The following is a 116,136-nucleotide window of genomic DNA, read 5'->3' as shown; positions in this document are numbered from 1 at the left end:
CTGATATAACCTATGCAGTTCACTCATTGAGTCAATTCTTGCAGGCACCTCGTGATACACATCTCAGTGCGGTCCATAATCTTCTGCGCTATCTCAAAGGGTCTCCAGGACTTGGTTTGATGTTCCCGGCAGACTCACAGCCGCAATTGAAGGGGTTCTCTGATGCTGACTGGTCAACGTGTCCTGATACAAGACGGTCGGTGACTGGATACTGCATTTTTCTTGGAGGTGCTCTGGTTGCTTGGAAATCGAAGAAACAACATACAGTTTCACGCTCCTCAGCTGAGGCTGAGTATCGAGCTTTAGCGGCTGCAGCAAGTGAAGTCTTGTGGTTGAAGCAACTTCTCCAAGATTTCAAAGTCCCAGAACAAGGTCCTTCGCTTTTGTTCTGCGACAACCAAGCCGCTGTACACATCGCTGCAAATCCCTCGTTTCATGAACGCACCAAGCACATCGAGGTGGATTTGTACTTTGTCAGGGATCACCTACAACTGGGTGATTTCAAAATCCTACCTGTTCGAACACACCATCAATTGGCCGATGCGTTTACAAAACCACTTCCAGCTCCGGCATTATCTTCAATCATGTCCAAGCTGTCCTTGAAGGATCTCTTTCATCCTTCTTCAAGTCCATCTTGAGGGGGAGTATTGAGCGAAGTCGTTTTAGTTGTTTGGTTTATGTTTGTTAGGTAGCGTAGAAAGCAAGTTATTTGTTTGCTTAATTCTTTTTCCTGTCGTTTAACTTTCTTTGTGTAAACGACTTGTCGTTGTTTTACATAGAGTTAGTTAGTTTAGTTTTCACTGTATATATTTCTTGTACTCTGCATTTTTGAATTCAATTAGAAAAGTTCAGTTTTCCTTTTCTTCTTCTTTTCTCTCTGATCTCTCACGAAGCTCATCGTAAAATAAAACAATGACTGTTTAGTTAAAAATATATACCTGTTTGGTAGTTAACTCAAAAAGTTTTTGTTTTCTATTTTCTAATTTTTGTAGTTGTACTGAAAATTATTTTGCAGTTGTTTTCAAAAAGCTGTTTGGTACAGTTTTCATTTTTGTTTTTGAGAAATTGAAAAAACTGTTTGGTACAGTTTTCATTTTTGTTTTTGAAGGAGAAGGAGGAGAGAAAAGAATAAATTTTTTTTACAAAACACCTTTTATTTGTTTTCAGTTTTCTTTACTCTTTGACAAAACAACTTCAAAATTTTTTGAAAATTTTTTCCGAAAAATTAAACCAAACGCAACTTTCACTTTTTTGTTTCAATTTTTTTATCTCAAAAAGTCAAAAACACTTTTTGGAATGAAAACCAAACACAACCGTGATTCTATCTTGAGATGAACTCTTCTAAGTTCTAACTAAAGTTACTAAACAACTTTAGAGAAAGAACACACATTATTAATTCATAAGAAGCCATATTAGTCACCCCTAACATTTAGTTAACAAGTTTATTACTAGACAATAGACATAAACTTAGAGTTAGATGCACCAGACAAGACTTAAAATTTGTTTGAAATAAAAAGTATTTCTCTAAATTTTGGATGTAGTCTTAGTCTTTATATTTGACTTCAATTGAATAGACAATTTCATATTCACAATGTAAACCAACAGCCTCAATTCAGGTTACGGGCGCATCACAGAAGTATGAATGATGTCATGTCATTTACGTCTAGCAATGACGTTGATGAGTTGTCCAACAACTTTAGATCGGAAGGACTTGCTCCTCAAGACCCGGAGTACTCTTTATTTACATATTACGAAGGATCTTCTTCTTACAACGACGAGTACTGTTCACCACAACCTCTCAGCACCGTCGCCAGAGTCCAGCCGCATCCAGATTATCCCCCGTACTCTTGGTGGCAGAGGGTCAGTAATTCTTAAAGTGGTGGTGATGTCTCTCTCGACGACGGCGCTACGTGGCAGTATGGCTCACTGGGAGTGGGCTTCTGATTGTCTCCGGGGGGACGAAGGCAAAACTACCACTTGAAACTCTGGTCTGGCCGCCGTGATACCACATCTCCCTGCCTGCCGAAACCATCGCCGAGCTCCGAACCCTCTGTCCCCATCATCCACGTACCAAGTTACGCTCGTAGGTCATCATATTCGTTTCCCTCAAATAGTTCATAAGCCCTTATTTCACATTCTTTAATTTTCTATCCATACGATGGTTCCCTCAAATGATTCTTGCCGGAGTTTTTAGACTCAAGGTCTCCGGGGAAGTGCCCTATGATTTACATGTACTACATAAACTCCATTGTTGAGCGATACAAATCCGATTTCTCGAGGAGAGTAGCGTTCACGGAGGTCCATAGGAACTTCATCGGCGATGTAGGTTCGATTCGGAGGGCTAGCTTCCGATTTTCTCGAGGGTTGGGGTTTGATCAAGTACTCACCTTCGCTCTATTTTTATTTTTCTTACTTTGTCAGCATTTTGGATCTTTAACTCAATTGGTTTTGGTTCATTCACAAATTGGTGAATAATTTTTTTTTGTTGCTTTATTGAATTAAATTTCTAATGGACTGCAAATTACTTGTAAAAATAGTTTGGCAATGTATGTGAATATCAGATAATTTAAAGCATCTACAAACAATTGAAATATGAAACTAGTGAATTGACTTGGTATTAAATTTGTAAGAGTATGTAGACAGATATTACTTCAGTCTTCATAATTTTCACCACTAATTTATGCAGTACGTTTTTTACATAGCTGATCCCCTTTCATCTAACCAAGTTTGCATCTAACTTCTGTATTCAAATTGGGGAAACATTGGCGTGTATCAAGAAAAAAGCATGTTTAGAATTTGTTTTGGAATACTTTTGGAATAAAGCAAGTTAGAATTCTTTTTCAAACATGTAGCTGTGAATGTAATTAGCTATTGAAATATGAATTCTTAGATATATGTTTGTGTTATGATACTATAATTACTAGTATCACGCTTTGATGAAAATACTTTAAAGGTGCGAATCTCATCAAACCAATGTCAACATATTATGTCATTTGATAAGATATATGTCAATAAATCGTGTCATTTGTTGAAATAATGTCAATAAATCATCAAATAAATCCAAATTTACTGATATATATATATATATATATATATAAACAGATCGTGTCGTTTATGGACATATATATATATATATATATATATATATATATATATATATATATATATATCGTGTCGTTTATTGACATATATGTCAACAAAGTGTGTCATTTTTTAAATCATTCACAAATTGTATCTCTCAAAATTACTTTTTTTTTAAATTACATGAGTTAAAAATATCTTATACAATACAAGTCCGGTGAAAGCTTGCTACTCGGGCTACGTGAAACATAATAAGTGAATATGATAAAACATGAAAATTATGTCAATAAATCGTGTCATTTGTCGACATATATGTCACAAAATTATTTCATTTGTTGACATTGTTGACATATATATGTCAAGAAATCGTCAAACAAGTCTAAATTTGTTGACATATACGAGATTCATAGAAAACAAATAGAGAAAAAAGAAGAAGATGGTAAAATTGTACACAATATATTATCTCTTTTGAAATTTATTAATAGTTGTCCAAATTATGATTTTGATTGATTATGGGATTTTTTTTTTTAGAAGATTCTTTGGGATTGTGCCATGAGAGAAATTATTGTAGGAGGTAAATTTAAAAGAAAATAACCAAATTTGTCATTATATTGGGCTTTATTAATAGAAAACTTGTGGACCAAGCAAACCTTTTCTTCTTTTGGGTTTCCTTTTTTCTTTCTTCCATTTACATATCAGTCCCTGAAAAAACCCATATTTCGAGAAGTCTCCAGGTTAGACGAATCTGCGTCTGTGGCGATGTCGGAATCGCGACATCGTCGCGAGATCGGACGGTGCGGCTTTGGACGCCGGACGCCTCCGACGCGCGGCGCTACTCCGCCGCCAAGATCCTGCTTGGCCACACGAGTTTCGTTGGTCCGGTGGCTTGGATTTCGCCCACAGAGGATATGCCGGCCGGCGGGATCATCTCCGGCGGAATGGACACGCTGGTCATTGTTTGGGACCTCAGGACCGGCGACCCGGTGCAGACGCTGAAGGGGCACCAGCTTCAGGTCACCGGCTTTGCTGTGGACGGCGGCGACATTGTGTCCTCGTCTGTTGATTGGTGAGTTTTCTGTTTGATTCCCGGCGTTTATGAAATATTTTTTATTACCTTGTATTGGTTGAGGTTCATTTGATGCAAATTTGACATTTGGAGGACTGAAAGGGGAGTGGATTGGGAAGAAGAAACAGTAGTGTTTTTGTAACATAGTGATATATTCTGATGATACGCTGCAGTGATGCATTGTGTTAAAGATTTGATTTGAGCATGAGAATCTTGGCTTCAAGTTGTTACGAGCTTTGGTAGATGAAGGAAAACTCGTTGTAGGCTTAGATTATTTTATTAGTAAATATAACAATAGTATCTTATGCTTGTGAGTTTTTTGTTGGAGTCATTGCAAGCATACTGCTAGTCTGTCTTCTCAACGTTCTCACTTTTTTAAGACTAGAGAATGGCATTGCCTCATTTGTATATAAATGGACGAATCTGTTTTTGATTTTTTTTTGGGTGTTTCGTTTGATTGGAAATTACAAACCTGTAATCTCTTTATTGTATTTGAAATAGTACTCTAAAACGGTGGAGAAAAGGTCAAGTTGTTGAATCCTGGGAAGGTCACAAATCACCTATCCAAGCAGTTATTAAGTTACCTTCAGGCGAGCTTGCCTCAGGTAATTTTCATATAATTAGTAGTTTTAAACTTTCAACAATGTATTGCTAATTTCTTTAAGGGTATAAGCTATAAGAACATCCATTGGAGTTGTTGAAGCTATACATCCTCGTCATTCTTATGTTCAATTTTAGGTTCAAGCGATACAACTATTAACATTTGGAAAGGCAAGGCATGCACACGTACCTTGGCGGGGCATTCAGGTTCGGTTGTTAAATTTTAGTTTCGAACATTTCCGCGTAGTACATATATTAGGTTTAAACAAAATTTTATTGCTTGCTCGAATCCAAATAACCAATGAAAAAATGAAAAAGTTAATATAGAAAGGCGACATTTGGATTTGGGCGATGGTAGGAATTGAATTCTGTTTCCGCTTGCATTTTAGTGAAAGACACCGAGCTCATCACTGATGTTTGACTCATTTTATGGAAGTGCATTGATTAGATTACACTTTTTTGGCTCCCTCAATAAGTGTAAACCATATTTTACTCTGTTGTCTGAAATAAATTGTCATCTGAAAGTATACATGTATGTGGTTGCAGACACTGTCCGAGGATTGGCAGTGATGTCTGATATTGGAATTCTTTCAGCATCACATGATGGGTTAGAATTTCTTACTTTTCTCAGCTTTCGAACTTTTTCTTTTGGTGCGAAGTGCATCCCTAATGATGTTAATACAATGTTTTTATAACAACTCAAGCTTTATATGGTGACAATGATGCAGTTCCGTTAGGTTATGGGCTTTGACGGGTGAAGTATTATTGGAGATGGTTGGTCATACGTCCATTGTCTATTCAGTTGATTCACACGAGTCTGGCCTTATAGTCAGTGGTAGTGAAGATCGTTTTGCAAAGATATGGAAAGGTAAAGCTTTCTATCTCAACCTCATAGTCATTTTGCACTGAAGGGATAGTTTCTAAATTTCTCTCCTGCTTCCAGTTTATGTGCTTATTTCTCACAGTTATATGATTTATCAAACGTATGCTATTTATTTTACGCCAAGACTTACAATTCTTTGGTTGTCATTAGAAAGCTTATGAATACCTATAAGTTTGGATCTGATGGATTTTATTTAGTTTTGTTTGGATGAAGCTGAGGCGTAAAGCATTGTGCTAATAGAAAAAAAAATAAAAAACTGTTTGGTTTTTAATCTTTTCTAGTCTCATCAATTTAAAATAGGCAGAGTATAACTTTTAAAGCGCCCGAGATATTTATTAATCATTAGTATAACTTTTGTGCATTTGGGTGCTCCGGTATCAGTTTTACTTCACAGGGCATTAGTTTTTGTCCAAATTTTTTAATGCTTGCAACATGAATTTCATTTTAGTTTATAACCTGGAGTTTTAATCAAATTGTTCAGATGGGGTATGCGTTCAGAGCATAGAACACCCCGGCTGTGTTTGGGATGCCAAATTCTTGGAAAATGGGGATATTGTGACTGCGTGTTCAGATGGAGTTGCACGTGTTTGGACAACGAATCATGATAAGATTGCTGATCCAGTAGATCTCGAGTCATATGCATCGCTGCTTTCTCAATACAAATTGAGCCGGTACGATTCAAAGCTTATCTACCAGTTTGAGTTATTAATCTACTAGCCTAATATTGTCTGAGATTTTGGTTTTGTCATATCAATCTACTGTCATGGCTTGCCTGCATTCTCTCTCAAACAAAATCCACCTTCATAATTTTTTCGTTGCCTTTCATAAAATATCAACTACCCCCTCAAATAAGACTTCTCTTGAGCCTTTACTTCCTCTTTTTTAGCTGTCTGGTTTTCACTTTGTGGCTTTTTTTCAGAAAGAAAGTTGGAGGACTAAAACTGGAAGATCTACCCGGGCTCGATGCTTTGCAAATTCCAGGTAATACTGATAGTTTTAATTTTTCATTTTCTGGCAACATTGAGCTTAGAATGCTGTACTGATCAAAAGGTTACTCATTGTAATTTTTTTAGTGATAGTCTTAAGATTATAGATGAGGTTACGAATTACAATTTATGTTCATATAACTTCCAAAAGCAATTCAGGCTACCATAACTTAATGTAGCCTCGTGTGTTCGTGGAGTCGTATTAACTTCCTTGTTCTTGAACTCGTTGATTATTATTCACGTGTTCAAACATTATGATATACAGGCTCCAGTGATGGTCAGACAAAAGTTGTTAGAGAAGGGGACAACGGTGTGGCATATGCTTGGAATTTGAGAGAACAAAAGTGGGATAAAGTAATTATCTTTTTTTTTTTTGAAACGAGAACATCATTCTATTAAAACCATGCGAAAACCGATTACATGAGTGGCGGGGGATGTCGCGGTCGGAGAAGCCGCTCGACTTGAGGGACTCGACGGCGGCGAGGATTCCGGCAACAGCGTCGGAGGTGGGGAGGTTTCTGGGGTCGATGTCGGGGCGGATAATGCCGACGGTTTTGAGGTACCGGATGTTTTCGCGGTGGGAGGTCCGGAACTTGATGAAGTGAGACGGAGAGGAAATCGGGTTGTGAAACGCCGGGGAAGAGAAGTGGTCAAGCGATGAAGAAGATGAGACCATCATTTTTTTCAAAAAAATTCACTATGGATATGTGGTCTTAGTTGAAAGGTGGTGGTTTTTCGCGTGGGTCTTTGAGAGTGGATAAGGGATATTTCTCTCTCTCTCTCTCTCTCTCTCTCTCTCTCTTTTTTCGCATGGAAGCATTTAGTCCGGGGAAGATATAGGCTGTCTAGTTCTATAACTTCTATTAGACATATTTGCTAAATAGTCCAAAGGTCAAGAAGGGAAGACTAGATAAGTACGTTTTGCATGCCTTTCCATTAATATATATATTTTATTTTTATTTATACTCGCGTAATTTATCTTTCGTTGCGACCTGTATGAATTTATTTATATTAAAATAAAACAAATATAGGAAAAGTACGTATTGGCATTGTATATGATAAGATGGTAAAAATGATGGGATTGGGAGAGTAATAATGGAGGCATATATTAATTTCTCTGTAGTCCCCTATTTCCGGGCCTTACACTTCTCTCGGGTGTTTTCAAGAGAAGATGGAGGATTGATATTTTTCTTGTTGTTGTTGTTGCTGCATAGAAGCATGTAGTGTACAGGGGCTGTGAACCTTAAGCGGTGATCATCGGGTTGATAGAAGAAATGAAAATAATTCAATAGAATTTCTCCTATGAAATCGAAAACGTGCAAATAATAAAAAAATAAAGTCAAACACAACCGATCTTTGGCTGCGTTAGTTCATTCATTGAGTCATTCGTTGTATCTACATTCTTGAAATTTTAACAGTTCAACTTTGTTCAAGACAAGGTTACACTAATGGTACTACTACTACTAACGTTCTATATCAACAAAATGAGCAAAGAGAAGATTGGTCAACTACAATTAACAAACACAAACACAACCGATCTTTGGCTGCGTTAGTTCAATATTCATTGAGTCGAAACAAATCTAACCGGGTCGTGGATGAATAGTGGGGGCCGTGTATATTCATCATGTTGGACTTGGTGGCGGAGTTATAGAAAAAAACGCTGTCTGTGCGTGCGGCCTTCTTCAGCTTATGAACAATTACGTGGTGGTATTTATTTAATCATCATATACTTTAATTTTTTAATACTTCAGCTTATTAAAATGAAATAAAAAGAATACTTCATTGATATTGATCAAGAAAGGAATGATATATGAGAGGTTGAGCACATCCCAACTAGGTTGGCACCCACTCAACTCTCAGCATTTAACATTCAGTTTGTATTTACAATTACAACCATATATCCAATGGAATGGAAACAAACAATATCAAAAAATAATTAGCTAACTAATGAGGGAAAAAGAGCCGGTGGGCCTTGGTGTTCTCGGCTTTCTTGTTCTTGAGAACCTTTGCGATCCTTTCCTTCACAGTCGTGCATGTCTTTGACTTTGTCTTTGTTGTCTTCTTGGCTTCGCGAAGCTTTTCCAAGAGCACCTTCATGCTCTTCCCGGGTCGTTCTTGCCCTCTCATCGCCGTTGACTTGTTCTTCGCCTTATCCTCTGCATCGCAACGCTCTTTCCACAGCAACAGCTTCTTCATTCATACACTTCCCGGGTCCTACTCGTCCTTGCGTTGACTTCTCATCCTCGTCGTGGTTGCTTGTAACGCAAGAATACTCCGCTGCAATTGAAGAAAACTCTTCGCTCAACAACAGGTCGTGTTCGTCCCGAACGCTCTTCTTGAACTCGTCACTGAAGAGGAACTCCTCGTCCAACTCTGGATAATCACTCCACAAATCATCCATCGCACCATAGCTATTAACGAACTAGGATCAATCTGCAATCAATATTCTCCAAAATTAATCGAGAATTAGGGTTTAAGCTGCTAGCTTACGAGTTAAAGACTAATGCGGAAATATTTAGGGTTTTGTATTCGGGTTGATTACAATCATGTATCACAGTAAATGTGGGTAAATTAATTAAGGAATTGCTTACGTACGTTGATTGATCGAGTCTGTCTCTTCGCCGCTAAATGATCGACTTTCGTTGCTCAGTTTGCTTGATTCCCTTCAAGAAATCACTAGTAGGGTTTCAGCTTGTGATTTGTTATATGAGAGTAAATCAGGTAAGTTAAGTCGGTGGCAAAGTGTAATTAATGTAATATACGCAGCTCCGAATACAACTTCTAGTTGCTCATTTCTCGCCACGTGGTATATGTACGCGTATATATGATATCCAAATATTATTTCCTTCTTCAAAGTAACAATACATGATATGATAATATAATAATATTTTGAACCAAATACATAATAAGACAATACGATAAGATTAACCGTCCTATTAATGGAATATAAATTATACATTTATTAATGGAATATAAATTATACATTTATTAAGAAGCCTCAGTATGTCTTGGGTGATTAATTTACTTTAGGTCTATACTTATACATTATAGAATAAAGTTAATAATTTTTTTTAATAAAATGAAATTTTGGCTAGAATTTTAAATTAAACTAGATAATTAGCTAATTGTAATAAATTCTTCGTCATTTTATTAAGATATTATAAGAATATTTTTTAAAAAATATTAGGAATAAATATTAGAAAAATTCGTTATATATTTCTTTAATTATCTATATGGCACGTTAAATTTAAATATTAGAATATGAATAATCCAAATAAGGGTACTAAATAATGTCGCATATAATACAAATTCTATAATGCTTCAATACAACTTACTTGAATTTAAAAAATAAATTTACATTACTAATAATCTAACAATAAAAATGCTAAATATATATGATAAAATATTAGAAACTCGTGCGATTCTCCATGACATTCATACATGTCACAAGGTTTGTTAGACGCCATTTTCGGAGTCTGATTCTCAAAGATATATGATATACAAACTTCAACGATGGGTATAATACGACTCCGATAGAGTTGATTTTTAATGATATTTTGTTGCTTGTAATAACTTATGCATAGTCTAAATTTCTCATGGCTCTAGTACTATTAAAGAAGCTATCCACAATCTTATTAAAGTTGGTTAGCTGGTTGATTCCAACAAGGTTTGGTGACACGAGATTTCTAATTCTATCTGGTTGAGGCGGAAACTATTAATTAGTGAGAAGCATTGACACGGCTGGTTCTTCTGCGGAGAATATCTTATTGAAATTGCTCAAACTAATTTTGACGAAGCTATTTCCTATAAAAATATATATAAATAAAGATTAATAAGATAAATTTCTTTCATAATTGAACAAGTAAATAAATGCATCGGTAATTATTATTTCTAAATTAGAATATTCAATGGATGAGCATTTTTAGATTAATTCTATACGATGCTTATAATATAATTAAATAACATCGGAAAATCCAAACGGTTAATAGATATCATTGAATGAATGGGCATATTATGATAAATAAGTTATGGCATCAACCAACTAAAGGATTTTAATAAAGCATTATTCTACTACGTTGCCATATTGACATGTCACAAAATTTATCAACTAGCATATATGGAAAAATATAATTTTTTTCTCAAATACTAATTGACTTGAAGAATTAGTACTTAGTTCTCGTACCAACCCAAAAAAAGGGAATTGCATTTACAGATATGCCTTGTATCCTTTCATTGTACCAAGAGATGCTTTGAACAAGTTGGTAGTTCAATTTTATTTTATTTTATTTTTTTTCGTTTTGTGCTATTTATGAGAACTTTTTTACCATGTTAAACAAAATAGATTGATCATTGACCTTATAAAAAAACAGTGTGCTATGTAAAACAAAAAATAAAACTAATAAATTATCACTAATGGTACAACTCTTTTTGGATATTTGAAGAGTGACCTAATTAATATTAATGTCGATATTTGGGGAGTGCGTATAAAATCTAATCTAAAATTGGATATATGAAAAAAAAATTACACATTCTGTAATAAATATTTTTGACTTATTGAAAATTTATATAAATGGTGGAATTTTGAGGGGGAACGAATCCTAATGATTTGAGTAGTATGTATATGGATAACTTTTTAAAATTGGCTTATACATAGTAAATTGTTTTTCTAAGGTGAATGCAGATTGCAAAATATGAGGTTCAGGAACATCGAATGTAAAATTTATCGGACCTTTCTATTAAAAGAACATTATTACTTTATGTTTAGGGGAAAAAAAATCCTATTTATCCTCTTAAGTTGTGCATCTATTTGTGTGTCTTTTGAGCATACTATTTATTACTTAAGTCTCCCTAGAAATAGTTATTTAGTAACTCAGATACATCCTTTCGGTTAAGTCAGAGATCTCTCGGTTTCGCTTCATATATCTTTTTTCTTCTTCTTCTTCTTCTGCTTTTTGAGCTGCGGTTTCTGTTTGGCTGTTTCGTATGATATATTTTTCGAAGATTTTACATTGCTGATTCAGTATTTGGATCAGAAATGTGACACGCTGATATGAGAGAGAGAGAGAAGGCGAGAGACTACTGATTATAACAGAATGATCTCATAATGAAATCTTACATTGGAAAATACGAGATTGCAGAACAAAAAGCTAGGGAGACAGAGATAATCAAGAAAGAAATAGAAACAGCAATTACGAAACAAACTAAACATGCATAGCTAGAAATTACGAAATAAAACGAAAAATTAGATTATTCTTCGATCATATTTAATCCGATACGTGGTTGAGCTTGAGGTTTCTAATCCTGCAATGGAAAACAATAAAATAATAAGTACGTGAAGCCACAAAATTAGTGGTTTGTAAATAGATTCTAGTAATTAATTAAATACATGAAACGAAAAAAAAAATAATAAAAATAAAAACGCTCGCTTCAGTTAGTTATTGTATATATCAAATAAGGATGTGTTTTCCAGGAACTAATAAGAGTAAACACGAATGTGTTTTTGAATAGATTTTTAAATTTATTTTTAGGAAGGCTTTTTGTTTTTGTTAACAGATTCTTATCGGTATATAAGTGAGAAGCCAGTGCTGATTTAGCCATTAGTAAACTTTAGATTTGGGAAGCACTATCGTGGGACAAAAATCTGGGCCTGTTGTGTGGATGGGAAAAAGTAGTTGTAAATGGTTTGACTAGAAAAAAAAAAAAGAAAAAAAAAAGAAAAAAAAAGAGAACTCTTATATTTGACTACCATGCATGGTATACCTCTTTTTACCACCCACCGGTGGTCTTGTACTTTGAGCGGAATTTGGTTGGACTCGATAAGCTTAATATCTTCGACGACGAGCTCATAGTGCACCTTAACCTCATCGGCAGTTTTCCCGCCAACGGCTCTTGCAACCTTGACCCAACGGTCAGGGGTTTCCTTGTCGAACAAGGGAAGAGCACGCTCGAAGGCCTTGTTTTGCTTGTCGGTCCATGACGGCATTGTAGAGGAAGCCATATGTGTTTTGAGCTTGTGAGAGATGGGAAGAAGATAATAAGAACGGGAATAGTGAAAAGGAAAAAAGAGTTTCAAAGAGGATATTAGAAGTGTGAGTGATGGTTTGAATGAAAAATAAAAGAATGTAAGGCTTGCTTTTTATAAGGGGAAAAGAGCGAGGGGTGAGGTGAGATGTGACTAGTTGTCACGGATGTGCCTTGTTAAATTTTTATGACTTTTGAAAAAAAAAATGTAAGGCAAAAATGCTCAAAGTTTGCTATAATCGATATTTATACTCATTTTTTTTCTTGGGCAAAAATACCCGATGTTACAAATTTAGTTACGTGTAAATACTTTTGCCATTAAAATTTATGTTTGAACTTAACAGTCCAAGTAGTTACGGCGCTACTAAATAGTAACATGTGATATTTTTGTAAAAAAAAAAAAGAATTAGTATATAAGGTTGGTCTAAACATTTAATATTTTTGCCGCTATTATTAGTTATTTGTCTCCTTATTAGGAACCACAAATTTTGACGAAGCTATTTCCTATAAAAATATATATAAATAAAGATTAATAAGCGAAATTTCTTTCATAATTGAACAAGTAAATAAAAGCATCGGTAATTATTATTTTTAAATAGAATATTCAAAGGATGAGTATTTTTGGATAAATTTTATACGATGCTTGTAACATAATTAAATAACATCGGAAAATCCAAACGGTTAATAAATATCATTAAATTAATGGGCATATTATGATAAATAAGTTATGGCATCAACCAACTATAGGAGTTAGTGCTGATTGAGCCATTAATAAGCTTTGGATTTGGGAAGCACTATCGTGGGACAAAAATCTGGGCTTGTTATTTAGATGGGAAAAAGTAGTTGTAAATCGTTTGACTAGAAAAAAAAAAAAAAAAAAAAAAAAAAGAGAACTCTTCTATTTGACAACCATGCATGATATACCTCTTTTTACCACCGGTGGTCTTGTACTTTGGGAGCGGAATTTGGTTGGACTCGGTAAACTTAATATCTTCGACGAGGAGCTCACGGTGCACCTTAACCTCATCGGCAGTTTTCCCGTCAACGGCTCTTGCAACCTTGACCCAACGGTCAGGGGTTTCCTTGTCGAACAAGGCAAGAGCACGCTCGAAGGCCTTGTTTTGCTTGTCGGTCCATGACGGCATTGTGGAGGAAGCCGTATGTTTTTTGAGCTTGTGAGAAATGGGAAGAAGATTATAAGAACCGGAATAGTGAAAAGGAAAAAAGAGTTTCAAAGAGGATATTAGAACTTTGCCTAAGTGTGAGTGATGGTTTGAATGAAAAATAAAAGAATGCAAGGCTTTCTTTTTATAAGGGGAAACGAGTGAGGGGTGAGGTGGGATGTGGCTAGTTGTCACGGATGTGCCTTGTTAAATTTTTATGACATTTGAAAAAAAAATGACGGCAAAAATGCTCAAAGTTTGCTATAATCGATATTTATACTCATTTTTTTTCTTGGGCAAAAATACCCGATGTTACAAATTTAGTTACGTGTAAATACTTTTGCCATTAAAATTTATGTTTGAACTTAACAGTCCAAGTAGTTACGGCGCTACTAAATAGTAACATGTGATATTTTTGTAAAAAAAAATAGAATTAGTATATAAGGTTGGTCTAAACATTTAATATTTTTGCCGCTATTATTAGTTATTTGTCTCCTTATTAGGAACCACAAATTTTGACGAAGCTATTTCCTATAAAAATATATATAAATAAAGATTAATAAGAGAAATTTCTTTCATAATTGAACAAGTAAATAAAAGCATCGGTAATTATTATTTTTAAATAGAATATTCAAAGGATGAGTATTTTTGGATAAATTCTATACGATGCTTGTAACATAATTAAATAACATCGGAAAATCCAAACGGTTAATAAATATCATTAAATTAATGGGCATATTATGATAAATAAGTTATGGCATCAACCAACTATAGGAGTTAGTGCTGATTGAGCCATTAATAAGCTTTGGATTTGGGAAGCACTATCGTGGGACAAAAATCTGGGCTTGTTATTTAGATGGGAAAAAGTAGTTGTAAATCGTTTGACTAGAAAAAAAAAAAGAAAAAAAAAGAGAACTCTTCTATTTGACAACCATGCATGATATACCTCTTTTTACCACCGGTGGTCTTGTACTTTGGGAGCGGAATTTGGTTGGACTCGGTAAACTTAATATCTTCGACGAGGAGCTCACGGTGCACCTTAACCTCATCGGCAGTTTTCCCGCCAACGGCTCTTGCAACCTTGACCCAACGGTCAGGGGTTTCCTTGTCGAACAAGGCAAGAGCACGCTCGAAGGCCTTGTTTTGCTTGTCGGTCCATGACGGCATTGTGGAGGAAGCCGTATGTTTTTTGAGCTTGTGAGAAATGGGAAGAAGATTATAAGAACCGGAATAGTGAAAAGGAAAAAAGAGTTTCAAAGAGGATATTAGAACTTTGTCTAAGTGTGAGTGATGGTTTGAATGAAAAATAAAAGAATGCAAGGCTTTCTTTTTATAAGGGGAAACGAGTGAGGGGTGAGGTGGGATGTGGCTAGTTGTCACGGATGTGCCTTGTTAAATTTTTATGACATTTGAAAAAAAAATGACGGCAAAAATGCTCAAAGTTTGCTATAATCGATATTTATACTCATTTTTTTTCTTGGGCAAAAATACCCGATGTTAATTTAGTTACGTATAAATATTTTTGCCATTAAAATTTATGTTTGAACTTAACGGTGCAAGTAGTTACGGCGCTACTAAATAGTAACATGTGGTATTTTTGTAAAAAAAAAAGAATTAGTATATAAGTATTGTTTGATCTAAACATTTAATATTTTTGCCGCTATTATTAGTTATTGGTCTCCTTATTAGGAACCACAAATTTTGACGAAGCTATTTCCTATAAAAATAAATATAAATAAAGATTAATAAGCGAAATTTCTTTAATAATTGAACAAGTAAATAAATGCATCGGTAATTATTATTTTTAAATAGAATATTAAAAAGGATGAGCATGTTTGGATAAATTCTATACGATGCTTGTAACATAATTAAATAACATCGGAAAATCCAAACGGTTAATAAATATCATTAAATGAATGGGCATATTATGATATATAAGTTATAGCATCAATCAACTATAGGAGTTAGTGCTGATTGAGCCATTAGTAAGCTTTGGATTTGGGAAGCACTATCGTGGGACAAAAATCTGGGCTTGTTATTTAGATGGGAAAAAGTAGTTGTAAATCGTTTGACTAGAAAAAAAAAAAAAAAAGAACTCTTATATTTGACAACCATGCATGGTATACCTCTTTTTACCACCCACCGGTGGTCTTGTACTTTGGGAGCGGAATTTGGTTGGACTCGATAAACTTAATATCTTCGACGAGGAGCTCACAGTGCACCTTAACCTCATCGGCAGTTTTCCCGCCAACGGATCTTGCAACCTTGACCCAATGGTCAGGGGTTTCCTTGTCGAACAAGGCAAGAGCACGCTCGAAGGCCTTGTTTTGCTTGTCGGTCCATGACGGCATTGTGGAGGAAGCCATTTGTGTTTTGAGCTTGATACAGAGATGGGAAGATATATATATATATACATATATATATATACATATATATATAAGAACGGGAATAGTGTAATTGATAAAAGAGCTTCAAAGAGGATATTAGAACTTTGTCTAAGTGTGAGTGATGGTTTGAATGAAAAATAAAAGAATGCAAGGCTTGCTTTTTATAAGGGGAAAAGAGTGAGGGGTGAGGTGGGATGTGGCTAGTTGTCACGGATGTGCCTTGTTAAATTTTTATGACATTTGAAAAATAAAATGGCTGTAAAATTGCTCAAATTTACTCTAATCGATATTTATACTAATTTTTTTCTTGGGCAAAAATATCTCATGTTACAAATTTAGTTACGTATTAATACTTTCGCAGTTAAAATTTATGTTTGAACTTAACGGTGCAAGTAGTTACGGCGTTACTAAATAGTAACATTTGGTATTTTTACAAAAAAAAATATGAGTATATAAGTAGTGTTTTGTCAAAACATTTAATATTTTTGCCACTATTATTAGTTATTTGTCTCCTTAGGAACCACATTTCACTTGGGTGTTTATGAGTTGAAAGGGGGAAATGGGATATTTTATCTCTTTATTTTATTTTTTATTATTAGCATGGAAGCACGTACGAATAGTTAAGGACTAAGAAACGTTGTCTTGATCATTTTTCCATACTTGCAAAATAAAATCGGAAATAGTATAAGCATGTTCACGTTTTAGCATGCTTCCATTTTTTTTCTTTCTATTTTTTTTTACTGTTATTTGGACTCTTCTTTCATTGTGAACTATACCAGTTTATTTCTATCTAAAGAAACAAAACTACGTTTTGGCATATTTATTGTATATGATTATCTGTTGATGCAAACAAAAAAATTAAAATTTAAAATGATAAATAATCAGGTAGTAAAAACATGAATGTAAAAATGGAATAAAAATAATACTTCATTGATATTGATCAAGAAAGGAATGATATATGAGAGGTTGAGCACATCCCAACTAGGTTGGCACCCAGTCAACTCTCAACATTTAACATTCAGTTTGTATTTACAATTACAACCATATATCCAATGAAATGGAAACAAACAACACCAAAAAATCTTTTGAACCATATATCAAAATATTACTTCCTTCTTCAAAGTAACAATTACAACCATATATACAATGTATCAAGTATTACAACAAAATATTATTACATATTTTAGTCTTCAAATATTTTGTGAAGATTCTATTTCATTTGAAAATATTACATACAAAATATTATATAAAAAATATTACATACAAAATAGCTCAAATTTATAAAATATTATACATTAATAGCACAAATTCATAAAATATTATATATATATACAATTTTCTATTAAAAAAGATTATATACCTAATGTATTTTATTTATATATGTTTAAAAATTGAAAAATATATGTATATATTACATGTATATATTTTAAATATATTTTGCCATATTTTTTCCGTTCGGTTTTTCATCGGGTTGTCGTTTTTCCATGGAAAACGGCATTTGCAAACTGCAAACCGAATACCTTTTTTCACATTTTTTCCATTCGGTTTTCCATCGACTTGTCGATTTTCCGTGAATCAAGAAGCTCGGAACGGTAACGAAAATGACATTTTTTTTCCTTGCCTAGAACTACTAATTTTCAATGAACTATTATTAATTTTAACAAAGGTCGGATCTCGCTATCTACAAATGTGGTTTCTTGGGTCACGCAGTCAACTACTTTTTTTTTTTGTATTTTATGTCAGTGATTTAAAAAGTATTTTATGTTCTGTCTTCAGATAAACAGTCAAAACAACATAGGCGGGGTTAACAATGCAAGAAACCGTTTCTTTCAAGCTTTAGACCAACTCCACCCGAACGTCATTCTCACTGAATGGCGTCAGGGTGGAGTCCGACCATACCCTAATCCCACGCCAAAATGGCATGGGTGTTTAATTGATTTTAGTGTTGCGCCAAATATGGCGCAACACTATTCACTACACTAATTTTTTTTAGCCCTTGTAAAGTTTATAATTTATATATTTGCACTTATATATAAAATTATATCATATTTATCCTTAAATTATTCATATTTTATATTTTAAATTTATTTTCAAATACAACATTGATATTTAGTGTTTGAGAAAAACTAAAATGACATTAATAAATATTAAGTTTAGTTTATGTTAATTTGTATTTTGAATTATTTTATGCAGTAATATTTTATTATTAAATAATGAATAAGTGGTATAATTGGAAGATATGAAATAAATATAAGAGTATGGAAATAAAAAGAGAAAGTAAAAAAAAAAAAAAAAGAATATAAAAATAATATTTCAATTTGGTATAGATAAGAGTTGAAAATGGTGTAATCGGGTGAATGGAGTTGGTCTCAAACTTCGTACTCTCCGAACGAAACTCGCTCGCTCTGATCTTTCTTCTCTGCGTGTGTTTCCAAAGCTACGATCTCATCTCTATAGCCATGGAAATCTCGCTCGGATCTCGAACCGCCACAATTTCTTGCGTCTTCGGTTTTTCTTCGTCCTTCGAGCGCCGGAGATCTCTGATATCGCCGCCGAAGGCTGTGGCTTCCCGCGCAAAGTGCTCTCTCCAGCCACGCCCGGAGGCGAAACGTTTCGCGGTGGACATGGGAGAGAGGAAGAAAACGGCATCGATGGAGGAGCCGAAGGTGGCTACGAGGTCGATGAGTGGGATTTGCGACGAGATAGAGAAGCTTGTTTCGGGGAAGAGATACGAAGAAGCACTCGAGCTTTTCGGGGTTTTGGAGATCGCTGGCTGTAATGGAATCCGGACCAGTACTCTCGATTCACTGGTAAGGGCTTGCATCGGATTGAACTCCGTTAGAGGAGTGAAAAATCTCTCTGAATTCGTTTCCAGGACTGGCCTTGAATTGGATTTGCACATGAGGAAGAGGTTTCTTTATATGCACGTGAGGTGCGGGATGATGATCGACGCACGCAAACTGTTCCACGAATTGCCCGAGTGGGACTTGGTCTCATCCAACATGATGATCGCGGGCCTCGTGGATTCGAGGCACTTTGCCGAGGCGATCAGTCTGTTCCTCGTGATCCACGAGAAATTCTCCGAGATCGGAGCCCACACATTCACCCCCGTGATCCGAGCCTGCTCGGGCCTCGGAATCGTGACGATCGGACGGCAGATTCACTCCTGCGCGGTCAAGTCCAACGTGGTGGCCAACGCCTTCGTGGCCTGCGCTCTGATCAACATGTACAGCAAGTGCAACTCCATTAAAGAAGCTCGGCTCGTGTTCTCCAGGCTGGCGGAGAAGACAACGGTGGCTTGGACCTCGATCATCGCAGCGAACGCGCGCCACGAACACACCGAGGAAGCCCTGAGTTTGTACTACGAGATGAGAGACTCGGGCGTTAAAATCAACCAATTCACGTTCTCCATAGTTATCAAGATCTGCTCGAGGCTCGCCTCGCTGGCGCACGCCAAGCAAGTCCACGCCGACCTCGTGAGCCACGGCTACGGATTCGACCTCGTCGCCAACACCGCGCTCATCGACTTCTATGGAAAGTGGGGCAGCGCCGAGGACGCCCGCAACGTGTTCGACAAAATGCCGTTCAAGGACGTGATCACGTGGAACGCGATGATCGCCGCGTACGGCAACCACGGGCTCGGGAGCGAGGCCATCGACCTCTTCGAGAGGATGACGAGGGAGAACAACCGGAATATCATCCCCGACCACGTCACGTTCCTCGCGGTCCTCTCGGCTTGTTCCTACTCGGGCCTCTCCGATCAAGGCTGGGCGATCTTCGAGTCGATGAGCAGGGACCACAAGGTCAAGCCTCGGGCGATGCACTACGCGTGCATGATCGAGCTGCTCGGGAGAGAAGGCTGGTTGGAAGAAGCCCACGAGATGATACTGAAAGCCCCGTTCGAGCCCAAGATCAACATGTGGGAAGCGCTTCTCACCGCTTGCCGGGTCCACGGGGATTTGGAGCTCGGGAGAATCGCCGCCGAGAAGATCTACGGAATGGAGCCGGAATTGCTCAACGGCTATCTAGTCCTCTTGAACATATACAAGGCCACAGGAAAGGCAAAGGAAGCTTCTTCCGTGATTCGGACCCTGAAAAGGAAGGGTCTGAGGATTTTCCCGGCGTGCACTTGGATAGAGGTGAAGAAACAGGCTCACGTGTTTCGGTCTGGAGACAAGACCCATGCGGAAACCGAAAAAATCTACCGGAAACTCGAGGAACTGACGGCCGAGATCACAGAGCTCGGGTACGTCCCCGAGCGAGGCTCTGTGCTCGACGAACGCGAAGAACGGTCGTCGCATCAGAGCGAGAAACTCGCGATCTCGTTCGGGATCATCAGTACTTCCGACGGGACGCCGCTGCAGATCGTGCAGGGCCATCGGGTCAGCGGCGATTGCCACTCCGCGATCAAGTTGATCGCTTTGGTCGCCGGGAGAGAAATCGTTCTCAGGGGCGCTATTAGGTTTCACCATTTCAAAGATGGAGGTTGTTCTTGTGGAGATTATTGGTAATTTCTTTCAACAATTATACTACACCTTGTTTCATTTTACTTCTATTCTCCAGTTAGTATCATAAAGATGGGAATTGCTCTTGTGGAGATTATTGGTGACTTTCTTGTCTTTCTTTTTCAAGTACACAACTTTAATGTTAAGATTGTCCATTTAATCATAGCTCAATAGTAAATAAAAATTGGCCTACTCTTGTTATTAAGTTGTGAGTAAGTTTTATTTATTCTTTTATTGAGAGGTGATTTGAGAATTGCATGTAATCATCCTCATCGGCTTCAACGTTGTTTACATCGTCTTTGCTGAGCACATTTCCTCTCTTTTCTTGCCTCGCTTTCCACTTTTCCACTCTGTCTTTCCATTCGTCATTGGACTCATTGCTATAACTTTCTCTCTCTCCCTCAAATTCCTTACCAGCTACACATTCCAATCACAGCAACGCAATTAATTGAATGTCTATATATATATTTCTGATATCGATTAGGAAATCCAATTACCACTTCCTCCAACAGAGAAAGCGTGAACATTGGGCTGCCATTGCTGATTACTGTTATTATTGTTATGGTTGTCTCCACCGTCCTGATAAATAAATAATTATTTATAATTGCTCTGAAAATGTCTTCAAATAGATCTTCCGGAATTTTTTTTTTTTTTTACCGAGTCGTTGGCAAGAGGATTCTGATCTGAGTGATCAAGCTGAAGATGATTCTTAACTGGAAACTCATCGTCAAAATATTCTCCATCAAATTCGTCTTCATCATCCCCTGCGACCCTGGGACAACCTGAACAGGATAATAATAACTTAGGCCATCGAACTGGTAGTTCAATTTTATTTTATTTTATTATTATTATTATTATTTTTTCGTTTTGTGCTATTTATGAGAACTTTTTGACCATGTTAAACAAAATAGATTTATCATTGACCTTATAAAAAAACAGTGTGCTATGTAAAACAAAAAATAAAACTAATAAATTATCACTAATGGTACAACTTTTTTTGGATATTTGAAGAGTGACCTAATTAATATTAATGTCGATATTTGGGGAGTTCGTATAAAATCTAATCTAAAATTGGATATATAAAAAAAAAAAAATTACACATTCTGTAATAAATATTTTTGACTTATTGAAGATTTATATAAATGGTGGAATTTTGAGGGGGAACGAATCCTAATAATTTGAGTAATATTTATATGGATAACTTTTTAAAATTGGCTTATTCATAGTAAATTGTTTTTCTAAGGTGAATGCAGATTGCAAAATATGAGGTTGAGGGACATCGAATGTAAAATTTATCGGACCTTTCTATTAAAAGAACATTATTACTTTATGTTTAGGGGAAAAAAATCCTATTTATCCTCTAAGTTGTGCATCTATTTGTGTGTCTTTTGAGCATACTGTTTACTACTTAAGTCTCCCTAAAAATAGTTATTTAGTAACTCAAATACATCCTTTCGGTTAGGTCAGAGATCTCTCGGTTTCACTTCATATATCTTTTTTCTTCTTCTGCTTTTTGAGCTGTGATAGGTGCGTTAATCACGCGTAAACTCCTATCTCCCGAGCTTAAATCCAACGAGTTCTCAAGGATTTTGATTATCTCTAGAGTGTTTTTGATGGATTTTCAGGTCTATATGGGTTTTACTAGTGTTTGGGGTCTCAACATGGAAAAATATGCTAATCGGAGTCAAAACGGAGCAAAAACGAAGAAAAGAAGCGTCAAAAACATTTTTTGACAACTCCGCGCGCCGCGAGGTCCATTTCGCGCGCCACGCGGAGTGGGAATTTTGCAACAAAAAAGCCACAGAGTCCTACGCGCGAACCGCGCGGAAACAAAATGAAGGACCGCGCGGCGCGCGGTCATTCTGACAGGCTTCGTTTATTTCGATTTTTGTAGCGAATCTCAGCCATTGGATGAGATTGGAAGGCCTAGATTGCTCCGAAAACAAGTCCATTCAACCCTAAAAAGACCAATACTTTGAGAAGAAAAGGAGGCATGAGATTTTCAGATTCTATCAAGAACAACTTTTCATTTCTCTTAGTTTTTATTAGTTTTTCCAGAAAATTTCCAGCAGTTGTTCATACTTTGTAGCTCAAATTTGAAGACAAGGAATTAAGTTGCTGAGTTCTACCATTGCTACGACTTTAAAACAGTGTTCTATCCTCTAATCTCTATCTCTTACCTTTTTTTTTTATTCAAGTATGATGTCTTTTGTATCATTGTTCTTGTGTTCATCTTTGTGTATGTTCATTGTCATAGTCATCATTATGAACTAATTTCATGTAGGGCTATGGTGTAGTGGGTTCATTATGATGTAGGATTCAAGATATTAGAATTGTTAGGTTGTTGTTTTTCTCATCACTTTTTGCTTAATCCACAACTCATGCTTGTTTTATATATATTCAACTCTAATGCTTGAGAAAGATTAGGTTGTTGTGTTTTTGTGTGGGTTACTAGAATTCATTCCTAGACTAGATATAGCTAGGTTGTTCTAGACTCGTGATAATATTCTTGTTCTTTAATGCTAGCCGTGCTTGTTAGGAGTTGAGATCGAGAGATGATATTCCGGTATCGGTTTAGGTTGTTAGATGCTTGAGAGAGATCTATCAATTCGATTAAAGTGAGTATGAGTAGTGAAAAGTGTGAATTTCAATAGCTTATTTCTTTTCTTAATTCTGCGAATCCAAGTTGTTTTGTGAACCCATGAACCATAGTCCTTCCCTTTATCCAATAGAATTTTTGTGCATCAAGTTATTTAATTTTGTGACGTGTTAGTTAAATTTTGTGACAACAATCTTATCAAATATATTTAGTTCTATATTAGCTTGTGAATCTTGAATCTTCAATTTAGCTAGTCCTCGTGGGATCGACTCGTTCTTACGATTTATTACTATTACGACCACGTGCACTTGCGTGTGCGAGAAAATTCGCAACAAGTTTTTGGCGCCGTTGCCGGGGAGTAGTTCTAAATTGCAATTCGACTCATAAGCTTTTATTTGAACTTTCTTTTATTTTTGTTTTCTCATCTATTTTCGTGTTTCCTTGTGAAGGTGTATGCGAAAAGACGGTGAATCCAGCCTCCTACTGATCGATCCCGAAATCGAAAAGACGTGCAAACGAAACCGGAAGGAAAAACAACAAAGGATCGAGGGAGCAACAATGGCCGAGGAGCGACCTCTTCTCGACTACGTCCTACCTACCACAAATGGGTATCGTCCGGCCATTGTTAGTCCAGCCATTGAGAACCGGGGCTTCAAAATCAAAACCGGGATGATCAACATGATTCAACAAAACCAATTCGCTGGAGGCCCTACCGAAGACCCGAACGAGCACCTCGCCAACTTCAACGAGCTATGCGGCACATTCCACATCCAGAACATAAGCGTTGATGCAATCCGACTCCGCTTGTTCTCATTCTCCCTTCGCGACCGAGCGAAGATTTGGCTGCAATCCTTGCCCGCCGACTCCATCACCACTTGGGAAGAACTTTGTGCCAAATTCCTTGCAAAGTTCTTCCCGTTCGAGAAGACAGCCCGGTTGAAGAATGCGATCCACAGTTTCGGGCAATAGGAGGGGGAGTCTTTGCATGAGGCATGGGCGCGCTTTAAAGAAATGCTGAGGAAATGCCCTCACCATGGGATAGCCTTGCCGAACCTACTACAAACATTCTACAATGGTCTCCTCACCTCGACAAAGACCTTAGTTAACACCGCCGCGGGAGGCACGGTGCTAACTAAGACGCCTTCAGAATTCCATGACTTGCTTGAAGAATTGGCTCATTCCAACGAGCAATGCCCGGTAGAAAGAAGACTCATGAAGCCCGGTCCCGCGACCGCACACGCTACCACATCCGGAGACAAATCGGAAGAGTTGAAAGAAGTGCTAGCACAAATGGCGTAGCTTAACAAACAGCTCAAAGAGATGAAAGTGGCAGCCAAGGTCACACAAGCCGCACCGGAGCCATGTTTTTGGTGTAATGGGGCTCATTTCACCGACGATTGCCCTCAAGCCAATGACGTACATGCCGAGCAAGCCAACTACGTCAACAACTACAATAACCGGGGCCAATATCACAACGCCAACAACAACTACAACAATGGAGGTCGAAACAACAATTACAACAATCAAGGATGAAGAGGACCTCAACAACAACAACAAGGGTTCGGGGACAATCAACCTTCACCGGCGTACCACAACCAAAATCAAGGGCAGCCACAACAACAACGGGGGTTCCAACCTCAACAACAACCAATTCAGCCCACGCCCAAGATCGAGCCAAATGACATGTTCCTAGCATTCATGAATAGGACAACGGCAATCATGCAAAATCAAGAAACCGCGATCCAAAATCAAATGGCGTTGATCCGGAACATCGAAACACAAGTGGGTCAAATTGCTCGAGCTCAAAGCAATAGACCACAAGGGAACCTTCCAAGCAACACCAACGTCAACCCGAAGGACCAATGCAACGCAATCACCCTTCGCAGCGGGTTAGTGGTTGAGAGTTCAAACAAGGGGAAAGAAAAAGAAGGAGACGGTGCATCATCATCAACGCCACCACAGCCCATGCCTACCTCCTCGACTCCCTTGCACGCCCCCGTGCCATTTCCTCAACGGCTCAAGAACAACAAGCTCGACGAGCAATTCGGGCGGTTTGTTGAGATGCTCAAACAACTCCGAGTCAACATTCCGTTCGCCGACGCCATCGTACAAATGCCGAGCTATGTGAAGTTCATGAAAGACATCCTCTCCAATAGGCGCCGGATCGACGATTGTAGCACAATCACACTTTCCGAGGAGTGCAGTGCTATAATCCAAAGGAAGCTTCCACCAAAAATGAAAGATCCGGGATGTTTCACCGTACCATGCGCCATAGGGGACCTCTACTTCGAGAAGGCGTTGTGTGACTTGGGAGCTAGCATCAACCTCATGCCATTCTCCATCTTTCAAAAGCTTGGCATCGGAGAAGTGAAATCCACGCGAGTGACGCTCCAAATGGCGGACCGATCCATCAAATACCCAAGAGGCATCATCGAAGACGTCCTTGTCAAGGTGGATAAGTTCATATTCCCCGCCGATTTCGTGGTGCTAGACATGGAGGAAGACACAAATATCCCTATCATATTGGGAAGGCCATTCCTAGCTACCGGAGGAGCCTTGATCGATGTCCAAAAAGGCGAACTCAAGTTGAGGGTGCAAGATGAGGAAGTCGTCTTCAACGTCTTCAAAACCATGAAATACCCGAAAGAAAGCGACGATATATTCCGGGTCGATTTTTGTGATGCGGTCATTGACGACCATTCTTGCCGCTCGGATGAGCCCCTTGAGGTATGTCTTCTTAACTCGTGTGATTCCGCTAATGAAATTGTTACCTGTGCAGCCTTAGAATACGCGAATTACATGGATGGGTTCGAGCCCAATAGAAGGAAGTATTTCGATGAGCTATGAGAAAGCCCGAAGCCACGCAAACCATCCATCGAGGAGCCTCCGGAGATCGAGCTCAAGGAGCTGCCTTCTCATCTCCGTTACGCCTTCCTTGGAGCTGAGAAGACTCTCCCGGTCATCATATCCGACCACCTCACTGGCGAACAAGAAAACAAGTTGTTGCGAGTGTTGCGATCCCATATGTCGGCAATTGGATGGACTCTTTCCGACATCAAAGGAATTAGTCCATCTTTTTGCACGCATCGCATCCTCATGGAAGACAACGCCCGTCCCTCCATTGAACATCAACGAAGGCTCAATCCGGCAATGAAGGAGGTGGTGCGCAAAGAGATATTGAAGTGGCTCGACGCCGGAGTATTCTACCCAATCTCCGACAGCTCGTGGGTTAGCCCGGTCCAATGCATCCCAAAGAAATGAGGAATGACGGTGATTCGAAACGACAACAACGAACTTATCCCGACTCGCACCGTCACCGGCTTCCGAATTTGCATGGACTACCGAAAGCTCAACACCGCCACCCGAAAAGATCACTTTCCGTTGCCCTTCATCGACCAAATGCTTGACCGCCTTGCCGGCCACGAATATTATTGCTTCCTCGACGGCTACTCCGGATACAACCAAATCGCCATCGCCCCCGAAGATCACGAGAAGACAACATTCACGTGTCCGTATGGCACATTTGCCTTCCGGCGAATGCCCTTCGGCCTATGCAACGCACCGGCTACATTCCAAAGATGCATGATGGCCATCTTCTCCGACATGGTCGAGCGCACTATAGAGGTATTCATGGACGACTTCTCTGTTTTCGGTGCTACTTACGACGTTTGCCTCGAGAATTTGTCCAAGGTGTTAGATCGATGTGTGGAAGCTAACCTCGTGCTTAATTGGGAGAAATGTCATTTCATGGTGAAAGAAGGGATTGTTCTAGGCCATCGGGTCTCCGCACAAGGGCTGGAAGTAGACCGAGCAAAGATTGCCACGATCGAGAAACTACCTCCACCAATCTCGGGCAAAGGTGTGCGGAGCTTCTTGGGGCATGCGGGTTTCTAACGGAGGTTCATCAAAGACTTCTCGAAAATCACAAAACCTCTTTGTGGTCTCCTCGAGAAGGATGCAAAGTTCATCTTCACCAACAAGTGCATGGAGGCATTCATCACACTCAAGAACAAGTTGAGCACCGCCCCGGTGATAGTGGCACCCGATTGGAGCGAGCCGTTCGAGATGATGACCGATGCGAGGGATTTTGCCGTAGGAGCGGTTCTTGGGCAGCGAAGAGGAAGAGCCTTCCACACAATCTACTACGTAAGCCGAACCCTCAACGATGCCCAAATCAACTACACCACAACCGAGAAGGAGCTCCTTGCGGTGGTCTTTGCCTTTGACAAATTCCGACCTTATGTCATTGGCAACAAGACCATCGTCTACACCAATCATTCGACCACCCCCGCGAGGTATGTACTTTTCTCCCATTCTATTTACATTGAGGGCAATGTGTGTTCTAAGTTTGAGGGGGAAAAGTTTTTCTTGTCTTGCGGGATGTGTTTGTACATAGATCGGATAGTTAATTTCATTTTCTTGTGTATTTTCTAGTAGAATTTATGCTCATTTGCCAATGATTCACTTGTGATAGCCAATGATATTAAAATCTTCAATCATAGATAGTGAAAATAGACCCATGTGCTACCTTGTGTGAAAGAAATTTAGTGAGTTAGGTTGTTGCCAAAACTAGACCTAAATTTTGTATGTCTCGAAACTTAGGAAACCTTGAGGAGTAGTCTAGCCGAACGTTTGAAAGAGAACACCGAACACACTAGAACCTTCTCCGATCTCTAATCCAAGCGAAATTAGGTGCACATCGATCTAGCGAGGATGATTTAGGCATTAGGTATAGCCCGTCAAGCCAAAAAGCCAACCCATGTTTGTTTATCCTTTAGAACCCACTCACAAAAGGCAAAACACTATCCATTCTCTATATTTAGTCAGAAAAAAAAAAAAACCGAGCCGATGATTTGAAAATCCCACAAAGAACCCCATTGACTTTAGCGACTTTTGAGTGACATGAGTGAATTCTTTCTATTTTATGACTTGCTCTCCGACTAGTCTCTATGTGTTTTATAGTCTGTTAGACACCACGCCGGTCATTAGTATTTTTAATTCTATTGTTATATACCGAAAAAAAAAACTAAAAAAAAAAACAAAAAGGAAAAGGAAAAAGAAAAATATATCTGAAAAAAAAAGAGAAAAATGTGTTATGTTGGCGTGGTGTTCTATGTCTTTAGAGACTTGTCGTGTGTTTTTGTTGAGTCGAAGTTTGGGGGGGGGGGGGGGGGGGAAGGGAAATAAAAACACTAAACGTGGGGATGGGTGAGTGAGTGAACTTCATGAGAGGGTTGTATGTTTGGGTGAGATTTGAGTCGCTAAAGTTGATGTTCAAGCCACTAAAATTTCCTTTCCGTACCTTTGACCTTACCTTGAACGTTACAAGCCTTTAAGACCTAATTGACGAGCTAGAAATGAGGTGTGCACATTAGTAGAGAGAAGAGAGAAGAGGGGGCATATGGTTGTGTCAAATTGAAACTAATTCTTATTCATTTTCGATTTTGTGTTCTCTTGATGACGGTTGGAAAGACTACGAGGCTAGGATTCCGAAAGTTCACGAGATGGTAAGCATTGTAAAATAGGTCTAAGGTGACATGAGCTTACAAGATTGCTTTCACATTTGGTAGTCGGTTTAAAAACTTGAAAATGTGGGTTTTCATGTCTATTGCAATTTGAGTTGAGGCATTGACAAGTGTTTGAGGCAATTTTTGAGCATTAGAATTCTATCCACATAGTTTATCTGTCTTTTTTTTTTTTTTTTTTGGTTCGTGTGTGTTTCATTTTCTTTTGTTACTTGAGGACAAGTCACGGTTTAAGTTTGGGGGGATTTGATAGGTGTGTTAATCACGCGTAAACTCCTATCTCCCGAGCTTAAATCCAACGAGTTCTCAAGGATTTTGATTATCTCTAGAGTGTTTTTGATGGATTTTCAGGTCTATATGGGTTTTACTAGTGTTTGGGGTCTCAACATGGAAAAATATGCTAATCGGAGTCAAAACGGAGCAAAAACGAAGAAAAGAAGCGTCAAAAACATTTTTTTGACAACTCCGCGCGCCGCGCGGAGTGGGAATTTTGCAGCAAAAAAGCCACAGAGTCCTACGCGCGAACCGCGCGGAAACAAAATGAAGGACCGCGCGGCGCGCAGAAACAGGAGCGCGGCGCGCGGTCATTCTGACAGGCTTCGTTTATTTCGATTTTTGTAGTGAATCTCAGCCATTGGATGAGATTGGAAGGCCTAGATTGCTCCGAAAACAAGTCCATTCAACCCTAAAAAGACCAACACTTTGAGAAGAAAATGAGGCATGAGATTTTCAGATTCTATCAAGAACAACTTTTCATTTCTCTTAGTTTTTATTAGTTTTTCCAGAAAATTTCCAGCAGTTGTTCATACTTTGTAGCTCAAATTTGAAGACAAGGAATTAAGTTGCTGAGTTCTACCATTGCTACAAGGAATGATTTAAAAAATGACACACTTTGTTGACATATATGTCAATAAACGACACGATATATATATATATATATATATATATATATATATATATATATGTCCATAAACGACACGATCTGTTTATATATATATATATATATATATATATATATATATCAGTAAATTTGGATTTATTTGATGATTTATTGACATTATTTCAACAAATGACACGATTTATTGACATATATCTTATCAAATGACATAATATGTTGACATTGGTTTGATGAGATTCGCACCTTTAAAGTATTTTCATCAAAGCGTGATACTAGTAATTATAGTATCATAACACAAACATATATCTAAGAATTCATATTTCAATAGCTAATTACATTCACAGCTACATGTTTGAAAAAGAATTCTAACTTGCTTTATTCCAAAAGTATTCCAAAACAAATTCTAAACATGCTTTTTTCTTGATACACGCCAATGTTTCCCCAATTTGAATACAGAAGTTAGATGCAAACTTGGTTAGATGAAAGGGGATCAGCTATGTAAAAAACGTACTGCATAAATTAGTGGTGAAAATTATGAAGACTGAAGTAATATCTGTCTACATACTCTTACAAATTTAATACCAAGTCAATTCACTAGTTTCATATTTCAATTGTTTGTAGATGCTTTAAATTATCTGATATTCACATACATTGCCAAACTATTTTTACAAGTAATTTGCAGTCCATTAGAAATTTAATTCAATAAAGCAACAAAAAAAAATTATTCACCAATTTGTGAATGAACCAAAACCAATTGAGTTAAAGATCCAAAATGCTGACAAAGTAAGAAAAATAAAAATAGAGCGAAGGTGAGTACTTGATCAAACCCCAACCCTCGAGAAAATCGGAAGCTAGCCCTCCGAATCGAACCTACATCGCCGATGAAGTTCCTATGGACCTCCGTGAACGCTACTCTCCTCGAGAAATCGGATTTGTATCGCTCAACAATGGAGTTTATGTAGTACATGTAAATCATAGGGCACTTCCCCGGAGACCTTGAGTCTAAAAACTCCGGCAAGAATCATTTGAGGGAACCATCGTATGGATAGAAAATTAAAGAATGTGAAATAAGGGCTTATGAACTATTTGAGGGAAACGAATATGATGACCTACGAGCGTAACTTGGTACGTGGATGATGGGGACAGAGGGTTCGGAGCTCGGCGATGGTTTCGGCAGGCAGGGAGATGTGGTATCACGGCGGCCAGACCAGAGTTTCAAGTGGTAGTTTTGCCTTCGTCCCCCCGGAGACAATCAGAAGCCCACTCCCAGTGAGCCATACTGCCACGTAGCGCCGTCGACGAGAGAGACATCACCACCACTTTAAGAATTACTGACCCTCTGCCACCAAGAGTACGGGGGATAATCTGGATGCGGCTGGACTCTGGCGACGGTGCTGAGAGGTTGTGGTGAACAGTACTCGTCGTTGTAAGAAGAAGATCCTTCGTAATATGTAAATAAAGAGTACTCCGGGTCTTGAGGAGCAAGTCCTTCCGATCTAAAGTTGTTGGACAACTCATCAACGTCATTGCTAGACGTAAATGACATGACATCATTCATACTTCTGTGATGCGCCCGTAACCTGAATTGAGGCTGTTGGTTTACATTGTGAATATGAAATTGTCTATTCAATTGAAGTCAAATATAAAGACTAAGACTACATCCAAAATTTAGAGAAATACTTTTTATTTCAAACAAATTTTAAGTCTTGTCTGGTGCATCTAACTCTAAGTTTATGTCTATTGTCTAGTAATAAACTTGTTAACTAAATGTTAGGGGTGACTAATATGGCTTCTTATGAATTAATAATGTGTGTTCTTTCTCTAAAGTTGTTTAGTAACTTTAGTTAGAACTTAGAAGAGTTCATCTCAAGATAGAATCACGGTTGTGTTTGGTTTTCATTCCAAAAAGTGTTTTTGACTTTTTGAGATAAAAAAATTGAAACAAAAAAGTGAAAGTTGCGTTTGGTTTAATTTTTCGGAAAAAATTTTCAAAAAATTTTGAAGTTGTTTTGTCAAAGAGTAAAGAAAACTGAAAACAAATAAATGGTGTTTTGTAAAAAAAAATTATTCTTTTCTCTCCTCCTTCTCCTTCAAAAACAAAAATGAAAACTGTACCAAACAGTTTTTTCAATTTCTCAAAAACAAAAATGAAAACTGTACCAAACAGCTTTTTGAAAACAACTGCAAAATAATTTTCAGTACAACTACAAAAATTAGAAAATAGAAAACAAAAACTTTTTGAGTTAACTACCAAACAGGTATATATTTTTAACTAAACAGTCATTGTTTTATTTTACGATGAGCTTCGTGAGAGATCAGAGAGAAAAGAAGAAGAAAAGGAAAACTGAACTTTTCTAATTGAATTCAAAAATGCAGAGTACAAGAAATATATACAGTGAAAACTAAACTAACTAACTCTATGTAAAACAACGACAAGTCGTTTACACAAAGAAAGTTAAACGACAGGAAAAAGAATTAAGCAAACAAATAACTTGCTTTCTACGCTACCTAACAAACATAAACCAAACAACTAAAACGACTTCGCTCAATACTCCCCCTCAAGATGGACTTGAAGAAGGATGAAAGAGATCCTTCAAGGACAGCTTGGACATGATTGAAGATAATGCCGGAGCTGGAAGTGGTTTTGTAAACGCATCGGCCAATTGATGGTGTGTTCGAACAGGTAGGATTTTGAAATCACCCAGTTGTAGGTGATCCCTGACAAAGTACAAATCCACCTCGATGTGCTTGGTGCGTTCATGAAACGAGGGATTTGCAGCGATGTGTACAGCGGCTTGGTTGTCGCAGAACAAAAGCGAAGGACCTTGTTCTGGGACTTTGAAATCTTGGAGAAGTTGCTTCAACCACAAGACTTCACTTGCTGCAGCCGCTAAAGCTCGATACTCAGCCTCAGCTGAGGAGCGTGAAACTGTATGCTGTTTCTTCGATTTCCAAGCAACCAGAGCACCTCCAAGAAAAATGCAGTATCCAGTCACCGACCGTCTTGTATCAGGACACGTTGACCAGTCAGCATCAGAGAACCCCTTCAATTGCGGCTGTGAGTCTGCCGGGAACATCAAACCAAGTCCTGGAGACCCTTTGAGATAGCGCAGAAGATTATGGACCGCACTGAGATGTGTATCACGAGGTGCCTGCAAGAATTGACTCAATGAGTGAACTGCATAGGTTATATCAGGGCGTGAAATGGTCAAATACAAAAGACGTCCTATGAGACTTCTATAGTGTTTGACATCATCTAAGAGAACCCCATCAATGTTATTCAAAGTATGTCGAGGTGCCATTGGGGTTTTGACCGGCTTGGAATCCAGGAAACCATAATCTTCAAGTAACTGAAGAGTGTAATGCCTTTGATTGATAACAATCCCAGATTTTGACCTGGCAATTTCAATGCCTAAAAAAAACTTCAAGGGGCCAAGATCCTTGAGTTTGAACTTGGAATGTAAATAAGTCTTGACAGAGTCAATAACAGAAGTGTCAGGACCAGCAACTACAATATCATCAACATAGAGAAGAATAGCAACAAAAGTTTCAGATTGTCCTCTAGTAAAAAGAGAGTAATCTGATTTGGACTGAGTAAAACCAGCAGCTACAATAGCATTTGTGAAAGTGATGTTCCATTGTCTGGATGTCTGCTTCAGACCATAAATTGATTTATGCAATTTGCAGACAGGTTTCCCAGCAAGCTGACTATTACCCTGATACTGCTGCTCCCCCTGAAAAGAATAACCCATAGGTAAATCCATATACACTTCTTCAAATAGCTCTCCATTTAGGAAAGCATTATTGATATCTAATTGTGCTAAAGCCCAGTTTTGAGAGGCAGCAAGGGCTAGTAAAACTTTAACAGTCACCAGTTTGGCGACTGGAGAGAAAGTTTCAATAAAGTCAACTCCCTGTCTTTGATTGTAGCCTTTGGCTACTAATCTGGCTTTATGCCTGGCAAGAGTCCCATCTGCATTAAATTTGTTAGTATAGATCCATCTACAACCTATTGCCTTCTTATCCTTGGGTAAGGGAACAACAATCCAAGTGTTGTTATCTTCCATGGCACTTAATTCCTCAGTCATAGCTTGTTTCCAATGAGGGAAGTTACAAGCTTGATGATAAAACTGAGGTTCAAAATAATCAGAAACAGATAGTGCATAGGATTTATAGGCAGTAGAAATACTATCATAACAAAGAACTCTAGATAGATGATGAGGAGATGGATAGAGTACACTTGTGGTTGATTGTGACAAGTTACAGTGATAGTCCTTTAGGTGTGTTGGTGGAGCTCTAGGCCTTACTGATCTTCTAACAACAGTGACTGGTTCTTCCACTTCCAAGGGTGGGCCCGGATGTTCAGAGTCATGGCTTGGACAAGAAATCATCTCTTGTGTGTGTGGTTGACTTGAGTATATTGCTTGGTCAGTGGAGTCCATATATGGGATATGTGTGGTGTTGGATGGTATAGGCAGTACCAAATCAGGAAAAGGATCAACCTGCACTTGTCTTTGCATATGATTATGAAAAGGATAAATATGTTCATGAAACACTGCATCCCTTGAAAGAAAAATTTCTCGAGTCAATAAATCTAACAACTTGTACCCTTTAACACCTGCAGGATATCCTATGAAAATGCACTTGCGTGCTCTAGGTTGGAACTTGGTTCTGTGAGATTTCAAGGTTGAGGCAAAAACTAAGCAGCCAAAAACTCTTAAGAAATCATAATCAACAGGCTTGCCAAACAGAATATCATAAGGACATTGGTTAGATAACAAAGGTGTAGGAGTTCTATTGATTAGATAAACAGATGTAAGAATGCATTCAGACCAATACTCAATAGGAATGTGTGACTGAAAGTATAAGGATCTTGCCACATTGAGGAGATGCTGATGCTTTCTTTCCACCACGGAATTCTGCTGTGGTGTTTCCACACAAGAGAATTGGTGTACAATACCTGCCTTGGAAAAAAAATCAAAGAACACTAATTCCTTGGCATTATCAGAACGAAATTGTTTAATAGTAGTAGAAAATTGGTTAGTTATCATGGAACAAAACCGAGGGATAATGTGATGAACATCATTTTTATTCCTCATGAGATAGATCCAAGTAAACCTGCTACAATCATCCACAAGAGTCAAGAAATACTTGTAACCAGAATGTGATGTCACAGAGTAAGGACCCCATACATCACAGTGAATGAGGTCAAAAGTCTTACTAGCTAAATGATTATGAGATACAAACGGAAGACGTCTCTGTTTAGCTAGAGGACAGATATCACAAGGAACAAGCTTATTAGTGGAATTGAAATGTAACTGGTTTTTCAAAAGATCAAGTCTCTTATAAGAGAGATGCCCTAATCTATGATGCCATGTCTGAGAAGTAACTGTGTTGATGCAGTCATTGTTGTCCTTTTCCAACACGTATAGGTCATGAATCATATTACCCCTGCCAATCTTCATCTTGGACTTGATATCCTGTATCACAAATTCGTCATCTGAGAATGTGATGGTGACCTGAGAATCTCGAGTCAAAGCACTGACAGAAAGCAAATTAAATTTGAAACCAGGTAGATAAAGGACATCTTTCAGCACAAGATTTTTATCAATCCTAACATCACCTAAATGATGAACAGGGATGATAGTATGATTAGGTAAAGTGACAGTGGAATTATGCAAATTCCTAAAATTATGGAAGAAACTCTTATGTGCACATATGTGTCTAGAGGCTCCCGAATCAAGAATCCAAGAAAAAGGAGTTTTAACGGTACAACCTGTGCTGTTAAGATAACAATAAGAACCTGTACTCATGGTGGTCATTTTTATGTTGTTGGTGCCTTCAGGCTGTGCTTTTGGCATGATGAGCTGGTTGGAGAGTGCATTGATGAGCTGGTGTATCTGGTCTGCTGATAGGTTGTTCATGGTGCTAGTCGCCCCATTGTTGCTGACCTCATTGAGACCAGTGGATCCTTCTGCGGCATTAGACTTGAATCTTGATTTGTAGCCAGGAGGAAATCCATGCAATTTGTAGCACTTGTCAGCTGTGTGGCCAGGAATTTTGCAGTGAGTGCAAATTGGCTTGTCTTTCTTGTTAGTGGATTTCTTCTGGTCATCTTTCACAGCCATTGCAGCTGAATTGGAGATGTCTTGGCCTCCGAGGACATCATTGCTCAGTGATCTTTGTTTCTCCTCTTGGACAGCCATGGCAAAGACTTTATTGATTGAAGGCATTGGATCCATCAGGAGAACTTGACCACGAACGTTGTTAAAAGACTCATTCAGCCCCATCAAGAATTTCATTACATACTCATCTTGCACAAAATTGATGAGATCCTTCGATCCACCGCACGAGCAAGGACAGTCTGGCCTAAAATTGGTTAGTTCTTCCCAGAGAATCTTCAATTTGGTGAAGTACATTCCCACAGTCATCTGATCTTGCACAAGATTCATGATGGCGCGTCTCAGTTCAAAGATCCTAGGCGCGTTGCTCTGTTGGAATCGTTCCTCCAGATCTTTCCAGATCGCCGCCGTTGAATCGTTGTAGATGACGCTCGATGAGATTTCTTTGGAGACAGAGTTAAGCATCCACGCTATAATGATATCGTTGTTCCTTGTCCAAGAAATGAGGCGATTCATATCAGTGGCGTTTGGCTTCGGGATAGATCCATCGACGAAACCGAATTTGTTCTTGACAGACAAAGCGATCTTCATCGATCTTCGCCAGGTGGGATAATTGTCACCAGTGAGAGCTGTGGTAACCAAAATCTGACCTGTGGTGTCTGTATGATGAAGAAAAAAGGGATCTAGGGTTTCTTCATTAGCATTCCTTCGTGAGGTAATTCCTGTGGCCGAACTATGGATCGTTGGATCTTCAGCCATTGTCGGAGGAGACGAAGGAGAAAGGAAAAATCAAAGATCTGATCAGACGAAGGAAAGCTTGGTCGGAGCGATGAGCTCTTATACCATTTTACGATGAGCTTCGTGAGAGATCAGAGAGAAAAGAAGAAGAAAAGGAAAACTGAACTTTTCTAATTGAATTCAAAAATGCAGAGTACAAGAAATATATACAGTGAAAACTAAACTAACTAACTCTATGTAAAACAACGACAAGTCGTTTACACAAAGAAAGTTAAACGACAGGAAAAAGAATTAAGCAAACAAATAACTTGCTTTCTACGCTACCTAACAAACATAAACCAAACAACTAAAACGACTTCGCTCAATATTTTATAATACCCTTTATGTTTCTAAAAAAAATATTATTTGTTTTATATTTTAAGATCATGGGAGTCTCCTTAAATATTCTCAAATATTCTTCCTAAAACTCGTTCATTAGATTCGTGGCATATTTCGTAATTTTAGGCGGATATGATCCTTAGATAGCCTTGTTCAGCAGGTACTACCGTCCAACAGTGGTAACCGACTGCTCAAGCGTTCAAACTTCAAACAAACATCAAATTTTTCGACATAGTTTCCGATTTTCAAGGTAATTCCTTTTTTTTTTTTTTTTTTTTTTTTTTCCCTTTTTCTTATGTCGATACTTTACCGTGCCCTTAAAAACATGGCCTCAAGCTATTTGATCTTTATTCACTCACTACATTCTCAGCAACTATACAACACGAGTTAATTACTCTCTTTTTTTTGTTTGTTTGGCAAAAATACCCTTTTATTTCTTCCCGGTATTGTTTGGCATTGATATTTCAGATGTGCTTTGTGGAGAAAAAAAAATAATGAAAAAAAATGAGTCGGATCTATATATTGTAAAAATGTTACCCTTCTTGCTAATCAATCAGAATCAAGTAATTGACTATGAACCCAATCTAAAAGCTCATTTCTTTTACGATTTTTACGAATGAGCTGATGGGTTTTGTAGTAGATTGATTGAAAAGAATTTGGTAGATGATAATCAAGATAAAGTGGGAGATTTCTTTCCATTTTTATCCCTTATTGTTGGAATCGGGATTCATACTTGTCCACATTTTGCAATATTGGTCTTTTCACTGTAAAATTGGAGATAGAAGATAGAGAATCCAAGTAGTTCTCCAGTTTTATATTAATAAATCAAATACAAACAGCATGGAGTCTCTCTCTAATGCCCTTTTCCAGGTGTATACATATATATGTAGAGAGAGAAAGAGATAGAGAACCCGTGCCAATAGAAATGCTGCGAGGTTCTTGATCATTCGAACAATGGAAGAAAAAAACCCTTCTCAAACGACCGACAAAACCGACCGCGCCGCTCTGACTCCGCTCAGGATAATCCGGGGCATCCTGTGCTTGGTCGTCCTCATCTCCACGGCTTTCATGATGTTGGTCTACATCGGGTTCGCAACCGCGGTCATAACCCGATTCCTCAGCACCCGACAGAGCCGGAGAGCGACCTCGTTCTTCTTCGGGTCGTGGATCGCTCTGTGGCCGTTCCTCTTCGAGAAGATCAACGGAACCCGAGTCGTGTTCTCCGGCGAAGCCCTCGGGAACGGGGACGATGATGAGCGGGTTTTACTGATAGCGAATCACGGGACTGAGGTGGATTGGATGTACCTGTGGGACTTGGCGCTGCGAAAAGGGATGGTGGGTTATATCAAGTACGTCTTGAAGAGCAGCCTCATGAAGCTTCCGTTGTTCGGTTGGTCGTTTCAGGTCATGGAGTTCGTTCCCGTCGCGAGGAAGTGGGAGATCGACGAGCCTGTGATGAAAGCGATGGTTTCGTCTTTTCGGGACCCGAGGGACCCGCTCTGGCTCTCCTTTCCCCGAAGGCACCGACTTCACGTAAATATGAAATCTTTTTTACATCACTCTCTCTCACTCAAATAGTAGTTTTTTACACTCTTAACCTCTATGATTGTGAATAAAAAGTTGAATTTGTTATACTTTATGCAGAGAGCAGAAGTGCATTCGTAGCCAGAAATATGCGGAGCAAAACGGCCTTCCTGTCTTAAACCATGTCTTGCTCCCGAAAACAAAGGGCTTCTTTCTCTGTTTGGATAGCCTCAGAGCAACTCTCGATTCAGGTTTCTTATGCCTATCTTTTATTTACATTGTAATGACATATATCAATCAGAGTATGATACTCTAGATAAGTAAATAGTTTGTTGCTTGTTTATAGTCTGAAATACATCTTTAATCTTATCAGTGAGAGTAGTTAGTTTACAGATAGAGTTTGAGAATGATTATTTAGGGGAAATGAATTATTACCGGGTCTCTTGAATGCATAACGGTGCACCTTTCAACCTTTTAAGGTGCATCTTTATTTTTTTTATATTTTTTTTGGTATATTAGACTGTTTTTTCAATCCCTACGTCTCATTAATCTTGCATCTTCCATCGATGTATCAAAGAATTTCGAGGGTTCTTATTGTCAATAACTCGGGATAATATTTAATCGAATCAAATCTCTTCTTTGATATGTGAACTTGGTTTGTGTGTGTGTGTGTGTAGTTTACGACATAACTATCGCATACAAGCATTGCTTGCCGACTTTCATGGACAATGTCTACGGCGTAGCTCCTTCAGAAGTCCACATTCACATCCGGCGCGTTTCGCTCGACTCGATCCCGGTCTCTGAGGAAGAAGTCAACGCCTGGCTGGTCAACGCTTTCCGTCTCAAGGACCAAATGCTCTCCGATTTCCGCTCCCGGGGTCGGTTCCCCGACCAAGGAACACTAGGACAAAATACGTTATCCGGTGCGACGAATGTCGCACCCAATGCCTCAAATGTCGCACCTAAAAGTTTATTAGGTGCGACATTAGGTGCGACAGCGTCGCACCGGATAACCCGTCGCAGAAGGTATTGGGTGCGACATGTCGCACCTAATAATTACACCTTTAGGTGCGACACTTTCAGGTGCGACATGTCGCACCTACAGTCGCACCTATTTTCCTGCCAAATTTTATAGAATTGGCGGGTAAATACATATCGGGTGCGACATGGTCGCACCGAATATGTTCGCGCCATGGTATTCGGTGCGACAATGTCGCACCGAATATGTTTGTTCAATTAAAAAAAATACAAAATTAAAAAAGTAAATTAACAAAATAAAAATGAATTACATAATTCTAAATGAATTAGAAATAAAAATTCAAATAATATTAATTAAACAAAATTCTAAATGAATTAGAAATAATATTCTGAAAATAGAATTTTTAATTAAAAATACAAATTCTTTAAAAAAAAGCGAAAAAATGAATTCCTATTTTTTTTTCTTATAAAACTTATCGATAGTAGAATTTCCTCTACCGAATAAGTTGCCAGAACTTCGAGAACCGCTTCCGCGTCCTCGTCCACCGCTGCTTGACGCGCTGCCGTTCGTTCCGCCGCTTCCGTAAGGACGGTCTCGCAAGTAATCCATAGAACCAGGCGTAGAACCCGGCGTGGAACCTGACGTCTGCTGATCCGTCCCACCTGGTTGCGATGCAGGCGGAGGTTGAGGAGTCGTGGGAGGCTGGTTGTGCTGCTGGCTGAGGAAGGCGATCTGTTGCCGCATCACTTGCAGCTCGGCTTGTTGGGCATCCATCTGAGCTCGCATCTCGGCAACCAATGGATCGGTCTGAGATGACGAACTTGACGAGCCTCCATCTAGCGTTTGGGCAACACCCAACGATGACCTTGGGATCGAAGACCCTAAACCGACTTCCCAGTTTCTGCGCACTCCCAAAACATCGGGCATCGCGTACATCTCCGCATCTTCTTGGGAGATCACGATGTTTTGCTCCTCCGCTTGCCGCAAAATATCTATCGTCTGGGCGGTGACTTGATCCTTCAAAATAAAACCACAAAAAACTTATCAGATAAGAAGAAATAAAGTAATTAAATATAGTAAATAAAAAAAAATTAACTTACGTATTGCGTCTTCGCGAAGTCCGTCGTCCACGATCCCTTAGCGTCCTGGTGTTTTTCTAACCATATCGCTAAAGCCGAGCCTATACTCCCATCTTCTCTTCGCTGTAATTTTTCAACATTAAAATATGAATCACATATATATTACATATTAATTTTAAGAGACTTACGTTCCTCGAGCGATGACCAAAAAAACTAAGCGAGCCTTGCCTCGCCTTCGTCTTCTTCATCTTCGAATTTTCCCCGGTTGCGGAGAGATTTCGCCTGCAAGACATAAATACGTGAAGTTTAATTTTAAGAAATTCGAATAATCATCGGAAGTTCAACTCATACCTTATGCTCCGGCGAGTCGAACGTCTCTATTGCTTTCAACCAGGCTTCCTAGTTGTAGCCATCGGGAGTTTCATTTTTAGCGAGATCCTTACTCCCGCAAAATGTCTTGAAGAAGAGCTGCGACAACCTCGACTTCTGGTCACGGCGCATCCTCTTCGCATCGCGAATGATAGCCATATCAATCTCGTTGCGAATAGGATCTGCAGGCACAAGCTCGCCACTCTCGGGATGTTCATAAACGAAGTTATACTCGTTATGAATCGAGTTCATAAGAGCCGCCACACTCTGCGCAGACACATGATTCCAGTCTGGGAGGTCGACTGGAATGGTACTCTTGATCAGGTTTCCTAATCGGTTTTGGAACGTCCCGATCAACGGATTTTGCTCCCTGACGTCTTGGTAGAACGCCTGCGCATTCTGATCGTAGCGAACTGTGTTCGCTCTAGGGGTCCCAACACGAGCTCTCGCAGAAACGACGCCAGTCGTTGGTCCCCGCTTCTTCCTCGGCATCTGCGGGGGGTCACGCTCTCCTCCTGATGGGTCCTGACCTGAAGTAGACATCCTGCAAAATGAATTGTAGTTAGTATTTTTAATTACTATGTAATTACTATTCGACGACTACGGTTATTACATGGTGTTAGTCATTCATCGTTGTCACTCGATGTAATTAATTAACCACATTTGCAATTAATCTAACTAAAAAAGTATTAAATTAATTAATTAACCAAATTTTCAACAAATTGCAATCAACTTAAACAAATCATGTTACAATTACATTAAATTACACTAAACACGTTACTAATTAATTTAATATATTACTTTTAACTTAATTAATCTAATCTAACATGTTACACATTATTAAAAAAAATTGACTATTACTATATGCGACTATTTTCATCAAAGTTATATTATCATTTAATCTAACATGTTACTATTTTCATATATATTACTAATTAATCTAACTAAACATGTTACTAATTAATTAATTAATTAAACGTGTTAACATCTAATCAAAGTTATATTTTCATATATATTACTAATTAATCTATATGAAATAATCTAAAAATATTAAATAATCTATAAATATTAATAATTACAAATAACCAACGTTTTTCCGAGGCGACGACGGGGCTGCGAGACGACGGGGCTGCGGCGACGGCTGGGCCGAGGGTGGGCCGGGGGCTGGGCCGAGGGCTGTTGTGCGTGAGCGAGGGCTGAGGCCGTTCGAGGTGATGGTCCTGCGGCGGCGCTCCGACCTGCAGAGTATTAATGTTATTCATTCTTAATAATAGAAAAAGAATTAAATATTGTTTTGGGGGCTCGAGGAACGTATCATTACCTACGGATTTGGGGGCTCGAAGTTCAACGGGACAAGTAGTGGTTGAGGAGACTCGGTTTTCGTCCGAGAGAGGACGAACGGGTGTGCGAACGGGTGTGCGAACGGGTAATTTGATAGTTACATAATCAAATTACAAAAAATGTATTAGATATTAAATAGTAACATATATATATATTTATGCATAATACGACATACCTTTTCCAAATAGATAATAACTTATACTAATATTGATTAAAATAATATATGTTATTCTAATATATACCATAGTAAAATATATTTTATAGTAATAATTGTTATTTTTTTTTATCGTGTACATATACGTGATATAGTAATATAAATATCAATAGTAATTATTATTATGATATATACATAGTAATAATAATAATAAGGTATACTAATGTTGATTGACATAATATATGTTAGTATGTGATTCCAGTAAATATTTTATAGTAATCGATTCATGTCAGGAAAGAGACCCGAGTACTATAATACATATATATATATATATATATATATATATATATACACGTGCTACGCACGTGGTTATTATAGTTTTATTTGAAAAGGAAGAACTTAAAATTAATCAGTTTTTCTAAACTAACATACATTAAAGACATAATAAGAATTATAAAGCAAGTATCGTATTCACAAACAAATAAATAAAACTAATATTTCCCATAGTTTTATCAACACACGCAATCCTAAAACGCAAAGATGTGGAAGAAAAAAAAGAAAAGTAATGAAAATGCATGATGTTCTTTTAAAATAAAATAAAAAATAGTTCAATCAAATTCTAGGTTTTTTGTTGGAGCTAGAAGTTCCGGGGGAGAGATCATCATCTTTGTTCTCCAATTCTTGGTCGATACAATTAAGCTCGGAGAGCTTGTAAACTTGGCTAACGGTGAGTTGGTGTTGCATTCCTCTTGAATTTTCAAATCTCGTGTCTTTAACATAGAACGCTTTAGTGATAGCATCTTTGGCCTTGAATATTGGTTTCAAGGAATCTTTTTGCGTACCCTGTTTTAGCAAATGTGATTTAGTTTTGTAAATTATTCAAAAAAATTTAGATAAGCAATATACATATCCATTTATTGATTAACCTGCTCCAAAATTTTGGATATTTGTGAAGCCTTGCATGAAAAGATATTTTCAGCAGTGTAACCAAAGCACGTAGCTTCAAAATCTGACTTTTGTAATTATTAGTTGGGTTTTCAAGGATTAGAAACCAGAATCTGACTTTTGTACCTGTTTGGCTTATTGCTCTACTGACCAAACTCTTTGCATAGATGGGGAGGCACATGATGATTTATATTCTGGTGAACTTGGTTCATCATACTCTTAACTCAAAAGTTTTCTGGCCGATAACTTTTTCGAGGGACATCATTGTGACGTCACTAGAAATTTTCCATTTTGTCATACAGCCCGAGTTTTTCTTTCTTTCTGTCTGAATATTGCAGGTTCGGAAGAAGCTCGTGAAATCATGGCTTCCCGTACTGATAGCGTGCAAAGACAATGTGTTCCCTCTTTCGCCGAACATCAAAATCATGTATCTCGAGTTGGAAGAGACATTCCTGAGAATCATCTCGACCCTTCCCATGTCCGATTCTCAGGAATTGCTGCAACAATGCCTCAGCTTTTCGACCCGGAACGCCGAAGATTGCCCTCACCTCGTTAACGCATTCAACACCTGGTTCCGTCGAGCCGAAATCGACAAGCTCGATTAGACCCAAACACCGATTCCTTTATATCCTATGACAAATCCCAGACCTTACCCTTTTTTTTTTGTCTAATACTGTTATGTCCCTTATGTACGGTCTTTTAACATTATGCGTAGTCAACCTTAGACTTGGTGTTTGGAGACTGGAAAGCTTTATGCTCTGTGTACATAGTTTAGTTAGAACTTAGACATAGGGCTTGTAGTGTGTTGTCTCTGTACTTTTTATGGTACAACCATGTGAATATATATGAAAAGAAAGTTTGATGATGCTTGAAATTGTTGGCTCTGTTATTCCTCTAGTGAACCAGTTATTGCTTCGACTTTCTTACAACTCTTTTTCATGTCCGGAAACTAGTTGATATAAAATAAAATAAATTCAAAAATCAAAATCAATGCAGTGAACCAGTTTTATGAAGAAAGAAAAAATGTGATGATGCTTAAGACCGTTGGCTCTGTTATTCCTCTAGTGATCAATTATCGCTTGACTTTCTTATAACTCTTTTTCATGTTCGGAAACTAGTTTATACAGAAAATAAATAAATAAAATCTTCAATTTAGCGTTGGAATCTTAAACATGGAAATTGTGCATACTGTGTATACACTGCCAAAAATGTCACTTCTATTAACATTTCCAAAAAAAGAAAAAGATAAGAAAACCCCCACAGATAGTGGAAGCAAAAAACAACCAAACCCTCCATTGCCTAACACTCCAGTAGCACTAGCTACACAGACACAGAGACCAGAACACTCAAATGTTACACGTAAACCCGGTCGTATATATATCTTATAGCATCAAAATGTGACATTATACCCCCACAAAACAACACATTTTTTTTTTCTTTAATTGTTATTACAAACACAAAACTGAGCGAATATATGTTAGAGAAGGCGTCTTCTGAAAGTTCTGGTTGTGCCTTGGTAGGTCTTGACTAGAAGTCCGACCCCGAGCCCGATTCCCAAGCACACGCTGAGTCCGATCCCGACCCCAACTCTCACTCCTGCGTTGAACCATGTGAGCTCTCCGTCTTCCTCTCCTTCCATGTACGCCGTCTCCGTGTACATTCCGTACTCGCCGTCCAAACCCTCTTTGTCATCGTGCTCATATTCCGGACCCTGTTTGATGAGCGGCCATAGAAAATCGAAAAAAAGACACGAGAATAAAGCAAACCGACAAAGCAATGTTTCGCGTTCAAACAAAACAAACTATATTTAACCTTTTTTTTTCTTCTCTATTTTTACTAATGGATGGTCATGAAAATTCTGTGAAAATTCAGAATGATGCATGAAAGAACTCATTTGAGGACACACAAATATAGGTGTAGAATGTAACAAAGAACACTGTAACATGATAAATTCTAGCATCTTAATTCTTTTTCTTTCTTTTAAAGTCCATGATTAACAAGTTTGTACTATTATTGCTCCACTTGAAGAGTTTTATTCAAAACTCCAAGAAGCAAAAAAGAAGCTAAGATAAATATGATAGAACTCTGTTAACATGAAGTAGTAGCAACATCAATGAAGTTCTTGTTGCCATTGGATGCGGAGAAAAAAAAAAAAAAAAATTACGAGGATTTTCAATGGAGCTCGACAATTATAAGAACCGGCCAATGTTGATATATATACGAATAAATACTAGATCATCACCTGAAATTCAACATTCCAAAGAAAGAGAATCACCTGTAAAGCCAGCGTATGAGGAGGGGTTTCTCTCCAGTCGCACTCGGGTATAGAATCAAGCAAACCCTTCCTTGATTGCTTCTTCCTCAAGCCAAGACTGAGAGTCTTCGTCAAGATGATCGGGGTCCCGCCAAGCGACCCCGCCACGTAGACCTCCACGCTCGGCGACGAGCCCGAATCCGGGCCCACCGACCTCTTCCCTCGGATAAACCCTTTCGCCGCCGCCACGTGGGATTCGCAGTCCATGACCCACCGTTCACCGGTTTCCTCCAAAACCCCGGAGAGCACGACCACGTCCTTGTCAAAGACCTCGAATCTAACGCTGCCCGTGGTTCTGACCTTGTCGGTGCTCACGAACGTGACCTCCTCGGACCTCTTGTCCAGCCTGTCCCGCCGGAGAACGGTGGTCTCTCCAGACTCTCCGTCGGAGTAAAGCCCCGTTCGGACTCCGTTGACTTCGAAGAGGGTGTCGGGATCCAGCGGAACGTGGCTCACGGTGAGGTGGTCGGGCCTGTGATCGTCGATCTCGCATTGGCTGACTCGGACGTAGAAGACTCTCACTTCTAGCCATGGGAGAGGTGTCTTTACGGAGGGCTTGTTGTGGGTCAGATGTCCGTTGTCGAGCGAGCCGTTTCCGTTGTAGGTCTCGTAAGATCTTTCCATAGTTTCGTTCCACTTCTATCAAATCAATAGTTTTCGATTTCCCATTTAAGGGAAGATAAAGAAAAAAAAACGAAGCTATAATCCTACATCCATGTTAAAGATACGAGCTTTAGAAGCAGTCAAGCAAGCAAAGGAATTTGAAAGGATTGGAAAATTAATAACCCATGACTTTTAACGCAGCATTCGAATTCATTAAAAAAAAATGTAGAGGAAAAACAGAAATAAAATAAAAATGCTCTTTTGAACAAAGATCAAATGGCCATGAATCTCTAATGATTTGATTTTGGTTTTTGCCCTTAAAAGTTGCAACATTTTGTTTCATGCACTTAAAAGTTTCAACTTTAGGTGAGTACCTCTCTTAAACAAATAATACCTCAATACCCTTCTCTTTTTTTTATTTTTTTTAAAAACAAAACAGCTGCATATTGAAAAAAAAAAACCGAGACAGCGTACGTGGGGTGCTTGGCACAGGGTTCTCGCTTGCACACCACACCAATCATCGAGTGAAGCTTCATTCGGGCGGACTCAAGACATTCCGGTGGCGAAGTCGAGTTCCGACGACGGCGACGATATTGACGGTGAAAAACTCAACCCCTAAACAAATTAGGGCTTTGTGTTTAAGGTAGTTTCATCAATGAAATTTTTATATTTCGAGTTTGATACTTATTTTGTTGTGTTAGATTGAAAACTTTGTTAGTTTTGAACCAGAAAAATATGTATCCAACTCAATGAAACTTTGATTGGAAAATATTTTAGAATGTTGAAGATGATCGTCGAACTCTACTGATACTGGTAATTTCCAGTAGATGAGTAGAACAGTAAAGTTCCAGAGGTAGAGCAGTAGAGCAGTAGATCTGTAGAGCAGTAGATCAGTAGAGCAGTAGAGTTTGATTTAAGCAGTAGAGTTCCAGAGGTAGATCAGTAGAGCAGTAGAGTTTGATTTAAGTATTAGAGTTCGAGAGCTAGATAAGTAGAGTAGTAGAGTGACATAGTTATATCAGTAGAACAAAGTAGATTTATATAGTAAATTTATTATTAGTGTTCTAATTTTTAATTTTCATATTGTATATGGTTTCTTGATGTATACGGTTTCTTGATGGATTGTGATGACCTCGTGTATTCGATCTCGATAGACTTCCATGTGCACATGCTTTAGCAGCTTTGAAGACCTTAGAGAATGTGCGTGATTACAGCTCTGAGTATTACACAGTGGATTTATGGTCGCTTGCGTATTCATAAAAAATATACCCGGTTCCATCACAATGCGAGTGGGATATCCCTAAAGAAGCAGAGTTGGTTGATGTTATACCTCCAATAGTTCATAAGAGAAAAGGCAGGAATAAGACAAAGAGAATTCCTTCAGTGGGAGAGAAGATGCGGAAGAATAGATGCTCAAAATGCAATCAATTTGGACATAACATATCAAGATGCCCTTTGAATGGAAGAGAAGCTAGGTCGACACCAACAAAAAACGCAAGAACTGATAAAAAAAAAAAAAAGAATGCTTATATGTATTTTTTGAATTGACTTATTTATCGTATGTCCACGGATGTTTGTTACCATGCATTATTGTTTTCATTTTCTTAAATTGTAGTGATATTAATATTGATCTACTAATTAGTAGAGCAGCTCTAATGCTTAGTAGAACCACTAGTAATATTGCTCTACTGACCAGTAGAGTAGTTCTAATGCTCGATAGAACCACTAGTAATATTGATCTACTAATCAGTAGAGTAGCTCTAATGCTCGATAGAACCACTAGTAATATTGATCTACTGATCAGTAGAGTAACTCTAATGCTCAGTAGAACCACTAGTAATATTGATCTACTGATCAGTAGAGTAGCTCTAATGCTCGGTAGAACCACTAGTAATATTGATCTACTGATCAGTAGAGTAGCTCTAATGCTCGGTAGAACCACTAGTAATATTGATCTGCTGATCAGTAGAGTAGCTCTAATGCTCGGTAGAACCACTAGTAATATTGATCTACTGATCAGTAGAGTAGCTCTAATGCTCGGTAGAACCATTAGTAAAATTGATCTACTGACCAGTAGAGTAGCTCTAATGTTCAGTAGAGTCACTAGTAATTGTGATATACTGACCAGTAGAGTAGCTCTACTGCTCAGTAGAGTCATATAAAACTTAAAAAATATTATACATGAAACTAACTAATGTTAATAAATTTGTCACTAATGTTATAGATGAATCTAATTCTAATTAATTGTTCACTAATTTTAATCAAATATATCATAGGACACATATAATAGATGAAGCTCATTAATTTTAAATTATTCATATGACTTTGTTATTATACATGAAACTATCTAATATTAATAAATTTGTCACTAATGTTATAGATGAATCTAATTCTAATTAATTGTTCACTAATTTTAATCAAATATATCATAAGACACATAGTATAGATGAAGCTCATTAATTTTAAATTATTCATATGACTTTGTTATTATACATGAAACTAACTAATATTAATAAATTTGTCACTAATGTTATAGATGAATCTAATTCTAATTAATTGTTCACTAATTTTAATCAAATATATCATAGGACACATATTATAGATGAAGCTCATTAATTTTAAATTATTCATATGACTTTGTTATTATACATGAAACTAACTAATATTAATAAATTTGTCACTAATGTTATAGATGAATCTAATTCTAATTAATTGTTCACTAATTTTAATCAAATATATCATAGGACACATATTATAGATGAAGCTCATTAATTTTAAATTATTCATATGACTTTGTTATTATACATGAAACTATCTAATATTAATAAATTTGTCACTAATGTTATAGATGAATCTAATTTTAATTAATTGTTCACTAATTTTAATCAAACATATCATAGGACACATATTATAGATGAAGCTCATTAATTTTAAATTATTCATATGACTTTGTTATTATACATGAAACTAACTAATATTAATAAATTTGTCACTAATGTTATAGATGAATCTAATTATAATTAATTGTTCACTAATTTTAATCAAATATATCATAGGACACATATTATAGATGAAGCTCATTAATTTTAAATTATTTATATAACTTTGTTATTATACATAAAACTATCTAATATTAATAAATTTGTCAGTAATGTTATAGATGAATCTAATTATAATTAATTGATCTACTGACCAGTAGAGTAGCTCTAATGCTCGGTAGAGTGACTAGTAATATTGATCTACTGACCAGTAGAGTAGCTCTAATGCTCGGTAGAACCACTAAAACTACTGACCAGTAGAGTAGCTCTACCGCTCGGTAGAACCTTACATTTCTATAAAAACGTTAATGCCTTCAAAATACCTTCTCAAGGACTTGTTCATCATATTAATTTCTAAAAACAATAAGTATCAAGACACATAATATACTTAACTAGTACATATATTGAATATAAGTCAAGGTTCCCAATTGCCTTCAAAAATATCAACGGCCATCTTCTTCTTAAAGAGTGGAACGTTAGCATCGTTTATATCTTCAAAGCCTACTCCGGCGGAATCAAACTCGATATATTTGATTGCATATATTCCACAATCCGTTCCCCTGTTTACAAAAAAAAAAGTTCATATTTCTCATACGACTTTCTCATGAATTCCTCGAACAAAGCATTCTTGCTATGCGATACCTCACGCAAAGGAGCAAACTCGAGGCCATGATTTCGACGAAACTTCATATTTCTCGTATATGGAGTTCGCATATACAAGGAGCGCTTTTTGTTTCTATGCGTGTTCCTTTGCTATTGCAGGTACTATCTCATATATCCATATCTACAAAAAAAAAAGAGTGTATTTTAATACAACATTCAAAATAATTCATATTACTCTACTGACCAATAGATCAACTCTAATGGTCAGTAGAGCCACGATTAATTGATCTACTGACCAGTAGATCAACTCTAATGGTAAGTAGATCAATTAAATGCGGCTCTACTGGCCATAATTGTCCTCTTTAAGAACTGGCTTCAATGGTTCTAAATCTTTGATCTGAAAAAACGTAAGAACAGTAGCAAACAAGTTATAATTATTATTTTTCTTAATTTTGCTTTGGTCGGGTAGAATAAAAACTATAATTCTATTAATATTGTTTACTCTACAGTTCAGTAGAGTAGTCTACTGAGCTTTAGACTGGAGCAGAATCTGCTCTACAAAGAAAAAAAAGTTAAAACGCTTATTGGTAACAAATCCATCATATTCCAAAACCAACCAACCACTCAACTCACTAATGGGATATAGCGAACCAAGCAATCTGTTCAAGACAATGTCCGTATCCACATTGAAATATTCTCAGATCATCAAGGTAAGATTTCAGTGACTATCTAAACCAATTGTCAGTTATTCAATTTTGTATGCTTCTATGTAATGGTTGTGTATGTCATTGTCATATTAGATTTAATTCCTAGCGGACCTCAACTTGAAGAAAACAGAGAAGAAAATTGATGATACTAAGGTGAAGATAGGCAAATATACTTTACTTTTTAATTATTTCCAACTTCTTGAACAGATGGAACGGTCCGTCAGCGTACCACCCACGTCCTCCGCGCACTGCCCTCGTCCTCTGCGCGTCGCCTTCGTCCTCTGCGCGCCGCCGGTGTCTCACCTCGTCCTCCGTGCGCCGCCTTCGTCCTCCGGTAAATTTTTTCTGTAAAATATCCCTAACCTTTGATAGAATGTATCCGGTATTGTATTACTGTAACTGTATTGTTTTGTTCCTTAATTCGACAAGTTACTGAGTTTTGTATTTCTAATTAGAAAGATTTCGACAGTGAAAAAAATAAAAGAGAGAACAAGCAGAGATGATTACTGACAATGGAGCATATTACTCATCTGTGATATACTACTGATATTTCCATGTCATCTACTCTCTTACTCTCCCTATATTTATAGGCTAATATGATTTCTAATTATCCTAACCCCTAACCTGTCAATATCTAGTTCTACTTCTAACAACTACACGAATTGAACAGATAATTACAAGTACACGAATTGAGCAGATGATTACAGCTACGCGCCGCCGGTGTCTCACCTCGTCCTCCGCGCGCCGCCTTCGTCCTCCGCACGCCGCCGGTGTCTCATCTCGTCCTCCGCACGCCGCCGGTGTCTCTCGTCCTCCGCGCGCCGCCGGTGTCTCACCTCGTCCTCCGCGTGCTGCCTTCATCCTCCGCTCGTCGCCGGTGTCTCTCGGCCCCCTTTTAAATCTTCTCCGCGTGCTCTCTCTCTCCGCTCACTCTCGCTCTATCTCTCACTCACCCCACGCCTTTCTTTCTCTCGGGTTCTCCTTCTCTGCTGGAATTTTTTTTTTCTGTTCTGTTTTGTTCGCTAGGTCTGAGCGGGAGGGGAGGGAGATAGGAGTTTTCAAGTTTTCTATTTTATTTTTAATAAAAAAAACGTGGGCATATAAGTCATTTTGATATTTTGGACTGAAAAAATAAATAGAAAAAAAAATAAAAATGAGATGAGGGTATAAAATTAAAACCAACTTTTTATAAATGCAATGAGCTAATTTTCTCTTGTGCACAGAAGAAGAAAACAAGCGAATAGTTTAAAATAACAAAAAAAAAAAAAAAAAAAAAACTCTTAACTCAATAAAAACCCTATAACCCCACATCCATAAAAGGAATGAGCTTTACAACCAGTGAGATAGACAAAATCACTATTGGGTTTAATAAACCATTCCAAAAGATAAATAGAATGAAAATTGTGTTTCAATCATTGAAGAAAATTATATACATGGATATAACAGTCATGTAGAGAAGAAAAAAAAATTGCCTAGATTAGTAAAACTCTCTTCGAATCTGCTTGTTCTGTTCTGTTCTGTGCTGTTCAGTTTCTCCTGTCTTAAAACGACGCCGTGTAGATCTAAAAAGTCAATAAATCCTCCTCACGAAATAAATAGCATTGCGTTCTTTCATTTTTTTTTTTTTTGATAAAAAAGAAGGGAAAAATACTTAATATTTACTTATTGTATCATTTATATATCTATGATTTAAAAGTTGCAGAATACTCGATGTCGATTTTTTTATCTCACCGTTACTAACTACCAAGAGTGTTAACTTGGATGATGGAATGACACGTGTGGACATCTCATAATTTTGATAAATTTAAAAAATAATTAATTAATTTTCAATTTTAAGTTTTTAACTATATATTAAAAAACTAAAAAAATAAATATTGAAAACAAATGCTATAAAAAAAATCTCTCTCTCTCTAAATGTTTAAAGCGGAAAGCTTTTGAATTCTAAATGTTTTATACATCTCCTAGTTTAAAGCTTTTGAACACTAAATCTTTTATAGCCACTTCAAAAGTTGGAATAATTTTATTTATATTTTAAATTCTAAATATATAAACAAAAAATTATAAAAAAACAAAATTCAAATAATTGTATTTATGCAAATTACTGAATTGATATATTGATTAAAATTAGATATGGGATAATTTTTCAAATAATTGCATTTATTTTAGTACTTAAGTTTGTTTAGCCAATTTATATAAGTATTTACATAGTATTTAAATAATATAATGTTTTAAATTAGAGCTTCACGAGTATTCAAGTTAATTTCCCTTTATTTAGGACCCAATTGAACTGAATGTCTAGATTCTTCAAATTAGTGTGCATACGAAAGAGATATATTTTCTTTAATAGTGTGTTTAAATTTTAAAAATAATTTTTTTAATTTATCAAAATTGCCCGATGTTGACATTTATCATTCCATCCAAGTTAACACCGCTAGTAGTAACGAAAAGCCAAGAAATCGACATTGAGTATTTATCCCACAACTTTTTAACAATAGATATATAAGTGATACAACCCGCAAATATTAATTATTTTTATCTCCATTTTTTCCTACTTTTTTGTAACTAAAATAAACACTTTCATTTGTCTTTTTTGTTAACCTTATTTTATAGAGTCATTACCTTTTAAAAAAAATTGCATATTGCCTTTGCCAAATCGTGTTAGGTGATACTTCTTTCTACAACTCGACATCGTAAAATTACATGAATCTAGCAAGAATACATAAACAAATTGTCCAACTCGAGTTTCAACATGTCATGTTTGCGCGCGCACACACACACATCTCATGTGTACTCTCTCTCTCTCTCTCTCTCTCTCTCATTGACATTACGCCTTCACTACTCACATCTCGTGTTTGAATTGTTGATCACGACGACTTCAAGCATCGTATAGATGAGGTCCTTAATGATCCCGATATCTTGATTATATGTCCCTCAAACTTCACTATAATTTTATCCCTAGCACTAACCCCGATATCTCTCTCAAACTTATCTATAGTTGTATCCCTGACATTAGCTCCGACATGTCTCTCAAACTTCTCTATCTGTGCATAATTGTTCCAAAAACTGCTCTTTTTATCGTACTTTAAGAAAATACTTGTCCGATTCTTTCTTTTTCTTTTATTAATAACTGATTTACCAAATTTTGACATTGGCAGGTACGCTCAATGCCAGAAACTAGTTTTCGGGCTGCAAAACATGCCAAAGGTACACACAGGATGAAATGTACAAAAAGGATATTTATTTCGTGAAATTAAGCTTATTTAGACACCTTCTTCCAAAAGAGTTGAGAGGCAAGAAAAGACGCTGAAAAATTGTCAAAACAATTTTCTTTTTCTGAAATGGCCAAAAACTCTTTTCTTTCTCAAATGATTGCGGTGATTTATTTTTCTCTTCTTTTTCATTCTATTGCAATATCACATGTCCCATATAACTCGTACAAAATTATCAAAAGGGCAAGGAGCTACAACGCCACGTTTTACCTGAGCCGAAAAGCTTGGACATATTCAATACAAGTCTAAAGGTTAAAAAATGTAAAATCTTTGAGCCTTGAAGATATCTCACAGGAAAGACAACTTCAAGTCTTACTTAAATCAAGCGATACTATTTTAACCACAGAAAAGAGAAATGCATTATAACCAAGTATAAGTTTGCATTTCATTAAATCTCGACTCGAAGTTAACGTTCAATTTTCTCGGTTTCTCAAGCATAGCAATACGAAAAGTTAGTTATTTCTTTTGAAATTCAGGAAAAAGGAGGACGATTCTCGCTTATTAGAATTATTTCTCGGTTTTGAAATTTATCGTAATTTCTCGTTCGAGTTTACACGTTCTCGTATCGTTGAAGTTTTGTTCTGAGAACTTGGATTCTTTATTGTTGGATATGCTTTAGGATTCTACGATTATTAAATCGTACGTTCGAGTTGAGTATCGTGAATTACTCGTAGAATTCTGATTCAGGATCGGTTTTATTTACCGTGATAGGACTCGAGACATAAATTCGTTTAAAGGGTTCACTGAGTCAGTGAACGTGTGGAGTCTCAATTTTAGTGAACGTTCAAGTTCACAGGACGAACGAACGTCTCGTAGAAGAGCGGCATAGACGTTTATTCTCGAGGTAGGTTATTATAACCCTTCTCTCCTGATTTTTATGGTTTGGCCTCAAGTATATATTATTTTCGAAATGAAAATGTTTGTGAACGTGCCATGAGAACCTAGAACCGTATTTACGAAAGAAATGTTTCGTATATCCTGGATAAGCCGGTTTCACACACACATGTATACGGTGCGGAGAGTGCACCTTGCTCTGATCAGAGGACTGCCACGGGTTAAGTTGGCAAGCGGCTCAAGAAATAGTACACGTTTAGATGTATCTAGAAACACATTTAAATTTCTGTCATTTACATTTCTGCAATTTACTTTTCTGCAAGGTATACTTGTATGTGTATGGTGATTTACACGTGACAAGAATAATAATATTATAAAGTTAAGTATTATTTTCGAAAATCTTTTTAAAATCAAACCATTATTATAGCACCTACTGGGCCTCAGGCTCACCCCTATTTCCTCAAAATTTTCTTATAATCAGGAAACGAAAAGAAGTGTTAGGACGACCTCGGAGTTTAACGTCGTCAAGTTTTTGAAGTTTTTGTTTCGTTGTCTAGCAGGTTTGTATATAAGCGTTTGCTTATGAAAGTTTGTGATATTTCCGCATTCTGTTTTGTTTATCTTTGGATCTGTAAAGTGAATGACTGAGTATGCACTGTGAGATGTTTAGTTACTCGTTTAGTGTTTAATAAATTATGTTTAATATCGCTTATCCTCGTTTAGTTCACATCCTGGTTTTCGGGGCGTGACAAATATATGGCTAAGTGTGAGGGAAGAAATATTGTGATTCTAGTTGATTCTCAGTTTTTAAGTATGAAATTTACATGTGAGAGTCTCACATTACTAAAGTATGAGCTTAATATGTTGGTTCATAATTTCTTGGGCATCCTCTTCCTAATATCTAGTTTTTAAAGATGAGTTCTACTAGAGAGTTGTAACAATTGGTATTAGAGTTACCCACCCCCAACTCGCCTTGCAGAAGGGATGACCAAGAAAAGCAAGAGTAGGTCGTCCAAAGTGGGCCGACGTGGACGTTGGTGTCAGAAGCGTGGTGGTATGTCACGATCCTAGTTGATTCTCACATTACTAAGTATGAGATCGACATGTGACACTCCCACATCACTAAAGGATGAGCTTAGTATGCGAGTTTATAACCACTTGGGCACCTTCTCCCCAGTAGCTAGCTTTTGGGGATGAGTTCTACCCAAAGAGTCGTAACAGTACTCCCACACCAAACGTATACTATTTAGATGTATTACATTTAATACACATGTTATGATATATGGTTTGAGTATTTTGAGTGAAGAACGTTAAATACTGTTCTATAAGTGAGATATGAGTTGGAATAACAATTTTATCGTTTATCTTTTTTCATCTGTTATATAATTAAAATAGGTTAGGAATCGCTTATGGCGACTCCAAATATATTTGGGTAAACATGTAATACTTGTTAATATTTAAATGGATATATGAGTGTAGTTATTTCATTTGTACCCCCACTTATTTGGCCTATTCAAGAAGCTGGAACATAGTCTCTTAAAGTGGGCACATGTAACAGTAACAGGTGTACCAAGCCATATCCATATTCGTTGTAATGCCTAAATAAAAAATATAACATTTTTACACACCATATTTTGATTACACTTAAATACTGAAATCTATTGTATTTGGCAATGTAGCACACAATGTATTTGACAATGTAGCACATACTAGATATGCAATATCGACCGACGTAATTGGTGTGAGACGTCGCTTTTGAAAAAGCATCGCCCCACGTTGTGCCACGTCAGACTTGGCGCTTAATTAAAGTGGGGCGTCGCTTAAATAATTGTTATAAGCATCGTTAAAGAACATATTGGAGAATGTTCTTCTAAAATATAAATGCAAATTTGAAGGCATGATATCGTGTGTGACATGTCAATTCATTGAAATAAACAAGAAAAAATTCAGAGTAAAATAGATTTCAAAGGAAGATTGATCAATTATGACTTAAAATTATCCAAAATTTGATTTATATCCATACATGTGTTGAAAAATGGAAGAATTCTAATTTTCTGGACCAAATATCCTTTGAACTTAGTCTTTAAATTAGTCCATTACCCAACTCAAGTGTTGATTTTTATTAGAAGTGTGAGCCTAACTTACACTCAAAAGCTAGCTCAAGAGTGGAGGAATGTCAAACACTTATAAGGAGCACATTGCTCAAATACCCAATCGATGTGACACATTCTAATTATTTTTAAATATATCAGAGCATATTCTTTGGTGCAACGTGTCCTATTGATTTTTATCTTCGATTTTTTGGTCTAAAGATAAGAGATCACAATTTTAAATTTATAAAATAATTATCATATAAACTTAATTTAGTGTATGTTTAATCATATTTTATTTCCTTATAAGATAAAAAAAAGTAAAGAAAAGTGCAAAAACCTTTTATTTTGTTATAATTTTATTTTGTTTTATTACTTTATCCTCTCAAGTATTTTGTTTAAAATCTTTTTTCCCTTTTTATTTCTTGATATATAGTGTATATTTATACAAGGACCACATAAGGCCATTATAATATACATACATGGGTTTCAAATAACCTTGTGTATGCGTTAACCTGCAAACAAAGTCAAAAGATTTAGATCTTCATCTTTATCCGGAAGTGACGAAAACAAGAGCTATAGGCCACAAAGTTGAATAAAAAGGCTTTGGTTGGTGGACGACGTTTACTGCGGTCTGTGCGTACGACGTTTACTGCTTCGGGAAAGTCTTGCTCGAGCTCGTGACGGGAAAGCTCAGAATCAGCGGCTCGAGCGATGCCCAGACAAAGGAATGGATGGACCAAACGCCCCCGTACATCAGCATCTACGAGAAGGATCTCATGACGAAGATCTTGGACCCGTCGCTGATCGTGGACGAGGGCCTTTTCGAGGAGGTTTGGGCTATGGCTGTGGTGGCCCGATCGTGCCTCAACCCGAAGCCCAATAGACGCCCGCCGATGCGGTACATCCTCAAGGCCCTCGAGAATCCCCTCAAGGTGGTCCGCGAGGAGAACTCGGGGTCCGCTAGGCTGAGGACGACCTCGTCGAGGGGCTCGTGGAACGCCGCGCTCTTCGGGAGCTGGCGGAGCTCGTCGGACATCACGGTGGTCCCGGCGGCGGGTCCCGCGGTCGCGGGCCCGTCTCGGCTCGAGAAGAACTCGACGGGCTCGCAAGGGAGCACCGGAGGGGGACCGAACGGCGGAGACCATTCGTCTTCGCGGAGGAGGAATTCACGGGAGATATTTCCCGAGCCGTCTGGCGTATAAGATATAGAGAGACTCGAACAGGCCTAGGGGGAAAGACTCGGACCGGGATTGGTTGTTCTTGATTCTTTTTTGTCAATAATACAGTGGGCTTTTTCCGATTTTCGGTAGAGTGCCTGTTTTTTTTTTGGGTGTGAAACCTCCGGGCTAGCTTAGCTCTTCTTTAGGATGTCGAAGATCGAGCGGTGTGCGTTGATTTGATCGAGAGAAACACGAGCTTCGCTTCGATCGGACAGCTGTTGTTTGTGAATCAATTCACTGTGACAGTCGGGAATTATTATTGCGAGGGAATTCAGGTGGGAAAAAAAAAAAGAAGACGGTGAAGCCAAGGGGTGTCACGGGGGATTGTATGGGTTATTATGATTTGTTCCACAGCTTGTTTATGGCATTAAACGAGCTTGTCAATTTTTATGCAATTGATTTTTTTTTATAATACTTTTCTTTTGGGTTTCTTGCTTAGTTTTTTTGATCCTCATGGTTGAGTGTATATTGTAATTGTTGGAAGATCTCTTACTTAAATCAGGGTTGACATTTTGGTTCAAGTGTAAAGTTCAGGGGAAAAAAAGAAAGAAAAAAAAAATGAACCGGGTTTTCCAATTTCTTCAGTTTAGTCGGACAAAAAATAAGTCCATTAACAAGCGGGAAAATGGTATGCTAAAAAAAATTAAATCTCTTTCACAAATATATTATTATTCCCTTGTTATTATCGATGCTTTTGTTTCTCCAATGGAAAAAAGAAACAAGAACTTATCTTTTTATGAACATATAGTAGCTCTTATTTATTTGCCAGTTGCTTCAGTAAACCGGGAATTGGAAAGCCTGGTACATTTCCCGGCCATCGGACCCTATTGTTTGAAACTCGTCTAATGTCCTAACTGCTAGACCATGGGACCCTATTGTTTGAAACTCGTCTAATTTAACTATATGAATATGTGAAACACTTAACTCATAAAATCTCTATTTCTTATCTTCGTGCCATAACTACCATATCTTAACCCAAACCGAGAACCCACCCAGTCTCGAAATGCTGACGTGTCCTCCCCCGCCGCGTCACTTCTTCCTATCCCCACGCGCCGCCGCACCGTCAGCTCAACCTCCTCCGCCGTCGCCGGAGCTCAATCCTCGTAACCACAACTCAAAATCCTCCGACCTACTCCTCCGTCACCTCTCCTCCCAATCCTCCGATCACCCCCACCGCCACGTATCCTCATCCCCATCCTCCGCCGCCGCCGGATTCGGCGCCGACGATCGGTCCAGACTCCTCGAGCTCTCGCTGATACGCCGGAGAACTCTGCAGTTCCCTGGCTCCATCTACGCCCAGTTTCCCTCCGACGCCGACGTGGCGGATTCGCTGCCGGCGCTCCGGAGCCTCGTAGCTTCAGACGCCGATGAGGATGAGATGATACTGAGGGACGTGGAGATTCGGCGGAGAGTTACGGCGGAGATTCTGAAGCAGGCGATGATGATGAAGGGAAAATTCGGGATCACGTATAGTCAGAACACGGTGGAGATTCTTGGCGATTTCGTCGATTACGTCATGGTTGAAACGGCGTCGCTGAAATGCTTGCCTCAGTACTCTGATTCGACCTTCAATCTCCGAGCCATGACCGTCATTGAAGACTCCAAGGTCGTCCCTTTGATTCGGTAATGAAAACCTAATAATTTTGCCCCTATTCAATTAACATGTTTGTTGAGTCTTTTTTGCTGGGCTTGAATAGAGTGTGTATGCAAGTTTGAGAGATAACATTTGATACTAAAACTGGAATTTTTTTCGTTTCTCTTCTAAATAGCTTGAAGACCGATTACGAATTATTCAATTGCGGTAACGAATGTCTAGGTATTAAACATGTTTGTTGAACTTTGTTGCTCGGCTTGAATAGAGAAACACTGATTTGGGTGCTGAAAGCAAGTTTGAGAGATATAATTTGATTTAGACTGGTTTTTATTTTCTGCTTAATTGCTAGAACACCGATTAAGAATGTTCGGACTTAATTGCTGTATCAGTATTGTGATTTTTCAGGTGGTTGAAGCATAATTCACTGTCGTACCCGCAAATCGGGAAGCTAATCTGCAGGACAAAGGGGAATCTCGAGCTGATTCCGCGTCTGGCAGTGTGGCTGAAATCGGTGCACGTGAAAGGCGAGTTCATAGGGTCGGTGATGCTGAAATCGGGAGAGAAGGTACTGTGGCGGCCGAGAGAAGAGCTCGAAGAGATGGTCGGGTATTTGGAGGGAAACGGAGTGAGGAGAGAGTGGATGGGTTACGTCTTGAGTCGGTGCCCTCAAATCTTGTCGATGGACATGGAACAACTGAAATCCCGAGTCGCGTTCTTCGTCGATATGGGCATGAACCAGAAGGATTTCGGGACGATGGTCTTTGATTATCCCAGAGTTCTCGGGTTCTGTTCCCTGGCAGAGATGAGTGAGAAGGTATATATAAAAGGGTTGTTTTTTTGCTTGTCTTTTATATGTGTTATGAAAACCAAATGAATAACTTGAATTGAATACTCTTTAAACACTAATATGGTGAGAATTTAGAAGAGGAGAATATGAAGAGTAGAGAGAAAATGGGAGAGGAATTGTAGGAATTTTAGGGATGGATTTTTCATTCACCATCCTCATGTATTTATAGTGAAAATTTGTACACATTAGTCAAAAGCTAGGTGTAGGGTAATTAATTATCTACCCCATATTTTTGACTTTATTTACCCTATATTTTTGACCTATATGAGCATACCAATTTATTTACAACACTCCCCCTTTGGGATGCTCATTGATACATTTACATGGTCAGCTGCCTCATTAAAAACCTTACTAGGAAAAACCCAGTGGGATAAAAACCTCAGTAAGGAAAAAGAGTACAGCTATGCAAAGCTCCCCCTGATGCAGACGTTGGTGCGTTCTTTCTACAAATCTTGCAATTTACGCATTCCAATGTCATGAACATGTTTTCTGAAAGTTGAAGTGGGGAGCGCCTTTGTGAGGAGATCAGATGAGTTATCACAAGAACGAATATACTGGATGTTGATAACATTGTTCTTCTCTAGTTCTTGGGTGAACGAAAAGAACTTCGGAGGGATGTGTTTTGTTCTGTCGCTCTTGATGAACCCTTCCTTCATTTGAGCAACACATGCGGCATTATCTTCATAAAGTGTGATGGGGTCTTCGATTGTTGGAAGACCACTGGTGGCTTTGATATGTTGCGTCATTGATCTCAGCCATACACATTCACGACTTGCTTCATGTAGTGCTATAATCTCCGCATGATTTGATGATGTAGCAACGAGCGTTTGCTTTTGAGAACGCCAAGAAATTGCAGTCCCTCCATACGTAAACACGTATCCAGTCTGAGATCTCCCTTTGTGTGGATCTGATAAGTAACCTGCATCTGCATAACCAATCAAAGCTGGTTTTGTCTTGTTAGGATAAAATAATCCTAAATCTATCGTTCCTTGAAGATAACGAAGCACATGTTTGACACCATTCCAGTGTCTCTTTGTAGGCGCTGAGCTGAATCTTGCTAATAGATTAACTGCAAAAGCTATATCTGATCGTGTGCAATTAGCAAGGTACATAAGGGCTCCAATCGCACTGAAATATGGTACTTCAGGACCAAGAATCTGTTCAGATTCCTCACATGGACGAAATGGGTCTTTTACCACATCTAGGGATCTGACAACCATTGGAGTACTTAAAGGATTTGACTTATCCATATGGAAGCGTTTTATCACCTTTTTCGTGTAATTTGACTGATGCACAAATATTCCATTTTTCATGTGCTCAATCTGTAAGCCAAGACAATATTTTGTCTTCCCAAGATCTTTCATTTCAAATTCTTGCTTTAAGTAAGAGATTACTTCTTTAATCTCTTCATCAGTCCCAATGATGTTTAAATCATCAACATAAACAGCGATGATCACACATCCGGATGTTGTTTTCTTAATGAATACGCATGGACACAGAGAGTTATTGACATAACCTTTCTGTATTAAATATTCACTTAAGCGATTAAACCACATTCGCCCGGATTGTTTTAACTCATATAAAGATCTTTGTAATTTAATGGAATATTTTTCTCTAGGCTTCGAACTAGATGCTTCAGGCATCTTGAATCCTTCAGGGATCTTCATATATATTTGAGTATCTAGCGATCCGTATAAATAAGCTGTGACAACATCCATGAGATGCATATTTAGTTTCTCATGCACTGCTAGGCTGATCAAGTATCTGAATGTAATTCCATCCATTACAGGGGAATATGTTTCTTCAAAATCAATTCCGGGCCTTTGAGAAAAACCTTGGGCAACAAGTCGGGCCTTGTATCTCACAATCTCGTTTTTCTCATTTCTCTTTCGCACAAATACCCATTTGTATCCAACAGGTCTCACATCTACAGGTGTGAGTACTATAGGTCCAAAGACCTTGCGCTTGTTAAGCGAGTCAAGTTCGGCTTGAATTGCATTTTTCCATTCCCCCCAATCGTGTCTATTTTTACATTCAGTAACAGACCTTGGTTCGGGATCCCCATCATTTTCATTCATGACATCGCATGCCAGACTATATGAGAATGCATCATCGATTTCATCATTTCGGTTCCATTGTATACCTGTATTGGCATAATTAATTGAAATTTCTCGATTTTCCTCGTTTTGTATTTCTGGAATACATTCCTCCATTTTGGGGTCATTTTGTCTCTCTGCTCCTTTTCTTTTCCGAGGATTTTTATCTTTGGAACCAAATGGTCTTCCACGCTTCAGGCGTGTTGTGACTTCATGAGTGACTTTATTTTCAACATGTCCTTTTGGAATATCAATTTGCGCAGGAGCATTTGCAGCTGGAATGTATGATTTAGTCACTCTTTTAGTGTCTGTAAACGCATCAGGAAGTTGATTTGCAATACTTTGCAAATGTACAATCCTTTCCACTTCTCCTTCACAATCTTTTGTGTAAGGGTCAAGATGCAATAATGTTGGTACAAACCAAGTAATTTCCCTTTCCAGCTGTTTTCTTTCTCCCCCTAATACTGGGAAATTTTCCTCATCAAAATGGCAATCAGCAAACCGTGCTGTAAAAACATCACCAGTTTGAGGTTCTAAATACCTAACAATAGATGGACTTTCATAACCTACATAAATTCCAAGTCTCCTTTGAGGTCCCATCTTTGTTCTTTGAGGTGGTGCTATAGGCACATAAACAGCACATCCAAAAATTCTCAGATGAGATATATTTGGTACTTGGCCAAATGCAAGTTGCATAGGGGAGTATTTACGATAGGCACTCGGTCGGATGCGAATTAATGCAGCAGCATGTAATATTGCATGACCCCATATTGAAGTAGGGAGCTTTGTTCTCATTATCAATGGTCTAGCAATAAGCTGGAGGCGCTTGATTAACGATTCAGCTAGACCATTTTGTGTATGTACATGAGCAACAGGATGCTCAACATCAATCCCAACTGACATACAATAATCATCGAATGTTTGGGATGTAAATTCACCGGCATTATCGAGCCTGATTTTCTTAATTGTATGATCAGGAAATTGAGCTCGTAATTTAATTATTTGAGCAAGTAATTTCGCAAATGCCATATTACGAGTTGATAACAGACAAACATGCGACCATTTGCTAGAGGCATCTATCAATACCATGAAGTATCGAAATGGACCAGATGGTGGGTGAATAGGCCCACATATGTCACCTTGAATACGTTCAAGGAACGTAGGTGATTCTGTTTCAACCTTTCCCGGTGAAGGTCTTATGATAAGCTTCCCAAGAGAACAAGCTTTACATGGGAAATTATTACCTTGAGGGATCTTCTGGCCCTTCAATGGATGCCCATGTGTATTTTCAATAATTCTTCGCATCATAATAGAACCAGGATGACCCAAACGATTATGCCATGTCGTTAAAATTGAAGACTCAATGACTACCGAATTTGATTCTATCGCATTTATATATGTGTAGTGCAATCCAGTAGGGAGCATAGGTAGTTTTTCCAAAATTTGTTTCTTTCCGAATTTGGATGTCGTAAGACACATATATTTCATGGTGCCTTCAGTTATAGACTGAGTATTAAATCCATGAGAATATATGTCATTAAAACTCAACAAGTTTCGTTTGGATCTCGGTGAAAATAAAGCATTATTTATATTGAATTCTGTTCCATTTGGCAGTGTGAAATTTGCCTTACCAATACCTTCAATCAGATCTACAGGACCTGATATTGTATTCACAAAATTTTTCGTTGGTTTTATCATTGAGAAAAACCTTTTATCATTCAAAATAGTATGCGTTGTTCCACTATCCGGTATGCAAATTTCTCCAGTACCAACCATTTGGTTCGCCTCACAATTTGCTTTTTCCATATGATAACTTCAGATTAAAACAAAAATAAAGTTAATGAGAAAGACGTACTTATATTATATAATACTAATGTGTTACAAAGTCTTGAAAAATATTACACATATTATACATAATTATATTTAAGTAACTAGGTAAAATACTGGACTTTACTTCATTCCCAAGCATGGGAAAAACATACATGCATCATTAATCTAGAAGTCTTCTGTGAAAACAGCAGAATCAGCGATAGTGTGCGCAAGATCACCATCGAAGTCGGAAGCATTAAGATGAGTGGAGTCATCTAAAGGTTCTTGGTCAATAAAGTTGACCTCTCTCTCTTTCCCCTTCAAGGATGCTTTATATAGATTGCACAAATGTTGAGGAACACGGCAAAGTCTAGACCAGTGTCCTTTTGTGCCACATCTATGACAAACATCTTCACTACCCTTGGAAGTACTTGGGTATTTTCCCTTTTTGTGTGGATAATCGTTATTCTTTTCATCTTGCTGCTTCTTATGATAATCTTTCGTGGTATTGTAAGAATGATTATGATTATAACCACTTCGACCACGTCCGTATCCACGTCCGCGACCATGACCACGACCACGACCACAACCACGACCTCGACCTCGTCCTCGACCCGGAATATAGTTCCGTTGTTCAGTTTCTTCGGAGTTGACAGCGTTTACTTCAGGTAACGCTTTTGAACCTGTCGGACGGGATTGGTGATTCTTTATCAGTAATTCATTATTCTTCTCTGCGATTAGAAGACAAGTGATTAGTTCAGAATATTTTGTAAATCCTCGAACACGATATTGTTGTTGCAAGGTTACGTTCGATGCATGGAAAGTGGTGAACGTCTTTTCTAGCATGTCATGATCTGTCTTTTGGTCTCCACAAAATCTCAGATGAGATACTATTCGAAACATCGCAGAGTTATATTCGCTGACTTTTTTGAAATCTTGGAACCGTAAAGCGTTCCATTGATCACGGTATACTGGAAGCATGATCTCCTTTTGGTGAAAATATCTGTCCCTCAACTCCTTCCAGAGTAAACTTGGATCTCTGGTGGTGAGGTATTCACTTTTCAATCCCTCGTCAAGATGTCGACGAAGGAAAATTAAAGATTTTGCCTTGTCTATATTTGACGAGGTATTTTCTTCAGAAAGTGTTTCTAGTAAACCCAAAGATTCCAGATGCATTTCTACATCCACCTTCCAAGGCATGTAGTTTTGGCCTGTGATGTCTAGAGGACTGAAATCGAGCTTGACGAGATTTGCCATGATGATAACTATTATGAAATATAAAATTTCTTAGATTAATAATCAAAGACATATAAGTCTACAAGAATTGTAAGGAATAAAAATAAATACATGAATCCAAACATTACTACAACGAAATAAAATTCTTTCGGTGGAATTTCTATGGTAGAAATATAAGCATTAAACATTACAATAAATATGGCAATAAAGACTAGTAGTAAGCGAGACATTTTGAGCTTGTACCGAAAAAATAGTTGGAGAAGAGAAAAATATGTATGAGGTAGAAAAATTTGAGATTTTTGTGTTGTTAAAAATGAGTTGAATAGATATGTATTTATAAGGTAAAATATAGCCGTTTATAGCCGTTATATTACCGTTGGTATTTATTAATTTTGTGATAAAAATTATTGTATTTAAGCATAACAATGTGTAATAAACAATATGTATATGTACGAGTATTGAAAAGATATAGTCGTTCAAAGTAAAATATTAATTAGAGCAGTTAAAATAAATTTGCAATTAATAGCATTTTTCTATAAGGTGGCAGAGCCTCCTGTATATAGAAAATTGATATTAATTACAAGTAAGATGTAGTTCACATCACTTTACTATAAGGAGGCAGAGCCTTCCATATGTATAGTACTATGATGTTATACATTAACAAAGTTAAAATATTGTAAATCACATCATATTACCATAAGGTGGCAGAGCCTCCTGTGTATAGTAATCTGGCGTTATACAATAAATAATATTTATACGAGTTTTAGTGTTTAGAGTATTATACCTTCGAATCGATCTTGACGAGAGTGATCGTGCTGATAACGTGTTATGAAAACCAAATGAATAACTTGAATTGAATACTCTTTAAACACTAATATGGTGAGAATTTAGAAGAGGAGAATATGAAGAGTAGAGAGAAAATGGGAGAGGAATTGTAGGAATTTTAGGGATGGATTTTTCATTCACCATCCTCATGTATTTATAGTGAAAATTTGTACACATTAGTCAAAAGCTAGGTGTAGGGTAATTAATTATCTACCCCATATTTTTGACTTTATTTACCCTATATTTTTGACCTATATGAGCATACCAATTTATTTACAACAATATGCATATTTTGAATCAATTTTTTATTATTATTTATTTTTAATACAGGTTAACTATTTAAAGGAGTTTGGGATCAGCGACGAGGAACTCAGGAAATTACTTGCGTTTAAGCCACGGTTGATGGCCTTTGGCATCGAGGAGCGATGGAAGCCTTTCGTCAAGTACTTTTACTACTTTGGAATCACACGCGACGGTTTGAAGAGAGTTCTTCTTATGAAGCCAATGGTTTTCTGCGTCGATATCAAGATTACCATCGTTCCAAAGGTACGTGGACGCATTGCCCGGAACCTTGTAACTATTGAACCATCATCAGATTCGTAAGTTATGATAAAAGCTTATAGGGGTGTTACTACTTGTGATAATTACAAGTAGCAAATAGATGTTAGAAATAATAATGGTTCAAAATCGGTGTACTAGCGGTATAATTTTTTGTCCTGGCTAGTCAGGACTTTGTTATTTATAAATAATATAATGTTTCTTGAAAGAAAAAAAAAAGAAGTAAAAGTTAGAAATAACCATTTAGGGAGAACAAATAAATCTGGTGCTGTAATGGTCTCGCTGGTCCTTTACGATGCTCTTTGGTTAGAGTGACAAACATTAATCTGCTATTCGTGTAGGTGAAGTTTTTTCAGGACATTGGTATTCGAGACGAAGCTATTGGTAACATGCTTGCAAAGTTTCCTTCATTGCTGACTTACAGCCTCTACAAGAAAATCCGACCAGTGGTTGGTCTTTTTCTCGTCCTAGTTCCTTTTACAATTCGTTTGGATCAACTGGGCAAACAAAACAATTTGGTTGAAAGTATATTGAAAACCAAATGTATGTGATAGGTGATATTCTTGATCACGAGAGCCGGGGTCACAGAGAGGAATATCGCGAAAGTTAGGATGGTCATCATAATAAAATATATGATGCAAGACATTTTCAAAAGATCTCATTTATTCTTATTTAAAATGATAAATTCCCACAATACAAATATCTAATAATAAGAAATCCATGAAAATAAATGTAATTAAACACATGACAAATCCACAAAACATAAAAAAAAAAAAAAAAAAAAAAATTACACCACACTAAATAATCACCTCACACAAACAAAAAAAGAAAACTCTTAACACATGAAAGCGAAGACAACGGCGGACAAAATCGCGGAAATCGCAGCGATTGGGCCGAGAGCGCCCGATGAGCTAGCCGCGGGCGGGGGCGGGGACGATCCCGTGGTTGGGGTGGTGGTGGTCGGGGGAGTCGAGGCCCCGGGTGTGGCCGGGGTGGTGCCGTTGGTCGGGGGTGACGTGGTGGTGGCGGCGAGGACCTCAATGTCGAGCTTTTGGCCTTGGGTGCAGTGGTTGCTGACGGTGCAGATGAAGTAGTGCTTTCCGACGGAGCTCAGTGTGAACGTGGCCGTGGATGGTCATCATAAAGACGATGTTACAGAAAAGCGATGTGAAACTGTCCATACTAATATTATAAATGTAAAATGCTCAACGCCGGCGCTGTTGGGATGCAGTATCGCCCGTAAGCGCGATGTGAACATGAAGTACTTTCTTTCGCTCGGAATTCACGTTCAACAGTTGGGTGATATGATCGCCGATTTCCCAATGCTTCTGCGCTACAATGTCGAACTCCATCATCCCAAGTATCGGTACCTAAGGATGACCATGGTTCGCAGTCTAAAAGATCTCATCGAGTTTCCGAGGTGAAAATCATTGCATAGCTGTAATCCGGTACTTCGGGCAAATCTCGATAAATTGTTATTTCAGCTTCACCGATTGTTTTTGTTTATATTCTTATTTCTCGAATATCTTTTTCGAGCTTTCATATCGCCAAAGAACTTCTGTTTCCATATCCGAGGATACATGTCACGATCTTTACTGGTTTTTGGGTATTCATAACTTCTGTTCTCATTTTGTAGGTTTTTGAGCTACTCTCTGGAAGACCGAATTATTCCGAGGCACGAGGTTTTGGTCGAGAATAGGATCAATATGAACCTACGCAATATGTTAGCTTGTACAGACGAAGAGTTTAAAAAGAAAGTCGAAGCAATAAAGGAACGGCGCCAAATATTTGAATCTAGCGCAGGAAATAGTAGCGTACTCCAAAATCTAGAGGAGATCGATAACAACGACGACTCTGTAGATAACGAGACGCTGGTTGATTGCTCTGAAACAGAGACAAAATCGTGATTCTGAAATTAAAAAATTATCGAAAGTGCCCTTGGATCTGACGCCTCGCTGGTTGATGGAAACGATACACTAATTAATCTACGGTACCATTATTACACTTCAGAAAACTGTGTTTTACTTGACAAGAGAATATATCGACTGACCAACGATTGTATAATATCATTTGGCAGGAAGTAGAGACCTGAAAATGTTATGAAAAAAGGTGCCAAATAGAAGATAAAGGTCAGTTTAAACAGCGGAGTGAGTGAAGTTTGATTATAGGGTGAACCTTGCTGAGTTAGGGATCCAATTTATAAGTTTGTGCAAACTATATGGATTCAGAAATCTGGTGGCATAGTTGTGAAATGTAACAATGCACAAGAATTGTTTGAAGTCCCAAAGCCTTCGTAAACGCTGTTCATCTTCTTCATGTCATGTTGAAAACCTGAAGTCAATAAAAACGGGAAACAACCCGGCTCGAGCTGACAGGTTCGACTAACTTCTTGCGAATAAGATTACAACCTGTCAATCAACCGAGAGAGTTATTTCGTTCAGTAATGAGCTATGAGTATCGATAACTCAACATAAAAAACAAAAAAAACCGCAATCATCCTCAAGCATAGTAATTTGTATATATATAATATCTATACTAATAGACTAAATAATTAAATATATAATACTATTCCTTTTTATTATTTTAAAGAATATTTGTAATGTAGTAGAAAAATATTACAATTTCTTTGAAAACGAAATTATTTTATTACATTTTTTAATATAGAGAAAGTAATGTAAATATTAATAACGTATATCTATAAGAAAAAAAGTTATAGGTATATTTTAAATTTGATTATTTTATTATAAATTTTAAAATATAAATAGTGGTACATATTTTTTTATATTTTATTATAAGATTTTTGTCGATATATCCATCGATAATCGATATATCATCGATATGTCACCGATATAATCGGTAATCGGTATTAAAATTGTTATAGAATATCCGTCGATACTCGATATATCCGTAAAATCAGAACCTCGATATGAGTAACGGTATCGATATTTCAAACCTTGGTCCATACGGACCAAATCTATCAAAGCATTTCCCATATATGTTGGGAAAATATGATGAGACAAATATGTATGAAGAACCAACAATATCTGGACTCACATCTTTATTGCTTAAAAAAGACAAGGCACTATGCTAAAAAAATTAAAACTTTCTTGGGGTCATATGGTTAATTTTATTTTAATTTTTTATTTTACTCATTATTATATATATATATAAAGGAGAATCCGGAATTCACTGTTCACAGACTCAGTTTACTGTTAAGGCTACAGTAACCACTTACTTTTCGAGAATTGCATAAATAACCTTTAAAGCTTACAAAATTGACGAAAAATTACGAAAATACCAGTATAACCTAGACTATTCTGGATAAAATAGCATAAATAACCTTTAAAACTTACAAAATTACAAAACTGACTAAAAATTACAAAAATGCCAGTCTAATCTAGACTATTCTGGATAAATAAGCATTCAAGATATCTCTAGAACAGAAATTTCAAATTCCCTACTGACACCAACTATAAATATGTGCCATTGACATCAACGCAGCTAAGCTTCAACATTGATAACAAATTCTCAACGAAGTCCTCTGAATTTATTCACACCTGTTGGAAGCAAATAAACTGTGAACGAACATAAAAAAAAAAAAAAAAAAAAAAAAGAGCAATTCAACAAATTCTCAACGAATTCCCAATTAATCTTCAATCCTGAGCAGAGCTTCTGAACTTACTCCTTTATTCCCACCTGTTCGAAGCAAATTAGTTGCATCTATACATCTGTGACCTGGGTAAGTATCTATCTTCAAAGTTCATTCAGTTTTTTCTCTGTGTCTTAGCAATTTATCCTGGTCATTGCTGAATGAGATGACTTGGTTTATTGTATGGATAACTCTACAGGGCATTGGTGGTGACTGATATAAAGGCTTATATCTCAGGTTAGTAACATAATTTGTTTGTGATGTCTCATGTGTATTAGAAGTCTAATAATTCATTTAATCTCTAGGTTTTTAATGGTCTTATGTGCATCCCACGAGTTTATAAACTGAATAAAGAAGAGAAGAAATCCTAAACATACAAGAGAATCTCATATTGAAGATTCTAACCTGAAAAAATTCTAACCTGAAAAAAGGAGATCAATCAGCTTATATAATATTGTATCTCTTCCCCGGGACAGCTTCGTGGAGCTGATACCAAGACCCATAAAGTGTAGAGCTGCCATATATACGCGACGGTCAACGACAATATTCCCCAGCTCCTGTATATCAATAATTAATTAACCAAAAGAAAAGGTGTATTATAAAACATTTATAGTTGTTCAACTGCATAGCATCATCATAGTAACAACTTAAAGCATGCAGAGACAATGAGAATTTTTTTTTTTTTTTTTTAAGAATAAATTATAAGTCTACATACAGAATCCACAATTCCACATGGAGTAACAAAGGCTTTTTTGAGACTGTGCAAGTAACTTTGGGTATTGCTATTCAGGTTAAAAACGCCCAGCAATTTTTGAAGTATACAAAGAGAAAAAGACAAATCAAGAGTTAAACAGTGGAAACAATGAACTCAATATAAAACTACAGAGGGAAATAAACGACTAAACCAAAACCAAACTCAATTAAAAAAGTCTCAGAATCCAAATCACGCTCAGATAAACTCGTTAATAAAACCGTCAAATCAGCAAACAGAGATCAAACAAACGAACATCACACACACGCTACAAGAATCATCACAGGATCGGAACTTAATAAACCAAAATCACAACAATAATCAGATGAGAATCATCAAACACTCGGAGCCAACCAAAATCAACGAAAATAATCAGATGAGAATAAAAACACGCTCATTTATCCGTATTGGAAAAGTAAATCACAGCATAAATTATAAGTTATCCGTACCTGATTTTTCACCTCATTAATCTTCTCCTTCAGGCCACGCCACTCCAAATCTCCATCCTGTCTACTCGGTCTGATATCTGCTTTAGAAGTTCATTCGAAATCAAAATTCTAATCTGAAAACAAAAAAGAGGATGTAGCAAAATCCCTAACTTAACCTAACTAATGAATACTTAATCAAAGAAATAGAAATAAATCATAATTTAATCATCATCCTTTCCGAAAATGGGATTAAAACCCTAAAAAATTACCATCAAATTAAAACGTTTACCAAAGTTAATCACTATCAAATCCGAAAACCAAAGAACTCTCAACCGAACTAAAGTAACCCAAAAATTATACCGAATATAAATCGAAAAACATTCATGAAAGAAAAACCCTAAACTTTAAACTAGAAATAAAAATCGTAATTTCGAAACCTTACCCTAATACATACAATCGCTTGGCCATCTTCTTCTTTATCTTTTGCCATCTCGATCGCGTTCTCTCTCTTTCTCTATCTCTTTCTCTTTCTATGCGTTTCTCTCTCTCTTTCTCCATCTCGATCTTTCTGGTTTCTTCTGTCGATCGGTGTTTATATTTTCCTTTCTGTTCGTTCTCCCTCTCTCTCTATAGCTTTCTCTTTCTCTCTCTCGCATCCAATTTTATGCGGCTATTTGATAACTTTTTCCCACGTTCCACTAAAACCTTAATTTGTCCCAAAATGCCACCATGACAAGAGTAAAAAGTCAAGTTTGCCCTTCACTATCTATTTTCTTTACAAATTGGCAGACTTCTTTACTCACCCATTTTCTCGTCCAGTACATAGGTATCAGTCTCTCTCTCTCTCCTCATTCGTCTATCTCTTCTCTCTCTCTTCCAGTCCATCTCTTCTCTGTCTCTCTCTCTCCCCCATCTCGTCCAAGCTCTCTCGTCCAGATCTTCTCTCTCTCTCTCTCTCCCCCACTCTCCCCCATCTCGTCCAAACTGAGAAAACTCGTGAACACAGCTCAAAAAATTCGTCGGAGGAGCTCAGTTATCGTCGGAGGAGCATTCCGAATGTCAACCCAAAAAAAGAGAAGTTGCAATCCACGAAATAAAACCCTAGGTTCGTTTTTTTTTCATTTTCCGGTTATAAAAAAGCTTTTCGTCTTGAAATAATGAAGTTTTTGTTGTTTAAAAGCATGGGTTTGTTATGGGTATTTTTTGTGATTTTTGAAAGATGACGTTCATTATTTGTTGACATATATGTCAACAATGTTGACATCAGATGTCAACATTGTTGACATCTAAAGTCAACATTGTTGACATCTAAAGTCAATCTCCAAATAATAACTCTGTTTACTTTTTTGTATGCAGTGATGGATGATATTTATTTATTATTCAAGCACAGTGGTACTTGGGTTGAACCTGGTCGGTATCACGAGAAAAGATCTTTCGGAATCGTGGTGCCGTACAACATCAACTTCGCTAGTTTGATGCAAATCATTTACACGAACTTGCGTAAATCACCATCCACTCATACTGTTGGTGTTGCATACTCGATGGCTGGTGCAGTGCAGCCTGTTGAGATAACCAACGATGACACGCTCAAAGGTTTCTTATATTTGCGGAGAAGACGAGAAGATGACATGGAGAATTTTCAATTGATATTGGAAGTAAATGAAAAACAATCGGGTCCCGATTCAGCAGGGATTGGATCAACTCCCAACAGCCGTGGTAGTGGTTGGTATTGATACTCGGATTGTTGACATATCTATGTCTCTGAACATGGGAATCGGTCTTGTATTTGTCTCTGAATAGATATCAACAATGTTGACATCGACGATGTCAACATTGTAGACATATATGTCAACATTGTAGAAATCTATATCAACAGTGGACAATGATGTCTACAATGTAGACATCTATGTCTACAATGTTGACATCTATGTCTACATTGTTGACATCTGATGTCAACATTGTAGACATCAGATGTCTTCATTGTTGACATCTATGTCTACAATGTTGACATCAGATGTCTACAATGTGGACATAGATGTCAACAATGTTGACATATATGTCAACAATTTATTGTTTTTATTTCTTGATTCTCATATCATTTCCTTATCTGATAATCTTTATTTTCAGGGTTGGTCGGGATTTGTTCCCGAAGGGAACATTGTAGACCATAATTTCAGTTTTTCAGGGTTGGTCGACAAGGATGAATGAGCTAAATTGATTCATAAACTCTTATTTATTTAATATAAGTTTTTGTTAAAATTATGGTACTTTAATGATTATGGTATGTAAAACTTTAACTTAATCTTAGTTTTTTGTAAAAATTATGGTACTTTAATGATTATGGTATGTAACTTTCCCATTCACTCATCGTGTATGCCTTTGCGGCACCGTAAAATTTCCACTTCACATCCTTCGAAATCCCCTTAAAAGCAGTCTTCAAATTACCGGCGAGATGAATTTAAATTTAGTTCTTCACTTAGGCATGCAATTCACATCATTACACATATATAAAACATAGTGTAAATAGACATATTAAGCAGTTTCAAGCATTCAAGTCATACAAAAACCCATACAAAAATATAAATATTACGAAGTTTAGACCAATGATGTGAGAAATTCATCGTCAGAGTCATTTCTTGTTGATCCTCATCCTCCTATAATAGAGAAGTTCCTCTCTCTGTGTTTTCAGCATAAACAGTTGTGTCCCCTTGGGCACGACTTCCATAAAATCTCCTTTTTTCTTCAACTGAGTCTCCCAGTCGTCTCCGATGATTTCTTTCATAACACTTTCGAGACACATGATCGGACCCGATTCAGTTTCACTACAAAAAGTATCCAAGTACCATATGTACTCAGCCTGGCTCATTTGAAACTCCGTGAGTTGTGCATCACCGAGTTCCGATCCGCTTGCCTTATTAACATCAATTGACTACAATTTTAGTAATTGTCTACAATTATAGGTATGAATGTCTACAATCATAAAAAAATAATAACAAAAAATCAGCTTTGCTTGGCATCAAAATGTACCTCATTTTTAGAACATTTTCTCTTTCGGGGCTCGAAGTCGTCATAGTTTGTCACCGGAGATTCAATGGAGTGTTTTCCTGACATTTCTGCATATTTTTGACAATATTAGAGTCAACAACGTTCATTAGTTGTAGAACAAAAACTCACCATCATGTAATGCAAGCAAATGAATAACTAGAAAACCTACCAGGAAGAAAAGAAAAATAACAAGGATAAACTTAGTCAGCAAGAAAGGGTTAAGAAATTCAATAAACTTCAGGCCACAAAAAAAGCATTCAAATGTCAACAATGTTGACTTTAGATGTCAACAATGTTGACTTTAGATGTCAACAATGTTGAGTTTAGATGTCAACAATATTGACATAGATGTCAACATTGTTGACATCTGATGTCAACATTGTTGACATCTGATGTCAACATTGTTGACATATATGTCAACAAATAAAAACGTCATCTTCAAAAATCACATAACATACCCATAACAAACCCATGCTTTTAAACAACAAAAACGAACGAACCTAGGGTTTTATTTCGTCATCTTCATTATTTCAAGACGAAAAGCTTTTTTATACCCAGAAAATGAAAAAAAAACGAACCTGGGGTTCTCTTTTATTTCGTGGAATGCAACTTCTCTCTTTTTTTGGTCGGAATGCTCCTCCGACAATAACTGAGCTCCTCCGACGAATTTTTTGAGCCGTGTTCACGAGTTTTCTCAGCTTGGACGAGATGCGGGAGAGTGAGGGAGAGAGAGAGAGAGAAGATCTGGACGAGAGAGCTTGGACGAGATGGGGGAGAGAGAGAGACAGAGAAGAGATGGACTGGAAGAGAGAGAGAGAGAAGAGATAGACGAATGAGGAGAGAGAGAGAGACTGAGACCTATGTACTGGACGAGAAAATTGGTGAGTAAAGAAGTCTGCCAATTTGTAAAGAAAATAGATAGTGAAGGGCAAACTTGACTTTTTACTCTTGTCATGGTGGCATTTTGGGACAAATTAAGGTTTTAGTGGAATGTGGAAAAAAGTTATCAAAAGAGTGGCAAATAGAGCAATTTCTCATGATAAAATAGAATAACAGTGTATCGCTTATGTGATGAAACCCTAAGAAGAATCGAATGTAGAAGCCACGTTGCAGGCACGTTGCAACTTATGTTGAATTTGGGCTTTATAATTGGGCTTACTAAAATATTTTGTATTTGCTATGGGCTTCTACTTTTCCCTATAATTTCGTGAACTACATATTATAGTGAGCTGATAGTTTTAGTTTTTCTGAATTTGATTTTTTTATATATATAAGCTTTATCAATTGAAAATTATTTACATAAATAATTTATTTCTACAGCAAGATGACAAAAAGAAAACGACAACATTTAAATTTTTCATAAATAGAATGTTATCAATTATTTGATAACTCATTAACAATGAAATATATTAACGAACCGCAGCAACGCGCGGGTATTTTTGCTTGTGTTCTATAAAAACAAATGTATTTTCTCGGAGCATTTTGAATCCTATGATGTTTCATAGCATTTTCTACGTAATCACATATACAAAGGTATAGTAAGATTCCATAAGGTCCAAATAGACTTGAAATCGAACCATTGAATTGCAACGCCGACCGTATTTATATCACACGACAGATATTTAGCTTAGCCTTGACCAAGAAAACAACATGTGATACCTAAGAAGCCAAAAGCCAATCGCTTAAAAACACACCAGTCGACGAAGAAGATCCACTGGTGCAAGTGGGATGACCTCACGCGACACAAGTCAGAGGGCGGGATGGGCTTCAGAGATCTGGAGAAGTCCAACCAGGCCCTTCTAGCTAAGAGTGTCTGGAGGCTTCTCAGGAGACCGGATAGTCTGGTAGGACGAGTCTATAGACAAAGCTATTTCTCAGACGGTGATATTATGACGGCTCTCTCTGGCTCGTGTAGCTCTTCCATATGGTGCAGTCTTCTTTGGGGACGTGAGATCATTCAGTCTGGTTCGAGATGGCGGATCGGGGACGGGGAGTCTGTGTTGGTCATAGGCGACAGTTGGGTTCCGAGGGACAGACCGGCCACCTTGATTGATCCCCCTTGGATTCCCCCCGATATGCGGGTAGCTGAGCTTATGAGATTCGACGGTAGCTGGGACGTCGATCTTATTACAACGATGTTCGGGGAGGAGGACGCTGCGGCAATCCTGAGCATTCCGTGTGGTGGTGAGGGTACTCCTGATGTGCGTCGCTGGCATTTCACTGAGAACGGAGAGTACTCCGTCAAGAACGGCTACCGTGTCGCGATGAAGAGAGCCAGTTCTCCGGTCGCCAGCTCTTCAGATCCGACGGTGATGGAGAAGTGGTGGACGAAGTTCTGACAGCTGAGAGTTCCTCCAAAGGTGAAACTCTTCTGTTGGCGAGTCTGTTTAGGCCAGATCCCGACCAGAGCAGTCTTAGCCAAGAAGAGGATCACCTCTGACGACAGCTGCCCTGTCTGTCAGGAGGCGAGAGAAACTGTTTTCCACGTGTTTTGGGGTTGCAGGTGGAGTAGGAGAGTCTGGAAAGAAGTGGGCTTCGGCCACATTCTTCCGCCTTTCAGAGACGGCGATGTTTTCGACGCTATCCTCAGAGCGACGGAGACCCTTGAGGTTCGTTTCCATGAGCTTTTCATTACTATTATTTGGGAACTTTGGAACCACAGGAACAATGTCCTGGCCGGGAGATCAGCTTGGAGCCAGCCACAGCTAGTCCAGTGGACGGTGAGCTTCCTCGAGGAGTACAGAGCGGCTACGGTTGGGGAGACTCCGACGAGCACGAGGGTGACTACGACCCCCAGATGGACCCCCCTAGGGACGGGACCCTCTCGATTAACGTCGACGCGGCACTCGCTCGCGACCGTGGAGGCTTCGGTGTCGGTTGTATAGTTAGAGACCACACTGGAGAGGTGATCGCCTCGCAGACGCTTTTCCTGGCTAGGGGGTTCTCCCCCCAGCTTGCGGAAGCGTATGCTGTCCTCCAGGGCATAGAGCTAGTTCGCAGCGTCGGGGGCAGGAGAGCGGAGATCCAGTCTGACTGCTTGGGGGTGGTGAGGATGATCGATGAGGGCGTGACGCCTGCGACAGAGCTTGTGACGATCTTGCACCGCATCTTCAGAGAGGTGAGGGAGCTTGAGGTTTTTCGCATTATGCATATTTCTTGTCTTTGTAATGTTGCTGCGCATAATCTAGCGCGCTACGCGTTTAACCATCACTCGTCCTCGACCTGGCTGGGTTTAGTTCCGCATTGTTCGGAAGAGGCCATTAGGGTCGATGATCGCGAGTTGAGGTCCCGCACGGCCTCTTAGGGCCCTGTTTGTTTGAGTTTATTTCTGTTTTCTTCACCGTTGGTTTCTGTTTCATTCTTATCTTTGTAACCACGGTTTTCCTCCACCATACGTGAGGGCTTTTATGATATTTCGTGGCACCGACCACGTTTCCTAAAAAAAAAAACACACCAGTCAAATAATGGAAGTTTATAGTACTGATTTTATCTTATTCCCTTTTCTGAAACTCGATACGTCTTTTTTTCTCCCAAAGAGAGAGAGAGAGAGAGATAGATAAATGTAAGAAGCCAGCTAAGATAGCATTAGAATCTTGTTCAGGAAAATATATAGTACACTTTGACAAGAAAGCACCTATTGTTAGCATGGGATGGAAGTTTCTTTGCCGCGAAATTTGGAGAGGAAAACATATAATATTAGTTTTTGTTGTTGCACACTTTAAAGTTTAAAGGCTTTGTACGGGTGGAATTTGCTGGTGAAGTCAGAACAACGACACATTATTTCATTTGTATCACAAATGAGTCTAAATTGCATTCGTGTCTTTTTTTTGCATATTTATCATCTATACAATGTCTTAATTATCCTTCTATTTTATATCCAACAAGAATTCATATCCACACCCAAACTCTAATCTCTCATCAAATTCCATACCAAACCCTAATCTCTCTAGCTTAAGTTCCGACCACCGCGCCAATGGCCGCTCCGACGAGGCCACCGCCGTCGTAACCCTCACCGGAGCTCTCGTCGGAATCACATATTCAGCCTTCTAGTCTACTTTTGCTTTGTAAATATTTAACTGTGGTTCTACTTTCTTCTTCTAGTCTACTTTTGTTTTGTAAATATTTAACTGTGGTTCTACTTTAAGGGTTTTGGTCTAATAATAAATAAGAGTGACTTACTTGCAACACGTTTTTTGGTGGTGACATAGATGCAATTTTGTTCATAAGGAGTGACTTTGGTGCAAATCTCCCTTCGTACGGTCAACCAAATTTAACACTGGTTTGGGCCCAAATCAAATCTAGATGCTTGTAAGGATTAACATCAAACAGAAAATGTTTAATCTTAAAATAATTTGTTCTCTTTCCTACTTTGTTTGAATTAGTTTAGTGCTCTGTCAAGTATATCTCTATAGGACCGGAGTTAAATTACAGTTCTACCCAAATTAAAGGTACACCACGCACGTGAATTTGCCAAGTTCAAGCAAGAAGCTTTCTTGGTATATGGGGTCTGTACATTACTATAATGTTAACCCATGTGGTTAAATTAGTTAATCCTCTATATAATAAATGATACCCTTTAACTTGTTAATCATAAGAAATCATGTAAAGATACTGATTCTCCAATATTGTTGTTAATCTTTGGCCCCGTTTCATTTTTATGGATCATAAGGAGACAAATAACTAATAATAAATGATGGTAAAAATATTAAATGTCTAGATAAAACACTACTTATATACTCCTTTTTTTAGACAAAAATACCACATGTTACTATTTAGTAACGCTGTAACTACTTGCACCGTTAAGTTCAAACATAAATTTTAACGACGAAAGTATTTACGCGTTACTAAATTTGTAACATAAGGTATTTTTACCCAAGAAAAAAAAATGAGTATATAAATATGATTAGAGCAAACTTTGAGCATTTTTACCGTTTTGTTTTTTCAAATGTCATAAAAATTTAACAAGGCACATCCGTGACAACTAGCCACATCCCACCTCACCCCTCACTCTTTTCCCTTATAAAAAACAAGTCTTGCATTCTTTTATTTTTCATTCAAACCATCACTCACACTTAGACAAAGTTCTAATATCCTCTTTGAAGCTATTTTTCCTTTTCACTATTCCCGTTCTGAATATCTTCTTCCTATCTCTCTCAAGCTCAAAACACAAATGGCTTCCTCCACAATGCCGTCATGGACCAACAAGCAAAACAAGGCCTTCGAGCAAGCTCTTGCCTTGTTCGACAAGGAAACCCCTGACCGTTGGGTCAAGGTTGCAAGAGCCGTTGGCGGGAAAATTGCCGATGAGGTTAAGGTGCACTATCAGCTCGTCGTCGAAGATATTAAGCTTATCAAGTCCAACCAAATTCCGCTCCCAAAGTACAAGACCACCGGTGGGTGGTAAAAAGAGGTATACCATGCATGGTAGTCAAATATAAGAGGTCTCTTTTTTTTTTTTTTTCTAGTCAAACCATTTACAACTACTTTTTCCCATCTACATAACAAGCCCAGATTTTTGTCCCACGATAGTGCTTCCCAAATCTAAAGCTTACTAATGGCTCAATCAGCACTAGCTTCTCACTTTTATACCGATAAGAATCTGTTAACAAAAAGAAAGATCCTTCCTAAAAATAAATTTAAAAAATCTAAGTCAAAAAACACATTCGTGTTTACTCTTATTAGTTCCTAGAAAACACATCCTTCGATATATACAATAACTAACTGAAGCGAGCTTTTTTTTTCGTTTCATGTATTTAATTAATTACTGGAATTTATTCACAAACCACTAATTTCGTGGCTTCACGTACTTATTATTTTGTTGTTTTCCATTGCTGGATTAGAAACCTCAAGCTCAACCATTGATGGAGAAGATTTTGACGACGAGTTTCCAGTTAAGAATCATCTTCAGCTTGATCACTCAGATCAGAATCCTCTTGCCAACGACTCGGTAAAAAAAAAAAAAAATTCCGGAAGATCTATTTGAAGACATTTTCAGAGCAATTATAAATAATTATTTATTTTACAGGACGGTGGAGACAACCATAACAATAATAACAGTAATCAGCAATGGCAGCCCAATGTTCACGTTTCTCTGTTGGAGGAAGTGGTAATTGGATTTCCTAATCGATATCAAAAAAAAAATATATATATATATATATATATATATATATATATATATATATAGACATTCAATTAATTGCGTTGCTGTGATTGGAATGTGTAGCTGGTAAGGAATTTGAGGGAGAGAGAGAAAGTTATAGCAATGAGTCCAAATGACGAATGGAAAGACACAGTGGAAAAGTGGAAAGCGAGGCAAGAAAAGAGAGGAAATGTGCTCAGCAAAGACGATGTAAACAACGTTGAAGCCGATGAGGATGATTACATGCAATTCTCAAATCACCTCTCAATAAAAGAATAAATAAAACTTACTCACAACTTAATAACAAGAGTAGGCCAATTTTTATTTACTATTGAGCTATGATTAAATGGACAATCTTAACATTAAAGTTGTGTACTTGAAAAAGAAAGACAAGAAAGTCACCAATAATCTCCACAAGAGCAATTCCCATCTTTATGATACTAACTGGAGAATAGAAGTAAAATGAAACAAGGTGTAGTATAATTGTTGAAAGAAATTACCAATAATCTCCACAAGAACAACCTCCATCTTTGAAATGGTGAAACCTAATAGCGCCCCTGAGAACGATTTCTCTCCCGGCGACCAAAGCGATCAACTTGATCGCGGAGTGGCAATCGCCGCTGACCCGATGGCCCTGCACGATCTGCAGCGGCGTCCCGTCGGAAGTACTGATGATCCCGAACGAGATCGCGAGTTTCTCGCTCTGATGCGACGACCGTTCTTCGCGTTCGTCGAGCACAGAGCCTCGCTCGGGGACGTACCCGAGCTCTGTGATCTCGGCCGTCAGTTCCTCGAGTTTCCGGTAGATTTTTTCGGTTTCCGCATGGGTCTTGTCTCCAGACCGAAACACGTGAGCCTGTTTCTTCACCTCTATCCAAGTGCACGCCGGGAAAATCCTCAGACCCTTCCTTTTCAGGGTCCGAATCACGGAAGAAGCTTCCTTTGCCTTTCCTGTGGCCTTGTATATGTTCAAGAGGACTAGATAGCCGTTGAGCAATTCCGGCTCCATTCCGTAGATCTTCTCGGCGGCGATTCTCCCGAGCTCCAAATCCCCGTGGACCCGGCAAGCGGTGAGAAGCGCTTCCCACATGTTGATCTTGGGCTCGAACGGGGCTTTCAGTATCATCTCGTGGGCTTCTTCCAACCAGCCTTCTCTCCCGAGCAGCTCGATCATGCACGCGTAGTGCATCGCCCGAGGCTTGACCTTGTGGTCCCTGCTCATCGACTCGAAGATCGCCCAGCCTTGATCGGAGAGGCCCGAGTAGGAACAAGCCGAGAGGACCGCGAGGAACGTGACGTGGTCGGGGATGATATTCCGGTTGTTCTCCCTCGTCATCCTCTCGAAGAGGTCGATGGCCTCGCTCCCGAGCCCGTGGTTGCCGTACGCGGCGATCATCGCGTTCCACGTGATCACGTCCTTGAACGGCATTTTGTCGAACACGTTGCGGGCGTCCTCGGCGCTGCCCCACTTTCCATAGAAGTCGATGAGCGCGGTGTTGGCGACGAGGTCGAATCCGTAGCCGTGGCTCACGAGGTCGGCGTGGACTTGCTTGGCGTGCGCCAGCGAGGCGAGCCTCGAGCAGATCTTGATAACTATGGAGAACGTGAATTGGTTGATTTTAACGCCCGAGTCTCTCATCTCGTAGTACAAACTCAGGGCTTCCTCGGTGTGTTCGTGGCGCGCGTTCGCTGCGATGATCGAGGTCCAAGCCACCGTTGTCTTCTCCGCCAGCCTGGAGAACACGAGCCGAGCTTCTTTAATGGAGTTGCACTTGCTGTACATGTTGATCAGAGCGCAGGCCACGAAGGCGTTGGCCACCACGTTGGACTTGACCGCGCAGGAGTGAATCTGCCGTCCGATCGTCACGATTCCGAGGCCCGAGCAGGCTCGGATCACGGGGGTGAATGTGTGGGCTCCGATCTCGGAGAATTTCTCGTGGATCACGAGGAACAGACTGATCGCCTCGGCAAAGTGCCTCGAATCCACGAGGCCCGCGATCATCATGTTGGATGAGACCAAGTCCCACTCGGGCAATTCGTGGAACAGTTTGCGTGCGTCGATCATCATCCCGCACCTCACGTGCATATAAAGAAACCTCTTCCTCATGTGCAAATCCAATTCAAGGCCAGTCCTGGAAACGAATTCAGAGAGATTTTTCACTCCTCTAACGGAGTTCAATCCGATGCAAGCCCTTACCAGTGAATCGAGAGTACTGGTCCGGATTCCATTACAGCCAGCGATCTCCAAAACCCCGAAAAGCTCGAGTGCTTCTTCGTATCTCTTCCCCGAAACAAGCTTCTCTATCTCGTCGCAAATCCCACTCATCGACCTCGTAGCCACCTTCGGCTCCTCCATCGATGCCGTTTTCTTCCTCTCTCCCATGTCCACCGCGAAACGTTTCGCCTCCGGGCGTGGCTGGAGAGAGCACTTTGCGCGGGGAGCCACAGCCTTCGGCGGCGATATCAGAGATCTCCGGCGCTCGAAGGACGAAGAAAAACCGAAGACGCAAGAAATTGTGGCGGTTCGAGATCCGAGCGAGATTTCCATGGCTATAGAGATGAGATCGTAGCTTTGGAAACACACGCAGAGAAGAAAGATCAGAGCGAGCGAGTTTCGTTCGGAGAGTACGAAGTCTGAGACCAACACCATTCACCCGATTACACCATTTTCAACTCTTATCTATACCAAATTGAAATATTATATTTCCATACTCTTATATTTATTTCATATCCTCCAATTATACCACTTATTCATTATTTAATAATAAAATATTACTTCATAAAATAATTCAAAATACAAATTAACATAAACTAAACTTAATATTTATTAATGTCATTTTAGTTTTTCTCAAACTCTAAATATCAATGTTGTATTTGAAAATAAATTTAAAATATAAAATATAAAATATGAATAATTTAAGGATAAATATGATATAATTTTATATATAAGTGCAAATGTATAAATTATAAACTTTACAAGGGCTAAAAAAAAATTAGTGTAGTGAATAGTGTTGCGCCATATTTGGCGCAACACTAAAATCAATTAAACACCCACGCCATTTTGGCGTGGGATTAGGGTATGGTCGGACTCCACCCTGACGCCATTCAGTGAGAATGACGTTCGGGTGGAGTTGGTCTAAAGCTTGAAAGAAACGGTTTCTTGCATTGTTAACCCCGCCTATGTTGTTTTGACTGTTTGTCCGAAGACAGAACATAAAATACTTTTTAAATCACTGACATAAAATACAAAAAAAAAGTAGTTGACTGTGTGACCCAAGAAACCACATTTGTAGATAGCGAGATCCGACCTTTGTTAAAATTAATAATAGTTCATTGAAAATTAGTAGTTCTAGGCAAGGAAAAAAATGTCATTTTCGTTACCGTTCCGAGCTTCTTGATTCACGGAAAATCGACAAGTCGATGGAAAACCGAACGGAAAAAATGTGGAAAAGGGTATTCGGTTTGCAGTTTGCAAATGCCGTTTTCCATGGAAAAACGACAACCCGATGAAAAACCGAACGGAAAAAATGTGGCAAAATATATTTAAAATATATACATGTAATATATACATATATTTTTCAATTTTTAAACATATATAAATAAAATACATTATGTATATAATCTTTTTTAATAGAAAATTGTATATATATATATATATATATATATAATATTTTATGAATTTGTGCTATTAATGTATAATATTTTATAAATTTGAGCTATTTTGTATGTAATATTTTTTATATAATATTTTGTATGTAATATTTTCAAATGAAATAGAATCTTCACAAAATATTTGAAGACTAAAATATGTAATAATATTTTGTTGTAATACTTGATACATTGTATATAATACTTAAAAAAAAAAAAAAACGACAGCAGCAAAAACGACAGTAAAAACGACAAACGACGAAAATCGGCGAAAAACGACAAAAACCGAAAAACGACGTCGAAACGACATATTACCCTTTCGACGTCCGTTGACTCGCCGGAAACGAATTTCCGGACGAAATTCTTGGAAATTCGTCGGCTTTTAAATCCTTGGTTCTAGGTACATAAATTTAATAAAAATTCAAAAGTTTCGATACAAATTAAATTTTTTTATGAATAATTTAAATATAAATATGCAATCAATTTATAACGATTATTTTGTCTAATATTTTTTTTAAAAGAAATACGATTTAAGGAAAGAAATATCTATTCCTTTAAACCATAAAAAAATGAGTTTAGTTTTATTTCGTTGGATGTATCGAGTTCGTTGTGTATATTTTTAAGAGTTGAAACCAAGAATAAAGTCAATATAACGGCTCATAATTTTATAATTTAATTTTTTTTTTATAAAAATAAACTCATTTGTTTTGAATATATCTCGATGAAGTCTATGATTAACTTTGAGTTACATGATTAAAAATGAATTTTATTTTTCAAAATAAAACAATTTATTAAAAAAAAATAATCATATAAAACTAATTATTTAACAAAATAACAATTGTTTTATGTTTACATCAAAATAATCAAAATTCTTATCTATTTAGCAAATTTTTTATACAGCTATACTACATATAAATTGCATACCTCAATATGTAAATCTATTCACATCTAATATTTGCCTTTTTTATTTTATTTTTTTTATTTGGACTATCTCTAATTTTTAGATAAACCTAACTAGCTAATAATATACCAATAAAAAAAATCAAAATGAATGATTTTTTGTAGGGCTGTACAAAACCGAACCGAAAATCGGATAAAACCGATATCCAAACCGAACCAAAACCGAAATTTGGAGCCACATCAGCTAACCGAAATTCGGATTCGGATAACCGATCCGGTTTACAAAATTGGACCGGATATCGGATTTGATTTTGGGAAAATCTGGATATCGGTTATTTAACCGATTTTTTTAATTAAAAATAAATATATATTAAAAAAAACTTCTCATATATCAACTCCTACTGCTACTACAACTTGATTTGATTATGTGATTTATAGAGGTATAATTTATATTCCATTAATAGGAAAGTTAATTTAATCGTATTGTCTTATTATGTATTTGGTTCAAAATATTATTATATTATCATATCATGTATTGTTACTTTGAAGAAGGAAGTAATATTTTGATATATGGTTCAAAAGATTTTTTGGTGTTGTTTGTTTCCATTTCATTGGATATATGGTTGTAATTGTAAATACAAACTGAATGTTAAATGTTGAGAGTTGACTGGGTGCCAACCTAGTTGGGATGTGCTCAACCTCTCATATATCATTCCTTTCTTGATCAATATCAATGAAGTATTATTTTTATTCCATTTTTACATTCATGTTTTTACTACCTGATTATTTATCATTTTAAATTTTAATTTTTTTGTTTGCATCAACAGATAATCATATACAATAAATATGCCAAAACATAGTTTTGTTTCTTTAGATAGAAATAAACTGGTATAGTTCACAATGAAAGAAGAGTCCAAATAACAGTAAAAAAAAATAGAAAGAAAAAAAAAATGGAAGCATGCTAAAACGTGAACATGCTTATACTATTTCCGATTTTATTTTGCAAGTATGGAAAAATGATCAAGACAACGTTTCTTAGTCCTTAACTATTCGTACGTGCTTCCATGCTAATAATAAAAAATAAAATAAAGAGATAAAATATCCCATTTCCCCCTTTCAACTCATAAACACCCAAGTGAAATGTGGTTCCTAAGGAGAGAAATAACTAATAATAGTGGCAAAAATATTAAATGTTTTGACAAAACACTACTTATATACTCATATTTTTTTTTTTTTGTAAAAATACCAAATGTTACTATTTAGTAACGGCGTAACTACTTGCACCGTTAAGTTCAAAAAACATAAATTTTAACGGCGAAAGTATTAATACGTAACTAAATTTGTAACATGAGATATTTTTGCCCAAGAAAAAAATTAGTATAAATATCGATTAGAGTAAATTTGAGCAATTTTGCAGCCATTTTATTTTTCAAATGTCATAAAAATTTAACAAGGCACATCCGTGACAACTAGCCACATCCCACCTCACCCCTCACTCTTTTCCCCTTATAAAAAGCAAGCATTGCATTCTTTTATTTTTCATTCAAACCATCACTCACACTTAGACAAAGTTCTAATATCCTCTTTGAAGCTCTTTTTTCAATTACACTATTCCCGTTCTTATATATATATGTATATATATATGTATATATATATATATATATATATATATATATCTTCCCATCTCTGTATGAAGCTCAAAACACAAATGGCTTCCTCCACAATGCCGTCATGGATCGATAAGCAAAACAAGGCCTTCGAGCGTGCTCTTGCCTTGTTCGACAAGGAAACCCCTGACCATTGGGTCAAGGTTGCAAGATCCGTTGGCGGGAAAACTGCCGATGAGGTTAAGGTGCACTGTGAGCTCCTCGTCGAAGATATTAAGTTTATCGAGTCCAACCAAATTCCGCTCCCAAAGTACAAGACCACCGGTGGGTGGTAAAAAGAGGTATACCATGCATGGTTGTCAAATATAAGAGTTCTCTTTTTTTTTTTCTTTTTTTTTTTCTAGTCAAACGATTTACAACTACTTTTTCCCATCTAAATAACAAGCCCAGATTTTTGTCCCATGATAGTGCTTCCCAAATCCAAAGCTTATTAATGGCTCAATCAGCACTAACTCCTATAGTTGGTTGATGCCATAACTTATTTATCATAATATGCCCATTAATTTAATGATATTTATTAACCGTTTGGATTTTCCGATGTTATTTAATTATGTTACAAGCATCGTATAGAATTTATCCAAAAATACTCATCCTTTGAATATTCTATTTAAAAATAATAATTACCGATGCATTTATTTACTTGTTCAATTATGAAAGAAATTTCTCTTATTAATCTTTATTTATATATATTTTTTTAGGAAATAGCTTCGTCATAATTTGTGGTTCCTAATAAGGAGACAAATAACTAATAATAGCGGCAAAAATATTAAATGTTTAGACCAACCTTATATACTAATTCTTTTTTTTTTTACAAAAATACTACATGTTACTATTTAGTAGCGCCGTAACTACTTGGACTGTTAAGTTCAAACATAAATTTTAATGGCAAAAGTATTTACACGTAACTAAATTTGTAACATCGGGTATTTTTGCCCAAGAAAAAAAATGAGTATAAATATCGATTATAGCAAACTTTGAGCATTTTTGCCTTACATTTTTTTTTTCAAAAGTCATAAAAATTTAACAAGGCACATCCGTGACAACTAGTCACATCCCACCTCACCCCTCGCTCTTTTCCCCTTATAAAAAGCAAGCCTTGCATTCTTTTATTTTTCATTCAAACCATCACTCACACTTCTAATATCCTCTTTGAAAGTCTTTTTTCCTTTTCACTATTCCCGTTCTTATTATCTTCTTCCCATCTCTCACAAGCTCAAAACACATATGGCTTCCTCTACAATGCCGTCAGGGACCGACAAGCAAAACAAGGCCTTCGAGCGTGCTCTTCCCTTGTTCGACAAGGAAACCCCTGACCGTTGGGTCAAGGTTGCAAGAGTCGTTGGCGGGAAAACTGCCGATGAGGTTAAGGTGCACTATGAGCTCGTCGTCGAAGATATTAAGCTTATCGAGTCCAACCAAATTCCGCTCAAAGTACAAGACCACCGGTGGGTGGTAAAAAGAGGTATACCATGCATGGTAGTCAAATATAAGAGTTCCTTTTTTTTTTTTTTTTTTTTCCTAGTCAAACCATTTACAACTACTTTTTCTCATCTACATAACAAGCCCAGATTTTTGTCCCACAATAGTGCTTCCCAAATCTAAAGTTTACTAATGGCTAAATCAGCACTGGCTTCTCACTTATATACCGATAAGAATCTGTTAACAAAAACAAAAAGCCTTCCTAAAAATAAATTTAAAAATCTATTCAAAAACACATTCGTGTTTACTCTTATTAGTTCCTGGAAAACACATCCTTATTTGATATATACAATAACTAACCGAAGCGAGCGTTTTTATTTTATTTTTTTATATTTTTTTTCGTTTCATGTATTTAATTAATTACTGGAATCTATTTACAAACCACTAATTTTGTGGCTTCACGTACTTATTATTTTATTGTGTTCCATTGCAGGATTAGAAACCTCAAGCTCAACCACGTATCGGATTAAATATGATCGAAGATAATCTAATTTTTCGTTTTATTTCGTAATTTCTAGCTATGCATGTTTAGTTTGTTTCGTAATTGCTGTTTCTATTTCTTTCTTGATTATCTCTGTCTCCCTAGCTTTTTGTTCTGCAATCTCGTATTTTCCAATGTAAGATTCCATTATGAGATCATTCTGTTATAATCAGTAGTCTCTCGCCTTCTCTCTCTCTCTCTCTCTCATATCAGCGTGTCACATTTCTGATCCAAATACTGAATCAGCAATGTAAAATCTTCGAAAAATATATCATACGAAACAGCCAAACAGAAACCGCAGCTCAAAAAGCAAAAGAAGAAAAAAGATATATGAAGCGAAACCGAGAGATCTCTGACTTAACCGAAAGGATGTATTTGAGTTACTAAATAACTATTTCTAGGGAGACTTAAGTAATAAACAGTATGCTCAAAAGACACACAAATAGATGCACAACTTAGAGGATAAATAGGATTTTTTTCCCCTAAACATAAAGTAATAATGTTCTTTTAATAGAAAGGTCCGATAAATTTTACATTCGATGTCCCTGAACCTCATATTTTGCAATCTGCATTCACCTTAGAAAAACAATTTACTATGTATAAGCCAATTTTAAAAAGTTATCCATATACATATTACTCAAATCATTAGGATTCGTTCCCCCTCAAAATTCCACCATTTATATAAATCTTCAATAAGTCAAAAATATTTATTACAGAATGTGTAATTTTTTTTCATATATCCAATTTTAGATTAGATTTTATACGCACTCCCCAAATATCGACATTAATATTAATTAGGTCACTTTTCAAATATCCAAAAAGAGTTGTACCATTAGTGATAATTTATTAGTTTTATTTTTTGTTTTACATAGCACATTGTTTTTTTTTATAAGGTCAATGATCAATCTATTTTGTTTAACATGGTCAAAAAGTTCTCATAAATAGCACAAAACGAAAAAAATAAAATAAAATAAAATTGAACTACCAACTTGTTCAAAGCATCTCTTGGTACAATGAAAGGATACAAGGCATATCTGTAAATGCAATTCCCTTTTTTTGGGTTGGTACGAGAACTAAGTACTAATTCTTCAAGTCAATTAGTATTTGAGAAAAAAATTATATTTTTCCATATATGCTAGTTGATAAATTTTGTGACATGTCAATATGGCAACGTAGTAGAATAATGCTTTATTAAAATCCTTTAGTTGGTTGATGCCATAACTTATTTATCATAATATGCCCATTCATTCAATGATATCTATTAACCGTTTGGATTTTCCGATGTTATTTAATTATATTATAAGCATCGTATAGAATTAATCTAAAAATGCTCATCCATTGAATATTCTAATTTAGAAATAATAATTACCGATGCATTTATTTACTTGTTCAATTATGAAAGAAATTTATCTTATTAATCTTTATTTATATTTATTTTTATAGGAAATAGCTTCGTCAAAATTAGTTTGAGCAATTTCAATAAGATATTCTCCGCAGAAGAACCAGCCGTGTCAATGCTTCTCACTAATTAATAGTTTCCGCCTCAACCAGATAGAATTAGAAATCTCGTGTCACCAAACCTTGTTGGAATCAACCAGCTAACCAACTTTAATAAGATTGTGGATAGCTTCTTTAATAGTACTAGAGCCATGAGAAATTTAGACTATGCATAAGTTATTACAAGCAACAAAATATCATTAAAAATCAACTCTATCGGAGTCGTATTATACCCATCGTTGAAGTTTGTATATAATATATCTTTGAGAATCAGACTCCGAAAATGGCGTCTAACAAACCTTGTGACATGTATGAATGTCATGGAGAATCACACGAGTTTCTAATATTTTATCATATATATTTAGCATTTTTATTGTTAGATTATTAGTAATGTAAATTTATTTTTTAAATTCAAGTAAGTTGTATTGAAGCATTATAGAATTTGTATTATATGCGACATTATTTAGTACCCTTATTTGGATTATTCATATTCTAATATTTAAATTTAACGTGCCATATAGATAATTAAAGAAATATATAACGAATTTTTCTAATATTTATTCCTAATATTTTTTAAAAAATATTCTTATAATATCTTAATAAAATGACGAAGAATTTATTACAATTAGCTAATTATCTAGTTTAATTTAAAATTCTAGCCAAAATTTCATTTTATTAAAAAAAATTATTAACTTTATTCTATAATGTATAAGTATAGACCTAAAGTAAATTAATCACCCAAGACATACTGAGGCTTCTTAATAAATGTATAATTTATATTCCATTAATAAATGTATAATTTATATTCCATTAATAGGACGGTTAATTTTATCGTATTGCCTTATTATGTATTTGGTTCAAAATATTATTATATTATCATATCATGTATTGTTACTTTGAAGAAGGAAATAATATTTTGATATCATATATACGCGTACATATACCACGTGGCGAGAAATGAGCAACGAGAAGTTGTATTCGGAGCTGCGTATATTACATTAATTACACTTTGCCACCGACTTAACTTACCTGATTTACTCTCATATAACAAATCACAAGCTGAAACCCTACTAGTGATTTCTTGAAGGGAATCAAGCAAACTGAGCAACGAAAGTCGATCATTCAGCGGCGAAGAGACAGACTCGATCAATCAACGTACGTAAGCAATTCCTTAATTAATTTACCCACATTTACTGTGATACATGATTGTAATCAACCCGAATACAAAACCCTAAATATTGCCGCATTAGTCTTTAACTTGTAAGCTAGCAGCTTAAACCCTAATTCTCGATTAATTTTGGAGAAAATCGATTGCAGATTGATCCTAGTTCGTTAATAGCTATGGTGCGATGGATGATTTGTGGAGTGATTATCCAGAGTTGGACGAGGAGTTCCTCTTCAGTGACGAGTTCAAGAAGAGCGTTCGGGACGAACACGACCTGTTGTTGAGCGAAGAGTTTTCTTCAATTTCAGCGGAGTATTCTTGCGTTACAAGCAACCACGACGAGGATGAGAAGTCAACGCAAGGACGAGTAGGACCCGGGAAGTGTATGACTGAAGAAGCTGTTGCTGTGGAAAGAGCGTTGCGATGCAGAGGATGAGGCGAAGAACAAGTCAACGGCGATGAGAGGGCAAGAACGACCCGGGAAGAGCATGAAGGTGCTCTTGGAAAAGCTTCGCGAAGACAAGAAGACAACAAAGACAAAGACAAAGACAAAGACAAAGTCAAAGACAGGCACGACTGTGAAGGAAAGGATCGCAAAGGTTCTCAAGAACAAGAAAGCCGAGAACACCAAGGCCCACCGGCTCTTTTTCCCTCATTAGTTAGCTAATTATTTTTTGATATTGTTTGTTTCCATTCCATTGGATATATGGCTGTAATTGTAAATACAAACTGAATGTTAAATGCTGAGAGTTGAGTGGGTGCCAACCTAGTTGGGATGTGCTCAACCTCTCATATAGCATTCCTTTCTTGATCAATATCCGGCGTTTCACAACCCGATTTCCTCTCCGTCTCACTTCATCAAGTTCCGGACCTCCCACCGCGAAAACATCCGGTACCTCAAAACCGTCGGCATTATCCGCCCCGACATCGACCCCAGAAACCTCCCCACCTCCGACGCTGTCGCCGGAATCCTCGCCGCCGTCGAGTCCCTCAAGTCGAGCGGCTTCTCCGACCGCGACATCCCCCGCCTCGCTGCCCACGCCCCCGACCTCTTCCGTCCATCCGGCGGGCCCACTGTGGACGCCATCCTCGCCTTCCTGGCGGACGAGGTCGCCACTGCCTCGCCGGAGGATTCACGGCAGATGATTCTGCGGTGCCCGGCAACAAAGTCAGTGTTTCTCTATTCAAGCCTGGAGTACTGCCTCCGGCCGAGCCTGGAGTTGCTCCGGCGGGTCGGGGTGGCGGGGCTCGGGTCGCCCACGAGCCTGAACGCACACCTTCTCAACACGCGGGTCAACAAGCTCGAGAGGAAGCTCCGGTTCCTGAGGGACGAGGCGGGGCTCTCGGGGGAGGAGGCCGAGCGGGCCTGCGCTAGGGTTCCGGCGATATTCGGGTACAGCGTCGAGGGAGTCTTGCGGCCCAAGTATGACTACTTGGTGTGGGAGATGGCGAGAGGGTCGGAGGAGCTGCTCAAGTTTCCACAGTACTTTGGGTTCAGCTTGGGCAAGAGAATAGCGCCCAGGCACGAGCATCTCAAGAAGAGGAATGTCAAGATTCCTCTCAATCGAATGCTGATATGGGGTGACCAAAAGTTCTATGCCCAATGGAAATAACCAATAATTACCGTAACCTATTTTTTTTTTTTTTTTAATTGAATATGGATAGTGTATTACAAAATAAAAACATCACTTTGTTACCGTCTGTTCCGAGAAAAAGTATACAACAAGATAAACTGCCTTTTCATAAAATTCATGGCAGGCTCTTAAACTGAGCATCGGTGAATTTGGGAATTTAAAAACAAGTGTCTATGCTTGGGGCAGGTTTGTCTTTCATCGCCTTGCTCGATTCCCTTCGATCTCTTGTGTTTTGCACAAAAATCTGTAAGAGAACAAGATTACAAAAACTACATAAAAAAGCTATCTCCAAACAGTCACAAATTTATCTCAGAACATCTAATGGTAGTTTTCTAACTGGAAAACAGGGTCATGGGGGTAATTAGAGTGTAATTAAACTGAATGCTTCATTCAACGTACGGTTGATTTGGGGGTTTAGATTCAATCTGTCTCACTACACAAAAAGCTTAGCCAATTGGGAAATAACATACTGTAAAAAAAGAAATGAGAAGGAAAATAAGTTACCCCAACATTCCGTTTGTTTTGATTACGAGCTCGATATCAGTTCCGACTTCAGCGACTTTGGTGTCTTTGGAAGCTTTTGCTGCTTTAGCTATGCTTTGTACATCAAAGCCCAAAGCTAGTCTTTTGACTAGACCGTTCAGCATCTGTTTCAAAAGCAAATATACAAATAAATAAGATAAGAGAAAACAAACGCGCCGAGCTTGTTTGGCACCGATTGACTAACATGTGATAATTATACATGTGGTGAGAAACATACCAGTGATCCGATTGCAACCAAAGCACGGAATTTTGAATCAACTTCTAGATTTTCCTGCTCGGCAAGCTGCAGAAACGATATATTATCAAGTTATAATATTTAACCCAAGTCCATAAAAACTGTAATAGCAAACGTAGCACAGATAAATCCAAGCTCAACATTATGGAAATATGAAGTTCCGTTTTCAACACAAAATATTTTGAAAGAGTGAATCATACCTCGATAGCAGCAGAAAGAACCTGAGACTGACCTTCTTCATCCTTCTTTTCAATCAACAGCACCGCATAGCTGGCACATTACGAAACATGGCTCCAATCATAAAAAGAGGAAGAACAAAATGCATAAAACCCTTTCGTTTCATCAGAAATAACCGACTCAGAAAATAAATAAATCAATAAATCAAAGAGATGGCTAGAGAAAAGTGCACCCAAATAAATAAATGAATAAAATCATTCAAAAAAAGGCACGTGTAAAGATTTTGGAGGATGAACTCCACAATTTGTTGTCGGTAGGCAAGAGGTAAATTCTCCTTCAGTAGCCATTTATCAGCGGTGTCGTACGGAGTGTCTGTTCAGTGAATTTGATTATTGCTCATTGTCTCAAAAACTGATTTTGCGGCCAATGTAACCGCACCGTACTAAAATATAAATCAAGATTTTTTTATTATATAATTAATGCGAATTGTAGACAAACTCAGCACCTTTAAACAACTTGTGATTATAAACCTATATCTCGATAAAGCTAAATGAGAGATCACATGCTACAGCCCACAAAATGTTCATATGAATTTATTATTCAGTGCACTTTAGACCACAGAATCCTAACATCCCATTGGTAGCTTAAGAATTGAGATTCTCCAATATATAGACGTAAATGGATACTAAACTAAAAATGAAGAGTTACAGAGGTTTAAAATTAGAGGGCTAAAATATGGAAGAAGAGAAGAGAACAAGTAGTAACCTGATCTATTGTAAGGCAACTTGCGTATGGGCTCACCATCTCCAATATCAACATCAAAAACTGAAAGAAAAAGAGAAGATGAAGTTCTTTTTTGAAATCGATTTATAATTGATAATGTGTCTGATTTGAAATTTCAGAAATAAAGATGCTTACCGTAATCATATTCAATTCCATCAAGAACAGGACGTTTTGTGCTGTTGTCCGGTCCATCAACAATCTCTCCAATCTAGCTAACACAAAATCAATGACACGGATATAACACAAAGTAAATAAATGAAACTTGTTTGAAGAACTTGAAGCAGAAAAGTGATATGTTCATTTTCTAAAATGTTTCCAGTCAAACCGAAATAAAGCAGCATATAGTTTTTGTGGATTACAAGTACAAGAAAATATGCTAACAGTTGCAACCAGCAAATGAAAACTTGCAAAATACAGAAATGGATGATTTCAGAGCCACATGAAAACAAGAGCAAAACAAAACGCTTGATATAGACAATGCAAAATATAAAAGATAATTACTTTATCCCACTTTTGTTCTCTCAAATTTCAAGCATATGCCACACCGTTGTCCCCTTCTCTAACAACTTTTGTCTGACCATCACTGGAGCCTGTATATCATAATGTTTGAACACGTGAATAATAATCAACGAGTTCAAGAACAAGGAAGTTAATACGACTCCACGAACACACGAGGCTACATTAAGTTATGGTAGCCTGAATTGCTTTTGGAAGTTATATGAACATAAATTGTTATTCGTAACCTCATCTATAATCTTAAGACTATCACTAAAAAAATTACAATGAGTAACCTTTTGATCAGTACAGCATTCTAACCTCAATGTTGCCAGAAAATGAAAAATTAAAACTATCAGTATTACCTGGAATTTGCAAAGCATCGAGCCCGGGTAGATCTTCCAGTTTTAGTCCTCCAACTTTCTTTCTGAAAAAAAGCCACAAAGTGAAAACCAGACAGCTAAAAAAGAGGAAGTAAAGGCTCAAGAGAAGTCTTATTTGAGGGGGTAGTTGATATTTTATGAAAGGCAACGAAAAAATTATGAAGGTGGATTTTGTTTGAGAGAGAATGCAGGCAAGCCATGACAGTAGATTGATATGACAAAACCAAAATCTCAGACAATATTAGGCTAGTAGATTAATAACTCAAACTGGTAGATAAGCTTTGAATCGTACCGGCTCAATTTGTATTGAGAAAGCAGCGATGCATATGACTCGAGATCTACTGGATCAGCAATCTTATCATGATTCGTTGTCCAAACACGTGCAACTCCATCTGAACACGCAGTCACAATATCCCCATTTTCCAAGAATTTGGCATCCCAAACACAGCCGGGGTGTTCTATGCTCTGAACGCATACCCCATCTGAACAATTTGATTAAAACTCCAGGTTATAAACTAAAATGAAATTCATGTTGCAAGCATTAAAAAATTTGGACAAAAACTAATGCCCTGTGAAGTAAAACTGATACCGGAGCACCCAAATGCACAAAAGTTATACTAATGATTAATAAATATCTCGGGCGCTTTAAAAGTTATACTCTGCCTATTTTAAATTGATGAGACTAGAAAAGATTAAAAACCAAACAGTTTTTTATTTTTTTTCTATTAGCACAATGCTTTACGCCTCAGCTTCATCCAAACAAAACTAAATAAAATCCATCAGATCCAAACTTATAGGTCTTCATAAGCTTTCTAATGACAACCAAAGAATTGTAAGTCTTGGCGTAAAATAAATAGCATACGTTTGATAAATCATATAACTGTGAGAAATAAGCACATAAACTGGAAGCAGGAGAGAAATTTAGAAACTATCCCTTCAGTGCAAAATGACTATGAGGTTGAGATAGAAAGCTTTACCTTTCCATATCTTTGCAAAACGATCTTCACTACCACTGACTATAAGGCCAGACTCGTGTGAATCAACTGAATAGACAATGGACGTATGACCAACCATCTCCAATAATACTTCACCCGTCAAAGCCCATAACCTAACGGAACTGCATCATTGTCACCATATAAAGCTTGAGTTGTTATAAAAACATTGTATTAACATCATTAGGGATGCACTTCGCACCAAAAGAAAAAGTTCGAAAGCTGAGAAAAGTAAGAAATTCTAACCCATCATGTGATGCTGAAAGAATTCCAATATCAGACATCACTGCCAATCCTCGGACAGTGTCTGCAACCACATACATGTATACTTTCAGATGACAATTTATTTCAGACAACAGAGTAAAATATGGTTTACACTTATTGAGGGAGCCAAAAAAGTGTAATCTAATCAATGCACTTCCATAAAATGAGTCAAACATCAGTGATGAGCTCGGTGTCTTTCACTAAAATGCAAGCGGAAACAGAATTCAATTCCTACCATCGCCCAAATCCAAATGTCGCCTTTCTATATTAACTTTTTCATTTTTTCATTGGTTATTTGGATTCGAGCAAGCAATAAAATTTTGTTTAAACCTAATATATGTACTACGCGGAAATGTTCGAAACTAAAATTTAACAACCGAACCTGAATGCCCCGCCAAGGTACGTGTGCATGCCTTGCCTTTCCAAATGTTAATAGTTGTATCGCTTGAACCTAAAATTGAACATAAGAATGACGAGGATGTATAGCTTCAACAACTCCAATGGATGTTCTTATAGCTTATACCCTTAAAGAAATTAGCAATACATTGTTGAAAGTTTAAAACTACTAATTATATGAAAATTACCTGAGGCAAGCTCGCCTGAAGGTAACTTAATAACTGCTTGGATAGGTGATTTGTGACCTTCCCAGGATTCAACAACTTGACCTTTTCTCCACCGTTTTAGAGTACTATTTCAAATACAATAAAGAGATTACAGGTTTGTAATTTCCAATCAAACGAAACACCCAAAAAAAAATCAAAAACAGATTCGTCCATTTATATACAAATGAGGCAATGCCATTCTCTAGTCTTAAAAAAGTGAGAACGTTGAGAAGACAGACTAGCAGTATGCTTGCAATGACTCCAACAAAAAACTCACAAGCATAAGATACTATTGTTATATTTACTAATAAAATAATCTAAGCCTACAACGAGTTTTCCTTCATCTACCAAAGCTCGTAACAACTTGAAGCCAAGATTCTCATGCCCAAATCAAATCTTTAACACAATGCATCACTGCAGCGTATCATCAGAATATATCACTATGTTACAAAAACACTACTGTTTCTTCTTCCCAATCCACTCCCCTTTCAGTCCTCCAAATGTCAAATTTGCATCAAATGAACCTCAACCAATACAAGGTAATAAAAAATATTTCATAAACGCCGGGAATCAAACAGAAAACTCACCAATCAACAGACGAGGACACAATGTCGCCGCCGTCCACAGCAAAGCCGGTGACCTGAAGCTGGTGCCCCTTCAGCGTCTGCACCGGGTCGCCGGTCCTGAGGTCCCAAACAATGACCAGCGTGTCCATTCCGCCGGAGATGATCCCGCCGGCCGGCATATCCTCTGTGGGCGAAATCCAAGCCACCGGACCAACGAAACTCGTGTGGCCAAGCAGGATCTTGGCGGCGGAGTAGCGCCGCGCGTCGGAGGCGTCCGGCGTCCAAAGCCGCACCGTCCGATCTCGCGACGATGTCGCGATTCCGACATCGCCACAGACGCAGATTCGTCTAACCTGGAGACTTCTCGAAATATGGGTTTTTTCAGGGACTGATATGTAAATGGAAGAAAGAAAAAAGGAAACCCAAAAGAAGAAAAGGTTTGCTTGGTCCACAAGTTTTCTATTAATAAAGCCCAATATAATGACAAATTTGGTTATTTTCTTTTAAATTTACCTCCTACAATAATTTCTCTCATGGCACAATCCCAAAGAATCTTCTAAAAAAAAAAATCCCATAATCAATCAAAATCATAATTTGGACAACTATTAATAAATTTCAAAAGAGATAATATATTGTGTACAATTTTACCATCTTCTTCTTTTTTCTCTATTTGTTTTCTATGAATCTCGTATATGTCAACAAATTTAGACTTGTTTGACGATTTCTTGACATATATATGTCAACAATGTCAACAAATGAAATAATTTTGTGACATAATTTTCATGTTTTATCATATTCACTTATTATGTTTCACGTAGCCCGAGTAGCAAGCTTTCACCGGACTTGTATTGTATAAGATATTTTTAACTCATGTAATTTAAAAAAAAAATAATTTTGAGAGATACAATTTGTGAATGATTTAAAAAATGACACACTTTGTTGACATATATGTCAATAAACGACACGATCTGTTTATATATATATATATATATATATATTATATATATATATATATTATATATATATATATATATATGACATATGTCCATAAACGACACGATCTGTTTATATATATATATATATATATATATCAGTAAATTTGGATTTATTTGATGATTTATTGATATTATTTCAACAAATGACACGATTTATTGACATATATCTTATCAAATGACATAATATGGTGACATTGGTTTGATGAGATTCGCACCTTTAAAGTATTTTCATCAAAGCGTGATACTAGTAATTATAGTATAATAACACAAACATATATCTAAGAATTCATATTTCAATAGCTAATTACATTCACAGCTACATGTTTGAAAAAGAATTCTAACTTGCTTTATTCCAAAAGTATTCCAAAACAAATTCTAAACATGCTTTTTTCTTGATACACGCCAATATTTCCCCAATTTGAATACAGAAGTTAGATGCAAACTTGGTTAGATGAAAGGGGATCAGCTATGTAAAAAACGTACTGGAGTCTAAAGCATAAATTAGTGGTGAAAATTATGAAGACTGAAGTAATATCTGTCTACATACTCTTACAAATTTAATACCAAGTCAATTCACTAGTTTCATATTTCAATTGTTTGTAGATGCTTTAAATTATCTGATATTCACATACATTGCCAAACTATTTTTACAAGTAATTTGCAGTCCATTAGAAATTTAATTCAATAAAGCAACAAAAAAAAATTATTCACCAATTTGTGAATGAACCAAAACCAATTGAGTTAAAGATCCAAAATGCTGACAAAGTAAGAAAAATAAAAATAGAGCGAAGGTGAGTACTTGATCAAACCCCAACCCTCGAGAAAATCGGAAGCCCTCCGAATCGAACCTACATCGCCGATGAAGTTCCTATGGACCTCCGTGAACGCTACTCTCCTCGAGAAATCGGATTTGTATCGCTCAACAATGGAGTTTATGTAGTACATGTAAATCATAGGGCACTTCCCCGGAGACCTTGAGTCTAAAAACTCCGGCAAGAATCGGACCTCCCATATGTGCTCTTTGCCGAACGAGAACCATCGTATGGATAGAAAATTAAAGAATGCGGAATAAGGGCTTATGAACTATTTGAGGGAAACAAATATGGTGACCTACGAGCGTAACTTGGTACGTGGATGATGGGGACAGAGGGTTCGGAGCTCGGCGATGGTTTCGGCAGGCAGGGAGATGTGGTATCACGGCGGCCAGACCAGAGTTTCAAGTGGTAGTTTTGCCTTCGTCCCCCCGGAGACAATCAAAAGCCCACTCCCAGTGAGCCATACTGCCACGTAGCGCCGTCGTCGAGAGAGACATCACCACCACTTTAAGAATTACTGACCCTCTGCCACCAAGAGTACGGGGGATAATCTGGATGCGGCTTGACTCGCGCGACGGTGCTGAGAGGTTGTGGTGAACAGTACTCGTCGTTGTAAGAAGAAGATCCTTCGTAATATGTAAATAAAGAGTACTCCAGGTCTTGAGGAGCAAGTCCTTCCGATCTAAAGTTGTTGGACAACTCATCAACGTCATTGCTAGACGTAAATGACATGACATCATTCATACTTCTGTGATGCGCCCGTAACCTGAATTGAGGCTGTTGGTTTACATTGTGAATATGAAATTGTCTATTCAATTGAAGTCAAATATAAAGACTAAGACTACATCCAAAATTTAGAGAAATACTTTTTATTTCAAACAAATTTTAAGTCTTGTCTGGTGCATCTAACTCTAAGTTTATGTCTATTGTCTAGTAATAAACTTGTTAACTAAATGTTAGGGGTGACTAATATGGCTTCTTATGAATTAATAATGTGTGTTCTTTCTCTAAAGTTGTTTAGGGGCCGTTTGGTTTAGTTTTCTAAACTCGTTTTCTGTTTTTAAATTCTGTTTTCTGATTCTAATTTTTAAATTTAAAAAACAGATTTAGAATTACGTTTCAGAATATTTTAAATGTTGTTTGGTTATGTTTTCCATTCAATTGTATAGAGATAAAACAGAAAACAACTTTTCATTGTTTTCTGTTTTCTAAACAAATTTCAAAGAAAACAGAAACATGATTCTAAATCTGTTTTTTGAATTTATAACCAAACAGTTTTTCTAAAACTGTTTTCTAGAATTTAGAATCAGAAAACAGAAAACAAAAATAGAAAAGTTAACCAAACAGGGGCTTAGTAACTTTAGTTAGAACTTAGAAGAGTTCATCTCAAGATAGAATCACGGTTGTGTTTGGTTTTCATTCCAAAAAGTGTTTTTGACTTTTTGAGATAAAAAAATTGAAAACAAAAAGTGAAAGTTGCGTTTGGTTTAATTTTTCGGAAAAAATTTTCAAAAATTTTTGAAGTTGTTTTGTCAAAGAGTAAAGAAAACTGAAAACAAATAAAATGTGTTTTGTAAAAAAAATTTATTCTTTTCTCTCCTCCTTCTTCTTCAAAAACAAAAATGAAAACTGTACCAAACAGTTTTTTCAATTTCTCAAAAACAAAAATGAAAACTGTACCAAACAGCTTTTTGAAAACAACTGCAAAATAATTTTCAGTACAACTACAAAAATTAAAAAATAGAAAACAAAAACTTTTCGAGTTAACTACCAAACAAGTATATATTTTTAACTAAACAGTCATTATTTTATAATACCCTTTATGTTTCTAAAAAAAATATTATTTGTTTTATATTTTAAGATCATGGGAGTCTCCTTAAATATTCTCAAATATTCTTCCTAAAACTCGTTCATTAGATTCGTGGCATATTTCGTAATTTTAGGCGGATATGATCCTTAGATAGCCTTGTTCAGCAGGTACTACCGTCCAACAGTGGTAACCGACTGCTCAAGCGTTCAAACTTCAAACTTCAAACAAACATCAAATTTTTCGACATAGTTTCCGATTTTCAAGGTAATTCTTTTTTTTTTTTTTTTATTTTTTTTTTTATTTTTTTTTTTATGTCGATACTTTTCCGTGCCCTTAAAAACATGGCCTCAACTCAAGCTATTTGATCTTCATTCACTCACTACATTCTCAGCAACTATACAGCACTCGAGTTAATTACTCTCTTTTTTTTGTTTGTTTGCCTAAAATACCCTTTTATTTCTTCCCGGTATTGTTTGGCATTGATATTTCAGATGTGCTTTGTGGAGGAAAAAAAAAGTAATGAAAAAAAATGAGTCGGGTCTATATATTGTAAAAATGTTACCCTTCTTGCTAATCAATCAGAATCAAGTAATTGACTACGAACCCAATCTAAAAGCTCATTTCTTTTACGATTTTTACGAATGAGCCGATGGGTTTTGTAGTAGATTGATTTAAAAGAATTTGGTAGATGATAATCAAGATAAAGTGGGAGATTTCTTTCCATTTTTATCCCTTATTGTTGGAATCGGGATTCATACTTGTCCACATTTTGCAATATTGGTCTTTTCACTGTAAAATTGGAGATAGAAGATAGAGAATCCAAGTAGTTCTCCAGTTTTATATTAATAAATCAAATACAAACAGCATGGAGTCTCTCTCTAATGCCCTTTTCCAGGTGTATACATATATATGTAGAGAGAGAAAGAGATAGAGAACCCGTGCCAATAGAAATGCTGCGAGGTTCTTGATCATTCGAACAATGGAAGAAAAAAACCCTTCTCAAACGACCGACAAAACCGACCGCGCCGCTCTGACTCCGCTCAGGATAATCCGGGGCATCCTGTGCTTGGTCGTCCTCATCTCCACGGCTTTCATGATGTTGGTCTACATCGGGTTCGCAACCGCGGTCATAACCCGATTCCTCAGCACCCGACAGAGCCGGAGAGCGACCTCGTTCTTCTTCGGGTCGTGGATCGCTCTGTGGCCGTTCCTCTTCGAGAAGATCAACGGAACCCGAGTCGTGTTCTCCGGCGAAGCCCTCGGGAACGGGGACGATGATGAGCGGGTTTTACTGATAGCGAATCACGGGACTGAGGTGGATTGGATGTACCTGTGGGACTTGGCGCTGCGAAAAGGGATGGTGGGTTATATCAAGTACGTCTTGAAGAGCAGCCTCATGAAGCTTCCGTTGTTCGGTTGGTCGTTTCAGGTCATGGAGTTCGTTCCCGTCGCGAGGAAGTGGGAGATCGACGAGCCTGTGATGAAAGCGATGGTTTCGTCTTTTCGGGACCCGAGGGACCCGCTCTGGCTCTCCTTTCCCCGAAGGCACCGACTTCACGTAAATATGAAATCTTTTTTACATCACTCTCTCTCACTCAAATAGTAGTTTTTTACACTCTTAACCTCTATGATTGTGAATAAAAAGTTGAATTTGTTATACTTTATGCAGAGAGCAGAAGTGCATTCGTAGCCAGAAATATGCGGAGCAAAACGGCCTTCCTGTCTTAAACCATGTCTTGCTCCCGAAAACAAAGGGCTTCTTTCTCTGTTTGGATAGCCTCAGAGCAACTCTCGATTCAGGTTTCTTATGCCTATCTTTTATTTACATTGTAATGACATATATCAATCAGAGTATGATACTCTAGATAAGTAAATAGTTTGTTGCTTGTTTATAGTCTGAAATACATCTTTAATCTTATCAGTGAGAGTAGTTAGTTTACAGATAGAGTTTGAGAATGATTATTTAGGGGAAATGAATTATTACCGGGTCTCTTGAATGCATAACGGTGCACCTTTCAACCTTTTAAGGTGCATCTTTATTTTTTTAATATATTTTTTGGTATATTAGACTGTTTTTTCAATCCCTACGTCTCATTAATCTTGCATCTTCCATCGATGTATCAAAGAATTTCGAGGGTTCTTATTGTCAATAACTCGGGATAATATTGAATCGAATCAAATCTCTTCTTTGATATGTGAACTTGGTTTGTGTGTGTGTGTGTGTAGTTTACGACATAACTATCGCATACAAGCATTGCTTGCCGACTTTCATGGACAATGTCTACGGCGTAGCTCCTTCAGAAGTCCACATTCACGTCCGGCGCGTTTCGCTCGACTCGATCCCGGTCTCCGAGGAAGAAGTCAACGCCTGGCTGGTTAACAACGCTTTCCGTCTCAAGGACCAAATGCTCTCCGATTTCTGCTCCCGGGGTCGGTTCCCCGACCAAGGAACCGAGGATCATCTCTCCACTGCCAAGTGCCTCGTGAATTTCGCGGCGGTGATTCTCATGACCGGTATTTTCACATACCTAACTTTTTTCTCCTCGGTATGGTTTAAGATTTACGTGCCTTTGGTTTGCGTGTATTTCTCGCTAGCCGCGTGTTTCAACATAAGACCTGTTCCAATCGTCGATCTAGTCAAAGCTCGGCTCAAACGAAAATCTTCCTAAGGTCATTATTTATTTAATTTATTTAATTTTTATATGCTAGTGACACTGATCATGTACTCGACTCTGGATATTCATGTCCGCAATAAAATGGTTATTGAATCGATTAAAAAGTTCATGCTTGCTGCTAGCTAGGTGAGTATTGAGGAATTATGTTACTTGAATGCCAAGGCAATGATATATTTGTGGAACGACGTGTCGTTTCTCTTGCCAGAGAACTCATATAAACGACTCACTTTTACAACCTATGTATTTATATTTTTTTGTTTTAAGAAGTGTTGTGATCGCTAGAATGGAATTGCTTAACCAAATTTGTTGTGTATGGAATCCAATAACCAAATTCCTAATATTATAAGTTTTTGAAAAAATGAAAATGCTCTCTTCTCTCTCCTCCCTCTTTTCTCTCTCCTCTCTCCTCTTTTGTCCGTTCTAATTCTTGCCATGGCAACTGTTCGGAACAACCAGTTCTGCACGAACTTCCAATCCGATGCTAAAAGTTTCTCTTTAGCAATAGGTAACGATGGAAATATCGTCAGAATGGTTGAGAGGATGGGAACTAGATTTTATAGTATCCTTCTTCACCGGAATGCTCTTTTCTGGATTTGTGACCTCCTTCCCTCTCTGCTTGCTAGTCATAAACCAGAATTTTTCAGAAGGAAGTTCAGCGGCAATGGTTATGTGATTATTGCAGATGTTTTCGTCAATAGAAGAGGACGTTGCTTTCGAATCCTTAAAGTCTCAGGTGGGAACAGCCGAGCCATTTTTGTCCCTGAAGGTTTCAAAAGCAGAGGATGGAAGAGTATGTTCGGGTCTTTCAGCAGCCTCTTGAATGGTTGGAGGGAAAGCGCTAGGCCTTCTCAATCTTTCAGAGAGGTCTCTCCCCCGAGGTCTTATGCAGCAGTTGTGTCTTCGAATGGAGCAACATCTCGTCCCCTTACATGCACGTCGGCTAGACCTCCCTGCCCGAAAGTCGTTGAAAAGGCGCCAGCGAAACTTGTCTCTCCCTCTTCTTCCTCCTCACGTTTTTCTCAGAAGGATTGGAATCTCGCAGTCACAGTCCACAGGCTCTCGTCTCCAACATATTGGAAATTTATTTTCGATGATTTAAGCTTTTCTCTTTGTCGGAACTGTCCTTACACACCCTTTGGGAGTGACAAAGCTTTGCTTTGGTGCTATAGTTTCGAGGAAAAAGAAAAAGTTTTAAGTCTGAGACATATTTTCGATAGGACTGAGAAAGTGGCGGTGTTATCCTCCTGGAAACCAGAAGATCATTCCCAGGTCTCTGAGCCGCTTGCCAAAGACTGCTGGGTTGGGATAGCGGGCATTCCTCCTAATCTTTGGTCGGAGGATCTGTTCCTGAAAGTTGGAGAGTTGTGCGGAGGTTTGCTTCAGATTGATAGAAGCACAAGAGACTTATCTTTCCTGAAATTTGCTAAGATAAAGGTCAAAGGCTCTGTCAAAGGCTTGTTGACTCAATCTCAAGTCTTAGAATCCGAAGCAGGAAAGATTGAGTTCTCGTGCTTCCTTATCTCCGAGAAACCTCATGGCCGGAAAATTCCCAGAACCCTCGGAAAACTCAGAGAAGCTTCCAAGGGTGGCTTGGCGAATCCTGCTGAAGATGACGCTTTGGAAATAGCGTCAGAGAGAAGGCAATTATTGCCCTCGGGAGAAGGCACGTCGACAGAAGGAATTTCGCCAGTTCCCCATATCACTGCTTTGAAGTCGAAGGGCAAAGAAATAATTTCGGAGTGTCATGAAAAGAGCGCTCCGAAGTTATTGGAGGTGGCCCCCTCACCACGTCCCTTTTTTATTTTAGAGCCTGCTTCTTCTTCAAATATTAAAAAAGGGAAGCCCATTTTAAAAGCCCAAAACAGTTTCCCAGTGGATCCTCCCCAGACCACAGTTTGCTCTGATTTGGGCCCAGTTCTCAACAACCCATCAGATCCTACCGGGTTGGAAGTATCTCCAGAGCTTTTACGAAGATCTTGTTCAGAGAAACGATGGAAACCAAAGAATAAGGCTTGTTTCAAAAAAGCTTTGATCTCTAAATGGTCGGACTTTTCTAAGGGATTAAAACATTTTCCGCCTGTTAGAAAGAATATCCTGGATTATGAGAGTGATCCGGAGTCTGGCCGGCCGTTTTCCCGTTTCTGGAAGAAGACTTACACCAGGAACAGGAACCGGGATCAGGAAGTGGAATCCCGACGAAATCCCTCACTCTTGGTCGATGAAGATATCGAACACTTCCCAGAGAATTTTCTCATTCGAAGTGATGGAGAAGTATCGGTGGAAGATGGTTCTTCGGAGGAAGGTTTTCAGTCGTCCGAGGAAGATGAGGATTCCAAACCCGACATCGCTCTAGAAGGACTGGATGTTTTGCTCGCAGAACAAGACGATCCCGGAGTCCCTCCAGGTCAGACCGTATCCATGCCTCCCCTCTCTGTACAAGAACAGGAGTTGCCCCTAGCGATGGTGTACCCGGAGAATTCTGAGCCCGTCGATCTTGTTCCCGCGTCAGCAGATCAAGACCTCCCTGATATTGAGGGATGGCAGTCTCAAACTAGCAGGAAGAAAAAACGCACCTCCAGAATAAAAGGTCAACAACGTGAGTTACATTATTTGGACTTCCAGGTCAGTTTCGGAGCCAAGGAAGCAGGGGAAAAGCCCGGTAATAAATGAAGATTATCTCGTGGAACATTCGCGGTTCGGGATCTCAGATTAAAAGAAGGGGTGTGCGTTTCCTCATTTGTAAAGAAAATCCCGACCTAGTGGTTTTTCAAGAGGTTCGTATGAGAACCGTTGATAGAAGCTTTATCGGTAGTGTTTGGAGTTCGAGGTTTAAGGAATGGATCCTTCTTCCTTCTTTGGGGACTGGTGGAGGTATTTTGGTGGTTTGGGATACGAGACGTGTCAAGGTGGTAGACAATATTGTGGGAGATTTTTCAGTCTCGATCGAGATTGTTCAGGATAATTCCTCTTGGTGGTTCTCAGGTGTGTACGGGCCTTGCCGAGTTGAAGGTAGACGGGAATTCTGGGATGAGCTTGCTGGGCTTGGAGCTCTTTGTGGCGAGAATTGGTGTATCGGGGGAGATTTTAATGTGGCTAGATCTCAGGCGGAGAGAAACCCAGCAACGAGAGCTAGAAAAAGCATGCGCCTTTTCAATGAGTTGATCGCAGAGCTAGAACTTTTCGATCCGCCCCTTTTGAACGGTATTTATACCTGGTCGAACTCTCAGGTGTGTGCTCGGCTAGACCGCTTCCTTTTCAAAGAAGGGTGGAGAGTCTGTTTTCCTTATAATAGACAGGAAGCTCTTCCCCGGGGGGTTTCGGATCACTCTCCTATTTCTTTAAATACCGATCAGATCAAATGGGGCCCGAGCCCTTTCCGCTTCGATAATGCTTGGCTGGCCAATCCAGATTTTAAGCTTTTTGTGAGAAAGTTTTGGGCAGAGACCTATGTTCAAGGTAAAGAGGGATATTCTTTTATGCTCAAACTCAAGTTGATAAAGGAAAAAAAATCAAAGAATGGGCGTTGGAGGAAAAAGAAAAAAGAGAAGGGGAAAAAAGCCGTATCTTCCTCGAGCTCGGAAGGCTTGACAGGCTGGAAGGAAGTTTGTCTTGGAATGACGAGGCTCGTTTGCAGAGGATAGCTCTTAAGAATCGGCTCAACATTATTCTTGAAGAGGATGAGCGCTCGACTAGGCTCAAGTCTAAGATGAGCTGGGCTAAGGATGGCGATGGTAACTCTAAACTCTTTCACTCCCTTATGTCGGCTCGTAAAGCTAAGAACGGCATATGGAAAATTGAAAGGGACGATGGATCGGTGACCGTTAGAGAAAACGAGATTGTTAGTGAGATTAATGGCTTTTTCAAGAAGTTGTATTCGTCTTCGTCTCTTGAGGAAACCAGCTGGGACGACATTGGATGGGACCCTATCTCTCTAGATAGTGCTGCCGGGCTGTCTAGGGAGTTTGAAGAGCTAGAAATTAAATCAGCGATTTTTGCTTGTGAGCGCGACAAGTCTCCGGGACCGGATGGTTTTTCTATGGGTTTCTTCCAGGATTTTTGGGAGATGATTAGAGAAGATTTAATGCAGATTTTTCGGGATTTTTGGAATAATGGGATTATCAATAATATCTCAAATGAGACTTACATTTGTCTTATCCCTAAAAAAGTAAACTCCACAAAGGTCTCAGATTTTAGACCTATCAGCTTGGTCTCAAGTCTATACAAGATTATTGCCAAAGTTCTCACGGAACGCTTGAAGTCCGTCATGGAAGAAACCATCTCCCAAGCCCAAGGCGCGTTCGTGCAAGATCGACAAATCACGGATTTGATTCTGATCGCTAATGAGGTGGTAGAAGAGTACAGCCGTACAGGGAAATCATGAGCCCTTCTTAAAATCGACTTCGAGAAGGCTTACGATCGTATCGAATGGAATTTTCTAGACTTTGTCTTGGAAAAAAAAAGGTTTTGACGCCAGATGGAGGAAATGGATTCGCGGCTGCCTCTCTTCAGTTTCGTTTTCGATTCTCATCAACGGGCGTCCTCGTGAGAGATTCTTCGGATCGAGAGGTATTAGACAAGGAGACCCTTTGTCTCCCTTTCTCTTTGTGTTGGTAGCCGATGCCCTCTCTCGTCGTATTCAGCGAGCCATCGACCGAGACAGCTTCAGCCCTATGAAAGTAGGGGTTACCGATCTTAAAGTCTCTCATCTTCAGTTCGCTGACGATACTCTTATTTTCGGTGACGAGTCGGAACAAAGTTGGCTGAACCTTATGGAAGTGGTTAATAGTTTTTGTGCCGCCTCCGGTCTCAAGATCAACAAGAATAAGAGTAATTTCATGGGCATAAATCTGGCTCCCGCGGTTTCAGCGGCCATCGCTACTTCTTTGGGGTGCCCCGAAGGAAGATGGCCTATTTCTTACTTGGGTATGCCGCTTGGGGACAATCCTAGAAGGAAGGCGTTCTGGGATCCAGTGTTAGATAAAATTTCGAAGAGGCTCGACGGGTGGAAGAAAGCTTATCTCTCGAAAGGCGGTAAATTAACTCTTATTCAAGCAGTGCTATCGGCGCTCCCTACCTACTACATGTCCATCTTCAAAATGCCAATCGGCGTGGCGAATGAGATAGAGAAGAAAATGAGATTGTTTTTATGGGAAAGTTTTGACGGGTCGAAGAACCGAGGGGGAGTGGCTTGGGACGTTTGTTGTAGATCCAAGGAAAAAGGTGGGCTCGGAATCGGAAGAATGGTTGATAAAAACACTTCTCTTTTGGCCAAATGGCTTTGGCGTTTCCCGTTGGAGAAAGAGGCGCTTTGGCACAAGGTTATTAAAGCAATCTACGGGAGTCACACGAACGGGTGGGATGCGGGGGATGCTAGTTGCAGGACCTTCAAAAGTCCTTGGCGGTCGGTCTGCTCTATTCAAGATAAGTTTTTCTCGAGATGTGGCTGGAAAGTGCAAGATGGTTCAGTGGTGAGGTTCTGGGAAGATGATTGGATTGAAGGCGGGAACTTCTTAGAAAGGTTTCTAGGGCTTGCTCGTCTTTGCCCGCTAAAATTGGTCAAAATTAATCGGATCGCTGTCTTTTCCGACGAGTTCTCTGGAAAAATTGATTGGAATTTTAACTTTCCCCGGAATCTCTCGGATAGAGAATCGATTGAATACGCGGAGCTAAGTCATATCTTGGAGCCTATCTCCCTTTGGACTGGTTTCGAAGACCGAAGAAAATGGCTCGACGATACATGTTCTTTCTCTTCAAAGTCTATGTATTCTGACTTGGCTCCTGTCTCTCCCTCTCCAGCAGTGGCCATGGTCGATGAGATTTGGAAGGCGAAGTTCCTAAAAAGGTCCAATTCTTTGGGTGGAGATTGGTTCTTTCCAAGGTAAACACGGCTGATCTCGTCCAACGGAGTAATCCTCAATGGACCCTTCTTCCGAGCGTTTGTCCCTTGTGTAGAAGTGCAGCGGAAGACATCCAGCATCTCTTCTTGGAGTGTCCCTGTTCGTCCCTCGTCTGGGACTGGATTTTTAAGAATTTCTCGATTGAAAATTATAGGCCTAATTCTGTGGCCGAGCTTTTTTCGTCGCCAGCTGCGTACAACAGGAATTCTAAATGGATGGCTGCCTACAAGATAGCCAGATTGGCCGCTGTTTGGTGTATTTGGGGCAAAAGAAACAAGATCATTTTCGAGGACGAGGATTGGTGCTTCGGAGCGGTGATGGAAAGTATTAATCATTGTATTACTCTTTGGTTACATGTCAATTGTAAAGATTTCTATGATTTCCCTTTTTCTTTTTTGTCTAGAGACTGGGTTTCAGCTTTGGTCTGAAGTTTTGTAGTGGGCTCGGTTTTTTCGGTGGCTTTTGTTTTTAGGCCTGACTGAGCTCTGTTATTTCCTGTACTGCTCTCCTTTGTTTCGGAGATTTTTCAGTTATTAATAAAAATTATCGTTTCTTTTAAAAAAAAAAAATAACCAAATTCCTAATGTGTTCCAAATTCCAACTACTTATTGTTATCTGTATCTTTATTTATTTTATTTTTTTTTCGTTTTGCTTCAACAAATTGTGTTTGAAAGAGTTTGATGATTAATAATTAAACAAAGAATCCAAATGATTGCGAAAGCAAAATGTGATGACATCAAGCAGTTTGCGTAATTCCCCTTAAGTGGTCAATAAGTTGTGAAGAAGTCACAGCAAAATGAATTGGTACCACAAAATAGGCTAATCACTTTATTTATTTATTTATTTATTTTTTTTTTTTTATATTTTTTTTGCTGTTGCTTTCTTCTCTCGTATTTCGCTCAGCAAATCCTCTCCGACCACCACACAGAAAGCTTGACCATTTCAAGAAATCACTTGACGTAAAAGACTCAGTCTAGTTCTACACTTTAATTTGTTCTCTTATTGTTCTTGCTTTGGTCATAACTCATGATAAACTCTTCTTAGCCAAGCCAATCATGAGGAGAATAATTCCTCTATATTCAACTATTCCATGCTCTTGGGCCGAATTATTGGCCAGATTGTCCCTCTCTCTCTCCAGACCTGAATTTGATTCCTTCCAATTTCCACCTAAAAATTGGGCTTGTGTTGAACTAACACGTGCAATATTAAGTGATTATTTTACCTAAGAATTGATTGACAATTGACAGTGAAACCAAACCTTAATAGAAATAATTTTAGAGGAAACGTCAAAATCAGCTCGTCATTGCAACGCCTTTCAGATTTTCCCAATCGATTACTCAGTAATTCACCAACAAACCATTGCAATTTGCATGTAAAAATAATATTTAAAAAAAAATCCTAAATTTTAAAATTGTACATTGAATTAAGTATTAAACTACAAAGTCTATCACAGTTTACAACAACACGAATTACTATACTTGTAAATAATTATCATAATTTACCAAAGAAATTGAATGGATCATCAATGGCCGTTAGGGTTTTTGATGATCCTCTGCAGAACGACGGTCCTGGCTCGCCGGATGTCCCTGCTACAGACATCGGCCTGAGCTCCGAGCTCGTCCACGACCTTCATGAACACTCCGAGATGCTTCCTTACCTCTTCGATCCCAACCCTCACGGCCTCCTCTCCCGCCTCATCGGAGCCGTCGATTGCGAACTCGGCGCTCTTCACCAGCCGTTCGATCTCCGTCTCGAGTCGATCAATCAGGACTCGAATCCCGTCCAGATCCTTGATCGCCACGTAAGTCCCGACCTGCATCGATCCGAACACCTCTCTCTGACCTTTCAGCGCGTCGTCGTACTTCCTCCACAACGAGTCCACCCACTTTCCGACGGAGCCAACCGGAACCGCCGCCGCCGCCGCCAACGCCGCGGCGACCGGAGGAGCCGCCACGGCGGCGGCGACCACGGAGCAGATCAGAACCGCGGCGAAAGTGGCGACGAAGATCATGCTCGAAACCTTTCTCCAAGCTCGGATCCGCCGGAGCTTCCGGTCGAGGCGGCTCTTCCGGCCGCTGAGCCGCTCCAGCATTGCGACCTGGTGGCCGTACACGTCGCGGAAGAGATCGAAGAACTCGGCGGTGAACGGATCTCCGGCGTCGCGGAATCGCCGGAGCTCCTCCAGAGTCCTGGCGGATCGGCTCGCCGGAGACGACGACGACGACGACGATCCTCCGCCGTCGAACTCGCGGAGCGCGACGAGGACGAGGAGCTGGGAGTCTCTGGCGCGCTTGAGGCAGCGGTCCAGAGCGGCGCAGAAATCTAGGGTTCGGAGGCTGTTCTCGAAGTAGTCCTCGACGAGCTCGAAGAGCTCTTGGCTTTTCCAGATGTCTTTCTTGCACTGCAAGATAACTTTCACGACCTCCTGGTTCATCTCTAGGAGGCACTCGGTGACCTCCTTGAGAGACTCGAACGAGAGAGCTCGAACCTCCACGCCCACGGCCAGGGTGTTGATCACCTGGTGAGTCCGAGCTTGGAGCGCTGTGTCGAACAATTGGAGGTCCGAGTCCAGCTTCAGAGCCGCCTCGTATGAGCTCAGCTCCGCTGAGTATTGCTGTACGTTGATTGTCGTCATCGTCGTTGTCATCGTTGTGGTCGCCGAAGAAGAAGTACCGGCATTGTGATGCGATTTCTTGCTCATATGGCTTCCCATGGTTTAGCCTTCGAAATGCAATGCACCATTTATATTTAAAAGTTTGTGTAGTTCACTAGCGGTTTTCATTTATATTTTTTAATTAGTGTAAATAAATTTTATGTCAACTCCATAAAATTTCATCAAATCAAAATGATTTCATAAAAAAAAATGGTTAGCTTAATAAAATTAATAAAAATGTCATAACTCATTGAATATAAAAATAAGAAAAGATAATCACTAACTTTTAGTTATGATTATATTATGAACCTTTGGTATTATAATAAAAAAAATGTTTATATTTTAAACAAATAAATTAAAAAAATTCCCAATTATATATATAATAATTATTGATGTAATTTAATCTCAACTAACCCTTTTTTATTATTTCTATAATCAGATAATGATATTACCTAGAATACAAGGCATACTTTTTTTTGTCATGTTTATCATTTTGTATGATCTATGAGAGGATTAAATACATCATGATTTTATTTACACAAGATTTATAAATTATGTATATTTTCTGCAGCAACGCGCAGGTACAAAAGCTTGTATATATATATATATATATATATATATATATATATATATAATGTATATAATACTCGAATTATAATAATCATATGGAAACAAAGCTGTCTACATGAGAAATCAGGCTACCACACATTTCAAGAATGTAGACAGCAATCATGGGATCAACGTTAGACTCTAACGAGTTGCTCGAGTTTCTGTAGATAAGCCTATACTTGTCGTCGACTACATTGTAAGAGACCAAGTTGCGATGAAACCGATCACTCATAAGTATTTCATCGTCGTTCTTCCAAAGCCCCTTGGGCTCCATCGCCAAACCCAGCTCGTCCACTACGATCGGGATCGACAAGCACTTGGTCCAGCGCTTCTCCTCCTCCGATGACATAACCCAAACCCCAATGCTCGACCCATCCTCCGATCGTCGAGTTCCTCCACGGAACCAGCCCTTCGCTGCGACCCAACCCGAGCCTGCTCGGCAAAGACACCGTCTCGAATCTCTCTCCGTGCATGTCGAAGGACATGAGCGCGCTTTCGTGGATCAGGACAGACCTCGGGTGCCCGAGCCAGTAGAGAAACCCTTTGCTGAACATATATGCGAGAAACTTGCCGCCTTCCATCTCTACCCTCCTCATTTCTTCCACCACACGCTTCAGATTCGGGTCCTCCCCGGATTCCCTCATCTTTTCAAGAAACTCCATGTCCACTTTCCTTATCTCCTCCCTTATCCTCTTCGCGACTTCTCCGCCGTCGGCGACGACGCTGCCGCGGATGATCGTGAATGCATCGCGGTGGATGTTTCCGAAGGAGCTCATCGGGAGCGGCGGGTCGAGCTTCTGTCGGATGTTCACCGGGTGGGCCAACATGATCACCCTCTCTCTCTCTTCCTCGCCCCGTCCTCGCTCGCCGAGAGAAGGCGAGAGAGTATGAAAACTGACAATGCCTCGACCCGGGAGACCCATCTTCCGTACTTTATTCAACGTGAAGAACTTTAATCGCCTCGATCGCCGGAGCGTCGAATGAGAACATCTGCAACGTGACCTGGGTCGTGATCGATAAGGTGGGGTCCAGAACCAGCTCGGCGAGCGGGTAATACAAGGCTAGGGCGTCAGAGAGAGCCTTCTTTATTCGGTTCGATATCTCGCTGATCCCAGGCTCGTCGGCTCGGTCGTTTTTCAACTCGTAGATATTTGGTCGAGATAAGAGAGTGTGTAGTGGAGAAGATGGTCAGGTGTTTCCGACGACGGTTTGATGATCTCTTCCGAGGTTACTTCCACTTCAATCTTCATTTCTATCGAAACTCTAATATTTGTACTCCGTAACTTCGAGGTGGTATGTATATTGTTGGAAATTAAATAAATAAAGAGTATTTATTTACATGTGTATGGCTGATTTGTGGCAACAATTTGAGTGGGTTCCACTCATCGGAATTGAATAATTCTGAGTGATACGGATTCCTCGTAACGAGGACTATAAAAATTGAATATTTGTTTGCCAAAATCGGACCTAAGCTGAATGAGAAATTGATGCTCAAAGTAGGCTAAAGAAACACAATTGTTGTGTTGTCAAAGTGAAAACCAAGAGTCCTACATGGTTGGGGATGTGTGTTGTGGTAGTGTTTAAATACTATCCTCTTTCTTTAGTGGTCAAGCAAGTGCAAGAGAGAAGAGTGTGGGTGGGTTATCTCTTAACCCCTCGCACGCGCACACACACACACACGCGCGCGCCGCCGCCGAGCCGAGCCGTGCTCGAGTTTCGGGAATTGTCTCGGGCTTTCTTTTTATTGAAAAGTTCTCTTCCGAATAAACCTTTAGTCATGAGAGGTTAATGTGCCATCTTTACTCGGTGGGGTTAATGCCATTAAGGGTGAAAACGTTGCACGGTTCGCATGGCTTTGAATACAAAAACGTATGTTAAATGGCTGGTTGTTATTAATTGCCTTTAAGGCTAGACGTTTTTGATATTCAAACCGTAGCCTTGGCCTAGGCTTCAGCTCTCATTCAGAGTACACATACGAAATCCATTTTATTCCCCACTGTTCCCGAGTATCCCTCCTTCCCCACAAATTTGTCTTTTGTTTTGTCGTGGTGATAGTTTTCGCACAAGTTCCAGTTCGCTGAGAGTCAAGCCTATTGGTGCTAAGCTTGCCTCTGTAGTCGTTGTATCCTGGGAGGCTTTCGCTAAATAGTCCAGCATCCGTGGGAGGGCG

General features: G+C 38.2%; 9 protein-coding genes, 1 long non-coding RNA gene and 8 pseudogenes across 13 annotated transcripts; 10 read left to right on the top strand and 8 right to left on the bottom strand.

The window, feature by feature from the left end:
• Window positions 1-1,669: 1,669 nt before the first annotated feature.
• On the top strand, window positions 1,670-7,221 carry LOC149387487 (ubiquitin homeostasis protein lub1-like). The gene is made up of 11 exons (XM_089622165.1): window positions 1,670-1,964; window positions 2,195-2,326; window positions 3,781-4,147; window positions 4,649-4,752; window positions 4,886-4,954; window positions 5,294-5,354; window positions 5,476-5,615; window positions 6,112-6,301; window positions 6,550-6,611; window positions 6,882-6,970; window positions 7,042-7,221. The coding sequence occupies exons 1-11, from the start codon at window positions 1,670-1,672 to the stop codon at window positions 7,219-7,221; spliced, it is 1,689 nt and encodes a 562-aa protein (XP_089478291.1).
• An 11,323-nt stretch (window positions 7,222-18,544) lies between these two features.
• LOC149387486 (pentatricopeptide repeat-containing protein At5g50390, chloroplastic pseudogene) lies at window positions 18,545-20,876 on the top strand (annotated as a pseudogene).
• A 2,973-nt stretch (window positions 20,877-23,849) lies between these two features.
• LOC149387485 (uncharacterized) lies at window positions 23,850-24,260 on the top strand. Its single transcript, XM_089622164.1, has one exon. It carries the CDS (start codon window positions 23,850-23,852, stop codon window positions 24,258-24,260), a length of 411 nt encoding a protein of 136 aa, XP_089478290.1.
• LOC149387484 (small nucleolar RNA R71) lies at window positions 24,240-24,331 on the bottom strand (annotated as a pseudogene).
• Window positions 24,332-25,010: 679 nt separating this feature from the next.
• On the top strand, window positions 25,011-27,700 carry LOC149387483 (uncharacterized; annotated as a pseudogene).
• A 4,572-nt stretch (window positions 27,701-32,272) lies between these two features.
• LOC149387482 (uncharacterized) lies at window positions 32,273-36,595 on the bottom strand. Its single transcript, XM_089622163.1, has 4 exons — window positions 35,518-36,595; window positions 34,833-35,337; window positions 34,430-34,508; window positions 32,273-33,844 (listed from the first exon to the last, which is right to left on the bottom strand). The coding sequence occupies exons 1-4, from the start codon at window positions 36,593-36,595 to the stop codon at window positions 32,273-32,275; spliced, it is 3,234 nt and encodes a 1,077-aa protein (XP_089478289.1).
• Window positions 36,596-37,112: 517 nt separating this feature from the next.
• LOC149387481 (putative 1-acyl-sn-glycerol-3-phosphate acyltransferase 5) lies at window positions 37,113-43,948 on the top strand (annotated as a pseudogene).
• Window positions 43,949-44,613: 665 nt separating this feature from the next.
• Window positions 44,614-46,553, bottom strand: LOC149387480 (uncharacterized protein At1g01500-like). Its single transcript, XM_089623566.1, has 2 exons — window positions 45,619-46,553; window positions 44,614-45,054 (listed from the first exon to the last, which is right to left on the bottom strand). Exons 1-2 carry the CDS (start codon window positions 46,279-46,281, stop codon window positions 44,821-44,823), a joined length of 897 nt encoding a protein of 298 aa, XP_089479692.1. The 5' UTR covers window positions 46,282-46,553; the 3' UTR covers window positions 44,614-44,820.
• Window positions 46,554-59,005: 12,452 nt separating this feature from the next.
• On the top strand, window positions 59,006-69,295 carry LOC149387478 (transcription termination factor MTERF2, chloroplastic-like). Its single transcript, XM_089623516.1, has 7 exons — window positions 59,006-59,647; window positions 60,024-60,432; window positions 66,762-66,977; window positions 67,331-67,438; window positions 67,544-67,617; window positions 68,200-68,409; window positions 68,626-69,295. Exons 1-7 carry the CDS (start codon window positions 59,028-59,030, stop codon window positions 68,894-68,896), a joined length of 1,908 nt encoding a protein of 635 aa, XP_089479642.1. The 5' UTR covers window positions 59,006-59,027; the 3' UTR covers window positions 68,897-69,295.
• Window positions 64,557-65,629, bottom strand: LOC149387479 (uncharacterized). Its single transcript, XM_089624551.1, has one exon. The coding sequence runs from the start codon at window positions 65,625-65,627 to the stop codon at window positions 64,557-64,559; it is 1,071 nt and encodes a 356-aa protein (XP_089480677.1). The 5' UTR covers window positions 65,628-65,629.
• Window positions 69,296-70,189: 894 nt separating the features above from the next.
• On the bottom strand, window positions 70,190-72,485 carry LOC149387477 (uncharacterized). 3 transcript variants are annotated; one of them, XR_016301079.1, is made up of 3 exons: window positions 71,851-72,485; window positions 71,044-71,195; window positions 70,190-70,546 (listed from the first exon to the last, which is right to left on the bottom strand). It is a non-coding gene; the product is annotated as an uncharacterized LOC149387477 (long non-coding RNA). The 3 variants fall into 3 exon arrangements; XR_016301077.1 differs by having other exon boundaries at window positions 70,190-70,564; window positions 71,060-71,195; XR_016301078.1 differs by having other exon boundaries at window positions 71,060-71,195.
• Window positions 72,486-80,032: 7,547 nt separating this feature from the next.
• LOC149387476 (transcription factor RADIALIS pseudogene) lies at window positions 80,033-80,266 on the top strand (annotated as a pseudogene).
• Window positions 80,267-81,319: 1,053 nt separating this feature from the next.
• Window positions 81,320-83,651, bottom strand: LOC149387475 (pentatricopeptide repeat-containing protein At5g50390, chloroplastic pseudogene; annotated as a pseudogene).
• Window positions 83,652-92,296: 8,645 nt separating this feature from the next.
• Window positions 92,297-93,502, top strand: LOC149387474 (transcription termination factor MTEF1, chloroplastic-like). Its single transcript, XM_089622158.1, has 2 exons — window positions 92,297-92,437; window positions 92,636-93,502. The coding sequence occupies exons 1-2, from the start codon at window positions 92,297-92,299 to the stop codon at window positions 93,449-93,451; spliced, it is 957 nt and encodes a 318-aa protein (XP_089478284.1). The 3' UTR covers window positions 93,452-93,502.
• On the bottom strand, window positions 93,467-101,035 carry LOC149387473 (ubiquitin homeostasis protein lub1-like; annotated as a pseudogene).
• A 1,220-nt stretch (window positions 101,036-102,255) lies between these two features.
• Window positions 102,256-104,913, top strand: LOC149387472 (putative 1-acyl-sn-glycerol-3-phosphate acyltransferase 5; annotated as a pseudogene). The gene is made up of 4 exons (XR_016300706.1): window positions 102,256-102,396; window positions 103,028-103,690; window positions 103,802-103,932; window positions 104,359-104,913. The product of XR_016300706.1 is annotated as a putative 1-acyl-sn-glycerol-3-phosphate acyltransferase 5 (transcript).
• Window positions 104,914-105,180: 267 nt separating this feature from the next.
• Window positions 105,181-107,477, top strand: LOC149387471 (uncharacterized). Its single transcript, XM_089624068.1, has one exon. The coding sequence runs from the start codon at window positions 105,240-105,242 to the stop codon at window positions 107,475-107,477; it is 2,238 nt and encodes a 745-aa protein (XP_089480194.1). The 5' UTR covers window positions 105,181-105,239.
• Window positions 107,478-111,951: 4,474 nt separating this feature from the next.
• On the bottom strand, window positions 111,952-113,423 carry LOC149387470 (UPF0496 protein At4g34320-like). Its single transcript, XM_089623800.1, has one exon. The coding sequence runs from the start codon at window positions 113,415-113,417 to the stop codon at window positions 112,227-112,229; it is 1,191 nt and encodes a 396-aa protein (XP_089479926.1). The 5' UTR covers window positions 113,418-113,423; the 3' UTR covers window positions 111,952-112,226.
• Window positions 113,424-116,136: the final 2,713 nt, after the last annotated feature.

Source organism: Urtica dioica, chromosome 8 (assembly GCF_054948205.1).
Source record: "Urtica dioica subsp. dioica isolate 48M chromosome 8, U.dioica_male_clone48M_v1_H2, whole genome shotgun sequence".
NCBI lineage: Eukaryota > Viridiplantae > Streptophyta > Magnoliopsida > Rosales > Urticaceae > Urtica > Urtica dioica.
Note: the sequence above shows the minus strand (reverse complement) of the source record. Positions and strands in the feature narration are given on the sequence as shown.

Excerpts from the sequence above, each read along its gene's own strand:
- LOC149387480 (XM_089623566.1), bottom strand. The coding sequence starts at position 46,281 with ATGGAAAGATCTTACGAGACCTACAACGGAAACGGCTCGCTCGACAAC. Across the intron at positions 45,055-45,618 it reads CTCATACGCTGGCTTTACAG|GGTCCGGAATATGAGCACGA; the intron begins GTGATTCTCTTT and ends CTCATCAAACAG.
- LOC149387478 (XM_089623516.1), top strand. The coding sequence starts at position 59,028 with ATGCTGACGTGTCCTCCCCCGCCGCGTCACTTCTTCCTATCCCCACGC. Across the intron at positions 59,648-60,023 it reads AAGGTCGTCCCTTTGATTCG|GTGGTTGAAGCATAATTCAC; the intron begins GTAATGAAAACC and ends GTGATTTTTCAG. Across the intron at positions 66,978-67,330 it reads AGATTACCATCGTTCCAAAG|GTGAAGTTTTTTCAGGACAT; the intron begins GTACGTGGACGC and ends CTATTCGTGTAG.
- LOC149387471 (XM_089624068.1), top strand. The coding sequence starts at position 105,240 with ATGGCAACTGTTCGGAACAACCAGTTCTGCACGAACTTCCAATCCGAT.
- LOC149387485 (XM_089622164.1), top strand. The coding sequence starts at position 23,850 with ATGGCCGAGGAGCGACCTCTTCTCGACTACGTCCTACCTACCACAAAT.
- LOC149387487 (XM_089622165.1), top strand. The coding sequence starts at position 1,670 with ATGACGTTGATGAGTTGTCCAACAACTTTAGATCGGAAGGACTTGCTC. Across the intron at positions 4,148-4,648 it reads GTGTCCTCGTCTGTTGATTG|TACTCTAAAACGGTGGAGAA; the intron begins GTGAGTTTTCTG and ends TATTTGAAATAG. Across the intron at positions 4,955-5,293 it reads TACCTTGGCGGGGCATTCAG|ACACTGTCCGAGGATTGGCA; the intron begins GTTCGGTTGTTA and ends ATGTGGTTGCAG.
- LOC149387474 (XM_089622158.1), top strand. The coding sequence starts at position 92,297 with ATGAGAGGGCAAGAACGACCCGGGAAGAGCATGAAGGTGCTCTTGGAA. Across the intron at positions 92,438-92,635 it reads TGAAGGAAAGGATCGCAAAG|CATTCCTTTCTTGATCAATA; the intron begins GTTCTCAAGAAC and ends CCTCTCATATAG.
- LOC149387470 (XM_089623800.1), bottom strand. The coding sequence starts at position 113,417 with ATGGGAAGCCATATGAGCAAGAAATCGCATCACAATGCCGGTACTTCT.
- LOC149387479 (XM_089624551.1), bottom strand. The coding sequence starts at position 65,627 with ATGGCAAATCTCGTCAAGCTCGATTTCAGTCCTCTAGACATCACAGGC.
- LOC149387482 (XM_089622163.1), bottom strand. The coding sequence starts at position 36,595 with ATGGCTGAAGATCCAACGATCCATAGTTCGGCCACAGGAATTACCTCA. Across the intron at positions 35,338-35,517 it reads AATGACCACCATGAGTACAG|GTGATGTTAGGATTGATAAA; the intron begins GTTCTTATTGTT and ends TTCATCATTTAG. Across the intron at positions 34,509-34,832 it reads CTTGTGGATGATTGTAGCAG|AACTCCTACACCTTTGTTAT; the intron begins GTTTACTTGGAT and ends TCTAATCAATAG.